The 144,179-nt window shown below is 41.5% G+C and overlaps 3 protein-coding genes, 1 non-coding gene and 1 pseudogene across 5 annotated transcripts; 2 read left to right on the top strand and 3 right to left on the bottom strand.

The window, feature by feature from the left end:
• Nucleotides 1-36,844: 36,844 nt before the first annotated feature.
• Nucleotides 36,845-69,978, bottom strand: Shcbp1 (SHC binding and spindle associated 1). Of its 2 annotated transcripts, XM_090357694.1 has the most exons (13): nucleotides 69,811-69,978; nucleotides 61,863-62,018; nucleotides 61,592-61,707; nucleotides 58,724-58,932; nucleotides 53,943-54,035; nucleotides 49,374-49,607; nucleotides 49,116-49,284; nucleotides 48,701-48,821; nucleotides 44,233-44,364; nucleotides 41,924-42,042; nucleotides 40,531-40,617; nucleotides 39,720-39,861; nucleotides 36,845-38,045 (listed from the first exon to the last, which is right to left on the bottom strand). In XM_090357694.1, exons 1-13 carry the CDS (start codon nucleotides 69,911-69,913, stop codon nucleotides 37,720-37,722), a joined length of 2,007 nt encoding a protein of 668 aa, XP_090213820.1. In that variant the 5' UTR covers nucleotides 69,914-69,978; the 3' UTR covers nucleotides 36,845-37,719. The 2 variants fall into 2 exon arrangements, with proteins under 2 accessions (XP_090213820.1, XP_090213821.1); XM_090357695.1 differs by lacking the exon at nucleotides 44,233-44,364.
• Nucleotides 44,999-45,099, bottom strand: LOC150047188 (U6 spliceosomal RNA). The gene has a single exon (XR_016539570.1). It is a non-coding gene; the product is annotated as a U6 spliceosomal RNA (small nuclear RNA).
• An 18,635-nt stretch (nucleotides 69,979-88,613) lies between the features above and the next one.
• Vps35 (VPS35 retromer complex component) lies at nucleotides 88,614-125,018 on the bottom strand. Its single transcript, XM_090357688.1, has 17 exons — nucleotides 124,846-125,018; nucleotides 116,799-116,897; nucleotides 114,633-114,729; nucleotides 112,803-112,926; nucleotides 110,719-110,901; nucleotides 109,671-109,884; nucleotides 107,690-107,773; nucleotides 106,739-106,848; nucleotides 105,503-105,599; nucleotides 105,258-105,406; nucleotides 102,757-102,964; nucleotides 101,846-102,001; nucleotides 98,142-98,264; nucleotides 93,308-93,487; nucleotides 91,228-91,467; nucleotides 90,354-90,497; nucleotides 88,614-89,562 (listed from the first exon to the last, which is right to left on the bottom strand). The coding sequence occupies exons 1-17, from the start codon at nucleotides 124,846-124,848 to the stop codon at nucleotides 89,383-89,385; spliced, it is 2,391 nt and encodes a 796-aa protein (XP_090213814.1). The 5' UTR covers nucleotides 124,849-125,018; the 3' UTR covers nucleotides 88,614-89,382.
• A 12-nt stretch (nucleotides 125,019-125,030) lies between these two features.
• Nucleotides 125,031-136,131, top strand: Orc6 (origin recognition complex subunit 6). The gene is made up of 7 exons (XM_090357693.1): nucleotides 125,031-125,479; nucleotides 126,830-126,959; nucleotides 129,424-129,587; nucleotides 130,364-130,453; nucleotides 131,895-132,007; nucleotides 133,058-133,123; nucleotides 135,572-136,131. The coding sequence occupies exons 1-7, from the start codon at nucleotides 125,415-125,417 to the stop codon at nucleotides 135,700-135,702; spliced, it is 759 nt and encodes a 252-aa protein (XP_090213819.1). The 5' UTR covers nucleotides 125,031-125,414; the 3' UTR covers nucleotides 135,703-136,131.
• A 5,644-nt stretch (nucleotides 136,132-141,775) lies between these two features.
• On the top strand, nucleotides 141,776-142,328 carry LOC150047184 (cyclic AMP-dependent transcription factor ATF-1 pseudogene; annotated as a pseudogene).
• Nucleotides 142,329-144,179: the final 1,851 nt, after the last annotated feature.

The raw sequence follows: 144,179 nt of genomic DNA, 5'->3' as shown, positions 1-144,179 counted from the left end.
CTTGCCCCTTGATCCTTGCCTACTGCACACTGTGTGGCCTTGTACACCTTGCATCTTGTGCCCTGCCTGGCCCCTTGCACCTTGCAACTTCCACCCTGTCTTGCCAGTTTAAACTTCTCTCTTCCGCACTGCCTTGCCCCTTGCGCCTTGCCTCTTGCGCCCAGCCTTTCCCCTTGTGCCTTTTCTATTGTGCACTGCCATGCACCTTGCCCCTTGCCACTTGTGCCCTGCCATTTCCTTGCTACTTGCCTCTTGCGCCCCGCATTGCCCTTTATGCCTTGAATCATGAGCCGTGCCTTGCCCCATGAGCCCTGCCTCTCATGCCCTGCCTTGCCCCTTGTGCCTTGCCTCTTGAGCTGTGCTTTGCCCCATATGCCCTGCCTTTCATGCCCTGCCATGCCCCAATGTGCCTTGTATCTTGCACCTTGCCTGGCCCCTTGTGCCTTGCCTCTCACTTCCTGCCTTGTCCCTCGAGCTTTGCCTTGATCCATTCATCTTGCCTCTTGCACCCTGCCTTTCCCCTATTGCCTTGCCTCTTACTCCCTGCCTTGCATCTTGCAACTTGCCTCTTTCATCCTGCCTTGCCAATTGTACCTTGCATCTTGCGCCCTGCCTTGTTCCTTGCGCCTTGCATTTTTTGCCTAGGAATTAACTTAACTAAGAACGCAAAGGACCTTTTCCATGAAAACTTTAAAATCCTGAGAAAGGAAATTAAAGCAGAACTGAGGAAATGGAAAAATCCCCCATGCTCATGGGTTGCAAGAATAACATTGTGGAAATCACAATCCTACCAAAGACTACCCTCAAATTCCACACAATACGCATCAATATCCCAATGTCATTTGTTAAATAAATAGAAGAAACAAGCCAAAATTTCATATAATAAAAGACACCGTTTAGACAAAACCATTCTTAGCAGATAGAATGGTGCAGGAGGAATTTCAATACCAAATTAAGACTATATTACACAGCTATACTGAACAAAACCACTTGGTACTGGCACAAGAGCAGGCCTGAAGACCAATGGACTAGAACTGAGGACCCAGATCTTAACCCACCAACCTATGGCCACCTCATCTTTACAAAGGGAGCTAAAAAACATAGAATGGAAGAAGCACAGCCTCTTCAATGAGTGGTACTGGCAGAACTGGTTAAGCACCTGCAGAAAACTAAAGTTAGATCCTGGTCACCCTACACCAGAAGTGTGTCCTCACAGAGGCCCCGTGTCCTCATAAAGGTCCTGTGTTCTGTGTACTCCTAGAGTCCCCGTTTCCTGTGACCCCCCCCAGAGGGCCCTGTGTCATTCCAGAGGCCCTATGTCCTCCACAGAATCCTGTGTTTGGTGCCTCCATGATGCCCGGTCTCCTCCCAGAGGACCTGTGTCCTTCCAGATTGCCTGTCTCCCAAGTCCTCCTAGCGTCACTATATCCCATGTGCTCCCAGAGTCCCCATGTCCACCTAGAGGCCCCATGTCCTACCAAAGGCTCCGTGTCACATGTCCTTCCACAGGCCCCAAGTCCTCCTAGACACCCCGTGTCTCATGTCCTCCAAGAGACCTTGTGTCCTCTCAAAGGCCCCATTTCCTCTCACAGGCCCCTTGTCCTCCCACAGGCACCATGCCTGCCAGAGGCACCATGTTCTGTGTCTTCTCAAGGGCCCATGTTTTGTGTCCACATACTAGCCCCATGTCCTCCCTGAGGCCCTGTCTTCTGTGTTCTCCAAGAAGTTCGATGTCCTCCCAGAGGTTCCTTGTCCTCTCAGAGGTCCCGTATCCTCCCACAGGCCCCGTGCCCTACCACAGGCCCCAAGTCTTCCCACAGGCCCCATGTCCCATGCCCTACCAGAGACCCCAAGTCTCATGTTCTCCCAGAGTCCCCGTGACCTTGCAGAGGACCTATGTCCTCACAGAGGCCCTGTGTCATATGTCCTCCCAGAGGCCCCATGTCCTGTGTCCTCCTGAGGCCCCCAGGTCTCCGAGAGGCCCCATGGCCTCCATAGGCCCCGAGTTTTGTGTCCTCCCAGGGGCCCCTTGGCCTGAACACTCCCAGAGGCCCCGTATCCTGCCAGAGGCCCTGTGTCCTCCCAGAGGTCCTGTGTCGTCTAAGAAGCCCTGGTTCTCCTGTTTTCCCAGAGGCCTCATGACTTCTCACAGGTTCCATGTCTTCTGAGAGCCCCTGTGTCTTAGGTCCTTCCAGAAGCCCCGAGCCATACCACAGGACATGTATCTTCCCAGAGGCCCATGTCCTCCCAGAGGCTCTGTGTCCTCCCACAGGACCTGTGTTTTCCCAGAGGCCCTGTGTCCTCCCAGAGGCCATGTGTCCTGTGTCCTCCCAGGGGCACCGTGTCCTCCCACAAACCCTGTGTCTTCCTGGAGGTCCTGTGTCCTTCCAGAGGCTCCATGTCCTCCCACAAGCCTCATGTCCTGTGTCCTCCCAGAGGACCTGTGTCCTCCCACATGCTCTGTGTCCTGTGTCCTCCCGAGGCCTCATGTCCCTTGTCCTCCCAGAGACTGCTTGTCTTCCTACAAGCCCCATGTTCTCCCAAAGGCCCCATGTCCTCCCAGAGCACCAATGTCCTGTGTTTTCCCAGAGGCACCATGTCATTGCACAGTCTCCATTTCCTGTGTCCTCCTAGAGGCCCCATGCTCTACCACAGGCCCCATGTCCTCCCAAAGTCCCCATTTCCCATATCCTCACAGATGCCCCAATGTCCCATGTTCTCCCAGAGTCCCCATGTCTCCCAGAGGTCCCGTGTACTCCCACAGGCCCCATGCCCTACCATAGGCCCCATGTCCTCCCACAGTCCCTGTTTCCCATGTCCTCCCAGAGGCCCCATGTCCCTGCAGAGACCCCATGCCCTCCCAGAGGCCCCATGTCCCCGCAGAGACCCCATGTCCTCCCAGAGGCCCCATGTCCCTGCAGAGACCCCATGTCCTCCCAGAGGCCCTGTATCATGTGTTCTAACAGAGGCCCCATGTCCTTTGTCCTCCCAGAGGCCCCCATGTGCTCTGAGTGGCCCCATGTCCTGTGTCCTCCTAGAGGCCCTGTTTCCACACAGAGGACCTGTGTCCTCGCGGTGTCCCCTTGTCTTCCCAGAGCCCCTGTGTCCTCCCATAGGCCTCATGTCCTTAGTCCCCTCAGAGGCCCCAAGTCCCATGTCCTTTTAGAGGTCCTGTGTCCTCCCATAAGCCCTGTGCCCTCCCAGTAGACCTGTATCCTCCCACAGGCCTGGTTAACCCTGTCCTCCCAGAGGACCCAAAGTCATGTCCTCCTAGACGTTGCATGTAATGCCAGAGTCCCATGATCTTTGTCCATCTAGAGCCCCCGAGCCCTCTTCTGGCCCTGTGTTCTCCCACAGGCCCATGTTCTCCCACAGGGCCCGGGTCCTCCCAGAGGCCCCATGTCCTGTGTTCTCCCACAGGCCCTATGTCCTGTGTCCTCGAAAAGGTCATGTGTCCCTTGTCCTACCAAAGGCCCCTTGTCCTCCCAAAGGCCACATGTCCTCCCAGAGCCTCTGTGTCCTGTGTCTTCCCAGAGGCTCCAGGTCCCCTATCTTCCCAGAGGCCTTGTGTCCTCCCACAGGTCCAGTGTCCTCCCAGAGGTACCATGTCCTCCTAAAGGCCCAATCCCTTCCACAGGTCCAGTGTCCTCCTCAAGTCTCATGTTCTCCCAGAGGCTCTATATTGTGTCCTCCTACATGTCCCGTGTCCCATGGCCTACCAGATGCCCCATGACCTCCCACAGGCCACATATCCCCATGGCCTCCAAATTGCCCATGTTCCATGTCCTCACAGAGGCCCCATGTTCCCTGTCCAACCAGAGGCCTAGTGTCCTATCAGAGGCCCCATGTCCTGTGTCCTCGCAGAGGCCAAATGTCCTTATTCCCCCCAGAGTCTTCGTGTCCTGTGTCCTCCAAGAGGCTCATAATCCCACGTACTTCCAGAGGCCGTGTGTCCTCCCAGAGGTCGTATGTCCTCCCAGAGGCCCCATGTCCCAACTCCTCCCAGAGGCCCTGTATTCACCCAAATATCCCATGCCCTCACACATGCCCTGTGTTCACTGAGGCCCCATGCCCAGTATTCTCCCAGAGGCCCAGTCCAGTATGCTCCCACAGGCCTCATGTCCTGTGTCCTCCTAAAGGCTCTGTCTTCCGTGCCCTCCCAGAGGTCCTGTGTCCTTCCAGAGGCCATGTTTCCTCCCAAAGTTCCCGTGTCTACACAGAGGCCCTATGTCCCATGTCCTCCCATAGGTCCTGTGTCCTGTGTCATCCCACGAGCCCCGTGTCTTGGTTCCTCCCAGAGGCCCAGTGTCCTCCCACAGGCCCTGTATCCCTTATCATCCCTGTGGCCCCATGTCCTCCCAGAGGCCCAGTGTCCCCGTGTATTCCCAGTGGCCATTCTCCCATTTCCTCCCAGAAGCATCGTGTCACCTGTCCTTTCAGAGACTTAGTGTCCTATCAGAGGCCCTGAGTCCTCCCACAGGACCTGAGTCTTCTCAGAAACCCCAAGTACTCCCAGAGGCCCCAAGTAAAGTGTCCTCTCAGAGGCCCCTTATCCTGTGTCCTCCTAATGGCCCCATACCCTCCCACAGGCCCTGTGTCCTCCCACAGGCCCCATGTCCTCCCACAGGACCTATGTCCTCCCAGAGGCTTTGTGTCCTTCCACAGGCCCCGTGTCCTCCCAGAGCCCCTGTGTCCTGTGTCCTCCCAAGGGCCCCTTGTCATCTAATAGGCCTCATGTGCTGTGTCATTCCAAAATCCCTGTGTCCTATGTATTCCAAGAGACCCTGTATCCCGGATCCTTCTAGTGGTCATGTGTCTTCCCAGAAACCCTATGACCTCCCAGAGGCCCAGTGTCCTCTCAAGCCTTCTGTCCTCCCACAGACCTTTTGTCCTCTTCCTTCCTGGGGGCCTGTGTCCTTCCACAGGCCTCGTGTGCTATATCCTCCGAGAGGCCTTGTGTCCTGGGTCCTCCCTGAGGCATCATGTCATCCCAGATGCCCCATGTCTTGCCAAAAGCCCGGTGTCCCCTTCTCCTCCCAGAATCCCTTTGTTTCATGTCTGCCCAGAGGCCCCATGTCTTCCCAAATGCCCCATGTCTTGTGTTCTCCCAGAGGCCAAATGTCCTCCCAGAGGCCTCAGATCCTGTGTCTTCCCAGATGCCCCGTGTCCCATGCCCTCCACAGGCCCTGTGTTCTGTGTCCTCCCAGTGGCCTCAAGTCCCATGTCCTCCCACAGGCCCCACATCCTCCCATAGGACCTGTGTCCCAAGTCCTCTTAGAAGCTCCATGTCTTTTTCTTACTAGAGACCTCGAGTATACCCAGAGGTCCTGTGTCCTGCCACAGGCTCCTTGTCCTCCCAGAGGCCCCGTGTCTACCCACAGGACCTGTGGCTTCCCACAAGCCCTGTGTCCTCCCACAGGCCCTGAGAATTCCCCAGACCCTGTGTCCTCCCTGAGGCCCCATGTCCAGTGTGCTCCCACAGGCTTCATGTCCTGTGTCCTCCCAGAGGCCCTATGTCCCTTATCCTCCCACAGGCACCACGTTCTTTCAGAGGAACCATGTCCCATGTCATCCAGAAGCCCCTTGTCCTCCTAGAGGTCCCTTGTCCTTCCACAGAAACTTTGTCCCATGTCCTTCCAGAGGATCCGTGTCTTCCCACAAGCCCCATGTCCTCCCAAAGGCTCCGGGTTCTCCCAGAGCCCCAGTGTCCTGTGTTTTCCCAGCGGCCCCATGTCATCACATAGGACTCATGTACTCCCAAAGGCTCCATGCCCCGTGTCTTCCCAGAGGCCTCATGTCCAACCACCGGCCCCGTGTCCCATGTCCTTTTAGAGGTCGCGTGTTCCATGTACTCCCACAGGCCCCATTTCCTCCCACAGATGCCGTGTCCCTCCACAGGCCCTGTGTCCTCCCAAAGGCCACATGTCCCATGTCATCCTACAGGTCCCGTATCTCGTTTCCTCCCAGAGGCCCCGTGTCCTCCCACAGACCCAGTGTAATACCACAAGGCTCGTGTCCACCCACAGGCTCTGTTTCCCATGTGCTCCCAGATGCCCCATATCCCATGTTCTCCCTGAGTCCCTATGTACACACAGCGGCCCCGTGTCCATCCAGAGGCCTTGGGTCATGTGTCCTCCCAGTGGCCCTGTGTCTTTTGTCCTCTGATAGGTCCCCTGTCCTCCCAGAAGCTCCGTGGCCTCCCACAGGCCCCATGTCCTGTGTCCTCCCAGAGTCCCCGTTCCCTGCCAGAGGACATGTGTCCTTCCTGAGGCCCAGTGACCCCGTGTCCACCCAAAGACCCCTTGTCCCTTGTCTCCCAGAGGCCCCATGTCCCTTTTCATCCCAGAGGCCTAGTATCCTCCCATAGGTCACACATCCTCCCAGAGTCCCCGTGTCCTTCCATATCCCGTGTCTTCTGTCCTTACAGAGGCCCAGGACATTGCACAGGCCCTGTGTCCTGTGTCCTCCCAGAGGCCCCATGTTCCGAGTCCTCCTAGAGGCCCTGTGTCTTCCCAGAGGCCCCGTGTCTTTGCAAGGTCCCGTGTTCCTTGTACTCCCAGAGGTCTGTGGTCTTTGTCCTCCTAGAGCCCCCATGTCCTCCCACAGACCCTGTGTCCCATGTCTTCCCAAAAAGTCCCATGTCCCATGTCCTCCCAGAGGCCCCGTGTCCTGTGTCCTCCCAGAGGCCTCGTGTTCTCCCAGAAGCTCTGTGTCCTGTGTCCTCCCTGATGCACCTTGCCCTGTGTCCTACCAGAGTCTCTGTGTCCTCTCAGAGGCCCCAAGTCCTCCCAGTGTCTCGTGTTCTTCCCATGGACCCGAGTCTAATGTCCTCCCAACACCCCGTATCCTGTGTCCTCCCACAGGCCCCATGTCCTCACAGAGGCCCCGTGTCTTTGCACAGGCCCGGCATCCCGTGTCCTCCCAGAGGCCTTGTGTCTAATATCCTCCCACAGACCCCGAGCTCTACCACAGGCCACGTATCCTCCCTGAGGCCCCATGTCCCAAGTCCTCCTAGAGGAGGGTGGACACAGTGCCTATGAGAGGACAGGGGACATGAGAGGACACTGGGCCTCTGGGAAAAGATGGGACACAGGGCTTCTGGGAGGACACAGGGCTTCTGGGAGGACACAGGACATGGGGCCTTTGGGAGGACAATGGACCTCTGGGAAGACACAGGACACAGGACTTGTGGGAGGACACAGGGATTCTGGGAGGACACAGGTCCATTGGGAGGACATAGAACACAGGGCCAGTGAGAGGACAAAGGACATGGGGCCTGTGGGAGGATTCAGGGCCTCTGGAAAGACATGATACACATGTCCTTTGTTAGGACATGGGACACAGAGCCTCTGCTAGGTCACAGGGACTTGGGAAGATACGAGGCCTGTGGGTGGACACGAGGATTCTGGGAGGACACGGGTCAAGGGGTCCTTGTGTGGTCACAGGACACAGTGCCTGTGAGAGGACACATGACACAGGGCCTCTGGGAGGAAACTAGGCCTCTGGGAAGACACTGGACACGGGGCCTCTGGAAGGACACAGGACATGGGGCATTTTGAAGGAATAGGGTCCCTGGGAAGACACAGGACACAGGGCCCCTGAGAGGACACAGGACACAGGGTCTTTGGGAGGACACTGGGCCTCAGGGAAGACTCATGATATGGGGGCTGAGGGAGGACACAAGGACTCTGGCTGGACATGTGACACTGAGCCTCTGGGAGGACACAGGACAAGGGGCCTCTGGGAGGACACAGGACACATGGCCTGTGGGAGGACATGGGCCCTCTGGAGGATACAGGACATGGGGCCTCTGGCAGGACATGGGGCCTCTTGGGGGACACAGTGCTTGTGGGAGGACCCGGGGCTTCTCAGATGACACAGGACCTGTGGGAGGCCACAAGGGCTCTGGAAGGACACAAGACACATGGACCGTAGGAGGACATGGTACTCAGGGCCTCTTATAGTACATGGGACATGGGGCCTCTGAGAGGACACGAAGCCTCGGGAAGGACCCAGAACCATTTGGAGGATACAGGACCTCTGGGAAGACAAGGGGCATGGGACCTCTGGGAGAATAAAGACATAGGGACTATGGGAGGCATGGGGGCTCTGGGAGGACACAGATCACTTGGCTCTGGGAGTACATGCATCCCCTGAGAGGACAAGGGACATGGGACTCTAGGAGGACATGGGATATGGGGCCTCAGGCAAGACAAATGGCCTCTGGGAGGTCATGTGGCCTCTGGGAAGACACTAGGCATCTGGGAGGACATGGGACATGGGGTCACTGGTAGGATCTAGAATATGGGGCCTCTGAAATGACAGAACATGGGACCTGTGGGAGGACATGGGGCCTCTGCTAGGACAATGGACCTCTGGGAGCACAGCGGACTTATAGGAAAACACAGACACAGGGAATATGGGAGGACACGGGGCCTGTGGGCAGACACGGGGCCTCTGGGGGACATGGGACACAGGTCCTGTGGGAGGACATGGGGCATCTGGGAGGACTCAGATCTTTGGGAGTACACAGGGCCCCCGGGAGACACGGGCCATTGGGAGGGCACGGGACCTCTTGGAGGACATGGGGCCTGTGGGAAGACACAGGACACGTAGCCTCTGGGAGGACATGAAACATGGGGCCTCTGGGAAGACATAAGGACTTGGGGCCTGTGGGAGGACACGAGGCCTCTAGGAGGACATGGGGCCTCTGGGAGGATCCATGACAAGGGGCCTCATGGGGGACAGAGAACACGGGGCCTGTGGGAGGACATGGTGCCTGCGGGAGGATGAAAAACCTCTTAGAGGACACAGGAATGGGGCCTGTGGGAGGACACAAAGCCTCTGGGAGGACACAGGGTCTCTGGGAAAAAACATGGCCTCAGGAAAGACAGGGGACATGGGCATGTCGGAGGACAAGGGGGCTATGGGATGAAACAGTGCATCTGGAAGGACACTGGACACAAGTGCTCTGGAAGGACATGGGGCCTCTGGGAGGACACAGGGCCTCTGGGAGGACATGGGACACAGGGTGTCCGTGAGGATACAGGACACGTGGCCTGTGGGAGGACATGGGACACGGGCCATATGGGGGACATGGGGCCTATGGGGGGCCATGGGGCCTATGTGAGAATACAGGACACGAGGAATCTGGGCAGACACAGGCCCTCTGGGAGGACAAAGGACACAGGGCCTTTGTGAGGACATGGCACCTCTGGGAAGACATGGGACAGGGGGTATGAAGTAGGACTCTGGGCCTCTGGGAGAACACGGGATAAGGGGCCTTTGTGTGGTCACAGGCCAAGGTGCCTGTGACAGACAGCTTATTTAGATTTAGACATGTCCTACCAGCAAGACATGTCTGGATCTGGATGAGCTGTTTGGTGAGTACATTCATCTGAGTTCATGTTAAGTGTATCTGATTGAGTCCAGTTTTCTTGTTATAAGTCAATGTCTGGTTTTATTTGAGAGCCTTTTGTAGTAGGTTAGGATGGCCTCCGCCTGCCAGCTACCAGGGAATGGAAATCTCCGTAGGGGAGGCACCCCGAGTTCAGGGCCCCATGGTCTTTCCGTCACTCTGGTAGTTTAAGGCCAGGCATGCCATCAGAAGTTTAGGAGTTACTTAAAAGTCTCTATTTCTCTGTCTTGTTCTTGTTTTTCCTTGGGTATTTTTCCTTGTCCAGTTTTCTCTTTGAAATTGTTACCAGTTCTAAATATGTGGTTTTTGTGTGTGTGCTCGTGCACACATCTTTGTTATCTATTTAAATATTTCTGGGAGTAAAAGTTTTGGCCCCCACCCAGGGTAGGTCTAAGGCCTGGTATGGCCCCTCCCACTTGGCTGCAGTTGAGGTGAGCCAAAGTCAGACAAAGCAGCTTCAAGCTTAGTCTAGCTTTGTTTTCCTAACAACCTGATAAAGTGACAGTCTGGAGACAGTTGGTGGCAGGACGCAGACTTCAGTCTTAGTTCTCCTAGGTTTAAGACTCCCACCCAACTTTCATCTGCAAAAAGTATTATGGTAATATGTCTGACATCAGGAACAAGCTCTGAAAAAATAAATTTCAGCTAAGTTGCCTTGCTAGAAAGCTTTGTTTTAAAACTTGGTTGTCACCTGCAAGAATAAGATTGGCAAAAAAAAACCCTCATAATACTAAAATTTCCAGAAAATGGACGGCCGATATTAATTTTGCACTCTTTAAGATCTTTGAGTATAAATGTGTGCGTGAATGGGTGTGAGTGAACATGTTCAAGGTTAAATTGTCCGCATGCTATGTAAAAAAATGGATGAGCTCATATTTAAAACACAAAGGCAATTGAGTAAATCTAAGTCTAATCTTCAAGAAAATTATTAGGTTTAAATATTTTCCAATGTCTCAAAGGATTATTGCATTGTTTTAAAGAGGAAAAAATCTGGTATTGTAATGCATAGAGCTGTTCACATTATAAACATTGTATCCTATTTAGCCCAGAGGCATTAGGGAATTTGAAATTTATTTCTTTAAGTTACGGTTTGGAGACATGTATTAGAGATGTAAATGTAAATTTATTTATCAATGTCAAAAACTTTGCCTGTCTTGTAAAACTGTTTAGGTAATCAAATGCCAAGAAAAAGGACAGGAAAGCTTAGGATAGTCCTGTAAGTCTATCTTTGGGGATGAAAGGTGAACTGGCAAAGGTGCAGCTCTGGGTTCCCATGGTGGGACAGGCCCTAGGGAGGGTCCATTCACGGTAAAAAAAAAAAAGACAAGCTGACAAAGTCTGTTCATCTAAACCTTGTCAGATGGGCACAGTGGACCATCTTCATCCTGTCTCTTTTTCCTTGCAGACTGACACTGGAAATCTGATGGTAAAATGTGGGTGATGTGATTAGTATTTCTTAAACTGCTCCCTAAAATATATTAAATTGGAAAAAGGATTTTATAAGAAATGTTTAAAGGTTTATCTCCTTATGATTGGGTTTCATGCTACTTTACAATTAAATATATTTTAGAAAAAGAAAAGCAAAACAAAGTCTGGACTTTTGGTGCACTGATGTTTGTAATTCTTGCATTAGGGAAAAACTGTTATTTGAGTTTAAACTGTTATTGGAGTTTTAAGCAGTAACCTAACCAATATAAATAAATATGTATATAAAAAATAAAAATAGATATAATAAAAATTAAAACAAAATAAATAAAAAATTAAAAGAGAGAAGGAAGGGAAAGTAGGGCTACCAAAATGATTACTTAATTGTTATCTCAGTTTGTTCTTGTAAGTTTATAACAATTTCCAGCAGACCCATGGAGGAGGACAACAGATCCCTATTCAGATGTAATTTGGGCCTCACGAAGTTCCAGGTAAGATCATGCTTAGAGATTATTTCTGTGTTGACCACCTTGTTCTTTAAATGGAGTAAAATAACCTTATAAAGGACTCATTGATCTGAAAACTGCTGTTCTGAGCCAGCCTGGACAAAGCAAAATCCCTGGGAGACCGTGGTGTCTAATCTGCCAGCAGAATGCACATGGGGAAAAGTTGCTTCGGAGCTCAAAGTGACAGAGTGCTAGCCTTGAGTTGGAAAGCTGAGGGACAGTGCCCAGGCCCTGAGTTCAAGTCCAGAAACAACCAAAGTAAAATGACAATAGGACATTTATCCCTGTGTGGAGAAACATTAGTGGGACAATGAAGCATCCAGATGCATTAAGCCACTGCTTGGATGGCAAAAAATGGTGTCATATCCTAGAGTCCCTTGTGCTTGGCCATTCAAAATTAATCAGAGCCAGGAGGTCATAAAATAGTTTGTAAGCATGCCTTACTAATGCCCATGCCTTTCATAACTGGGCAGGAACTTGTCTATCATCTGTGAGAGTAGATAGTTTAAAGCCCTAACTGAGCAAGTTCAGGAAAGTTTGTGGATCTGAGGCTTGTGTCCCTATTGATCTGCTTAGGCCTACACTGACAACTAAAGCATTATTAGGGTCGCAGAAATTAAGTTCCCCAGACAATCAAGAAAATGCTTTTGTAAATGGTTAATTACACCTCTCCTACAAAAAGCCTTTGTCCCCCTAAGGGTAGTATATTTGTTTGTGGAGGAAATCTAGCCTATGCTCGGCTTCCTACTAATTGGACTGGTCTTTGCGTTATGGCTTTGCTGCTTCCTGATATATCCATTGTCCAGGGTGATGAACCCCTACCTGTTCCCAGTTTTGATTTGACAGGGGGAAAAAAAGGAGAGCAATTCAGTTTATACCCCTTTTGGCAGGATAGGAAATCACTGCAGCCTTAGGTGCAGGAACAGCAAGATTAGGAGTGCTAATACACTCTTACAGCAAATTGTCCAATCAGTTAATAGAGTATGATCAGACATTGTCTAGCACTATTAGTGACCTTCAGGATCAGATCATCTCCCTGGCTGAGGACTTAGGGCCTCTGCAGGACACGGAGCTTTGGGGAGGACACAGGACACTGGGCCTCTGGGAGGACATGAGGACTTGGGGCCTCTGGGAGAACATGGGACATGAGGCCCCTGGAAGGACACAGAGCCTGAGGAAGGGCACAGTATCTGTGGTAGGACCAGAGATTTCCGGGAGGACACAGGGCCTCTGTGTGGAAAGGGGGCCTCTGGAAGGACATGGGACTCAGGGATCTAGGAAGACACTGATACAGGGCCCATGGTGGGCACTGGGAATTGGGGGGAACACAAGGCCTCTGGGAGGACACAGGACATGGGGCCTATGGGATGACACGGGACCTCTAGGAGGATATGGGACATGGGCATCTGGGAGGACACAGGAAAGGGGGCCTCTGGGAGAACACGGGGCACGAGGCCTGTGGGAGTATACGTGGCCTTCAGGAAGACACAGGACACAGGGCTTCTGGATGAACACAGGACACTGGACCTGTGGGAGACAAGGGGATTCTTGGAGGACATAGGTCCTGTGGGAGAACATAGGACACATGGGTGTGGGAGGACACAGGACAAGAGGACTGTAGAAGGATACAGGGACTCAGGGAAGACATGGTCCTCTGGGAGGACACAGAACATTGGGCGTCTGGGAGAATACGTGGCCTCTGGGAGGTCACGGGGCCTGTGGAAGGAAACGGGGCCTCTAGGAGAACATGGACGTGCGTCCTCTGGGTGGACACGGGACATGAGGCCTCTGCGAGGTCTTGGAGCATCTGGGAGGACCCGGGGCCTCTGAGAGGTCACAAGGGCTCTTGGAGGACACTGGACACTGGTCCTGTGGGAGGACATAGGACAAGGGGCCTGTGGGAGGACACAAGACCAAAGGGAGGTCTTAGGGCCCCTGGAGGACAAAGAAAAATGGCCTAGGAAGATACGTGATCTCTGAGAGGTCATGGGACCTCTGGGTGGACACGAGACATGGGGCCTCTGGGAGGACACAGGGCCTCTGGGAGGACACTGGACACTGGGCCATAAGGAGAATATGGAGCATATGGGAGAACATGGGTCCTGTTGGTGGACAGAGGAAACAAGGCCTGTGGGAGGTCACAGGGTTTTTGGTTGGACACGGGGCCTCTTGGAGGACCCAGGACACAGGGCCTATGTCATGGTACACGGGGACCCTGGGAGGACACAGTGGCATAGGCCCTCCGGGAGGACACAGGTACTCTAGGAGGACACGGGTCCTCTCGGAGGACAGAGGACATGGGGTCTGGGGAGGACATGGGGCCTCTGGGATAACACAGGGCCTCTGGGAAGTCACAGGACACAGGGCCTCTGTAGAGAGCCATTGCAATCGCCATTACAAGATGGCGCTGACATCCGCCTCCGTGGTTGTTTTTCTGAGTTGTTTGTCTAAAAGTTTCCAGGAAGAGATTTGACTGTTCACGCCCCTAATGCATGATTGGAAGTATGTTCGGAGTGTGCTGGAGACATGCTTGTAGCTGATTGGATGTTAGTGTTAAGGAAATAATTGTGATTGGTTGATAGGCCTATTTAAGGTCTATGTTTGAGGAAGTTGGGGTCGACCCAGCATGGCTGTACCAGCTTGCTGAATAAACTGCTGCTCGAAAGAAGTTATCTTTGTCGTGTCCTTCCTTAGCGGCCGAGGAAGTCGCGACAGCTGGTGGCCCGTACGGGGACGTCCGTACGCCAAGACCTTCATTTCCAGCAGACTTCAGAACTTGAGGTGGTGCACCGGTAAGTTTCCCAGGTAAGGGAAACCAATTAAAGTCCCAGGTAAGGGGACCAATTAAAGTCCTTGGTGAGCAGGACCAATTAAAGTCCCAGTAAGGGGGACCAATTAAAGTCCCGGTAAGGGGGACCAATTAAAGTCCCGGGTAGGGGGACCAATTAAAGTCCTGGGTAAGGGGACCAATTACTTCTGCTCTTTTCTGTAGATAAAGAAAGAGCGGGGAGAAGCTCCAGTTTTAAGATGGGAGCCTCAGAGTCATCTCAATTAGTTATAGCCTTGGACGCATTATTGCGTGCTAAGAATTTAAAAGTGAAACAAAGTACTTTGAGACTGTTCTTGTCAAATGTGGAGGAGGTAGCTCCTTGGTTTTCAGTCTCAGGAAATCTATCTTTGCCAGCTTGGGATAAATTAGGAAACGATTTAGATAGCGCTGACGAGAAGAGTAGACTGGGGCCTGGAGTGAAACCTATATGGAGGTTAGTCAGGAGTTGTCTGGCCGACGAGCGCTGCTCCGGTGCACTAGTGGAAGGAAAAATAGCGCTGGAGGAATTTAAAGAAGAGAGAACGGCATCCAGGCAGAGTAGTGTGAAAAGTGAAAGGCATATACCCTCTATCTATCCACCACTGCCAAGAGACGGAGACTTGGCGGAGTCTGACCTTGAAGAGTTTCCCGCAGACCCAGGGCCATTGCCTCGATCAAGGTCGAAAAGGGAGGAACTTGGAGAAATGCCCAGTTTTTCAAGGACCCTGTATGGGTCCCTCAATAGCCCCTCCCGTCCGAGAAATTGGCAGCTGCCCATAATTTAGTAAAAGAACAATTGGAGTTAGGACATGTACGCCCCTCAGTGTCGCCTTGGAATACTCCTATATTTGTTATTAAAAAGAAATCTGGGAAATGGCGACTATTACATGATTTGTGAGCAATTAATAGTCAAATGCAAATCATGGGGCCTGTTCAGCGAGGACTGCCTTTACTTTCTACTTTGCCTCAAGAATGGCCCATAATTGTTCTGGATATAAAAAATTGCTTTTTTTCTATTCCTTTAAATAATAAGGATACTTGTAGGTTTGCATTTACCCTGCCCTCCATTAATCAAGAGAGCCCTGATAAGCGATTTGAATGGGTTGTGTTACCTCAGGGAATGGCCAATAGCCCCACTTTGTGTCAATTGTATGTACATGCAGCTTTAATTCCTGTGCGGGAAAAGTTTTCATCAGTACGGTGTTTACACTATATGGATGATGTTTTGTTGACTTCCAAAGATCAAAGGGTATTAAATGAGGCTTTTATTTTATTAATAAAGTGTCTGGAAAATAAAGGACTATTTATAGCCCCAGAAAAGGTACAGAAGAACAATATTGTACATTATTTGGGAAGTAGAATAACAGCCCAAAAAATTATTCCATTAAATTGGCAGTTGCGAAAAGACAATTTAAAGACCTTGAATGATTTCCAAAAACTTTTGGAAGATATAAATTGGATTCAAACCTCCCTGCCTATGAGTAATCAGGAGTTGCAACCTTTGTATGAGTTATTGCAAGGCCCATCAGGTTTGGATTCGCCTAGGGAATTAACCCCTGCAGCAAGAAAAGTTTTAGAAACTTTAGAAGAAAAGTTACAACTGGCCTTTCAAAAAAGAATAGAGTTGGGAAAAGAAATTTCTTTAGTTATTTTGGCCTCATCTCAACAGCCTACAGGGGTGTTGTGGCAGGATGGTCCCTTAGCATGGATTCATCCGAAAATATCTCCTGCAAAATCTATCAAGTATTATCCCACTGCCATTGCCAATCTAACTATTTTGGGAATAAAATTTAGCGTGCAGCATTTTGGCACTCAGCCCAATTTTCTTATAATTCCATATAACAGTCAGCAAATACAAGTTTTAAACTCCACCTTTACTGAGTGGGCTGTTTTAATTTGTTCATTTACAGGAAAAATTGATAATCATTATCCAAAAAGTCCAATTTTGCAGTTTTTTAAGGAACACCCTATTATTTTCCCAACTATTACTGCCAGACAACCTATACCTGGAGCCATCAATATTTTTATGGATGGTTCCAAGAATGGAATGGGAGCATATTTGGTTGAAGGCCAAGAGCCAGTTTTATGCCAGTTTCAGCCTGGATCAGCACAGAGAATAGAATTGCAGGTTGTAATTTCTGTTTTTAAAAATTGTCATTTTCCTTTTAATCTTATTTCTGATTCTGCATTTGTAGTTAATGCTTTGCAGTTCTTAGAAGCTGCAGGACCCATAAATAAAAATAGCACTGTATGTAATTTGTTTATTCAGTTGCAGGAATTAATTTGCGCTCGTAGAGCCCCCTTTTTTCCATTGCATATTCGTGCTCACACTGGTTTACCTGGGCCCTTAAGTTTGGGCAATAATGTAGTGGATAAATGTACACGTATGCAAATGGCCTTTGTTACTCTTACCCCAGAAATGCAGGCACAAGAATTTCATCATCAATTTCATGTTAATGCTCGCACCTTGCAATCTCAATTTAAGCTGTCTCGACAGACAGCCAGACAAATTATTTTAAATTGCCCAAAATGTGTTACCCATCTTCCAGTTGTGCCATTAGGTGTTAATCCCCGTGGTTTACTTCCACTAAAAATTTGGCAAATGGATGTTACCCATGTTATGGAATTTGGAAAGTTAAAATATTTACACGTATCAACTGATACATGTTCTGGAATTATTCATACTACCCCTTTGGGTGGAGAAACAGCTCATCATGTAATTACTCATTACTTGGAAGCCTGGACTTCCTGGGGAATGCCCTACTTATTAAAAACTGATAATGGCCCTGCCTATACTAGTAAACAATTTCTTGCCTTCTGCCAAACCATGGGAGTACAAATTTCTCATGGATTACCATATAATCCTCAAGGGCAAGGCATTGTGGAACGTGCTCATCGCACCTTAAAAATTTATTTACAAAAACAAAAAGAGGGAATTGGGCAGAATAGGACACCAAAAGAAAGAATTTCCTTAGCCCTTTTTACCATAAATTTTTTAAATTTGGACACTCAAGGCCACTCCGCTGCGGAGCGGCATACTATTCCAATTGTGGGACTATATAAAGGAATGGTAAAATGGAAAGATATATTAACAGGCCAATGGAATGGGCCAGACCCCGTGCTCTCTTGGGCACGAGGAGCTGTTTGTGTGTTTCCACAGAATTCACAAGATCCCATTTGGGTGCCGGAACGCCTGGTGAGAAAAGCGCAAGAAGATGGCCGCAAAGAAGATATTACTGATAATACTACTTTGTCTGCTGGTGGAGCCTCGCCTACTATGGGCAGTAATGAAGACCTTCCCACTTCCAATGCCTGTGACTAATACCTCCAGAGTGTTTCCATACCTTTTTACCAGTAGTAACTCCTTGAAATTGCCATTTTTACCTTATAGTTATGAGAAAGGAAATTATTCGTTATCTGTAATGTTATCTTCATCCATGTGTTTTACCCTGAATCAATTTTATAGTGATATTTGTATATACTTACAAGAGCATAAGGTAGGAAAGTTTAATAGTACAGAATATCCTAGTGTTAAGAATGGGAATGTGACCAAAACTGTAGTGGTAGGATTTAGTGCTAGAATCCCGATATTTTCTTTTAAAGCTTGGAACCCTCCTCCTCCCTTAGTGTATCCGAAATGTGTTAGTCCATTGAATTGGCCCTGGGAATGGACAGGGTGTCAAAGCCCGCGATATTCCTCGATAGGATATGGATTTACCTTTTCTCCTAAAATTCATACTACTGGAATACTACTTTTATTCATGAGTCTAAATTTAATTTTCAAGGTACTCGGGAAGATGCTGAAAATCCTTTTAATGCTTGGCTGTTATGTGGACAATTTGCCTGTACCACAGCAAATGCTTTGGGATTTATTCAAGAGGGAGAAATTTGGTACTGTAACTGCTCCGTTACAGTGAGTAATTCGGTTATACAGAAAGGAGCTGCCCTAGTAGGAGAAAGCTTAAATGTTACTTTGGAAGATAATTGTAAATTTAAGACTAAGTATAAAGCTAGTCCTGTATGTGTTTGGCCCCCCTTTATGTTTTTAGTTTTTGAAAGTAATTGTATTGGAAATAATTCTTTATTGAATTGTTCTAGTTGTCCCTGCTTTTTAAGTCAGTGTTGGAATGCTAGTGAGTTTAATTCTGTTGTAGTTATGCGTTTGCCAACATTTATTCCTGTTCCTGTAGAAGTGTCTGAGAAGGATTTAATTGTGCGGTTGAAGAGACCTCGTCGTGATCTTGGAATCACTACTTTGGTGGTCCTGGTTTCTTCATTACTCGCCACCGCCGCAGCCAGTGCCGCCGCGTTAGTCACCGCAGTTCAGACCGCAACTACCGTGAATACCCTGTCCGAGGCAGTATCTCAAACTATGGACACGCAGTTACAGATTAACCAGCATTTGGCACATGGTGTCATGTTATTGAATCAAAGAGTGGACTTACTTCAGGAACAAGTTGATTTGATGTTTTCCTATGCTCAATTGTCTTGTGTGGGTATAGGGGCTGGGTTGTGTATTACTTCTTTACCCTATTATAATTATTCTCGAGCAGCGAATTTGTCCAGACAATTAGGAAATATGTTGAGAGAATCTTGGTCCAAGGATTTTGAGAATTTAACCACTCAACTTTACTATGAAATTATGATTGTAAATTCTACCCGTGTTAATATTGCTACAGTTGAAGATTTTGTAAATTGGATTTCCAACTCCTTTAATTGGATCAAGGAGTGGGCTGGAAGTGTGTCTTTAATTGTAATATTATGTGTGAGTTTTGTTTTATTTTGTTGGTTTGTTGTAATCATGTATAGACAACTTCAGGCACAGAGGAGACGTAATAAGTATATTGTGAAACAAGCTCTTATTGCTCTGGAATCGAATCTCTCCCCCCAGGTTTGGCTGGGTATGCTGGATCAGTAGTCAAGGACGGGTAAGTGTAGAGATTGATCTTGGTATCAACCTAAGACAGACTCCGATACTTAAGCATCAGATGTTAATGACGGGTAAGAACCAAGAGGCATCTCTCCAACCTAAGACAGGCATGATCCCTTACCTTCTTAAGAGCAAGAGGGACGTCCGAAGGTTCGGCCGGCCTCCGGATTTCCACTCTGCTTTGTTTTATTTTGGCCAAAAGAAAAAAGGGGGAGATGTAGAGAGCCATTGCAATCGCCATTACAAGATGGCGCTGACATCCGCCTCCGTGGTTGTTTTTCTGAGTTGTTTGTCTAAAAGTTTCCAGGAAGAGATTTGACTGTTCACGCCCCTAATGCATGATTGGAAGTATGTTCGGAGTGTGCTGGAGACATGCTTGTAGCTGATTGGATGTTAGTGTTAAGGAAATAATTGTGATTGGTTGATAGGCCTATTTAAGGTCTATGTTTGAGGAAGTTGGGGTCAACCCAGCATGGCTGTACCAGCTTGCTGAATAAACTGCTGCTCGAGAAGAAGTTATCTTTGTCGTGTCCTTCCTTGCCGGCCGAGGGAGTCGTGACAGGCCTCTATGAGGACACGGAACACAGGGCATCTGTTAGGACATGGAGCCTCAGCGAAGACACGGGGCCTGCAGGAGGACACAGGAAACAGGCCCTCTGGGAGGACACTACACACGGGTCCTTGGGAAGAACACAAGACAAGTGGCCACTGGGAGGGGACGGGGTTTCCGGAGGACATGGGTACTCTGGGAAACATGGGACATGGGGCCTCAGGGAGGACCTGAGACACTGGCTCTGAGAGGATACGTGGCCTGTGGTAGGGTACAGGGGCTGTGGGAGGACATGGGGCCTCCGAGAGGACCACGGAAAAGAAACACTGGGCATGTGGGAGGACACCTGTCCTTTGGTAAGACATGGGGCCTAAGGCAGGACACAGGGCTTCTGGAAGGACACGGGACACAGGGACTATGGGAATACGTGGGCTATTGGGAGGACACGGGGCCTCTGGGAGGACTGGGGACATGCGGCCTCTGAGAGGACTCGGAACAAAGGGCCTGAGGGAGGAAATGGGACATGGGCCCTCTGGAAGGATAAGGGACATGGGGCCTCAGGGAGGACACAGGGCCTGTCAGAGAACACAGGACATGGAGCCTCTGGGAGGGCATGGGACAGGGTGTGTCTGGGAGGACACTGTGCCTGTGGGAAGACACAGTGCCTGTGGGAGGACACAGGGCCTTGGGAGGACACAGGACACGGGTCTTGTGGCAGGACACAGGGCCACTGGGAACATACAGTTCCTCTGGTAGAACATGAGGCCTCTGGGAGGACAAAGACACCGGGCCACTGGGAGAACAATGGACACTGGGCTTTTTAGAGGACCTGGCCCTGTGGTAGGGCACAAGGCCTATGGAAGTACACGGGACCTCTGGGAGGACCCTGGCCCTGGGAGAGGACACGGGGTCTCTGGGAGGACACAGTATACAGGGTTTCTGTGGGAACATGGAAATCAGAGCCTCTGGGAGGACACAGGGCCTGAGGTAGGGCTCAGGTTCTGTGAGAGGACACGGTACTTCTGGGACTACACAGAACCTGTGAGAGGACACGGGGCTTATTGGAGGACATGGGAAATGAGGCCTCTGGTTAGACATGGGACAGGTGGCCTCTGTGTGCACACGGGGCTTCTGGAAGGCCACGGGACTCACGGCATCTGTGGGAGGACAGGGGACCTCTTAGAGGACACAGGGCCTGTGGGCGTCTCGGAAGACACAGGATACAGGGCCTCTGAGAGGACATGGGGACTCTTGGAAGACATGGCACATGGGGCCTCTGAAAGAACACGGAGCCTGTAGAAAGGCACAGGATCTGTGGTATGACCCGGGAATTTGGGGAGGACACAGGGTCTGTAGGAGCACACAGGGCCTCTGGGAGGACACAGGATATTAAGCCTGTGGGAGGACAAAGGGTCTCTGGGTGGACACAGTATACAGGGCCTCTGGGGAACATGGGACTCGGGGCCTCTGGGAGGATACGAGACACAGGCACTCTGGGAGGACAAAGCACCCAGGGCAAGTGTTAGGACACTCGGGGCCTCTGGGTGAACACAGGGCCTGTGGGTGGACCCGGGGTCTCTGGGAGGAAATGAGACACAGGACCTGTGGGATGACATGCGACATGAGCCTCTGGGAGTACAGAGGCCTGTGAGGGACATGGCATCTTTGGGACAACATGGGACCTCTTGGAGGACACAGGGCCTGTGGGAGGTCACAGGGATCTGGGAGGACACAAGAACTCTGGGAAAACATGGGCCTCGGGGCCCATGGGAGGACATGGTACACGGGGCCGCTGAAAGAACACCGAGCCTGTGGAAGGGCACAGTATCTGTGGTAGGACCCAGGACTTCTGGGAGGACACAGGGCCTCTGGGAGGACACAGGATACAGGGTCTCTGGGGGAACATGTGTTGGGAGCTGTGTAAAGCCATGTCCTCATCACTCTCTGCTGAGGCTTGTAATAGGGGTAAGACACGTGGACTTCTTTGTCCTGCCCACCTTCTGTGCTGATAGGCTAAGGCAGTGAATATTAGGAGGAGGGATTTGGAGAATAAAGAGATATATTTTCCTGCCTTGATGAAGCTGCGTGGCATCTCTGTTCATGCTCTGGGGTAAGAAGGCTGAGTACGGCAGGACAGTGGGCCCTCTCCTCTCGTGGCTTGTCCTGGTCGGGCATGTTTTTCCCCATTCCCCCTACTAGTAGAGAGGGACCAAGGATGAAAGACCCCGATATTCTGGCGCCCGACGTGGGGCACAAAAGAGGCACGAATGGGGTATGAAAGGGGCACGAGAGAGGCACGAAAGGGGCACGAGAGTGCTTAAAAAAAAGAAAAACCAAAAACTCCTCCCAAACCTAAGGAGAAAAAGTACAAAGAAGGTGCAGCTATGTCAAACACAGCAGTAGCAGCCAGGTGTTTTAACAGTAAAACATTTTAATAGATCATTCCCAGTCTGCCTCTGAAACACAGGTCACTTCCGCATGGTGGGGAATCACTGAGGAACCTCACGGAAGTCTCTGGCTGGAGCGGTATAAGGGCAAGGCAATAAAGGGTTCAGAAAAAGAACCGGAATAAGGGGTTTGGAAAAAGAGCCGGAATAAGGGGTTCAGGAAAAGAACCGGAATAAGGGATTTAGAAAAGAACCGGAATAATGGGTTCCAATGTTTCTAAGAACTGGGTGGTTGGAGTTATAAAAGATTTACTTAAAGCTAATGGCACTGCAGTAAAAGAAGGCATGGTTGAGGCTTATGTGGATATGATAGCGAAAGTAAGTCCTTGGTTTTTAAAAAGACTTCTTAATGTGTCACAATGGAATTCACATAAATTATATTTGGAGAAAGCATTGAAACAGGAAGACCATCCCGAGGAACATTTCCTATGTGGCAACTTATACGGGAGTGTTTACTTTCGTCCAAACAAACAGTTAAAAAACAGGTGGAAAGAAGCGCAAAGACGCTTGGAGGAATATTTGAGAGAGAATCGAGTGAGCAGGAGGAGGAAGAATTAAGTGGTAGTGATTTAGAAAGTCTGTGCTCGGGTGCAGAATTACACAATAGGGGGCCGCCATTCATAGTTCAGCCATCTGCACCTCCGTGGGAGGAGCCAACAGCTAGCCACACCCAAGCCACCCACAAGTTAACTAAAAGAGCATTAGAAATAGGGGATGGATGGTGTTTTCCAGTGTTTGAGGATCAAAATCAGGTGAGATTTCATCAACCAATAGATTTTAAAACCATTAAACAGCTAAAGGAATCTGTTATGGCTTATGGACCCCAAGCAATCTCTAAAGGTTCTTCAGGGACCTAACGAGCCTTATGCAGATTTCATAGACAGACTCATTCAAACAGCCACTCATGTCTTTGGCTACATGGACACTGCGATGCCATTAATACTTCAGCTGCCATTTGAAAATGCAAAAAAAAAAATGGTGTTAAACTGTCATAAGACCATGGAAAGGGAAAAAGGATTTATCAGTTTACATAAAAGTCTGTAGAGATATTAATGATGTAGTGGTCACAGGACAGGTGATTGCGTCAGCCATGAGGGGCGTATCTCCCTTGGGCCCTGCAGGGGGGGCTAGACAAAGAACTTGTTTTCACTGTGGCCAACCAGGACATTTTAAGAAGCAATGTCCTAATAAGGTGCTCCAAAGAGCTTCAGTGGTGAAGACAGAAGAGTCCCCAGTGCCAGGGATCTGTCCAAAATGTAGAAAGGGTAAACATTGGGCAAATAAGGGTAGACCTGTCACTAATATTGATGGAAACCTGGTAAATAGTTCCGAGTCAAAAAACGGAAGGTGGGGCCCTTTGCCTTGGGGCCCGCAAATGTACGGGGCTATGGAGATGCCAGGACACCATACTCCAGGCATAATACAGATCATTCCTTGTCACAGTCATTTCTTTTCATTGACTCCCTCGTCTGAGGAACCTCAAGCAGTGCAGTATTGGACCTTTGCTCCACCTCCCAACTCGTATTAACACCTGAGATAGGACCAATTAATTCCTTCACGGGTGTCAGGACCTCTCCCTCCAATTTCAGTAGGCTTACTTCTTGGGTGTAGTTCGCTTACCCTTTCCAGCCTTCATATCTTTCCAGGGGTTATAGATTGTGATTATACAGGTGAAATTAAAATTATGGTGAGTTATCCCCGTGGTATCTCAGTCATCAGTCCAGGAGATAAAATACCCCAATTAATCTTATTTCCAGGTATGCATATGCCTCAAAACAGAGAATCCAAGGGATTTGGGTCACTGGGAAAGAACAAATGGTTTGTTGGGCACAGGATTGTTCGAAAAGGCCTCTTCTCAAATTACTTGTGCAAGGAATGACCACTGAGGGTCTCCTTGATACTGGGGCAGAAATATCCATTATCAACACCCAACATTGGCCTAAGCAGTGGCCTCTTCAGAAGGCTGATTGCACACTGAGAGGGTTGGAGTGCTCAAGTTTTATCCTGGCAGGATGAGGAGGGACATAAAGGCACTTTTCAGCCTTATGTGTTGGCATCATTGTCTATCACATTATGGGGCAGATATAGTACAGCAAATAGGAGTACATCTTACCACAGAACCTGTCAAGGAAGACAAAGAATCCTGGATGGCAAAACCTGAATCAGGAGATTATCCAGGTAAGAGGGCCTGGACAATGATGCATAAATAGGGTTACCTGGAAGGGAAATGTCTGGGAAAACATCTTCAAGGAAATCCTCAGCCTCTGCTCATAACTCAAAAAAAATGGCTGCTGTGGAGTTGGTTATCCTTTTTATTAAGGGCCACTGTGAAATCACCGTTAAAAATAACATCGAAATCTGATAATCCTATTTGGGTCCCTCAGTGGCCCTTGTCAAAGAAAAGACTCCAAGCGGCCCAAAAGTTAGTACAAGAATAATTGCAAGCTGGCCACAATGAGCCTTCTACTTCTTGGAATTCCCCTATTTTTGTAATAGAAGTCTGGAAAATGGCGACTTCTTCATGATTTGAGGGTTATTAATAATTCTGTGCAACTTATGGGTCCCATCCAACCTGGCCTCCCTAATCCTGTAGCTATTCCAAAGGAATATCAAATTATTACTATTGATATTAAGGATTGATTTTTCTATTCCATTACATCCTGAGGATGTTCCAAGGTTTGCCTTTTCAGAACCTTCTATAAATAATGAAGGTCCTTGTCAAAGACTTCATTGGAAAGTCTTACATCAGGGTATGGTTAACAGCCCCACAATTTGTCAAGTGTATATTGATGCAGCCATCATGCCCCTTAGAGAAAGTTATCCTGATGTAATAGTAATACATTATATGGATGATGTTTTATTAGCGCACCCTAATTTAAATTTACTTTTACAACTTTTTGGCTCGATGTCAGATATGTTAAAGAGTCATGGACGTCATATAGCTGAAGAAAAGGTACAATCAGGTTCTCCAATTTGTATTTGGGATATCAAGTTATGGATACATGTATTAAGCCACAAAAAATTCAGATTGCTAAAGATAAATGGATTACTTTAAATGATTTTCAACATCTCTTAGGGGATATTAATTGGCTATGGCCCTCCTTGGGTCTCTCTACAGGACAACTTAAACCTTTATTTGAGATATTACGAGGGAATCCTGATCCCTTGTCTCCTAGGGAGCTCACTCCAGAAGGAAGAAAAGCTTTGCTTCTTGTAGAAAAAGCTATAGAAAGAGCTCATTGTAATCGTATTGATTTTTCTAAAGAGCTCATGTTTATTGTAATTTTTTCTGTTTATACACCTACTGGAGTTTTTTTGGCAAGAGGGCCCTCTTTTGTGGGTCCTTTTTCAACTTCTCCAAAAAAAATTATTATGCCTTATCCATCTATGATAGCTGAATTAATTATGCAAGCCCTTACTACCTCCCTTAAGGTTTTTGGAGTTCTTCCTTCTAAATTATTACCCCTTATACATTTCAACAATTGGAATATTTAATCAGAAATACCAGTGAATGGGCCATTATACGATGCTCTACTCAAGCCTGCTTTGATAATCATCCTCTTAAATCCAGTTTATTGTCATTCTGTTTAGAACATCCCATTATATTTCCCACTATAGTTAAAAAGGATCCTATTCCAAAGGTTTTGACAGTGTTCACAGATGGATCTTCTCTCGGCATTGCTGCTCTGGTTACTAGAAATACGGTACTTACACATGTTACCCCTCATAAGTCTGCTCAGTTAGTAGAACTGGAAGCTATCATTGTAGCCTTACAATGCTATCCATACGTTCCTTTAAATATTTTTCCTGATAGCTTATATATTGTTCAACTTTTTCTTTCTCTGGAAACTGCTGGACCTATCTCACCACAAACTCCACCTTTTCTGTTTTTCAAAATTCAGTAAATTTTGTGGAAACGTAGTGATCCTGTTTTTATTGGGCATGTACGAGCTCACACAGGCCCGCTAAGTAAGGAAAATCAATTAGCTGACTTGGCTATGAAAACTGTTGGGGTCCTTCGTCCCCGGTCCCTCTCTACTAGAGGGGATGGGGGAAAAACACACCCCGACCAGGCCAAACCGCGAGAGGAAGGGGCCCAATGTCCTCCTGCACCCAGCCTTCTTACCCTGGAGCACGAACAGATACGTCACACAGCTTTATCAAGGCAGGATGGCAAATGGATGTTACTCATGTGCCTAGCTTTGGTACTGTACAGTATGTGCATGTATCTATTGATACCTGTTCTGGATTCATATTTGCTTCCTCCCATGCTGGAGAAAAAGTTAAGGGTGTCATATCTCACATGCTACATGCATATGCCTCTATGGGGATGCCTAAAATTATAAAAACAGATAATGATCCAGCATATACATCTGCCTCCGTTGCTCAGTTTTGTGCAACTTTAAATATTGTTCATAAACAGGTATTCCTTATAATCCTCAAGGACAAGGGATAGTAGAACGTGAACATCAGACATTAAAATTGTTGCTTTTAAAACAAAAAGGGGAGATTGGAAGACTCCCAAGGATAGACTTGCTATAGCTCTTTTTACTTTAAATTTTCTAACTCTTGATGCTGAAGGGCTTTCTGCGGGAGATAGACATTTTAATCCTTCTAGAAGTCATAAACCTTTAGTATTGTGGAAAGATATTCTCTCTGGAAACTGGAAAGGACTAGACCCTGTTCTCATATGGGGACGAAGAAGTGTTTGTGTTTTTCAACAGGATGCTGACAGTCCCATTTGGGTGCCAGAGAGACTGACATGTCAGACAGTGGAGACTCCTCAAAAGCATGTCAGTCAAGATGAAGACTCTTCTATGAGTGCGGTTCCCCCCCGAGTGAATCCACGCGATAATGATACACTACCCTATCAACATCACTGAGGATCACGCTGTTGGGAACCTGATCAGTCTTGGCAACTCCCTCTAGCCAATACTTCTTCAATATTTCTATCCTCATTTTCCACTATTCCCTATGGCTTGTGTGATAGTCTCTGTTTTTCTGTTGGTTTCAGTAATATTGTTTTCTTAGTTAATGTTGGAATGCTTCCCTGTTTCCTCTGGCTGAGCCCCTCAGTATATACCAACACCTGTACAGGTGGAGGAGAATGCTTTCCTGCTCATCAGTAAAAGAGACTTTGGTATTCTCCTGTCTGTAATGGTGGCCATTGCCACATCTGTAGCTGCCATTATTGCCACGACTATTGTCCTTGCCACTGCGGTTCCTACAGAGAATGCTTTGAATACTGTGTTGCAGACCCAAGAAGCCATTAATCAGCATGTGAGGACTGGAATTGTTATGCTTGATCAATGAGTTGATTTATTGCAAGAACAATTGAATATTCTGGTGCAGGTGATGAGCACCTTTTGTGTAGCTGCTTATTCCAGATTTTGCTTGACGGGAATACCATATAACATTTTCAGTTGAGCAACTAATCTGTCTAAAGAACTTGGATGTAACATGAAATGTTCAGTTTGATAACTTGACGACCTCTCTATGTGCACAAATAATTATTGTTAATCAGACACATGTTAATATTCTAACTTTGGATGATTGATTAAGACTAATTTGGGACTTGATCAAAGATGGGCAGGATTAATCGGCTTGGATTTGTTTTTATGTGCTATAAATTGTAATATGTCTATATTGCTTGTCTAAAATAATACAAAGTCAATGCAGAAAGTGAATGCTAATGCAACAGGCATTTGCTCCCATGGAAATAGGTGCATCCCCTCAGGCCTGGTTTACTTAAATGAACGGCTGGTAGTCAAAGATGGGCAAGTCCCAGGTATTAGCCTATCAACCTAAGACAGGAGCCAAGTAAAGAGTACTTGGTGATCACATGATGGGTAAGAAGACTAATAAGCTTGGAGACACCTAAGACAGGCACAGTCGATCTGATATAGAGGTAGCCCCACATATCCTAGGTTCGGTCTTTTTTTTAAGGTAAAGACGGAGGAGATGTTGGGAGCCCTGTAAAGCCATGTCCTTATCATTCTCTGCTGAGGCTTGTAATAGGGATAAGACACATGGACCTCTTTGTCCTGCCCACCTTTTGTGCTGATAGGCTATGGCACCAAATATTAGGAGGAGGGATTTGGGGATTAGAGAGAGAAATTTTCCTGCCTTGATGAAGCTGTGTGGCGTCTCTGTTCATGCTCCAGGGTAAGAAGGCTGAGTATGGGAGGACAGTGGGCCCTCTACTCTTGTGGCTTGTCCTAGTCGGGGCGTGTTTTTCCCCATCCCTCCTACTAGTAGAGAGGGACTGGGGATGAAGGACTCTGACAGAGTGCTTTGCCTTGATTCCCGCTAGGGGTCACATTGCCTTCCCTTGTCTTTCCGCTACAGGTAACATTGCCTATGTTGCGTTCTCTTGCTTTTCCACTAGGTTAAGCCTTGCCTTGCCTTGCCTTGCCATTCTGCCAGAGGGTGCCTTGTCTTGCCTTGCCTTGCCTTGCCTTGCCTTGCCATTCTGCCAGAGGGTGCCTTGTCTTGCCTTGCCTTGCCTTGCCTTGCCTTGCCATTCTGCCAGAGGGTGCCTTGTCTTGCCTTGCCTTGACTTGCCTTGCCACTAGGGGGCACCTTCCATTCCCTTTTCTTGCCTTGATTCTAGGGTGTGCCTTGCATTGCATTGGGTTGCCTTGCCGCTATGGGATGCCTTGTCTTGCCTTGCGGCCAGGAGGCATATTTCCTTGCCTTGCCATGCCTTGCTTTGGCGCTAGAGGGCAATTTGCGTGGCCTTGACTTGCCTTACCCCTAGGGAGCACCTTGCCATGCCTTGCCTTGCAGCTAGGGGTCGTCTTCCCTTTTATTGCCTTGCCCGGCCTAGCCACTAGGGGGCACCTTTCATTGCCTTTCTTGCTTTGAAGGTAGGGTTTGCCTTGCATTGCATTGCCTTGCTTTGTCACTATGGGGCAGCCTTGCCTTAACTGGACTTGTAGGTCAGGGGCCCCCTGCCCTGCCTTCCCTTGCCACTAGGGGGCTCCTTCCCTTGTCTTGCCTTGCCTTGCCACTAGAGGTCGCCTGGCATTCTCTTTTCTTGCCTTAAAGCTAGGGGTCGCCTTGTAGCACATTGCGTTGTCTTCTGGCTAAAGGGCCCATTGTCTTGTCTTGCCTGGCCCCTAGGGGCGACTTGCCTTTTCTTGACTTGTCTTGCCTCTAAGGGGGGACTTGCCATGCCTTCCCTTGAGGCTACTGGACGCCTTGCCTTGCCTTGACTTGCCGATAGAGGGCTGAATACCTTGCCTTGCCTAGCCGCTAGGGGGCACCTTGAACTGCTTTCCCTTGCCTTGAAATTAGGGGGCACCTTGCATTGCATTGTCTTAGCTTGCCTCTAGTGAGCATCTTTGCCTTCCATTGCCTTGCCAATAGAGGGCGCCTTCCCTTGTTTTGCCTTGCCTTGCCTAGTCGTTAGGGGACGCCTTGCATTGTCTTTTCTAGCATTGATCCAGGGGGCGCTTTGCATTGCATTGCATTACCTTTCCGCTAGAGGATAACTTGCCTTACCTTGCCACTAGGGGACACATTGCCATGCCTTGCCTTTCCGCTATAGGACGACATGCCTGGCCTTGCTTTTCCTTTCCGCTAGGTGGCGCATTGCCTTACCCTGCGTTGCCTTGCCTTGCCACTAGACTGGGCCTTATCTTGCCTTTCCTTGCCAACAGGGGGCGGAGCGTCTAGCCTTGCCTTGCCTTGCCACTAGGGGGCACCATGAATTGCCTTTTCTTCCCAACAGGGAGTGGCCTTGACTTGCCTGGCCTTGCTGTTATGGGGCACCTAGGCCTTCCTTGCCTTCCCTTGCCACTAGGGGGCGGGCACTTGCATTGCCTTTTCTTGCCTTGAAGCCAGGGGGCCCATTGCATTGCATTGCCTTATTGCAAGGGGCACCTTTCCTTGCCTTGCCGCTAAGGGGGCACATTGCCTTGCCTTGTCTTGCCTTGCCCCTAAGGGGACAACGTGCCTGGCCTTGGTTTGCCTTTCTGCCAGGTGGCAAATTGCTTTTCCTTACCCTGCCTTGCCTTGCCACTAGGGGCACCTTGCATTTCCTTTTCTTGCTGACATGGGGTGGACTTGCCTTGCCTGGCCTTGCCGGTAGTGGGCACCTTGCCCTGCCTGGCCTTGCCTTACCATGGAGCACCTTAACTTGTCTTGCTGTGCCTTTCCTTGCCTTGCTTTGCCGCTAGGGCCGCCTAGCATTCCCTTTTCTTGCCTTGAAGCTAGGGAGATCCTTGCATTGCATTGTATTGCCTTTCCACTAGGAGGCGCCTTGCCTTGCCTTGCCACTAGGGGGCACATTGCCTTGCTTTGCCTTGCCATTCCGCTAGGGGACACATTACCTCACTTGTGTTCCCTTGCCTTTCCACTTAGTTGAGCTTGCTTCTGTTGCCATTATACCAGAGTCTCCTTGTCTTCCCAAGCCTTGCCTTGCTGCTAGGGGCAGCCTTCTATTCCCTTTTTTTTGCCTTGAACCTAGGAGGCGCCTTACATTGCTTTGCATTGTCTTGCCACTAGGGGGCTCCTTGCCTTGCCTTGCCCCTAGGGGGCACATTGCCTTGCCTTGCCTTGCCTTGCAGCTAGAAGGAGACTTGCCATGCCTTGCTTTGCCACTACGGGGGCTCCTTGCCTTGCCTTGACTTGCCGCTGGAGGGCCGGTTACCTTGCATTGACTTGTCCTCAAGGGGGTCCCTTCGATTGTTTTGCCCAGCCTTGCCTATCCACTAGGGGGCACCTTGCATTGTCTTTTCTTCCCTTGAAGCTACGGGGCACCTTGCATTGCATTGCCTTACCTTGCTGCTAGGGGGCGCCTTGCCTTCCATTTCCTTGCCAATAGGGGGCACCTTTTCTTTCCTTGACTTGCCACTAAGGGTATATTGCCTTGCCGTTTCTTGCTGCTAGGGGACGACGTGCCAGGCCTTGCTTTGCCTTTTAGCTAGGTAGCACATTGCCTTGCCTTGCGTTGCCTTGCCTTGCAACTAGGGTGAGCTTTGCCTTACCTTTCCTTGCCGACATAAGGTGGTTTATCTAGCCTTGCCTTGCCTGGCCTTGCCGGTAGGGGGTGCCTGTGGCTGCCTTGCTTTGCCTTGCCTTGCCACTAGGGGGCACTTTCCTTATCTTGTCTTGCCTTTTTATGACTTGCCTTGCCACTAGGGGGTGCCTTGCATTCCCTTTTCTTGCCTTGAAGCTAAGGGCTGCCTTGTTTTGCATTTCCTTGCCCTGCAGCTAGGCAGCGCATTTACTTGCTTTGCATTACCTTTTGTCTAGGCGGCGACTTGCCTTGTCTTGACTTGCCTTGCCAGTAGGGGGCGCCTTGCCTTGTCTTGCCGCTACAAGACGCCTTGTCTTTCCTTGGCTTCCTTCTAGAGGAACGGTATCTTGCATTGCATTGCCACTAGGGGGCTCCTTTCCTTGTCTTGCCTAGCCTTGCCCTGCCTAGCCACTTAGGGGCACCTTGCATTGCCTTTTTTTGGCTTGACGCTAGGGGGTGCCTTTCATTGCATTGCCTTACATGGCCGGTAGGGGGCACCTTGCCTTCCATTGCCTTGCCAATTGTGAGTGCCTTTTTTTGTCTTGCCATGCCGATTTGGGGTGCCTTGCCTTGCCGCTAGGGGGCACATTGCCTTGCCTTGCAATCCCGGTAGGGGGCAATGTTTTGGGCTTTCCTTTGCCTTTCTCCTAGGTGGCGCATTGCCTTGCCTTGTTACCTTGTCTTGCCACTAGGGTGAGCATTGGCTTGCCTTTTCTTGCCCACAGGGGGCAGCTTCTCTTGCATGGCCTTACCTTGCTGCTAGGGGAGCCTTGCCTTCCATTGCCTTGCCGGTAGGCAGCACCCTCCCTGTCTTGCCTTGCCTTGCCTTTCCTTGCCACTAGGTAGCCCCTTGCATTGCCTAGTTTTGCCGTTTGGGTCTCCTTGCCTTTCCTTGTCACACGGGGCACATTGCCTTGCCTAGCCTTGCCACTAGGGTGCGATTTCCTTTCCCTGCCTTTCTGCAAGGGAGCACATTGCCTTGCCTTGCTTTGCCTTGCCGATAGTAGGTGACTTGCCTTATCTTGACTTGCCTTGCTAATAGGTGTCGCCTTGTCCTGCCTTGCCTTGGCGCTAGGGGGCGCCTTCCCTTATCATGCCTTGACTTGTCTAGCCACTGAGTGTGCCTTGTATTGCCATTTCTTGCTTTGAAGCTAGGAATCACCTTGCATTGCATTGCCCTCCCTTTCCGCTACGGGGCAGCCTTTCCTTTCCTGGAATTGCCGGTAGGGGGCGCTTGGCCTGCCTTGCCTTGCGCTAGAGGGCGCCTATGCTTGTATTGCCTTGTCTTTCCTGGCCTTGTCTTGCTGCTGGGGGTGCCTTGCATTCCCTTTTCTTGCCTTGAAGCTAGGGGGCGCCTTATATTGCAATGCATTGCCTTGACGCTAGGGGGTGTATTGCCTTGACTTGTCTTGCTGCTAGGGGGTGCCTAACCTTACCTTGCCACTAGGGGTCGACTTCCTTGCATTGACTTGTCCTCGTTAGAGGGCCTGTTACCTTGCATTGCCTTGCCATTAGGGGGGTACCTAGTCTTCCCTTTATTTTCCTGGCCTAGCCACTAGGGGGCGCCTTGCATTGCCTTTTCTTGCCATAAAACTAGCGGGCCCCTTACATTTCATTGCCTTACCTTGGTGCTAGTGGGTGTCTTGCCTTGCCTAGCATTGCTGCTACGGGTCTTGACTTGACTTGCCTAGCCACTAGGGGGCGAATTGCCTTGTCTTGCCTTGCCAATAGGGGGCCATTTGTCTTGCCTTGCCTTGCCGCTAGGGGGTGTCTTGCTCTGCCTTACCTAGCTGCTAGGAGCGCCTTCCTTTGTCTTGCCTTGCCTGGCCTAGCCGCTAGGGGCATCTTGCATTGCCTTTTGTTGTCTTGAAACTATGGTTTGCCTTGCTGTGCATTGACTTCCTTTGCTGCTACAGGGCAGCCTTGCCTTGCCTGACCTTGCTGGTAGGGGGTGCCTTCCCTTGTCTTGCCCTGCCTTACCTTTCCTTGACTTGCCACTAGAGGGAGCCTTGCATTTCCTTTTCTTGCCTTGAAGCTAGGGGATGCCTTGCATTGCATTGCATTGCATTGCTGCCTGGGGTCGACTTGCCTTGCCTTGACGCTAGGGGTCACATTGCCTTGCCTTGCCTTGCCTTGCTGCTAAGGGGTGACTTGTCGCGCCTTGCCTTGCCTTTCCTCAAGGGGGCACCTTGCCTTGGCTTGCGTTGCATTGCCATTAGGGCGATCCTTGCCTTGCCTTGCTGACAGGGGGCGGCTTGTGTTGCCTTGCCTTGCTGCTAGGGGGCGCCTTGTATTCCCTTTTCTTGCCTTGAAGCTAGGGGGCACCTTGCATTGCACTGCATTGCCTTGCAGCTAAGGGCCACATTGCCTTTCCTTGCCCTGCCACTAGCGGGCCCCGTCCCTTATCTTCCCTTGCCCGGGCACCTTGCATTGCCCTTTCATGCCTTGAAGCCAGGGGACGACTTGTGTTGCATAGTTTTCTTGCCAGTAGTGCGAACATTGTCTTGCCCTGCCTTGCCTTGCCAACAGGGGGCGAATTGCCATACCTAGATTTGCCGGGAGGGTGAGCCATGCCTTGCCTTCCCTTGGCACTTGGGGTCACCTTGCCGCAAGGGGCAACTTCCCTTTCTTTGCCTTGCCTTTCTGCAAGGGGGGACATTGCCTTGTCTTGCTTTTCCTTGCCATTAGGGTGAGCCTTGCCTTGCCTTGCCTAGACGCTAGGGGGGGCCTTGCATTACCTTTTCTTGCCTTGAAGTTAGGGGCCGCCTTGCATTGCATTGCCTTTCCGCTAGGGGGTGCATTGCCTTACCTTGCCTTGTCAGGGAGAGACTTGCCTTGACTTACCTTGACACTAGGGGGTGCCTTTCCTTACCTTGCTGCTAGGGGCGACTTGCCTTGTCTTTTCTTGCCTTGCTGCTAGGTGGCGCCTTGCCTTGCCCTGCCACTAGTGGGCGCCTTCCATTCCCTTTTCTTGCCTTGAAGCTAGGAGGCGCCTTGCGTTGCACTGTGTTGCCTTCCATTGCCGCTAGGGGGATCATTTCCTTGCCTTGCCTTGCCTTACCGCTAGGGGTCGAATTACCATGCCTTGTCTTGCCTTGTAAGGCAAAGCAAGGCAAGGCAATGCACCCCCTAGCAGCAAAGCATGTCAAGACAAAGCAATTCACCTCCTAGAGGCAAGGCAAGGCAAGGCAAGGTAAGGCAATGTGCCCCCTAGCCGCAAGGCAAGCCAACGCAAAGCAAGGCAAGGCAAGGTGATACAAGGCAAGGTGCACACACGTGGCAAGGCAAGACGACCCATATCGGCAAGGCAAGGCAAGGCGCCTCATAGCTGTAAGGCAGTGCAAGGCAAGGCGCCCCCAAATGGTAGGGCAATGCAAGGAGCCCCCTAGTAGCAAGGTAGGGAAAGGCAAGGCAAGGCTCCCCTAGCAGCAAGGCAATTCAAGACATGGCAAGGTGGCCCCTAGCGGCACGGCAAGGCAATGTAAGGCTGGCAAGGCAAGGGAAGGGGCCCCATAGTGGCAAGGCCAGGAAGGCAAGGTGACACCTAGCGGCAAGGCAAGGCATAGCAAGACACCCCCTATCAGCAAGGCAAGGCAAGACAAGGCCTCCTGAGTAAATAGGAAAACAAGTGTGAGCCACCACGACCAGCCAATTTCTTCTTTAATTTGTTCTGTAACCCAATTTAGAAGTTAATATTGCCAGGTAGGTATATTGGTGAAAGAAACAAGAAGTCTTCTTACGGAATACTGTTAGGTTCCCAAGGCTCAGAACCTCAATTCCTGTGAAAATGAAAAGGTTTGCTTGACTAGCATCAACCATTTAATATTTAGAGGTTAACATTTCCAGCCAACTTCCATAAGCATGTCCAGTCAAAGAAGCCTGAAATCCTAGATCAGAAATCTTCAAGGCAGTGAACTGGCCTAAGATTCATTTTGAGCACCTCAAACTGAGTTACTTAGTTAAAATTCAGTGGATGGGCTGGGAGTTTGGCCTAGTGGTAGAGTGCTTGCCTAGCATGCACGAAGACCAGGGTTCGATTCCTCAGTACCACATACATAGAAAAAAGCCGGAAATGGTGCTGAGGCTCAAATGGTAGAGCTCTAGCCTTGAGAAAGTCCGGGGACAGTGCTCAGGCCCTGAGCTCAAACCAAGGACTGGCAAAAAAAATAAATAAATAAAATAAAATTCAGTGGACCACTGTCAATCATTTAGGATTTAGATACTGATTGGCATTCAGCTTCCATTGGTGTATGGGGTAAAGGAAATCCTAGCCCCTTATCTGAAAGTGTCCAGCCAGTAAAAAGCTCTTAGTTCCAAATTGTTCAGCACCACAAACTGAGTGACTTTGCCATAGTTCAACCAGGTATTGGCAAATGTTAATATCCTAAAAGCTGATATTGTCAATTAGTTTCCCTAGGCATGTTGGATGAGTGGTGCAGAACCTCAAATCCAGTGAGCTTGAAAGACTTCATTCAAGTAACATCAACCATTTAGAACACACAAGCTGCTGATATTCCAAGTTAACACAAATGGACCCATTAAGGTTACAGCAGTCCCAAACTGCTTTTGGACAAACCATAAGCTCCCCTTGCTCAGCTCCTCAAAATGAGTGAGTCTGTAAGAATTCATGCAGATACTTTGAACTGTTCAGGAAGTAAAGTTGATATTCCCCCTTGGCTGAAAGCAGTCTATTGATTTAAGGCAATAAAAACATCACTGTTGTAAATTATTCCATCCAGTGAACCACTATGTGCTTCACAGCATTCCATATGCAAACTGAGGAAATTGTAAGAGTTCATTTGGCTAAAAAGAACCATTTGATATTTAGAAGCTAATATTGCCAACAAGCTTCCATAAGCATGTTTGGTCAAAGAAAACTGAATACTAGTTCTAAAAACTTCAAGGCAGTGAAATTCCCTTAGGTTTATATTTTTCAACACTTCAAACTTGGTAATAGTTCAATTGGTCACCATCAATTTTTTTAGGATTTAGGAGCATGTCTTAAGTAGGAAGTTTCAAAAACTGCTGAGAGATTAACTTCAAGTGGACACATTCTCCTTTTCTGGGAAAAGAAGCTGGTAAAATAACTCAGATCAAAAGGCATATATACAAACTGCGAAAGTAGTATGGGAGGCCGGATGTTTGTTTTTCATTCACAAGTGCAGCAGAAGCATCTTTTAAGTTCCCTCTTAACAGCAAATGGAATTTTGAAGAAATATAAGTACAATTATGCCTAGGTGCTCATCAGTGTTTTCATTATTTGAAACTTTTTATTAAAAAAAATTCCACAAGCTTTTATGAAAGGTAAGTTGGATTTTTTTTTTTTGAGTAGGAGAAGAAAGTTGAAACAAGAGCTTCAACCAAGCCTCATATATACTTGGTTCAGGCTAGTACTCTACCAATTAGGCCGTATCTCCAGCTTGGCTTGTTGATGACTGAGATAAAGTCACACAGAATTCTGCCTGGGATACCCTGAAACCCATTCTGCTCTCAGCTTCCTAAGTAGCTAGGATAACAAATATGAGCTATCAGGTTCATAACAGGTATGAGCCAACAGGCTACATGTAATTTTTTCCCAAATATTAAAACATATTACACGCTTTACCTATAACAACACTTGGGGTAAAAAATAACATTTTTTCTGAAACTGTAAAAAGATAACATGTTACAAATAACATGTGGTACACTGGCACCATAACCCATAATAAGTTTGGAAAATATAACAAGATTCAGCTTTATTATTTCATCAGTATAACTTTAATCAATATAGGTATATTCATGTCACATATCATTTTTTAAAATATAAGTGTGCTTAAAAGTTATGTTTGGAAGTGGTGCTGTGGCTCAAGAGGCAGGACTGTAACCTTGAGCTGAAGAACTCAGAGATAGTGCCCAGGCCCAGAGTTCAAGTCCCACAACTGACACTCACTCACTCACACACACACACACACACAAACACAAAGTTATGTTTTACAGTAAGAGATACCAAAAATAATACAGTTTTATAGGTAGTTGTATTGACCATCTAAGAAATAAGATAAGAAAATACATTTTTAAATCATTCACATCAATACTGGAAGTTGCAATCAATACCTCTCATTTCTGTGTCAAATTTGTTATGACGTCTACTGCTGTTTTGAAGACTGCATAGTTCAGTATAAAAACACAACAGTAAGTCTGATTAGGTGAAATCCAATTATAGCTCTTAAGACAAATATTATACAAATACTATATGGAAATGGTAAAGACAATAGAACAGTGTACTTGTGACACCTTTTGTATTTTTATGCATGTATCTTGATTGCCTGCCTTTCTTTCTCCACTTTGAAGTGCTAAGTTAATGTGCATTTATTCTAAAAGTTACCAGCAAAGCATTTAAGAAAGCAAGATTTTCTAGATAAGAAATTGCCAATTATTTCCTATTGTACAGGTTTGCACAGCCTTTCTTAAAAGAATGTTTTTGTGCAATACTTGCAGAAATCAAATCTACCTTTCACTCAAACTCAACTGAATATATCAAATATAATAAAATATAGCCATGAAGCAGCAGTGATTCTCAGGGCAACATGTGCAAGATCCATGTTTTCTTATATACTTACATCATTGTAGTCAGAATAGAAATGTGCCAAAACTCCCTTTCCCATTCCACTTAAACTGGTTTCCCATGATTGCAACAAACATCTCTTGTGACATTAAGTTGTCATCAGCTTGTGTGATGCCAAGTTCACTCAACCTTTTCTTCCTCATCTGGCCTTTCTGTGTGGATGCAATAACTATTTCATTTACAATTTCATAGTTCCCCTCAGCCTGTTCAGAAAGGTCAGCTCTTGCATGAAGTTCCACTTTGCCAGTCGTACACTGAATCAGCTCTTCTAGATCAACCTTTACAGTGGTATCTGTCTCTACACTTGTCTTCAGTTTCAGTGCTTTATTTTCTAAAGAAACAGGCCAAAATTAAAAACACAAGTTAGCCTATTAAAATACAACCTGTTAGAGCTTCAACTTTTTCAGCAATGGATTCTTGCTATACCTAAGTAGAGTTTACTAACTTTTTAGAATAAGAACTAAAATGAGGAGCTGTTTTGCTTTTCATGCCAATGTTTCCAGGCATATAGAATCACTAATTTTGAAATTTTTAACTTCTTCATCCTAGCATGTCATTCACTTAACAGATATTGATATTCAACTTGGTATTTCCTACTGACAAAACTCTGCATCAGGAAATAGGATGCAAAGACACCACCAGTTTTCTTACATGAACTTTCAATCTAACAGCTAATTCTAGATAGGACCTCAATCTTTGCCCTCTGGAGGTACTTTCAGGACTGTTCAATGGCAAAAGGATTTTACATTTTCAGTTTGTAAAGTCATCAAATCTATTGATCAGTTTCCTCCAGCTGGTTACAGAACAAAAAGTCCAATTCCAGGACAAGAGATTTGTTTGCCTTAAAAGAAGTTCTCTGATGCTGACATGGATGAGACACATATACATGACAGTGCCCTTAACATGGCCCTCATGGTAGAAGAAGAAATTAAGAGTCCTCTCCTACAATCTAAAGGTTTCTGGATTCTGCTCGTTATTAACATGAATGACCTTGGAAGTAGATTCTTCCACCAAAGCTTTCAAATACTCCTCAATTTCACCCTATAGAGCCTGTAAGGTAAGAACTTATAAAGGTAAAAGTACAATGAATTCTGAAAACTGACAAGAAAAACTCTTTCAACTTTTCATAATCACTCTGATGCTTAATTTTCTATATGACTGAGATTTAATAATTTTCTATATGACTGAAATTTAATAATGATCTATATCATGGTTACAAAAAATTTACAAATTTCAAACAAGCTATATCACCTGCACTGTCAAGAAAGGCAGGTAAGAGGGAGATATTTCCTTCTACCAATAAAAAAAGAGACAAAGTCCAGTATCTCCCTCCAGCAAATGCAGCCTTTAACCTGACAGATCCACTCCCTGAATTCTTCATAAACACCAGGAGGAGCTAACATGTTATAAAATACTCATCTTTAATCTATATATTTAAAGAAAGCCAAGGATAACATTGTCTAAAAAGAAACATACTCATTTCCTGACTTATGTAACTGTGACCTCTCTCTCTCTCTGTATAGCACCTTTATCATAATAATTCAAAAATCTTATTAAACGATCAAAAACTAGGCAACTGCAGAAACACAGAATTACCAAAGTTTGGAGTGAAGAGATGAACTTAAAAGTTTCTCTCATTCTCAGATTTTACAAGGTTAGGGCTTTACTAAGCTTTTCTATCTCCATGACCAAGCATATTCCTGAAATATTTTTAAGTAGGGAAGGGAAATTCAGGTCCTAATCAGATGTTGGTGCTATAATAAAGTAAGTTAGATCTGGTTCTCATATTAAAAAATTACTGGCCAGAAGTTTGGCCTAGTGGTAGAGTGATTGCCTAGTACGCATGGAGACCGGGGTTCGATCTCTCAATACCATATACATAGAAAAAAGCCATAAATGGTGCTATGGCTCAAGGCTCTATCCTTGAGAAAGCTCAAGGACAGTGCTTAGGCCCTGAGTTCAAGCCCCAGGACTAGCAAAAAATAAAATACTAAATAAACCATACCTTCAGTTTCATCTTGGTTATTTTCTTGCAGGTCAGAGAAAATTATAGGTTTCACCAAAACAACACCATAGCCTTCATTATTATGTATCATATTATTTACCATAGATATTCTGGGAATGTCATAATGCTCATCTAAGAAGTCCTGAGACAATGAAAACAAATATTTTAAGAAATTGTCATATTCAAGATTGTTTTAAAAATCTTCTAAATTTTTCACACTATTCTAAAAATAAAATAAATAAAATATGCTTACACGACACCACATTCCAGTAATTTTTAAGGACTTTAAGGCAGCAAAACTTTCTCACAAGAGACTTTCAATCACCAAGGACAGATATATTAAAAGTTATACATGGCTTCTATTTTTCAAAATAAGACAACAAAGCCAAGCACTGGTGGATCATGCCTATATAATCCTAGGTACTCAGAAAGCTGAGAACTGAGGATTATGAGTTGAAGCTATCCCAGGGAGCAAAGTCTGTAAGACTCATGTCCAATTAACCTCCAAAAATCCAAAGTGGAACTGTAGTTCTCTCTACAAGTAAGAAGTGCTAACATTGAGTGAAAAAGCTAGACAGCTCCTTGGCCCTAAGTTTAAGCCCCAGCAGAGGTACATATGCAAAATCGACAATAGAACACAAAACTTCTAAAACTCTCTTTTTTTGCTAGTCGTGGGGCTTGAACTCAGGGCCTGAGCACTGTCCTTGGGCTTTTCTCAAGGCTAGGCACTCTGCCACTTGAGCCATAGCACCACCTCCAGTTTTAAAAGTGAAACTACTCTTTGGGAAGAGTGAATTTTAGCCAATCTCACCTTAATGAGAATCCCTTCCTTGCAGTGATGGATCACATTGTCAATCAGGGAACACTGACTCCCAGGATATATCTCTATACCAGCACCCTGAAAGTTACAATTTAATAATGTAATGTTTCTACACGACAGGATTATAAAAAGTTTACAACAATCACATTCTAGTCTTTAATGTAGTATAAAAGTAAAATACAAAGATAACTTTTATTTGGCCCATTTAATCAACACTTCCATTTGCTCCATTTCCAGCAAATTGTTGATCACATCACTTTCATTTTTAAATTCATTCTGTTATCTTTAAGGAGTTCTACAAAAGGATTTCTGTTCAACATGTCAGCATACAATACATCTCCATCAACATCACTCCTTCCCTCATTCTTCCTCTTCTCCAACTCTATCAGTCCCCTTCAAGTTACCTGGTTTCATTTTCACACATGTACAATGAACATTATGACTACATTCAGCCACCTTTTCTCACTCCATTTATCCACCCTCCCTCTACCAGTCTCAACTACTCCTTCTACCCTCCTTGCAACAACATATTTCTGCTTCCTGGCATTCATCATATTAAACTGTCATTCAAAGGAGATATATCCCACTGGAATCATCCCTGTGTATATTATACTGTAATTTGTCTGTTTATATTGATCTCCTCACTTTCAAAACCTCACACACACATACACACAAAATGCTAAAAATGTCACGCTGACTTTTGTTCTTTCATTCCAGATAGTTTGTCTAGATTTTGTCAAAAAATAAGTCATTTAACAATAAATTATTAAAATTACTATTCCCTGAGAGGAAATTATAAAATAGAACTATATCCTATTTTTCAAAAACAAAAAACAAGGCAGCTTCCTTAAAATAAAAAACTAACATACAATCACTTCTGAGTTAAACAACAGCATCCTACTACATACATGTAAAAATCAGCAACTAATGTCAGTGCTATTTATACAAAGTAATTAGAAAGATCCCATACATGATCTAATTCTTTCACACTACATGGCAAAAAAGGAAATTCCCAATATTTCTTTATAATATAGTAGGCACTTCAAAACCTAAATGGTCATGCATATCTTTACAGCTATTTGAGAAACCATTTAGGAATAATTTAATTCACTATATATAAATGAAGATGTGCTCATTTATGACACAGCTATTTGTAGTATGCTAAGTTATTTTTCTAGAAGTCATAGCATACAGGGAGGAAGCAATAGCTCCTCATTTACATATGGAGTACATGAAATACCAGCCTAACTCTTCTATGAAAGTCTGCTAGCTGAGCACTGATGGCACATACCTGAAATGAATTTACATCTTAGTCTTATATTTAAGTTATTCAGAAGTTAAACCCAATAACTACTTCTTCTAAAGCAATAAGAAATTATCATACTTTGGCACCATATAAATCTGAGTCCTTCATTAAAAATTCGGCTGATGTTCGTATGGTGACACCTGTAGTTTCACATTGCAGTACACAATTTTCAAGTGTAGTCTTGCCATGATGAATAACTACAATGAAAACAAAGGGTTGCAATGACTCACACCTATAATCCCAGTTACTCAGGAGGTAAAGATTGGGAAGGTTTCAGTTGGAAGCCAACTTGGGCAAAACGTTATCCAGATTGCATCTCAACAAAAAGAATGGTGATTCATATGTCTCACTTCAGCTATGTAAATAAATATGAATTTAGTGTAGGTCAACCTGGAAATAAACATGAGACATTCTTCTAAAAATAACTAACAACAGGGCCGGGAGTTTGGCCTAGTGGTAGAGTGCTTGCCTAGCATGCACGAAGACCCGGATTTGATTCCTTGGTACCACATACTTAGAAAAAGGCAGAAGTGGTGCTGAGGCTCAAGCTGTAGAGTTCTAGCCTTGAGAAAAATCCAAGGACAGTCCTCAGCTTAAGCCCAGGCAAGACTGGCAAAAACAAAGACAAAAAACCCCCAAAATAACAACAAAAAAGGCCAGACACCAGTAGTGTATGCCTTAATCCTAGCTACTCATGAAACTGAGATTTAAGGGTTGCAGTTTGAAGCCAGTCCAGGCAGGAAAATCTACGAGAGTCTTATGTCCAATTAACCAGCAAAAAGCCACAAGTGAAGCTGTGAGTCAGGTGGTAGAACATCAGCCTCTAGCAAAAACAAGCTAAGGGACAGCACCCAGACCCTGTGTTCAAATCCCAGTACCAGTATACCAAGACAAAGATAAAAATCACACCTCAAGTAGTATAGTATCTACCTAGCAAGTAAAAAGTCCTGAATTCAAACCCTAGTATTGGGGGGGGAAAAAATGTAAAGAGCCTATTTCAATATTAGAAATAGACTACAACATTAGACAGAGTATAAATATTTCTCAAGGATTACCATTTAAAGTTTATTACCTGCCTTATAAATTCATAAAATATAAAATAATGATCATAATATTTTCTAAAACAAAAGGCAACATTCTTAAAAGAGAATAACAACCTCAGAAATGCAACATATTCATTCATTACAAAATAGTGTGTAAGGGAGCGTAACCTAACAGTAGAGTGCTTGCCAAGCATACACGAAGCTCTAGGTTTGATTCCTAAGTACCACCCACATATACAGAACATACACAGAAAAAGCTGGAAGTGGTGCTGTGGCTCAAGTGGCCTTGAGTAAAAAGTGTCTAAGAACAGTGCCCAGGCTCTGAGATCAAGCCCCAGAACTGGCAACAACATCAACAACAAAAAGCAGGGTGTGTGTGTGTGTGTGTGTGTGTGTGTGTGTGTGTGTGTGTGTGATTTTAGCTTTGCTGACCCTGGGTGATACAATTTTTTTAAAAAAGAGGTTAATTTGAGCCATGATTCTTTTGTGTATGCACATGCCCATTTGCCAATAGTAGGTCTTTAACTTAGTGTCTTGGGCTCTTGCTCAGCTTATTCTTCTCACTGCTCTATCACTTGAGCCGCATCTCCAGTTTCAGCTTTGTTCAGATATATCTACCTAGGATGACTTTGAACCTCAACCCTCAGATCTCAGTATCCTGAGTAACTGGAATCATACATATGAGCCACTGGCACCCAGCTCTGGTGGCTTACAAGTTTAATCTGACAGGATCCCCAGCTGCATTACAACAAGAAAAAGCATAAATGTAAAATGTCATATACAGCAGAGGCATATGTACTACTAGCAACCTACTCTCAAGAACACTGATCCACTCCTGTGATCCTTGCATTAATCTATTAATGAGAGCAGAGCATCTGTGACCTATTAGTTTCCACAAGTCTCCACCTCTTAAAGGACCAAGCTCCCAGCACATAAACCTGGATCTAAATCAGAGCACAATATTAAGAAAGCTGGCTTTGGTCTAGAGTTATAATAAATACAAAGAGCACAGACCACAATATTGTAATGATTTTTTTTTTAACTCTTAACAGAAAAGAAATCAGTATTACAGAATTCTTGGGGTAGGAGGCATGGCTCAGGTGGTAGAGCATCAGCCAGTGTGCAAAAACATCAGATATCAAGTCTGAGTCCTCAAACAAAAAAAAAAAAAAAAAAAAAAAACCTTTCAATGTACTACATTTTTACTTTGAAGTAAGCTTCCTAAGTCATACATAATTAATCAGCTTTCCATGTACTCAAGACATTTCATTAAATTTTACCTTCCATAGAAAATATTCTTTAAAAACCTAGAACAAATAATATAACAAACATGCAGATACTTACTTAAGATTCCTTCTATAGCATCATGCTGAATAAACTTTATGTTTGAGATTTTAATATCTGCCCCTGTGCAGTCTACAAAAGTGTCCCCTTTTCCCCTCTTTTCTATCACAATATCATCTGGTAGACCGTACCCTAAGGAAAAGAAAAAAAAAACACACACACAAGCATACTTAAATGTGAGGGACAATATGTATCCACAAAAACTCTAGGACAGATTTCTTTAGTTTATGATTCCAAGGAGGCTAGTATCTAAATAAAATCTATCTCCCCAGATTCTTAATTTAATGCAGTATATCTGATGTTTAACAAATTCTCAGTTTGTCCCAACATCAAAACAAGGATTCTCAACACTAAGGAGGCTAAGTAAGAAGATTATGAATTCAAGATCAGCCTGAGAGTCATCGTAAATTCAGTCAGCTTGAACTACATAGTGAATTCCAGGTCAGCCAGACTACATGCACTACATAAAAACAAAACAAAATACACAAAAACAAAAACAACCTAAAGATTAACAGCAGGATCAAAGGGGTTTAGCATATTCAGGTTCAGCCTCCTAATATTCTCTCGAAAACACTGTACAACTCTATATGCATTTAAATAAATCCAGCATTTCTCAAGATTATCTAATAATTTTGTTACACTGACTTTCTAACAAGCTGTCTTAAAAGAGAGAAAAAAGGGCTCAATTTACTAACAAATAATATAAGGTCTCTAGAAAAGTTTTTTGTTTTTTCTTTTTTTAAGTGAAGGGATGGACTTTTTTTTTTTAAATATGGAACACTTCATGAATTTGCATGTCATCCTTGCACGGGGGCCATGCTAATCTTCTCTATATTGTTCCAATTTTAGTATATGTGCTGTCAGTCCTGGGCCAGAGCCTGGGCACTGTCCTTGGGTTTTCTCAAGGCTAGTGCTCTACCACTTGAGCCACAGAACCACTTGCAGCTTTTTCTGTGTATCTGGTACTGACAAATCAAAGCCAGGGCTTCATGTGTGCTAGACAAGCACTCTACCACTAGGATACACTCCCAGCCTTTCTTTTTTTTTTTTTTTTTTGCCAGTCCTGGGCTTAAGCTCAGGGCCTGAGGACAGTCCTTGGACTTTCTCAAGGCTAGAACTCTACAGCTTGAGCCTCAGCACCACTTCTGGCTTTTTCTAAGTATGTGGTACCAAGGAATTGAACTCAGGACTACGTGCATGCTAGGCAAGCACTCTACCACTAGGACAAACTCCTGGCCCCCAGCCTTTCTTTACAATGCTGGAGATCAAGTCCTGGGACTTTAACATCTAAGGCAACCACAATAACACTGTATCAGTCCCAGACCCAGCTAAATCTTACAACTAATAATGCAATTGAAACTAGTTTGACTCTATAGACCCAATGTTTTATTATATAGATTAATATGTATATATGACATATAAACCCTCAGCCTACCTTTAACTATGTTCTAAAATCTAAGTGCCAGTGATTGCATATAGAGATTCCCTTCTTGAATACTTGTTTGTGAAATACGTCATTTGAAATATGATGTAAAAATCAATGTTAATAAAGTCTTTAAATATTAAAAAAAAAAAAACCTAAATAAAGGCCAGGAGTTTGGCCTAGTGCTAGAATGCTTGCCTAGCATGCACAAAACCCTGGGTTCAATTCTTTGGTACCACATATACAGATAAAGCCAGAAATGGTTCTATGGCTCCAATGGTAGAGTGCTAGCTTTGAGCTGAAGTGCTCAGGAACAGTGCCCAGGCCCAGAGTTCAAGCCTCACTACCAATAAATAAATAAATAAATTTATAGAGCATCAGAATACTCAAGAACTTGACTGTATTTTGTCATAAAACCACATAGACAAAACTTAAGAAATAACTTTGTCTAAGGATTAATCTTGGTTTGATTAGATGAAAGAAGTAACTGCTCTAAACAGCAAGGTTACTTGAGGAGTACAGGCAAGACAATAAAGAATGTAGAAGAAGACTCTATACACAAGAATATTACCAGGTGTGGATACTAGATGATTAAGGATTGTGAGCAATTTGTTTCTGCTTCCTTGTATGTGCCTACCTGTTTTGCATATTTTGTACAATAACCATAAAATAAATAATTTCTATAATAACTATTAAAATCTTTAGAAACATAAATATAAAAAGAATTTCATGCCGAGGAAAACATTTGAGGTAATTATATAAATTACATAGTCTTGCCGGGATAACTGTCAAAATATTTATCTATGACCAGGCGTGCCTGTAATCCTAACTAATCAGGAGGCTGAGATCTGAGGATCGAGGTTCAAAGCCAGCCTAGCACAAAAGGACCTGAGGCTCTTCTCCACTTAGTCACTAGAAAATGGGAAGTGGGGCTTGGCTCAAGGGTAGGCAGTACCCTTGAGCTGAAGAGCTCAGGGATAGCACCCAGGCTATTCAAGCCTCATGACCCACAAAAAAAAAAAAAATTACATACTCTTAGCAGTTAAAAAATCTAAAACTACAATTTAATGGGTATATTTTCTAAACAAGAATACAAAGCTCTACTGAATATAGCAGATACTCAATATACTCAATATACATCACTTGTTACAAGAGTTAGTTATGAAATCATTCCATTTATTCACATTAGATATACTATCTGTCCAATTCTCAGAAATGCTTGTTAATAAATGTACACATATTTACACTGAACCAGAATTATATGATTAATATAGAATATTAAATAGTGTCATTAACACTGACACGCTGACAATTTTAAGTTCTTCACCAATAGCAAGATTGATAACTGTTACAATTATATCTGTTATGCCAATATTATTTTCACTGTGAAAAAAGTATATCTAAAGTGTTTATTATTGCAGTCGTAGAGATATATTATTAAATTTGGATCATTCTAAATGTACAGATTCTACCAGAAATTTATATTTAATAGAATGTACCAACATTAACGCTGCTTTTTTTTTTTTTTGCCAGTCCCAGGGCTTGAATTCAGGGCCTGAGCACTGTCCTTGGTCTTTCTCAAGACTAGAGCTCTACCACTTGAGCCGCAGCACCATTTCCAGTTTTTTCTGTGTATGTGGTACTGAGGAATCAAACCCAGGTCTTAGTGTATGCTAGGCAAGCACTCTACTATTGAGCCAAATTCCTGGCTCAATAGTATAGCTTTTTTTTTTCTTTTTTTTTTTTTTTTTGCCAGACCTGGGGCTTAAACTCAGGGCCTGGGCATTGTCCTTGAACACTTTTTGCTCAAGACTAGTACTCTGCCACCTAAGCCACAGCACCACTTTCAGCTTTTTCTGTGTATATGGTACCAAGGAATTTAACCCAGGGTTTTGTGTTTGCTAGGCAAGCATTCTACCACTAAGCTATGCTCCCAGCCCAACATTAATGTTCTTAAAAATATACTTTAGTCAGGATACAAAGTCTAGCATCTGTGACATTCAGTAAGCTGTAAGAATTAAGATGGAATTTTCAGCTGGGCGTGGTGGCTCACCTATAATCCTAGCCACTCAGGAAGCTGAGATCTGAGGATTGCAGTTCCCAGATACTAAAACATACTAGAAAGTTAAAAAGTCCATGACTCCAGAAAATGGAAATAAGAGCTTTATCTTGTGTGATTGTTGTTCTTAATGTATTATGTTATTTCTCTTCTCTTTTGTTGCCCTCTGGTTAATCTCATACTGTTACTGTATCTGATTTTTCTATCTGGTATATTGTATATGTTTATATGATTATTTGAAATAGAAAAGGGAAGGGGGAAAACAAGATGATTGGGAGGGGGTTGGGGGAGGAAAATAGGGACAAAAACATGAGAAGGGGTAGCACTGTGTGAGAAGTAATGCACCTACTATGTGGCGAATATAACTGTAACCCCTCTATACATAACAATAAAAAATAAATTATTTTTAAAAATCAAATATGAAAAGAAAAAGTCCATGAGACTCTTATCTCCAATTAAGTACCAGAAAACCAGAAGTGGAGCTGTGGCTCAAGTGGTAGGGGTGGTAGCATTGAGCTGAAGAGCTCTAGGCCCAGAGTTCAAGTCCCACGACCGACTTAAAAAAAAAAGTTGGAATTGTGGTATCAATTTAAGGTGAATGCATGTCACAAAAATAAGCTATACCTAAATATTTGCTAGTATCAAAATATCCATATGTTGGATAAGAGCAAACAATTTTTTCCAGTCCTGGGATTGAACTCAGGGTCTAAGCACTATCCTTGGGCTTTCTCAAAGTTAGTGCTCTACCACTTGAGCCATAGCACACCACTTCTGGCTTTTTCTATGTATATGGTACCAAGGAATGGAACCCGGGTCTTTGTTCATGCTAGGCAAGCATTCTACCACAAGGCCAAACTCCCAGCCAACAAATTTTTTAATGTTAAAATGTTTATAAATATATACTGAAATTAAAATATTGCTGCAGCTGTTTTACCATCCAAGAAATTCGATTTCCTTTCCATAAACCACCTACCATCTGTACTCACCTTCTAACTCAATGGAGTCAGCAATGGAGAATGTGCCATGCACCACATAATGGCCTGGACAAACAATAACAGTGTCACCTTCATAACAAGCATTTATAGCAGACAGTGGATCACTATGAAACTAGAAAACAACACAGTGTAAATACTCAACTTGCAAAAGCAACAAGTATTGCTACAAGTCTTTTAGTGAATCACTTGCAAATAGAGACAAACTGCACATTTAAGTATTTCTCATGACAGTGCTATGAGCTCAAGGAAGGCTTGCTGAGTTACAATGCTGACCAAGGGTAGAGCTCCCACCACTTCCTATTACACAGAAAATCAGCCCTGGAAGCTCCCATAAATACTGGAGAATTTAGAGAAACATGAGGGTAAGTTTAAAGACAAAGCCACCTGGTCCAAGAAACTCCTGTACCTGGATTTCCATTTCTTCCTTACAAGATTCCTCACAAAACTTGTCTCTGAGCAGAGACCATAGCAGACCAGTCTTCATGCTGGAAGAGACCACATGAGTCACCTTCTGGCCATTTGGATGTGTGCCCTTTGCTTGGATACTAGAGTTCTTCTGATAACCAAACACGTATCTTTAAAGAAATCAAAAGATCCCTTAGTTCTCAATAACACAGATCCTAAGAAAGATGCTAACAGCTAGGAATAACAGAGACACACATACCTCAACAGAGGATTCTCAATGAGTTTTAGCTTTTGTTTCAGTTGTTCAATCTCTGAATACAGTTTTAGCCCTTCTACCATAGAGATATTTTCTTGCTCAGAATCAGACTTACAAGTTGATAAGCTGCTTCTCAGATTTAGGAATTCCCTATACTTCTCCTCACACTGTGACAAGAGATTATGGTAGTCAACAATAAGTCCTGAGGGAACTCGATCTTCAAGAATGTCATAATGCCTGAAAGTTGAAGAGCAAACAAACATTGGGGTTTTTTAGTTTAGTTTAGTTTAGTTTTGTTTTTGTCTTTTGTTTGACAGTCCTGGGGCTTGAACTTATGGCCTAAACACTGTCCTTGCACATTCTTAAGGCTAGTGCTCTACCACTTGAGCCACACCACCACTTCCAGCTTTTTCTGTGTTTGTGGTATCAAGGAATTGAACCCAGGGCTTCATGCATGATAGGCAAACAGTCTTACCACTAGGCTACACTCCCATCCCAAATCCACTGGCTTTTGAGAACATATTCTTACCTTAACTGAGATTATTTAATCTTCAAAGTAAGTTTTGACTAGCTCTCTGTTATAAGTGGTAGAGTACTAACCTTGAGAAAGCCAAGGACAGGGCCCAAGCACTGAATTCAAACCCCAAGAATGGCAAAAAAAAAAAAAAAAAAAAAAAAAAAAAAAAAAAAAAAAGGTAAAAAAACTATTAGAACTTTAAAGCGCTACTTCATTAGGGTCACTACTTTTTGTTTCATAAGGTTTTCCCTTATATTGTACTTCACAAACACTATCAGGTCATAGTAGTAGCATATAATTGTAATCACTAATAAATTATCTTGCAGAAAACTGGTTGCTCAAATCTGTAATCCTAACTACTTAGGAGGCTGAGATCTGAGGATCACGGTTCAAAGCAACTCTTCCTTTAGAAAGACAAATCTAAGACCCTAACCTCCAATTAAGCAGCAAAACCCTGGGAATAGATATGAGGCAATAAAACACTAAGCAATAAATCAGGGCGCAGTGGCTCACACTTGTAATCCTAGCTACTCAGGCAGCTGAAATCTGAGGATTGTGCTTCAAGGTTCAAAGCAAGCCCTAGCACTAAAGTCCATGAGACTCTTAACTCCAATTAACCACTAGAAAACGGTAAGTGGCACTGTGACTCAAGGGGGTAGGGCATGGCCTTGAGCTGAAATGCTCAGGCACAATGCCCAGGCCCAGAGTTTAAGTCCCATGACCAACCAAAAAAAAAAAAAAAACCACCTAAGCAAGAGCATGAATCTCTAGTTCAAGCCTCAGAACTGACACCAAAAAAAAAAAAAAGGAAGGAAAGAAGGAAGGAAGGAAGGAAGGAAGGAAGGAAGGAAGGAAGGAAGGAAAGAGAAAAATAATTAGGCCAAAAGCCTTCATTTAGAAAAATGCTTCAGTAATTTAGAAATCTGTATTCACCACAAATATTAACATTTAATATTTATTTTTTTGTCAGTCTGGGCCTGGGCTTTGTCTTGGCTCTTCCGCTCAAGGCCACTGCCCTACCCCTTGAGCCACTTCCAGTTTTCTAGTGGTTAATTGTGAGTCTCAAGGAATTTAGTGCCTGGCCTGGCTTTAAGCCTGGACTCTCAGATCTCAGCCTCCTGAGTAGCTAGGATTACAGGTGTAAGCCACTGCACTTGGCAATATTTAATGTTTTTTTATCCATTTTTCAAAAAAACATCTTGACAGAACATCTTGAGTCAATTTAGTGTACTGTTTTTTGGGTTGTTTTTTTTTGGGGGGGGGGGGGCCAGTCCTGAGCCTTGAACTCAGGACCTGAACACTGTCCTTGGGCTTTTTTGCAGGGCCAGAGCTCTACCACTTGAGCCACAGCACCTTTTTTCTATGTATATGGTACCGAGGAATTGAACCTGGGTCTTCGTGCTGCTAGGTAAGCACTCTACCACTAGGCCAAACGCCCGGCCCCTAGTGTACTGTGTTTTATTACATGGAATAGAAACATGTACCTTTTACTTTTTTTTTTAATTAAAGCAAAGAATCAACTATAATTCAACTAGTTTCACAATTCCTCAAACAATTATCTTTGAATGCAACAATAGTTTTTAGTACACTAACCATTTTGTGGTTTTGTTGTTGTTTTTCTAGCAAAGACTTATTTTAGTATACAGGACTAAAGTAGGAAAAAATTGCAAATGATGGAATTTAAGCTGTGGCTCAAGCCTTAAGCAAAAAAGCTCAAGGACAGTACCCAAGCACTGAATTCAAGCCCCAGGAACATCACACACACACACACATTTTCAAAAAAAAAAAAAAAAAAGAGGGGTTGGGAGCTTAACCTAGTGGTAGAGTGTTTGCCTAGCATGCACGAAGACCAAGGTTCGATTCCTTAGTACCACATACATAGAAAAAAAAGCCAGAAGTGGTACTCTCACTCAAGTGGTGGAGCTCTAGCCTTGAGAAAGCCCAAGGACAGTGTTCAGGCCCTGAACTCAAGCCCCAGGATTGTCAAAAAAAAAAAATTAATAATAAATGAAATAAAAGAGATGGGGAGTAAGGAAAGGAAAGGAAAACGTAAAGGGAAAGGGAAAGGAAAGAAAATAGTAAGATAGTAAAAAACATTTTCTGCTCCCCTGGCAAGAAATGGAAGTTACAGATTCAAAAATGAATTTGATTTTATTCAGATTTACAGTGAGCCATTAACTTATCCTTAAATTGTCAACCATTAAAAGCAGAACATTTAAGTTCACTTCATTAACACAGGCAAATGTGGTGGATGCACCTACATTAAATTCCAGGACTCACCAGGTCATGGTGGCTCACACCTGTAATCTCAGGAGGCTGAGATCTGAGGCTCATGATATGAAGCCAGCCTGGACAGAAAAGTAATCCTTCCAGCTATAGAAAACACAGTTTCTCAAAGGTGAATGTGGTGTTTGTTATGGTTGATAGTCACAAGTTATACAACATGGAGAAGTTCTTTGAATAAGCTAGTGAAATTTCCCCACAGCATTAGTTTTATTAGGGCTACCTTTTTATCAGAACTATATTGATCAACATCAACTGAGCAGATGATAGTGTCACTTACTGATACAAAAATAATTAGGAGAGACTGTGCAGTGGCTCAGGAAGCTGAGATCTGAGGATCAAGGTTCAAAGCCAGCCCAGGCACAAAAGGACCAGAGACTCTTATCTCCAGTTAACCTCTAGAAAATGGAAAGTGAGGCCTGACTCAAAGGTAGGGTGGTTGCCTTGAGCTGAAGAGCTCAGGGACAGCACCCAGGCCTAGTTCAAGTCCTATGACCCACAAAAAAAAAAAGAGAGATAGTTATGTCAGCTCATGCTTATAATCTACTTACTCCAAAGGAAAAGATCTAGGATAGTAGTTCAGGCCTAGTTATGTAAAAAAAATAATAATAAAAAAATAAAAAATAAAAATAAAATAAAACGTGAGAGCAGCTAGGCCTCAGTGGCTCACACCTTTAATTGTAGCTACTCAGGAAGCTGAGATCTGAGGATTGAGGTTCAAAGCCAGCCTGGTTACAAAAGTCTAATCTCCCATGAACCATCAGAAAACCAAAAGTGGCACTGTGGCTCAAGTGGTAGAGCTGTAGCCTTGAGCTGAAGAGCTCAGGGACAGTGCCCAGGCCAGAGTTCAAGCCCCATGATTGACCAAAAAAAAAACAAAAACAAAAAAACTTGAGACCCTATCTTAAGAATAACCCAATAACCCAAAGAAACAGAGAAAAGAAAGAGAGGGAAAGAGAATTAGAGAGAAAGGGGAGTTAGAGAGGTAGAGATTTTACAAAGAGTAAAGTAGGTTAGAATTAAAAATAAGATTCTTCTCTCTCTCTCTCTCTCTCTCTCTCTCTCTCTCTCTCTCTCTCTCTCTCTCTCTCTCTCTCTCTCTCTCTTTTTTCTGCCAGTCCTGGGGCTTGAACTCAGGGTCTGAGCACTGTCCTTGGTCATTCTCAAGGCTAGTCCTCTACGACTAGAGCCAAACCACCACTTCCTGGCTTTTTCTTTGTATATGGTACCAAGGAATCAAATCTAGGGCTTCATGTATGCTAGGCAAGCACTCTTACCACTAGGTCACACTCCCAGATGGGAAATTAAGAGTCTTATGTCCAATTAAGTATTGGACATAAGAAAAAGCCCAAAGTAGTTCTGTGGCTCCTGTGGTAGAGTGCTAGCCTTGAGCAAATGAAACTCAGGAACAGCATCCAGACCCTGAGTTCAAGTGCCAGGACTAGCATACAAACACACAACCACATACACATACATAAACACACACACACACACACATCCCAGAACTCTCAGGAGGAAGAGGAAGGAAGATTTTGAGTTCAAAGACAGCCTAAGCTGTAAGACCTTGTTTCAAAAAAATTAAATAAATAAAAATTCTGATATATCTGCATCAATTTCATTTAGTAATTTTCAAGGGCTTATACTAGTTATATATCTGTTTCTGAAGTGTGGGTTGGGGTTAGGGTGTGCTTTTAACAAAGGCAAAATTAACATGAATACCTACTTTTCCAACACAAATAAATACTTATAATACAACAAATATAAATACTTACAATCTCAAGCGGGGCTCAACACATCTGACAAAATAATCATAGTCATCCTCTTCTTCTTCATCCCAGCTTCTCCAAATGTTTTGGTAGAAAAACCTGAAAAGGATTTTACATGTATTCAAATTCAATCACTGGCTCAAATGTTTTGCAAGGGTGACAGCTATACAACAATTCAAAGTAATCCTAACAGCTATAGTAAACACACAATGTTCTCTAAAACGAATGCAGTGTTTGCTATGGTTGGCAAGTCACAAGTTACAAAACACAGAGAATTTCTTTGGCTCAGCTAGTGAAATTTTCCCACAATACTTATTTTATTAGGGCTTCCTTTTTACTAGAATTGTATTAAATATCAACATCACTGAGCAGAAGACAGTAGATATCCTGACAAAGACAAGGAGAAATGCTAGGTATGACAGCTCATGCTTCTAATCCAGTTACTCCCAAGCAGAGATCCAGATTTTGGTCTGGCTCTAAGAAAAAACTTGAGACCCTATCTGAAAAAAAGAAAGAAAGAACGAAAGAAAGAAAGAAAGAAAGAAAGAAAGAAAGAAAGAAAGAAAGAAAGAAAGAAAAGGAGAAAAGAAAAAGGAAAAGAAAGAGGAAGAGAGGACCAGGAGTTTGGACTAGCAGTAGAGTGCTTATCTAGCATGCACAAAGACCCAGGTTCGAATCCTCAGTACCACATAAATAGAAAAACTGGAAGTGGTACTGTGGCAAGTGGTAGAGCACTAGCCTTGAGGAAAACCCAAGAACAGTGTTCAAGCTTTGAGTTTACAGGACAAGAAAGAGAGGAGAGGAGAGGAGAGGAGAGGAGAGGAGAGGAGAGGAGAGGAGAGGAGAGGAGAGGAGGGGAGGGGAGGGGGAGAGGAGGGGAGGGAGGAAGGGAGGGGAGGGGGGACGGGAGGGGGAGGGGGAACAAGAGCTGGACAAGGAGGGGAAGTTTGTAGGGAGAGGGAGAGTTGACAAAGAGTGGAAAAGAGTTATAAAACACAAGCATTCTGCTTTTATCATTCCTTCCTTCTTGCACAAGTTGGAAGACTATTTTTTTTAATCCCCAAAGGCATTCATATAGGCACCCATGCAACCCAGTGCAGGGTCAGAGCCACAGCATGTGCAGGAGGCAACAGAGTGCACAGTGAAGAGTGTGGAGAGAAAAAAAATATTTGTGGGACCAGGAGTTTGGCCTAGTGATAGAGTGCTTGCCTAGCATGCCCAACGACCCAGGTTTGATTCCTCAGTACCACATACATAGAAAAAGCCTGAAGTGGGGCCGGGAGTTTGGCCTAGTGGTTAAAGTGCTTGCCTAGCATGCATGAAGACCCGGGTTCGATTCCTCGGTACCACATACATAGAAAAAAGCCAGAAGTGGGGCTGAGGCTCAAGTGGTAGAGCTCTAGCCTTGAGAAAATCCAAGGACAGTGCTCAGGCCCTGAGCTCAAGCCCAGGACTGGCAAAAAAAAAAAAAAAAAAAAAAAAAAAAAAAAAAGAAAGAAAGAAAGAAAGAAAGAAAAAGCCTGAAGTGGTGCTGGGACTCAAGCAGTGGAGCTCTAGCCTTGAAAAAGCACAAGGACAGTGCCCAGGCCCTGAGTTCAAGCTCCAGGACTGCAGAAGGAAAAAATTAAAAAAAAGACCGGGTTTGATTCCTTGGTACCACATACATAGAAAAAGCTCAATAGTGTGTTTGTGACTCAAGTGGTAGAACCCTAGCCTTGAGAAAGGCCAAAGACAGTGCCCAGTCCCTGAGTTCAGTCCCCAGGACTAGCAAAAAAAAAAAAAAAAAGGAGATTTCCACTGGGAAACAGACCATGCCAATGACCAGAGGCCCAGAACAGGAACCTATTAAATCTTTTTTTTGTTTTGTTTTTTCCAGTCCTGGGCCTTGAACTCAGCACCTAGGCACTGTCCTTGGATACATTTTGCTCAAGGTTAGCACTTTGCCACTTGAGCCACAGCACCACTTCCGGCTTTTTCTGTGTATATGGTTCCAAGGGATCAAAACCAGGGCTTCATGCCTGTGAGGCGAGCACTCTTACCACTAGGCCACACTCCCAGACCTGAAAATAAAAGTCTTTTGTCCAATAAATTATTGGACATAAGAAAAAGCCAAAAGTAGTTCTGTGGCTCATGTGGTAGAGTGCTACCCTTGAGCAAATGAAACTCAGGAACAGCGGCCAGACCCTGAGTTCAAGTGCCAGGACTAGCATACAAACACACAACCACATACACACATACACAACCACACACACACTGGTGCTGGTGGCTCATACTCATATTCTAGTTTTTCAGGAGGCTGAGACTTAAGGATCACAGTTCAAAGCCAGTCTTGGTGTACAAATTGAGACTTTTCTCCAATTAACCACCAGAAAACCAGAAGCAACCTGTGGCTCATCGTGGTAGAGGACTATCTTTGAGCTGAAGAGCTCAGGCACAGCGCCCCTCTGAGTTACTCCAACATTCTGTTTGAGCTCAAGATGAAGAGCCGGCCAAGAGAACTAAGAAAGCAAGCCACTGAGATACTATCTAATATCAGGAAAGCTATAAGGAGGGAAGACACAAAAATAGAAGAACAAAGGGTACTCACTAGACACTATGTTGAAATAAAACTTGTCTGTGGGAATAGGAGAAAAAAACCCGAACAAAGCAACTAATGAAGTGACACTGTCCAAAAAGAAATGTACCTTTTACCTGACTTACATAACTGTAACCTCCCCTGTACATCACAAGAGGAAAAACTACCTACCTACCTAATAGGTAACTTGTCAAAACTGCTATGGAATGGAAGGAGCACTGAAAATGAAGTAACCTTTTAACTTGTGATTGAACATCTCTTTGTTCTTTGGAATGTATCTAAAAACACAAACTAAACTTAATGTGGACCTACCCTACACTCATTGAAACAACAACTCTCCTGGCTCCCTGATGCTCTCTAAATGAACTCCCAATCTTGGTGATATTACATGGATTAATAATCTGGCTATAAAGCACTTCTGCCTCAGAGTCCTTGCTCTGAGGCACACATGCATGTGAAGTGCTAGTCCAAAGCCTTTCATCTTTCCCATTTGATAAACATAAGTACATTTCATAATGCACTCAAATACCCTCACTATTATAGAACATGTCATGTGCACCTGCTGCACACCAGTCCTAAGGGTCTGGGCTCTCTCCCTGAACTTTTTTGCTCAAGAATAGCACTCTAACACAAAAGCCATTTCTGGTTTTTGGTAGTTAATTGGAAATAAATATGTCACAAACTTTCTAACAAACTAAGTTAGCTTCAGAAACACTCAGATCTTAAGCCTGCAGAGCACTTAGGATTAGTTATGAACCACCAGCACCCAACCATTAATTCCTTTTAAACCAAAACACCTAGATTTCAATATTACCATTCCCCATTATCCTTCCTATTACTAGACATACGGTAATATATCCCAGCCCCTTAAGTGAGTATTGATCAGTGCTCGTTGCTGCACTCTCTCTTGTCTCCTAAATAGATTTTCCTATTGCATTTCCCTCCATGTATTTTCTATGCAGCAGCCAGAAATTTTCAAATACATAGCTGATCACACACTACAGAGAACAAATTTGTTGCTTTTTCTTAGTGCTTGACTCGGATCTCCTACTATCTATGCTTTCCACATAGTCTGAACTACCACAACCAGCCATCATCATCCACAATTTTGAAGGCAGTTTCTAATCTTATATAAACAAAATATTCTCTATCGTCTGTTAACATTTCCAAAAATCAAGTAAAGGAAATCCTGTGCTATTTTTAAACTTTTCTGTAGGTTTGAAATGACCACAAAATAAATATTTTAAACATTTTTATTCTCACCTTATGAGTCTGAGAGGATGGATGTATGGCTTAGTGGTAAATAAAGCATTTGCCTTCTAAACAAAAAACAATAGGTGAGATTTTAAAAAGGAGGTTCAATCCCCAGCAATACAAAAAGGAACATTCCCCTAGTCTTTGGATATTTTTTTTTGGGGGGGGGGTGTTTTTTTGTTTTGTTTTATTTTGTTTTTTGAGATACTGGTGTTTGAATTCAAAGCCTCACATTGTTACCCTGCTGTTATACAGCTTCCCATCCCTGTATTTCACTGGTCACTTTTCAGAATAGGATCAATCTCATTTCTTGTATAAGTGTAAGTCTGAGCAGATATTTTTCTACTCTGAAGTTTCTCATAGTAGATAGATCACAGGCACACACCAGTAACCAGTTTCACTCTATGGAGATGCCGGCCACTCAGGCTGATCCTACTCTAAACCTTCTACATAGATAGCATAGGATGATAGTCATCCTAAAGTAAGAAAAAATTACATCCCTGTCCAAGTTGACATCAAATGTGACCCCACTGTTCTCAACCTCCCAAATAGCTAGGATTACAAGCATGAAGCAGTGGTGCCCAGTAATCACTAATTTTTTCTTTTTTTCTTTTTCTTTTTTCTTTTTTTTTTTTTTTTTTTTTTTGCCAGTCCTGGGGATTGAGCTCAGGGCCTAGGCACTGTCCTTGAGCTTCTTTTGCTCAAGGCTAGCATTCCACCACTTGAGCCACAGTGTCACTTCTGGCTTTTTCTGTTTATATGATACTAAGGAATTGAACCCAGGACTTCATGAATGCTAGGCAAGCACTTTGCCACAAGGCTACATTCCCAACCTCTAAATATTTTTAAATATAGCAGTAAAAAAGTTTTACATTTTGTTTTAAATCCGAGTCTAACAGAGACCAGAAGTATTTAATTCTTTGTCATAATGTTATGTTTTATCAACTTCTCTTCCTACCTGACATGCTCGATTGCAAGGGCTGTCTGGTCAAATACTCCAGAATCATCAAACACCACCCACAACTCCTGCAAGGGCAACCGACATTCCTTCAGATCAAGAAGCTCCTTCATACACTCTGAAGTAAAAGTGCTCACTTCAGAGTCACAAGTATACGGCTCAGCAAGCTTCACTACTGCCTTCAAGGCTGAAAAGTCCACATCTGTAACCTGAAATTTAAATTAATGTGACTCAACACATGGAAAGAGAAGTTAAGACCTATGTATAAAGCACTAAAAATAAACAGTTTAGTTGTATGGAGCTGGGGTGGGGCCGGGGGGAGGGGTTTGCAATTGGTACCAGTCCTAGGGCTTGAACTCAGGGCTTCTACACTGTCTCTGAGATTTTTCTCAAGGCTAGAGATTGGAGTCTCACAGACTTTCCTGCCTGGGTTGGCTTAGAACTGCAATCCTCAGCTCCAGCCTCCTAAGTAGCTGGCATTATAGGTATGAATCACGAATAGAACACCAGCTATGTGCTTGCTCCCTGAAACAGGAGCAGAGAGCCTTTTCCTATAATATAAAGATTAAAAAAAAAAAAAAAAAAAAAAAGACAAGCCCAGCCAGGTAAGAATGACTCAAGCTTAATCTTAACAACTCGAGGCTAAAATGTGGGAATCATAGTTTGAAGCCAATCCAGTAAGTGAAGTCTAAGAGATTCTCCAATTAACCACCAAAAACCAAAAATGAAGCTGTGGTTGACAAGGTAGAACACCTGACTTGAAAGATGTGGTATTTATACACAATGGAATTCTATGCTGCCATAAAGAAAGAATGGCATAGTCCCATTTGCAAGAAAATGAAAAGACTTGGAAAAAATCATATTAAGTGAAGTAAGCCAGACCCAGTGAAACATAGGCTCCATGGTTTCCTTCATTTGTAATTAGTGTATGTCTAGAATTCTCCTAGCAGAGGATCACAATAGTTCAAAAGCTATGTACATATTGAAACAAAAGCCATATAATGAATGATTGTTGTCCTTAATGTACTATGTTGTCTCTCATCTCCTTTGCTGTCCCTTGGTTATCTCATATTGTTATAGTATCTCACTTTGTTATCTGATATATTGAATTTATTTGTATTTGGATATTTGAAATTTGATAGGGAAGGGGGGAAAACCAAGACGGGTGGGGGTGTGGGAGGGGGAGGAGGGAAATGGGTACCAAGACATGTGAAAGGGTATCAATGTATGTGAATTAATGCACCTTCTATCTGGCAAATATCATGTAACCCTTTTACTAATTACAATTAAAAAAAAAAAGCTATGTACATATGGCCATATAGGATGAAGATAACAACATGAACCCAGAATATAGAAACATCAGGTTTATCTTTGTGATTGTTCTTCTTAATGTACTATTTGAAGTTATGCCTTTTCTCTTTTTTTTCCCACTTATGGTTTATCTCATGCTATTGCTGTGTCTGACTTTGGTACCTGGTATATTGTATATAAGCTAATCTGTTTACTTGAACTAGGCAAGAGAAGTGGAAAAACAAGATGATTGGAAGGGGGTGGGGGAAGAGAAAGTGGGAGAAAAACATGGGAAGTGTTATCAATGTTCAAGAAGTAATGTACCCACACTTGACCAAAGAACTGTAACCCCTCCTATACATTACCCTGACAATAAAATACAATTTAAAATTAAAAAAAAAAAAACCCTGACAAGCAACAAAAGCTAAGGGACAGCAGCCAGCCCCAGTATCAGCACAAATAAAAATAAATTAAAAATAACTATAAGCAGAAAATAACAAGCTTAGTGGCTTAGTGTTTACTCTCATAGAATTTACACTGTAAGCAGAAAGAAAAATAAAACAAGACAGTGATAAACATGTAACAAAATAGCTACAAGTCTGTGACTTATTTTTTATATAATTTTATTGTTGAGGTATTGTACACAGAGGTTACCATTTCATAAATCAGTTAAAGGGTACATTTCTTTCTTTGGACCGTGTCACCCCTTCATTCACTCTTCCCCAGTACATCATTTGTCTAAAGGAGCTAAAGCAACTTGTAGTCACCCTACCTTATTTAACATTAAATAAGATTTTTTTTGTGATACATTCACAAAAAATGAGAAAAATTCCAAGTTGTAATTAGAATGCAAATTTAAAAGGCCCAGTCAGCTGAAAAATAAGATTGTTTTTACTTTCTACACTAGGATACAATATCACAAGATTAAACCTCTGTTTAATCTAAAAAATGGGCTAGTTGTCCCAATGCATAGTTGGTTTACACTACTTAAAGATCTTCAACTAAGAAGGTAAAAATTAAATGAAACTTTAGTGGACATAATTAGGCTTTGTGTGTGTGTGCATGCGTGTGTGTGCACTCACACTCTGGTCCTGCGACTTGAACTCAGAGCCTGGGAGCTATCCCTGAGCTTTTCTACTCAAGGCTAGCAGCACTCTACCACTTGAGTCACAGCTCCACTTCTACCTTTTTACTGGTTAAATGGAGAGACTTTTCCTGCCTGGGCTGGCTTCAGCCTCAGTCCTTAGATCTCATCCTTATAAGTAGCAAGGATTACAAGTGTGAGCCACAAGTGACAAGTTTAGACCTTATTTTCTAAATGATCTCAAATACCTCTTTTCCTTTTACAAGTTTATAATCTGTTTCTTCTTGTCAAGGGACAAAGTAATTTAATTCACTTTAATTTCCTGGTAAATCTTTCCTCACAACATTTAAAATTTGTGGAACACTTCAACTACAAGACAATTAGATGTCAAAAACACAGTATTGTCAATCTATTTATAAAATAGGAACTTCAATATTATGAGAATGAGATAAAGTAATTAGAGACATCTATCTTAACAGCAAAATTAAATTTACCTCAACCAACACCTCAAATACATTCGTGTGCCAGACTGCTCGCCATCCACATGGTTCAAGGACCTTCTCTAAGAATTCAGCTGTGAATTCCCTCACCTCAGAGGCTTTGCAATCAGCTACAAACAAATTAAACAGTAAGAATTGAAAATGCACAAAGTACACAGAAGTTAATGAATACGTTTAAATCTACTTTTTCAGAACCAATAACTAACAACCTGAGGGACAATCTACAAATAAAATTAAAAGACAAAAGAAGCAAAAAAGAACTTACCTAAAATGTAATCCTGATAGACCTGGAAACGCTCGTAGAACAAAAGTTGACTCGTTTGAAAAACTTCTGGGAAAAGAGTTTTTCCTTCAGGTACAAAGCTTTGCAAAAGGGTGCCTGGCTTGTCACAATAATTACCGTCATGGCATGAATCTTCATCTTGGAATAAACCGAATGAATAACAAATATAAGCAGGTTCAATTATCCCAGAATTTCAAGTGCCTATAGAATACTCTTCTACAAAACACAAATAAGAGTGTTATGGTGCAGTTGAAAGGCTGTGTATGACAAACCTACAGCTAGCATTATACTTACTGGTGAAAAGCTAAAGACATTTCCTCTAAAATCAGGAATGAGAAAAGAGGAAGTCCACTCTCTCCACTTCTCTTCAATAGTCTTAGAATTCCTAGCCAGAGCAATAAGGCAAGAAGCAAGCATAAAGGGGATCCAAATAGAGAAAGAGGAAGTGAAACTTTCCCTCTTTGCAGATGACATGATTCTGTATTGAAAGACTCCACTCCTAAGTTACTCAGAGCTGATGTGAAACTTTGGCAAAGTAATGGGGTATAAAATTAACTCTCAAATATAAATGGCTTTTCTGTATGCTAACAATGAGAACAGCAAGGCAGAAATCAGGAAAGGAACATCTTCTGCAATAGCCTCAAAGAAAACAAAATACTTAGAATTATCTTAACTGAGGATGTAAACAATCTTTATGATGAAAACTTTAAAAACATGAAAAAGGAAATTAAAGCAGAACTAAGGAAGTGAAAAAATCTCCCATGCTCCTGGATTGGAAAAATTAACATTGTGAAAATGCCAATCCTGCCAAGGGTTATCTACAAATTCAATGCAATACCATCAATATCCCAATGTCACTCTTTAATGAAATAGAGGAAGCAATCCAAAAATTCATATGGAATAATAAAAGACCCCATATAGCAAAAACAGTCCTTAGCAGAAAGAACAACACAATATCAATATCAAAACTTTGGACCCTATTACAGAGTTATAGTAACCAAAACAGCTTGGTACTGGCACAAAGAACAGGCATGAGGAGCAATGAAATAGAACTGAAGACCTAGAAATCAACCCGCAGACCTATGACCACCTAATCTTTGATAAGGAAGCAAAAAAAAAGAAAAAATAGGATGGAAGAAAGACAGCCTCTTCAACAAGTGGTGCTGGCAGAATTAGTTAAGAATCTGTAGAAACTAAAGTTGGATCCTTCTATGTCACCCTGCACCAGGATTAATTTCAAATGGATCAAAGACCTTGAGATAAAAGCAGATACCCTGAAAACTTTACAAGAAAGAATAGGAGATACACTAGGTCTCCTTGGCACAGGTTGAAATTTTCTAAATAAAGGCCTAGAAACGCAACAAATTAAAGAAAGTTTGCACAAATGGGACTGTATTAAACTGCAGAGCTTCTGTATGGCAAAGGACATACCTAGCAAGTTAAATAGAAAGCCCACAGCGTGGGAGGAGATCTTTACTAGCCATAAAACAGACAAGGGCTTCCTATCTAAATAAACCTACAGCTAAAAAAAAAACAGAACCTCTCCAAAACAAATCCTCAAAGAAACAACCATCCCATTAAAAGGTGGACTAAAGACATAGAGACTTCTCTGAAGAGGAAATAAGAATGGCCTATAGACACATGAAGAAATGCTCAACATCTCTGGCCATAAAAGAAATGCAAATCAAAACAACTTTGAGATTCCACCTCACTCCAGTTAGAATGGTCATGATCAAGAAATCTAATAACAAGGGGCCTGGAGTTTGGCCTAGTGGTAGAGTGCTTGCCTAGCATGCACAAAGACCTGGGTTCAATTCCTTGGTACTATATACATAGAAAAAGCCAGACGTGGTGCTGTGGCTCAAGTGGTAGAACATGAGCCTTGCAAAAGCCCAAGGACAGTGCTCAGGCCCTGAGTTCAAGCCCCAGAACTGGTGCAAGAAAAAAAAAAAAAGACAGAAATACTAATAACAACAGATTCTGGTGGGAATGTGGCCAGAAGGGATCACTACACTACTACAATACTACACTGTTGGTAGGAGTGTAAACTCATTCAACCACTCTGGAAAACAGTATTGTGATTCCTCAAAAGTTTAAACACAGAACTCCCTTATGATCCAGCAATCCCACTCCTTGGCATTTACCCAAATGTCCAGAAACAAAGGCATACTAAGGGCAGGTGCAGTGGCTCATGCCTGTAATCGTCACTACTCAGGAGGCTGAGATCTGAGGATCAAGGTTCAAAGCCAGCCCTAGCACTAAAGTCCTTGAGACTCATCTCCAATTAACCACTAGAAAACCAGAAGTGATACTGTGGCTCAAGGGGTAGGGTGGCAGCATTAAGCTGAAGAGCTCAGGGACAATGACGAGGCCCAGAATTCAAGCCCCACAATCGGCCAAAAAAGAAAAAGAAAAAAAAAAGCATACTAAACTTACCAGCACAACGATATTTGTTGTAGCATTATGTACCACAGCTAAGATATGAAACCAATCCAGATGCCCCTTAGTAGATGAATAGATCAAGAAGATGTGATACTTGCAGCCAGGAGTTTGGCCTAGTGGTAAAGTACTTGCCTAGCATGTACAAGGACATATATTCGATTCCTCAGTACCACATACACAGAAAAAGCCAGAAATGGTGCTGTGGCTCAAGTGGTAGAGCACTAGCCTTGAGGAAAAACCCCAAAGATAGTACCCAGGCCCTTAGCTCAAGCCCAGGACTGGCAAAAAAAAAAGATATGGTACTTATCCACAATGGAATTCTATGCTGCCATAAGAAAGAATGGCATCACTCATTCATAAAGAAATGGAAAGACTTGGGGAAAAAAAATCATATTAAGTGAAGTAAGCCAGACCCAAAGGAACATAGGCTCCATGGTTTCCCTCATTTGTAATAATTAGTACACATCTAGGACTCTCCTAGCAGAAGATCACAATAGCTCAAAAGCTATATACATATGGTCATATAGGATGAGACTAAACAAAATGAAGTCTCAGTTATGGAAACAAGGTTTACCTTTGTGATTGTTGCTCTTAATGTAATATGTGCAGTTATTTCTTTCCTTTTATGCCTCTTATGGTTAATCTCATGTGGTTACTGTATCTGCTTTGTTACCTGCTATATTATATATATGTTTATTTATTTGAACTAGGGAAGGGGGTAAAACAAGATGATAGGAAGTGGGGGAAGGGAAAGTGGGAGAAAAACATGGGAAGGGGTATCAATATTAAAGAAGTAATATACCCACTACCTGACAAATGTAACTGTAACCTCTCTATACATTACCCCCACAATAAAAAAAAATTAAAAAGATGCTCTGTTTATCTCTATTGCTACCAGAAGAAACTGCATTTCAAACATTAAAACACAAATTCTACTTCAAAGCAATAAAAGCTTTAGATTTGTCACAAATTTTATTGTTATTGTTGTTGCTATTCTATTATGAAGAAAAGGATTTTTGATGGTCATGGCGCTTGAACTCAGGGCTTGGTACTGTCTCTGAGCTTTTTTGCTCAAGGCTACTACTGTACCACTTGAGCCACAGCTCTACTACTAGATTTTTTTCTTTTGGGGTGCAGGGGTGCACTTAATTGAGTATCATTGGGTTTCCTGCTTTGAACTACGATACTCATATTTCAACCTCCTGAGAAGCTAGGATTACAGCTGTAAACCACAAGCACCCAGCTAAGGATTATTTTTTAATTCAGTGGGAACAACTCAAATTATCTTTCAAAGATAAGTTATGACTTTTATTTATACTATAATACTAAGTTTTAATGGTCACGTATCTTAAAGAATCCCCATCCCCCCCCAAAAAAACCCAATTCCTTCCATCAAACTGTATTAAAAGAGAGATCAAGGAGGGAAAGTGGAAAAAAAAAAAAAAACATGGAAGGGGATAACAATATTCAGCAAAAAATGTATTCACTACCTTATATATGTAAACTGTAACCCCTCTGTTCATCACCCTGACAATAAAATTTAATTAAGGGAGGAGGGAGAGTGGGGAGGGGAGGAGGAGAGGGAGAGAGCTAAAAGAGTGAAAGTGAGCTAGGAGCGTGGCCTAGTGGTAGAGTGCTTGCCTAGCATGCATGAAGCCCTGGGTTTGATTTCTCAGTACCACATACACAGAAAAAGCCAGAAGTCGTGCTGTGGCTCAAGGGGTAGAGCACTAGCCTTGAGAAAGCTCAAGGACAGTGCCTTGGCGCTGAGGTCAAGCACCAGGACTGGCAAAGAGAGAGAGGGATCAGCTTTTCTATACTCTATCTCAAAGGGGTTTAGGCTTCCCTTTATTTTCTATAGTGTGAGTTTGACAATGGCCTCTCAATACACAGGGATGAAGTTTTTAACAGATATTAAATGTGATATTTCACCTCCCCATACCCTCTCCCCCCAACTCCCATTGGCTTCTTCCAAGCACAATGTCATATATGAGAGAGAAAAAAATGTGATGTATTTCTGGATCTGGCCTATTCTGCTGAATATCATGACCTCCAATTTCACAGATTTCCTGCAAATGACACAATTCTGTTTTTCTTTATGGCTGAATAATATTCATTCTGCTGACAGACACCTACGATTGATTATTCCATAGTACAGCTGTGAATAATACTGCATTAATGTGTCTCTATTGTAGACTTGAATTTCTTCAGATATTTAAAATATTCAAGAGTGATACAATTCAGGATTCTTTTTAGTTTTTCTGAGTTTGATTTTGGTTTTCTTGTGCCAGTACTGGGCTTAAACTCAGGGTCTCATGCTCTTGTTTAACATTTTTATTCAAGTCCAGTCATAACTCCACTCCCAGCAAAAGCTGGCTGATTGAACATAGAGTCTCTCAGATTTGTATGACTGGTCTGGCTTTGTACTTCCATCCTCAGAGTAACTAAATGTTTACAGGTGTGAGCTACCTGCAACTGGCCTTATTTATAGTTTTCTGAGGAACCTCTACACAACTATGTATCAGAGGTAGTTTTGTTGTTGTTGTTTGAGGGTTATGAAGTTTTATTTGTGAGAGGGGTTGGTGCTGGGATTTGAACTCTAGATCTGTACTGACAAGGCAAGCAGTGAGCCACTCTCACAGCCCAGGCATCCTTAATAATGCATACAGTTTACTTACTTAAAACTACTAGTTTCCTCAATAATTCCAAGGACTGTATTTAAGGGAAAGATCAGAAAGTATAAACAACCCTAGGTTTGGGTAGTAAGTAATTATGCTTCATAAAATATGATTTGGCCAGAATCCTTATCTAATTCAGTACAATAAGACATTTTTTAATAGACATTTTAATTAACAGACTAAAGAAGCAAAGACAGGCTGGGAATGTGGCTTAGTGGTGAGTGCTTGCCTAGCATGGATGAAGCCCTGAGTTCAATTCCTCAGAACCCCATAAACAGAAAAGGCCAGAAATGGCACTGTGGCTCAAGTGGTGGAGTACTAGCCTTGAGCAAAAGAAGCTCAGGGACAGTGCCCAGGAAAAAAGAAAAAAGAAGAGCAGCAGAAGCAGAGACAATGGTGGTAGTCTTTAGACTGGCAGAGTGGTTTCCAGATGTGTTTTCAGGGTAAGTGTGTAATACTATTCTTAGTAGCACTCCACATCTTCCTTTATTTTCTCCTTCATTCCATTTCTTTGTCATTGTTCAGATCATCAAAATTACCACGTACTCAAGGGATTGCTGCTCATGAATTCTTATCACATACCACCATCCTGTGACCATCTCTCTATGCCTCAGCTTACCTGTCTATAAAGAATATAAAAATAGCCAGGTGCTGGTGGCTCACATCTGTAATCCTAGCTACTCAGTAGGCAGAGATCTGAGGTTCCTGGTTCGAAATCAGCCTAGGCAAGAAGGTCCATAAGACTATTATTTCCAGTTAACTACAAAAAAAAGCCAGAAATGAAGCTGTGATTCAAGTGGTAGAACAGAAGCCTTGAACAGAAAAAGACTGAGGATAGGGCCCAGGCCCTGACTTCAAGTCCAGAATTGGTTAAGAAAAAAAAAATTAAATTAAAATTTTAAAGAGCCGGGCATGGTGGCTCATGCCTGTAATTCTAGCTACTTGGGAGGCTGAGATCTGAGGATCGAGGTTCAAAACCAGCCCGGACACTAAAGTCCATGAGACTCTTAACCACTAGAAAATTAACCACTAGAAAACCAGAAGTGGCATTATGGCTCAAGGGGTAGGGCAGTAGCCTTGAGCTGAAGAGCTCAGGGACAACACCCAGGCCCAGAGTTCAAGCCCCATGACCAGCAATAAAAATAAATACAAAAAATAAAAGAATATGCCTATTTCAATTAAAAGAATTAAAGAAGTAATTTCTTAATTATTTACAATAGCAACTGTGTGGGGGGGTGTATGTGAGCAGGTACCGTCTGTGGTATGCTCTAGTGTGTGGTGTGCATGCCAGGTAGATGGGGCTTGAACTAAGGGCTCAGGGCTCACTTGGCTCAGGGCTGACAAGGCTGGCATTCTACCACTCAAGGACACCTCCACTTTTGGCTGTTAAATCGCAGACAGGAATTTCACGAACTTTCCTGCCCTGTCTAGTTTCAAACTGTGATCTATGCCTCCTTAGTAGCTAATATTACAGATGTAAGTCAAAAGCACTGTTTCTTTCCTACTTTCATTTTGTTTTGCCATCTTTGCTGATTTCTAAGATGTTCAAAATGATGTTTGATGACCACACAGTAAAGCTAACATTTCTATCATCTCACATTAGCTTAATTTTTACAGTAACACTGTATTTTGAACATCTCCAGAACTTATTAACTAAAAGTGTCATCTGACCATCATCTCATTTCTCCCATCCACTAGCAACTTTCATATAAGGTCAGTCTCTAGGTTCAGCTTTTCTAGATTCCATATAAAAGTAATAACAGAATATTTGTCTTTCTTGCCAACCATATAAAAAATAAACAGTTTTCCTAGAGGGAAAACTGAAGCTAAACGACTTTTGCCGGCGCCGTGTAGGTTAGTTGCACCGCACTTGTGTCCCTAGTACTAAACTACTTCCACTACACAATATAAATGTCAGAAGACAGAGTAATGGGTGAGGGCCCAGGAGTTTGGACTAGTGGTGGAGTGCTTGCCTAGCATGCATAAAGACCCGGGTTCGATTCCTCGGTTCCACATACACAGAAAAAAGCCAGAAGTGGTGCTGTAGCTCAAGTGGTAGACTCTAGCCTTGAGAAAGCGCAAGGACAGTGCTCAGGCCCTGAGTACAAGCCCCAGGACTGGCAAAAAAAAAAAAAACAACAGGTAATGAGGGAGCATGGATGTGGATGTGGCTCCGTGGTGGCTAGCTTGCCTAGCACATGCAAGGCTTTGGGCTGCCAAAAACAAATACACACAAACAGAAGCAAAGAAACAAACATACACACACATAACTACACGTACACATAGATACACCGATAGATGATATGGATAGACAACAAATTCACCCACCTATCCACAGACACAGGAAGGATAGACAGGCAGACAAGAAGGGAATTCACCTAGGAAAAGGTAGCAAAGGCCTGAGAACGCAGACGCGGTTCCACGTTCCTCCCGCGTCTACGCGGGGCAGGCTCTCCTGACTCAAGCAGGCCGCCCTCCTGCGGGGCTCAAGGGCGGAGAGAAGGGCCGGTTTCCCCTAAAAGGGAAGTTCTCACTTCCCTTTTTTGGAGACTCTGAGAAGCAGATGAAGGGACGACAGGAAAGGAGCGCTTGCTCCCGGCATCCAGGAGGCTGGGCGCCCCAGGTCCGTTCGCTCCAGTGGCGGGAAACCCAGACGGAGGGTGGAGGGAAGGTGGAGCTCCCGGGACCCCAGAGTAGGAGTGGAGTCCCCCGGCCCACACCGCCACCGCCGCCGCCGCCGCCGCCATTCCCGCCACCCCAGGCCACCCCAGCCTCCACCGCGAACACCCTCCCGACGCGGCGGCGCTTACTTTTCTCCAGGGGTTCCAAGTTCTCCCCAGCGGCGCAGACAGCACGCTTCCCCGCCATGGCCTCCCGCTCCGGGTTGTCACCTGCCCGCAATTCGTCAGCCATTTCAAATTTCTGCGCGAGTCGACCCGGGCGTTGATACAATGACGAAGTCACCTCCGATTGGCTAGCCCGACAGACGCTGTTTCCGGAGTCCCGCCCCTCCAGCCTCCGCGTTGGCGACACCTACTGTCTGGAGGACCGCGGCGCTCTTCCAATTTCGGTAGCTGAGATCAAGTTGAGAAAAGATGTTAAGACTTAACACTTGGGATGACTTATCAAAAAAAAAAAAAAAAAAAAAGCCACGCCAGGAAATTGGGCACAATAGAAAAGATAGTAGACTTACAGTTAAAAACAACAACAACAATGTAGTATTTAGACTTCTTTCAACCATTACTAGTTACGTTACCTTGAGCTAGTCATTTCACCTCTCATAGAGCAGCTGGTCGCCAGTGGCTCACGCCTGCAATCCTAGCCACTCAGAAGACTGAGATCTGAGGATCGTGATTCAAAGCCAGCGCCGCACGAAAGTCTATGAGTCTCATTTCCAGTTCACCACCAAAAAACAGAGGTGGTGCTTTTGCTGAAGTGGTAGAGCACTATCCTTGAGCTGAGGGTTCAAGTCCCATGACCAACAGGAGAGAGAGAGGGGGAAGGGGTGCGAGGTGGGGGGAGAAAGAGAAAAAACTGAAGAGCAGGTGTGGCTTAAGTAATCGAGCACTTACCTTCAGGATTTGAGCTGAAAAAAACTCAGGAACAGAGCCCAGGCCCTGAGTTCAAGTGCCAGGACTATCACACACACACACACACACACACACACACACACACACACACACACACAATTTTATCTCTGAGGTTTTTGTGACAGTTCTGGGAGAGACTCTTACTACAGCTGGATTTGACCCATAAGCCTCAGATCTTAGCCTCCTGAGTGTTAGGTCCCCCTGGAAGAAATGACTTCTTCCCTTGGGGCTCTCCCCCTGCACTCTGGAAATCCCCACCCAGCACCAGTAACCCTGGCAACTGGCATGCCTGGGGGCAGTGGGAGGTCCCCCAGTCTGAGGTATTTCCCCATCCTGTGAGATGACATCCACTTCACCTACATAAATAATCTCTCACTTTCCTCCATAAATCCTCTTGCTCCATCCTATTCTATCTTGGGCAGCAGGAGGTCTGCTCTCTCCTCACACAATAAACCCTCCTCCCCCGAACTAAATGGAGTTTCCTTTCTGCAGACCATACACTGAGAAACTAGGCCATGCTCCCGGTGTAAGAATTTTAGCATGGCCTAGTGGTAGCGTGCTCACCTAGCATGCACAAGGCCCTGGATCCGTATCCCCGGAACCACACACACAGAAAAAGCCAGAAGTGATGCTGTGGCTCAAGTGGCAGAGTGTTAGCCTTGAGCAAAAAGTGTCCAAGGACAGTGCCCAGGTACTGAGTTCAAGCCCCAGAACTTGCAAAAGAAAAAAAACCCAGACATTCTTAATTAAAAAATTTGTTAACTCAACTGAGCAAGGTGGCTCATACCTGTAATCCTAGCTACTCAGGAGGCTGAGATTTGAGGATCAAGGTTCAAAAGGACCTAAGACTCATCTCCAATTAACCTCTAGAAAACAGAAAGTGGGGCTTGGCTCAAGGGGTAGGGTGGTAGCCTTGAGCTGAAAAGCTCACTGACAATGCCCAGACTCAGGGGATAGGGGTAGGGTGATCGCCTTGAGCTGAAGATCTCAGGGACAGCACCCAGGCCAAGTTCAAGCTCTATGAACCACTAAAAAAATTTTGTTAATTGAACTAACAAATTCAGATTTTTCTGTGAAAATTCTAATGTTAAACTGTCAGAAACTTTTTTTAACCTTTCAAATACTATTCAAGCCAGAAAAAAAAATCCCTAAAGTAATTTTCTCATGGCCTACCAAATTGGAACCATTCTCTGAATCTTCACTACTCAAAGTCTAGTTCAGGGGCCACAACTTTTATAATTCTTGCTACTTAGGAGGCTGAGATCTGAGAATCAAAGAATCCAGCCTAAGCAGGAAAGTCAATGAGACTCTTGTCTCAAATGAATCACCAAAAGAAGTGTGGCTCAAGTGGTATAATGCCAGCCTGGAGTGAAAGAGCTTAAGTATAGCACACAGGTCTTGAGTCCAAGCCCAGCACACACACACACACACTTACTAGGGACCAATGGCTCACTCCTGTAAAATCTAGCTATTCAGGAGACTGAAAACAGAGGACTGCAGTTAAAAGACAGCCTTGGGCAAGGAAAATTGCTGAGACTCTTATCTCCAATTAACCTCCAACAAGTCCAAAGTAGGGGTATAATTCGAGTGGTAGAACATTAGCCTTGAGCAAAAGCTAAGGGACAGCACCCAGGCCCTGAGCTCCAGCCCCAGTACCAGAACAACAACGATAACCAAGCTTAGCACTGGTGGCTCATACCAATAATTTTAGCTACTCAGGTATTGAGACCTAGGATTGAAGCTCAAAGCCAGCCAGAGAAAATTCCGAAGTCTCTTGTTTGCAATTAACTACCACCTCCTCTCTCCCAGCCCCCACCCCAAAAAAAACAAATCCAGAAGTGAACCTGTTACTTGAGTGATGGAATGCTAGACATGAGCAAAAACGTGCAGGCCCAGTGTTCTAACTCCAACATTGACAAAAACTATGCAGTCTCTCCAGGCACCCGGGGCTCGTGACTGTAATCTTAGATATTCAGAAGGCTGGTGGGGGGGTGGGGGCTAGAGAAATTTTGTTTGAGGATAGGTTTGACAGGAAAGTTTGCTGGAGTCTGTCTCCAAAATAACCAACAAATGGAAGGACTGAAGGCATGACACAAGTAATAGAAAACCAGCTTAGTGTGAGGCTTTGAGTTCCAAGGCCAGTATTTAAAAAAATTTCTCCTTCTCTCTTTGACCCTAGATCCACTGGATGATACTTCATGTTTTGGAAGATCCCCAGTTCTCAGATGACATCATTCACTCTGCAGAAGCCTTCAGAACTGACCTTCTCTTGAGCCTGTTTCTATTTACACATGACTGCAGAAAACTTTCCAGTGATTCTTGCCTGTGACTCCCATCTATTCTATTGCAGAGCAAACATGCATGTCTCTGGCTCATCCCACTTCCTGGCACAGCCATAATAAGCCACCACTATTCCTACTCAGGCTGCTGAGACATTTGGACAGTACCCTTTCCCGGAAGCCAATGCCACCCCCCTCTCCCTCAAGAATAAATGGCTCCCAGATGTTCTTGATGCAAGGGTCTCAAATACCCACATCCAAAGAAAGCAGACAGATGAGAAAGGAGGAAGTGATCACTTCTTGGTAGTCACTGGAGTAAGTCTGGCAGAGAGTGTGGGTGTGGGCCCAATGTTTCCAGCCTGGAGGACAAATGAGCAGAAGGGAAGCCAGATTGGGGGTGTAGGGCATCCTTTTCCAAACCAACTTTCCAACTTCCTTAGTGGCAGAAACAGGCTTAAGGATAATGTGCTGACTATTGCACTGTGTCAGAAACAGTGAGATCTTGAAGACAAATGCCAGTTCATATTCCTCTTTGTGTGTGTGTGTTATTTTTTAACTTTTTTCGTTTTCCGTTTGCCATTCCTGGGGCATGAACTCAGGCCCGAACACTGTCCTTAGACTTTCTCAAAGCTTGAGCTCTGTCACTTGAGCCGCAGCACCATTTCCAGTTTTTTCTGTGTATGTGGTACTGAGGAATCAAACCTGGGATTTTGTGCATGCTAGGCAAGCACTCCACCACTAAGCCAAACTCCCAATTCAATTTTTTTCTTTTTTATTTAATTTTATTGTCAGGGTGATATACAGAGGGGTTACAATTACATATGTAAGGTAGTGAGTACATTGTTGGACATTGTTAACCCCCCCAAGTTGTTTCTCCACTTTTCTTCTCCCCACCCCTCCACAGTGTTGGAGAGTTAATTTCAAAAATATTGTCTTGTGTGTCCTCTTTTTATTTTAAACAAAGAAAGAGAGACCAAGTAAATTACCTCACGGTGCAACTAATGCTGCTATAAAAACAGGAACAAATCAAAGCCAAAACTACTGGAGGACCAGAAATCAATGAGTACATTCCCACTGTCTCCACTGGGAATCAGTGCCCAATAGCCACTCACTCTTACTGGGCAGACCTCTCCACGCAAACCCTAAATGCAAAAAAAGCCTGGAAAAAATATCATTCATGCCCTGAAGACGAACAACTGCCAACCCAGACTGATATATCCCGCAAAACTAGCATTTACATTTGAGGGAGAAATAATATTTCATGCCAAAGAGAAGCTATATGAATACATGCACACTAAACCAGCATTACAAAAAATATTAAATAATCAAGAACAAATTGCAGAACAGCAAGAACCCCCATCAAGAAGCAATCACCTATAAATCACTAAACACAAAAGTGGAAAAAGAGAGAATGACAGAGAGAGGGGGACAGAGAGATACAGAGAGAGACAGAGACAGAGAGAGACAGACAGAAACACAGAAGGAAAAATAAATAATGACAAAGGACACTAACCACTTCTCCATAATTTCCCTAACTGTGAATGGGTTGAATAATCCAATCAAAAGACACAGAAAAGCAGATTGGTTTAGGAAGCAAGACCCATCAATTTGTTGTCTCTAAGAGACCCACCTCACGACCAACAAACTCCAAGTGAAGGGATGGAAAAGAATTTTCCACTCTGTGCAAAAAGCAATCGTAGCAATCTTCATATCTGACAAAATTAACTTCTCACTAAAATCAGTACATTAAGATAAAGATGGCTACGACATATTAGTAAAGGGGTCAATCCATAACCAGAATATTACAGTTACAAACATTTACTTCCCCAACATGGGAACATCTAAGTATGTCAAACAAACTCTCCTAGAATTACAAGACAAAATAGATCCAAACACAGTCATAGTGGGAGATTTCAATACACCCTTTCACCAAAAGACAGATCAGCTCAGCTAAAGATAAGCAAAGACACCTCTGAGCTAAACAGCACCATAGCCCAGCTGGGCTAAACAGACATATACAGAGGCTTCCACCCAACAGCAAAACACTATATATTATACTCAGCAGCCCACAGAACATAGGACAAAATAGATTATATAATAGTTTACACAAAGAACCTAAGCAGATACAATAGGCCTGATATAATCACCTGCATTCTATCTGATCACAGTGGAATCAGACTAGTTCTAAGCAACATAGTAAAGGGTAAAAAATATTCAAACACTTGGAAGCTGAATAACACACTTCTGAATAACTCCTGGGTTACAGGACAAATTAAAGAAGAAATTCAAAACTTTCTTGAATGTAATGACAATCAAGATATACCACAAAGGAACTTATAGAACACAGCAAAAGCAGTCTTCAACTCAAACCTAGTACTCTACCACTTTGAGCCACAGCACCACTAACAAAAGCAGTCTTAAGGGGAAAATTTGTCACACTAGGAGCCTATATTAAAAACACAGAAGAAACTCATGTAAACAACCTGAAGAAGCAATTCAAGCACCTAGAGGAGCAAGAAGAAGTTAACTCTAGAACAACTAGAAGGACAGAAATAACAAAAATAAAATCAGAAGTATCAGGGATTGAAATAAGATCTACTATACATAAAATTAATAAATCATAAAGTCGGTTCTTTGAAAGAGTCAAGAAAATTGAGAGACCCCTGGCAGATTAATTTTTTTAAAAGGAGAGGGTAGATTCAATAAACAAGATTAGAGATCGTAGGGGGAAAATCACGACTGACATTCAAGAAACTCAGTCCATGGCTGGAAATTCAGCCCAGTGATAGAGTGCTTGCCTAGCATGTACGAAGACCTAGGATCAATTTCTAGGTACCAAATACATAGAAAAGGCCAGAAGTGGTGCTGTAGCTCAAGTGGTAGAGCTCTAGCCTTGAGAAGGCTAAGGAGAGGGCTCAGGCCCTGAGTTCAAGTCCCAGGACTGGAAAAAAAAAGAAAAAAGAAAGAAAAGAAATTCAGTACATTAAGAAGAATTACTTCCGGGGCCTATATTCAATGAAACAGGAAAATGTAGTAGAAATGGATGTTTTTTTAAATAAACATAGGATACCCATATTGAAACAAGAAGAGATAAGTCAACTGAACAAATTGATTTCATAAAATGAGATAGCGGAAGCAATCAGAGACATGCCAACCAAAGAGCCCAGGTCAAGATGGTTTCACCACGGAATTCTATAAGGCTTTTTTTTTTTTGCCAGTCCTGGGCTTGAGCTCAGGGCCTGAGCACTGTCCTTGGACTTTCTCAAGGCTAGAGCTCTACCACCTGAGCCCAGCACCACTTCCGGCTTTTTTTTTTTTGTATGCATGTGGTACCAAGGAATCAAACCTGGGTCTTCGTGCATGCATACTAGGCAAGCACTTTAACCATTAGGCCAAACTCCCAGCCCGGAATTCTACAAGACTTTTAAAGACAAATTAATACCTATACTCTTGAAACTCTTCCAAAAAATAGAAGAAGGAGCGATGCCGAACTCATTTTACAAAGCTAATATCAAACTCATCCCCAAACCAGGGAAAGACCCAACAAAAAAGAGAACTATAGACCAATCTCTCTAATGAACACAGACAGACACAAAGCTCCTCAATAAAATACAAGCCCACAGAATCCATAAACAAATTTTAAAAATTATATACCAGTAGGCTTCATTCCACAGATGAAAGGCTGGCTAACATTCACAAATCAATTAACATAATACATCATTTCAATAGACCTAAGGTTAATAATCATATTATAATTTCTCTGGATACCGAGAAGGCATTTGACAAAATACAGCATCCATGCATCTTGAAAGCACTAGAGAAAATAGGAAGAGGAGGTACATTATTTAAAATAATTAAAGCCATATATGACAAAACTACAGCCAGTATCATACTAAATGGAGAAAGACTAAATGGAAAATCATTTACCCTAAAGTCAGGAACAAGACAGGGATGCCCCTCTCTCCACTTCTCTTCAATATAGTGCTGAAACTCTTAGCCAGAACAATAAGGCAAGAGAAAGACATCAAAGACATAGAGAAAGAAGAAATTAAACTATCCCTATTCATAGATGACATGATCCTATACCTGAGTGACCCAATAAACTCCACTCCAAACTCCTAGAATTAATAAACTGCTTTGGCAAAGTAGCAGGATATAAAATGAGCCTTCAAAAGTCAATAGCCTTTCTGTACACCAACAATACACAAACAGAAGGAGAAATCAAGAAAATGATCCCATTTGCAATAGCTCCAAAAAGAATAAAATATTTAGGAATTAACTTAAACAAAGATGTAAATAAATTATTTAATGAAACCTATAATAGCCTAAAGAAAGAAATCAAAGAGGATACCAGGAAATGGAAAGACATCCCATGCTCATGGATCATAAGAATCAACATAGTGAAAATGGCCATACTGCCAAAATTGATATACAATTTCAGTGCAATCCCCACCAAAATCCCAAAGACATTCTTTACTGAAATAGAAGGTGTAATGCAAAGGTTCATATAGAACAACAAAAGCCCTAGAATAGCCAAAGCAATTCTAGGCAAAAAGAGCAATTCAGGTGGCATTACAATAGCAGACTTCAAGCTCTGTTATAGATCCATAATAACAAAAACAGCATGGTATTGGCACAAAAATAGACTAGAAAATCAATGGAATAGAATAGAAGATCCAGAAACAAAACCACATACCTATAGTCAACTTGTATTTGACAAAGGAGCCAGAGATATACAGTGGAATAAACATAACCTCTTCGATTATTGCTGCTGAGAAAACTGGGCAGCCACATGCAGAAAACTAAAAATGGATCCCAGCCTGTCGCCATGCACAAACATTAACTCAAAATGGATCAAAGACCTCAATATCAGACCTGAAACCCTGAAACTGCTACATAATAGAGTAGGAAAGAAACTGGAAATAATAGGCACAGGCAAAAACTTCAACAAAGTCCCAGAGACACAGCAGATTGGAGGGATTAGACAAATATGACTACCTAAAAATAAAAAATTTCTGTACAAAGACATAGCTAAAGTAGAAAGACAGCCAACCAACTGGGAAAAGATATTTATCAATAATAAATCAGAAAAAAGGCTTAAAATCCAGTATCTACAGGGAACTCAAGAAACTAACGCCACCCCCCCCCAAAACCAACAAACCAATCACTAAATGAGCAATGGAACTAAAGAAAGACTTATCCAAAGAAGAAATGGCAAAAAATATGAGAAAATGCTCATCATCCATGGTCATAAAGGAAATGCAAACAAAACCAATCCTAAGATCTGACCTTACCCTAATTACAATGGCCAATATTCTGAACTCAGACAAAGACAAATGCTGGCAGGGATGTGGAAAAAGAGAAACCCTACTGCACTGCTGGTGGGAATGTAAACTAATTCTGTCATTCTGGTAGGCAGTTTGGAGGTTTCCTTAAAAACTGAAAATAGATCTTCCCTACAATCCTGCCATACCACTCGTGGGCATCAACCCGGAGCATCATAACCCAGGATATGATAAGGACACCTGCTCAGCCATGTTCATCTCTGCATTAGTCACAACAGCCAAGTGATGAAAATAACCCAGATGCCCCACTACAGATGAATGGATAGAAAAAATGTGGTACATATATGCAATGGAATTCTACATAGCCAACAGACAAGATAAAATAATGGCATTCTCTGGGAAGTGGATGAAACAAGAGTGAATCATGTTGAGTGAGATGTCAATACCAAAGGAACAAACGTCACAAGGTCTCCTTCATATGTGGATATTAGATCCAAATAATAAATGAGTGATAACTCAATATTCATGTACCCAAGTGATTGTACATAGAGATTCCCTTTTTGAATTCTTGTTTGTTAAATATGACATTTGAACTATGATGTAAAAATCAGTGCTAATAAAATTTTTCTAGAAAAAAAAAGCTTGAAGTGGAGCTGTGCCTATTGAGGGAGAGAGCTAATCTTGGCTATAAAAGCTCGGAACAAAATCTAAGCACAGCGACAAGCCCCAGGACTAGTACAAAAATAAAATAGGTAAGAGGCTTGTTTAGTATGTAATTCATCTTAAAGAATCTTTCTAAGTTTATGTTTCAGGTGGGTCTGTCTCATCTTAGATTGTCAAATGTAAAGAACAACAAAGTTGTCCTTTTGTTATCTGTTAAATAACTAAAAGCTATATGATATTTATTTTTAAAATTTTAAATTTGTACTTATTACCTGACTTACAAAATGATAGCTTCTCTGTAAAATACCTTAATAATAATAAAATTGAATTAAAAAAATTTTTTTGCCAGTCCTGGGCTTGGGCTCAGGGCCTGAGCACTGTCCTTGGACTTTCTCAAGGCTAGCACTCTACCACTTGAGCCTCAGCACCACTTCCAGCTTTTTGCTATGTATGTGGTACCAAGGAATCGAACCCGGGTCTTCGTGCATGCTAGGCAAGCACTCTACCACTAAGCCAAACTCCCAGCCCGAATTTAAAATTTTTAAATCATGAATAAGATGGGAAATATCATTAATGATTTAAAAGACATAATAAAGACAATAAGATCCAGACAAAAAAAAGAAATTAAAAAGAACTTAACAGAATTCTGGGAAGATGGCAGCAGTTCAGGGTGAGTTTTTCTGAGCTCTCTCCAAGATACAAGTTTTAGCATTATACCAGAAACTTTATAGCTAAAAAATGATTCTAAGTAAGCTGTAGTAGCACAGAGATCTCAGTCAGAGAGTAAAAAGTCAGGTACCCTACTTAAGAAGACAGTTTTGAGCCCACCCCAGAGAAGCTGCGCCAAGACAAAGGCCCTGGAGTCTGAGTACTCAGCACCTCACTTACCAGCAGCACAGACCGAGTGACTACCAGAGGAAATCTTCATCCAGCTGGGTACAGACAGACACAGACAACCAAGGGGAAGTGTGAGTACCTCACTAAAGACATTCTCATTCCTGCTCATAGAATGGCATTGGGAAGCTCCTCCCCTACCAGTGGGCAGCCCCATCTTGGCTACTGGCCAAGACCTTGACAGACCAACCAACTGGAGGAAAACTGGAGCCTAAGAAGTGATGTTAGCAGCCATTTCTCAAAAACCAGTGTCAGCTTCGCTAGACAATTTGTTCCCTGCTTTGGAGAGAGCAATTCCTCCCTGGGCTGGGCAGCTTTCCTATCCCAGTAAACAAAAACAGAAGAGGCTTCACCCCTAAGTTACTTTCTGTTGAACTGGCTAAAACAATAGTGGCCCAAGGCTGGATCAGTTCTGAAGCTCACCAAGGACTCGTGATAGAATACAACTCCATTCACATTCAAGCTACTAAAAACAGCCAACTTTCTCCTGCAGGACACATAAAGCTCATTCCTGCCAGTAAGTTAACCTGGGTGAGCAGTCACAAAGACCCCAAGCCTATAAGGCAGAACTTTTTCTGCCCTATCAAGGAAACTGATTAGAAAAACCAACTAAGCCAAAACACAGGAGATAGACTTTGTAAAGCACCTGGATCCCAAATTGAGTGGAGACACAAGTTTTTCACCCCCAAAAAACTAAAGAATAGTTTTTTTTTCTAATCCTATTTTTTTAATTGTACTACTGTTTTTCATATTCATTTTTACTTGTTCCTTTTCTTCTTCTTTTTTTTCTTCTGTCATTGGGCTCATTCCTAGAAACATAGTGACAGTAAGTAGTAGTAGCCTTCCATTGTGAAAAGACCTTTTCAAATTATATTTTTATTAACTCAGTCCCCTACTTTTTGATCTTTCCATTTTTAATCTTAGTATTTCCTGTTTAAGAACTCATAATTGTGAAGTATCTTTTTTTAAATCTTTGATCTTCTATATATTTTTCTACTTTTCTTTTATTTATTCTTTTTATTTTTATTTTTATTTTTTTATTCTTTTTATTTTTTAAGTCTTTTTTTTTTTGCCAGGCCTGGGCAGAACAAGAAACTCAAGAAAAATGACAAATCAAAGAATAGCGTCCCCCACTCAAATTAATTAAACAGGCAACAGAGCAGTCAAAGGGAAACCTAGAGAAGAATCCTCTAAATGCTATGCAAATGCAATTGGTAACGATGATCAATGAAAAGTTTGAAAACATAAAGAAGGATATACATGAACGTGAGGAAACCAGTCAAAGAATAATAAAGGTATTGATAGAATCCACAACAGAAAGCTAAATTAATTTGAACAAAAGTCCAATGAAAGTAAAGTTTCTGAGGTAAAGAACTTCAAAGAGTGCACTCAAATCAAAATCAAGGAGGTAAAGAAGTCCATACACAATCTAAAACAAGAGTTGCAAGGCATCAAAAATGACCAACTAGAAGGAGGGAAGATAAAGAACAAAGTAGAAAATATTAATAGCAGATTAGACAATGCAGAAGAGAGAATCTCTGGAGTTGAAGATAACTTAGAAGTTATAGAGAAAGACCAGAAAAATGATTCCAACCAAGTCTAAGAAGTATGACAGATCTCTTTAGGAGCTCCAAGATACAATTAGGAAACCTAATTAAAGGATAATCAGTATTGAGGAGGGCCTGGAGAAGGATGTTAATGGAATTGGAAATATACCTCAGGGAATCATCTCAGAGAACTTCCCAAATATCCAAAGGACAGGCCCATTCAGATCCAAGAAACTTTCAAAACTCCAAACAGACCTGACCAGAAAAGGACATCCCACTGCCACATTATAATATGTACAGGATCAATAGAGACCAAGGAAAGGATCCTGAAAGATGTCAGGGAGAAGAGAACAATCACCTACAAAGGAAAACCAATCACAACAACCACAGATTTTTCAGCAGAGACCATGCAAGCAACAAGAGCTTGGAATGATGTATGTCATGCCCTAAGGACAAATAACTATCAAGCAAGAATACTGTACCCAGCTAGGCTCTCATTCATAGCTGAGGGAACAATAAAAAACTTCAATAGCAAGGAAAAGTTGAAACAGTACGTAGTGCCAAACCAGCATTACAGAAAATTCTCAACGATGTTCTAAACATTGAAAATCAACACAAATTTGTTACTGACAGAGAAATGGCGCCTAAAAATCATACCAGTTAATTACAGCAAGAATTAACAAGTTATAGGTCCTATTTAAATAAAAAAATGACAGGAACTAGTAAAAAATTTTCAATCCTAACCCTCAATATCAATGGCATAGACTGTCTAGTTGGATGAAAAACCAAGATCCATCTTTCTGCTGTTTTGACACATCTTGCCCCCAAAACAAACATATTTGGAGAGTAAGAGGCTGGAATAAAATCTATCAAGCTAATGGCTGCCATAAATAGATGGGAGTTGCCATCCTCATATCAGATAAAAAAGACTTTAAACTAAAATTAGTGAGAAGAGACAAAGAAGGTTATTACATACTACTAAAAGGATCACTCCTCCAGGAGGATATAACCATCCTAAATATCTACACACTTACTGCCGGAGCATCCAGCTACATCATATGGAATAATAAAAGATCCCATATAGCAAAAACAATCCTTATCAGAAAGAACAGCACAGGAGGAATATCAATATCAAAACTTTAGACCCTATTACAGAGATATAGTAACCAAACAGCTTGGTACTGGCACAAGAACAGGCATGAGGATCAATGAAATAGAACTGAAGCCCCAGAAATCAACCCGCAGACCTATGACCACCTAATCTTTGATAAGGAAGCAAAAAAAAAAAATAGGATGGAAGAAAGACAGCCTCTTCAACAAGTAGTGCTGGCAGAATTAGTACCTATAGAAAACTAAAGTTGGATCCTTCTATGTCACCCTGCACCAGGATTAATTCCAAATGGATCAAAGACCTTGAGATAAAAGCAGATACCTGGGGGGGAGGGAAATGGGTACCAAGACATGTGAAAGGGTATCAATGTATGTGAATTAATACACCTTCTATCTGGCAAATATCATGTAACCCTTTTACTAATTACAATAAAAAAAAGTAGATACCCTGAAAACTTTACAAGAAAGAATAGGAGATATACTAGGTCTCCTTGGCACAGGTTGAAACTTTCTAAATAAAGGCCTAGAAACGCAACAAATTAAAGAAAGTTTGGACAAATGGGACTGCATTAAGTTGCAGAGCTTCTGTATGGCAAAGGACATAGCTAGCAAGTTAAATAGAAAGCCCACAGAGTGGGAGATCTTCACTAGTCATACAATGGACAAAGGCCTCATATCTAAAATATATCAACAACTAAATAAATTGAATCTCTCCAAAACAAATCTTCAAAGAAACAACCATCCCATTAAAAGGTCATGCCTGTACTCCTAGCTACTCAGGAAGCTGAGATCTGAGGATCAAGATTCAAAGGGAACCAAGCACAAATGGGCTTGAGACTCTTATTTCCAATTAACCCTTAGAAAACAGGAAGTGGGTCTTGGCTCAAGGGTAGGGTGGTATCCTTGAGCTGAAGAGCACTGGTACAATGCCCAGGATCAAGAGTAGGGCGGTAGCCTTGAGCTGAAGAACTCAGGGACAGCACCCAGGCGGAGTTCAAGCCCCATGACTCACAGAAAATAATAATAATAATAATAATAAAAGGTGGATTAAAGACTTAAAGAGAGACTTCTCTGAAGAGGAAATAAGAATGGCCCACAGATACATGAAGAAATGCTCAAGATCTCTGGGCATAAAAGAAATGTAAACCAAAACAACTTTGAGACTCCACCTCACTCCAGTTAGAATGTCCATGATCAAGAAATCTAATAACAACAGATGCTAGTGGAGATGTGGCCAGGAGGGAACATTGCTACACTGTTGGTGGGAGGGTAAACTCATTCAACCACCATGGAAAGCAGTATGGCAATTCCTCAAAAGACTAAACATAGAGCATTATGACCCAGCAATTCCATTCCTTGTCATTTACCCGTATGTCCAGAAACAAGGACATACTAAAGCCACTAGCACAACAATGTTCACTGTAGCACTATTTACCATAGCAAAGACATGGAACCAATCCATATATGCTCCTCAGTAGATGACAGGATCAAGAAGATGTAGTACTTATACACAATGGAATCTGTGCTGCTATCAGAAAGAATGCCATCGCCCCATTTGTAAGGAAATGCAAAGACTTGGAAAAAATCGTATTAAGTGAAGTAAGCCAGATACAAAGGAACATAGGCTCAATGTTTTCCCTTATTTGTAATAATTAGTACAATCCTTGGACTCTCCTAGCAAAATATTACAATAGCCCAAAACCTAAGTATATAAGGTCATATAGGATGAGGCTAAATGAAAGGATCTCTAGGATATGGAAACAAGAGCTATATCTTGTGATTGTTGTTCTTAATGTACTATGTTATTTCTCTTCTCTTATGTTGCCCTTTGGTTAATCTCATATTGTTACTGTATTTGACTTTGTTACCTGGTATATTGTATATGTTTATTTGTTTATTTGAAATAGGAATGGGAAGAGAGGAAAAGAAGATGATGGGGAGGAGAGGAATGAGAACAAAAACATGAGAAGGTGTATCAATGTGTGAAAAGTAATGTACCTACATTCTGGTGAATGTAACTGTACCCCCTCTGTACCTTACCCCAACAATAAAAAATAAAATTTAAAAAATTTTAAAAAGAACTTAAAACTACACATAGAATCAGTGAAAGGGAAAACTTGTTCTTTGAAAAAAAATTAAGAAACTTGAGGTCCAGGAGTTTGGCCTACTGGTAGAGCGCTTGCCTAGCATGCATGAAGACCAGGGTTCGATTTCTCAGTACCAGAAAAAAAAAGCCAGAAGTGGTGCTGAGGCTCAAGTGGTAGAGCTCTAGCCTTAAGAAAGTCCAAAGACAGTGCTCAGGCCCTGGGCTCAAGCCCAAGACTGGCAAAAAAAAAGAAAGAAACTCAATAAACCCCTTACCTATGTTGATTTTTTTTAAAGGCGAGAAAATATTCAAATCAACAAAATTAGAGATGACAGGGGTAACATCACAACAAGCATCCAAGAAATCCAAAAGATTATGTGGGACAACTTTTAAAATCTATCCTCAGATAAGAAAACCTAGCAGAAATAGATGCATTGCTAGAGACAAGCTGCCTACACTGAACCAAAAAGATATGAAGCACTTAAACAGACATGTAACACAAAATGAGATTGGGGAACTAATAGTCTTCCAACAAGAAAAGGAATTCTTCCAACTTTTCCATGGAATACAGTACATATACACAGTGAAATTTTATTTATCCATTACAGAGACTAAGATTAAGTCATTTGTCTAGAACAAATCCTGGTAAGTAGGGGTAAGCCAAGCTCAGAGAGAGAAATGATGCATGTTTTTCTCTTATGTGGAAGCTACATCTAACTTATGTGGGACTTTAGGCATTCACACACAGACTAAAGGATAACCTTAGGTGCCAGAGCCAGCCAGCAGCGAAGTGGAATACCTGATTAGGGAGTGAGGCTGAGAAAAGAAAAAGAAAAGACATAGCTGTGAATACCCTTTGGACAACCAGCAGATACTAAAAAATTATAGGAATGTAAAGTAAATCCTTTCCTGGTATGTGGGGACTAATGTGTGTGAGGGGGAGGCAGAGAAAGTAAAGGGTATGTTCAAAATACCTACATTCATATGTAAAATGGAACAATAAAGATTGCTGCCATTGAGGAGGGACGAGGAGGAATGATGAAGGGGTGAATCTGATAAAGGTACATTGTATGTATATTTGGACATGTCGAAATGAATCATCTTTGTGTGCTGACAAAAAATGTGAGGAAGAAAATAAGAAATTTAAGTCCAAGTCCAAGTCTGTAATCCCAGCTGTTTGGGAGGAAGATATCAGAAAGGTGGTTTGAGGTGAACTCAAGCAAAATGTTTGCCGTACTGCTTCACAACCAATGCCAGGTATAGTAGCATATACCTATGGTCTCAACTAATCAGGAGGCTATAAGTATGTAGAGGCTCACCATTTGAGGCCAACTCATAGGAAAAATAAAAGCAAGAATACCTAGTGGAAACAAAAAAGAAAGAAAAACAGGCTGAGAGCATGATTTCAAGTGGTAGTGCACTTGGTTAACAGGCATCAGGCCCTGAGTTCAAGCTTCAGCCATTTAAGAATTTAAAAAATGTCGATGCGTGCCGCGATGATGCATCACTTTGGAGGCAGACTGGGAATGATCACAGACTCAAATAGCTGTAAGCAGAGGTCTTTTTTATTTCTCTCTCCTTTCTTCTTTCTCTCTGCTTCTCTTCTCCTTCCCCGGAAATCCTACACTATTTATATCCTTAAGCAGCCAATCACAATAAAGGTCATCTGTACACACAGCAAGCCTACATGGAAAGGTCTAGCGATCATGCACTATCCACAAGCATGGAAGAAACAAATCAACCAATGCAAAGAAACTCCCAGGTCAGCAAGTAATGACTCATCCTCTTTTGCGAGCTGCCAGGCGCCATCTTATCTTACTTCCTCAGGGGCTGAAAGCAATGTCTCCAACAAAAAAACCTATCAATTATCAAATAAGATGCATTAGAGTGAACAAATGCAGCAGTGGTACTCACTAGACACTATGTGGAAAATGAACTATATAACTTGTGGGTGGGGATGAGAGAGAACAAGATTGATATTGCTCAAGAAAAGGCACTCATTACCTGTCTTACATAACTGTAATCCTTCTGTATAGTACTATAATAATTATTTCAGTGGCCGAGAGCATGGACTAGTAGTAGAGTATATGCCTAGCTTTATAATAATTATTTTTTTAAAAAAGACACATTACAGTATACTGACACTATTTTATTCATGTTCTTCAAGGGAAGTTCAGCCCTTCAAACTCAAGTAGTCTTGAGTTGTCTACTTTCCTATCTCTATATAGATTTCATAGAATACATAAATGGACATGTCAACCATTTAATTCATAACCTAGTTACACATTAAAACTTGCAAAGAACATAAAAGTTTTGCTCAAGGCTATAGCTCTACCCCTGTCCCTGAGCTCTTCAGCTCCAGGCTACTGCCCTACCCTTGAGCCAAGCCCCACTTCCTATTTTCTAGAGGTTAATTGGAGATAAGAGTCTCAGATCACTGTGCCCAGGCTGGCTTTGAACCTTGATCCTCAGATCTTAGCCTCCTGAGCAGCTAATATTACAGGGGTGAGCCACCATGCCTGGCACCACGGATAATTTAATGTTATTTTTTTACAAAGATTTTTTTGGTCAGTCGTGGGTCTTTGAACTCTGGGACTGGGTAATGTCCCTGAGCTCTTCAGCTCAAGGATACTTCCCTACTCCTTGAGCCATATTGCCACTTCCAGTTTTCTGGTGATAAATTGGAGGTAAAAGTCTCACAGACATTTAGTACCCAGACCAGCTTTGAACCACAATCCTCAGATCTCAACCTGAGTAGCTAGGATTATAGGCACAGCTAAAGGTTTGTTCATTTAAGACCTTAACTGGCATTTGGCAACAGGCAGGCAGATGGTGAACTGTTAAGTGCTGTGGTAAGTAGAGAAATATCTATAAATTCCTTGCTACTTGAAGAAGGGGGGCATATGCCATGTGTGAGAGCGCTTGCCCTGACACCCCAATGGTCCATAGGCAATTAAGAGGATCATGGAATGGGCCAACTCCAGGAAAAAAGTCTCAAACTATCTAAAGAATAATTAAAGCAGAAAAAGGGCTGGATGGTTGGGTAGGCTCAAATGGTAAAGCATCTGCCATAAGGCCCACAGGTTAACTCCTAGGACAGACAGACACATTTTTTTTTTTTTTGCTTCTCCTGGAGCTTGAATTCAGGGCCTGGTCACTGTCCGAGCATTTTTTTGTTGTTGTTTTTTGTTTTTTTTTTCTCAAGGCTGACATTCTTCCACTTAACCCACAGCACCACTTCCGGCTTTTTTTGTATACGTGGAACCCAGGGCTTCGTGTATGCTAGGCAAGCTCTCTGCCAGTAGGCCACACTCCCAGCCTGGAGCATACTTTTTCACAGCATAATCAAAGGTACACAGTGGTTTGAAGGTTTCAAGTCCATATGAGTGAACTAGACTTAATGACTGATATTTAATAGATGGCGAAAGTGCTATATGTCACCTGTAAAATTAGGATATCTGAAGGCACTTCGGGGTTTCCTCTTTTCTCTTACCCTCTGGGACCACTCACTTAGGGAACTGTTAAATTGTAAGGACATGTAGGCTACCTATGGAAAGGTTCACACAGATAAGAACTAAAACCTCCCACCAGCTATCAGGTAAGTAAGCTAACAAAATGAGATGAGAGCAGCCCCAGCTAAAATCTTCGTGGCTACCTTACAAATCAGGCTAACCTAAACCTCTAGCTGCTCCCAAACTTCTGGTCTAGAGAACAGTGAGGTAAATGCTGTTAAGACACTAGGCTCTGGGACAATTACACAGTGGCTACCTAATATGGGTAGAAAAGCCTTTGGGGAATTATGAGAACTCATTATGCAAAAGTCTATTGATCAATATAGATGGAATCTTGCTCAGTGTTTAAGACCAGAGTTGAACAAGCATGTTTCATAAACATGCTTTTTTTTAATGCTCATACTATGGGTTGAACTCAGGGCCTCTATACTGTACCTGAGCTTTTCTGCTTTAAGGCTGGAACTCCACTTGAGCTACAGCTCTACTTCTGGCTTTTTAGTGGTTAACTGGAGATTAGAATCTCACAGAATTTCCAGCCCAGGCTAATTTATAACTGTGATCCTTAGATCTCGGCCTTCTGAGAAGCTAGAATTAACAAGTATGAGTCACTGGCCCCCAGCTCAGTTAAGACAGTATGAAAAAGAAAATTAAAGTCCAAAATTGTTAATAGTAACTTTATTGTTTCACAGGTGCAAAAGAATCATAATTTTGATGCATTTACCATTAAGTTTATAATAATGGTTATACATAAATTATATAGATCACACAAAATTTTCTATTTTATACTATTTAGAACCAGATTGTTTCTGATAAATAGGTCCAGAGGACAACAAAAGTTCTTATGAATGGCTGAGTCCAAATATGCAAAATATAACTTCTGCTTTTGACCATGTTGCTTTAAACTTCTCAAACATGCATGAATATATTCTAGTTTTAAGGAGAATGTTACACATGGCCTTATCTTGCATTTAGGGAAAAGGCTAAGCTCAATTTCACATACAGTATTCCTTTCCTCTAAATTAATCTCAAAAGAGGACTCTAAACAGAGACAGATACGTTTTGGGGGTTAGTATTTCCCAGTAATGAAGAAAATACACGATCAACATTGAAACAAAATAAAAAGGAAGGAGAGTTTCATTAGTAACCAAGATAAGTGGATTTTTTTTTTAAACAGATTACAGGAATTTTAAATAGCAGATCAGTCATGCTACTTAGGGAGATCAGACAGATTCGAACACTTACAAAGTGAATAACTTTATTAAGGTCCTGAAGGTGAGTGTCCGGCGGTGCTGGGTAAAACATATCACAGGTAAGAAATGGGAAACCTACCTCAGCATTTCTGAAAGGCACAATCTATGGGAGACCTAGTTAATAAACTCTTACTGGATGTACGTGGAAAGGAGTACAGTGAGCTGTTTAAAGAATGAGACCTTCATAGATTGGCCCCTCAGACTCTCGTGATTCCCGCCTCAAGCGCAAATGTTCCAGTGTGTTATGAAAATGTTTGTTAATCTGCTCGGTTTCTTCACTGGACTCTAGATTTGGAAGATCTTCTCTAATCTTTTGGATAAGCTGGTTCAAGACCTGAATTGTTACCTATAAAAGAACATGTACAATTTTAAGATCAAGCCTGTATCACATAAAGGTAACTCAACATACTAAAGGAATTTATATGACTTTCATCAACTACCTAATTATGAAAAAGGAAAAATGAGAAAATGATTCCTAGTTTTAACAACAACTACTAGCTATTCATTAAGAAAAATACAAACAAAAACACCTTAAAAAGCAAAGTAACCAGAGATATGCCTAGTGGTAGAGGGCATGCATAAAGCCCTGGGCTCAATTCCTCATTACCACATACATAGAAAAAGCTGAAATGGCACTGTGGCTCAAGTGGTAGAGCACTGAGGCAGACCCTGAGTCCAAACCCCATCACTGGCAAAAAAAAAAAAAAAAAAAAGTAAGTGAAAAAGCAAAGTAACAGGGTTGAGGATTTAGTTTAGTGGAAGAGCACTTGTCTAGCAAGTACTAGGCCCGGAGTTTGGTCTTCAGCACCACAAAAAATAATAAAGCACAGTAACCTGAATCAGTAAAAGAAGAACAAAATGTGAGCTTATTTCATCTATAAATTGTGAACAACACAAATATCCCAAAATATTACATAGTAACAAGTGAAACTATTTGGCAGTTTAAAATATACAGTGATTCAAGATGCATCTCTGCTGACAGAGGACTGTAGAGAATGAAAAGGCCCAGCAGGTGCAACGTCAACTCTGACTTTCAGACAAGATGAAGCAGCTCAGCAATAGACTTTTTATAGATCAAATCTTCTAGGGCAGGAAGGGAAAACATTTAAAAATAACAACATTTCCTAGTTCACGTACCGCATCATTTTCCTTTTCATAAAAGTAGATGTATCTATTCAGAATTTCTATAAAAAGCTGTACTTGTAGAGAGGGGTCCATGCACTGATTGGCTATTTTTAGAGCTTTCTTTAGGCACTCCATTACCCTCTTGCCTCCATGAAGCTAAGATAAAGAGAAATTGAAGAGATTAATAAACCATTTATGTCTCATTTTCACAAAAGAAACATGACAGTGCTTTTTCATCAGCTCTCAAAATAAAGAGTACATTTAAATACTGTGCCTTCTTCATTAAAAAAAAAAAAAAGGAGCCAGGTGTGGTGGCTCATGCCTGTAATCCTAGCTACTCAGGAGGCTGAGTAGCCCGGGCAATAAAGACCTAAAGACCCTGAGACTCATCTCCAATTAATCACCAGAAAACTGGAAGTGGGGTTGTGGCTTCAGGAGTAGGGCGGTAGCCTTGAGCTGAAGAGCTCAGGGATAGCTCCCAGGCCCAGAGTTCAAGCCTTATGACTGACAAAAAAAGAGAGAAAGAAAGGGTAAAGTAGATCTCAGGAAAGTTCCACTGAAGAAAATACACACTCAGGACACAGAGCTTCATGCCAGATTTTGGATACTTGCAGGTCCATTTTTCCCACAATGCCTCCTAACTTCCATTAAAGATATGCTGCCTTTCAACAAATATAAAACTTTCACTTGATCACTTCAAGCAAGCACATTATGTGCCCTGTTTGACTAGAGAAGATTGTAAGATGGCAGCTTCACTACAGGAAGATGCTCCATACTCTCTAGTAACTTCTTTTAATAAAGCAAATAACCTCGTCACATTTCTAAACACCTCAAATGTTTCACTCCCAGAACACGAGTTCATGGCAAACAATTCTGCAGATCTTACCTCCTCCCCATTTTTGTCTGTGTTTCTGCCAGACCAGAAGAGATGTGCACAAGTGCTCACTGCTCGGCCCTGATCAGGTTTTTTGAGAAGTTTGGATGCAGCAAGTGCACACTGAGTTCTCAAGGGCTCATGATTCTCCTCACTGAAGCATTTCATCCTCTCAAAAGTACCAATGATCAAAGTTATGGCAGCCAGCTGTGCTTTTGAATCACTGATTTCATCTTCATACACAGAAAATGCCTGGTTGAAACAAAGCAAAAAAGATTGTCACTTGAGCATTTTCCAAAATTCATTTTTTTCTTATGAGGGTTATTTTCTTTCTTCTTTAAATAAAAATTTATTTTATTATCTTGAAATAGGAGTTTCAAAATGTCAATTTATGTTGGGTGCTGGTGGCTCACACCTGTAATCCTAACTACTCAGGAAGCTGAGATCTGAAGATTGCAGTTCAAAGCCAGCTGGAACATCAAAGTCTTTGGAATTCTTATCTCCAATTAACCATCAGAAAACCAGAAGTAGTGTTGTGGCTCAAGTGGTAGAGAGCTATCCTTGAGCCGAAGAGCTCAGGGACAGCACCCAGGATCAAAGTTCAAGCCCCATGACAGACAAAAAGTACCAAAATCAGAAAGAGTGTCCAAGGGGGAATAAATCTAGAGGAAAAAAAAATAAAAGACAAAAGAAATAACTGCAAATAGTACATTTAAAATATGAGAGAGAGAGAGAGAGAGAGAGAGAGAGAGAGAGAGAGAGAGAGAGAGAGAGAGAAAGAGACAGAGAGAGAGACAGAGAGAGAGACAGAGAGAGAGAGAGAGAGAGAGAGAGAGAGAGAGAGAGAGAGAGAGAGAGAGAGAGAGAGAGAGAGAGAGAGAGGGAGAGAGGAGAGGGCTAAGAGGATGGCCTAGTGACAGAGTGTTTGCCTAGCATGCACAAAGACCCAGGTTCAATTCCCCGGTACCACATACACAGAAAAAGCCAGAAATGGGGCTGTGGCTCAAGTGGTAGAGCTCTAGCCTTGAGATAGCCCAAGGATAGTGCTCAGGCCCTGAGTACAAGGCCCAGGACTGACAAAAAAGGGGGGGGGAAGGGAGAGGAGAAAAAAATTAAAACAACAACAAAAAAAAATTCCTTGTTTCCACATCATGAAGATGATGAAATCATTTTGATCAGTATCATTTTGCATGGTCATATGTACATAGCTACTGGGCTCTGCTAGGACTACCCTACACATATACTAATTATTATAAATGAGAGTGAAACCATGGAGCCTATGTTTCTTTGCGGCTGGCTTACTTCACTTAATATGATTTTTTCCAAGTCTTTCCATTTCCTTACGAATGGGGCATTGTCATTCTTTCTGATGAAAGCACAGAATTCCATCATATTTTCTTGATCAATTCATCTAGTGAGGTATATCTGGGTTGGTTCCAAATCTTAGCCACAGTAAAGAATGCTGCAATGAACATAGTTGTGCTGGTAGCTTTAGAGTGGCCTTGTGATCATCGGGTAAATGCCCAGGAGTGGGATTCCTGGATCATACCTTCATACTGCTTTCTAGAGTGGTTGAAACAGTTTACATTCCCACCAACAATATTCCCTTTTGGCCACATCCCTGCCAGCATCTACTATTATTTGTTTTCTTGATATTGGCCATTTTAAATGGAGTGAGGTGGAATCTCGATGTCTTCTTCATGTGTCTATTGGTCATTCTTGTTTTCTCTGATAGTGAAGTCTCTTTTAAATTCTGTAGCCCACTTATTAATAGAGTTGTTTGTTTGAGGATTTACTCTTGTGGGGTTTAATTTTTTGAACTCTATATTTTTGACATGAGGCCCTTGTCTGTTGTAAAGCTACTGAAAATCTTCTCCCAATCTGTGGCTTTCTATTTAGCTCCCTAGCTATGTCCTTTGCCATGCAGAAGCTTTGCAGTTTAATGCAGGCAATAAGAGGTCATAAAATGGTGAGAAATCAACAGCTATCTTCTCAGGAAAAGAGTATAACCATGTGTGTTACCACAGAAACTACAAACAAGGGACTCCACACAGTAAAATTAGACAACCCAGAAAAGAGAGCAATTCCTAACCTGGGACATAAATTCATATGCAACTGTTTCATGATTTTCAAAACCAATTTCTCCAGCAGCTAGTGCTCCTTGAAGAAAAAGTCTTAGAGGTAATTCTGCCAGCTCTGCTTTAATTAAAGCACTGATAGTCTGGTGAGCAAATGAAAAGATCTTCTGACATTTCTTTTCCCATTTGTCATCCTACAATAAGAAAAAATTATTTTAAATTATCTTAAGTTCAAGATTAACTTGCACAAGAATATTTATTTTACTTAAAATTCTAATAGAACCAAACAGCAAAAGCAGTGAAGGTGAGCTCACAGTTTTCCTGTTATTTTCCTTTTCTGTCTCATTTATGGTGCACACAAGTACATCAAGTAGAATGTCTTCTTAAAACCCATTTGAGGCTGGCTGCTGCCTTTGCAATTTATATATATTCGACTGTTTTTCCTGATAAGAAAACAACACACCCCTAATTTTTGGAGAAAAATAGGAAAATATACAAAAGAATTTTAAAAATTAAATCACCCCTAAATCTGTCACTAACAATAATCACTGGTAACACTCTGATATTAATGTCTTCTTTTCTGTTTTCCTTATATATAAATAAATGTAGCCGAGATATTTTTTTTCTAGTCATGGAAACTGAACTGTGGTCCTGGGCACTGTCACTGAGCTCTTTTGCTCAAGGTTGGTGTTATACCCCTTTGAGCCACAGTGCCACCTTCGGTTTTTCAGCAGTTAATTGGAGATAAAGAATCTCAGGGGAATTTTCTACCTGGACTGGCTTCATACCATGATCCTCAGATCTCAGCCTCCTGAGTAGCTAGGATTGTAGGCATGAGCTGCTGCTGTCTGGCTTGGCCAAGATCTTTGTGTATGGTTTTTTCAAAGGAGCTAACTAGAGCTGGGTTTTTTTGTTGTTGTTTTTTGTTTTTTTAAAGTTGGGCTCATGATGCTAATAATTTATATCCAACTTCTTTCACTTATTTTGTCAATAATTTTCTTTTTTAAATTTTTTTCATATATTTTTGTCAGTAATTTTCTTCATACTATTAAAAGTTATTTGGGGGGCTGGAAGCATAGCCTAGGGGTAGAATGCTCACCTAGCATGCACAAAGCCCCGCATTAGATTCCTAGGTACCACATACTCAGAAAAAGCTGGAGGTAGTGCTATGGCTCAAGTGGCACAGTGCTAGCATTGAGTGAAAAAAAGTGTCCAAGGACAGTGCCCAGGCCCTGAGTTCAAGGCTCAGGACTGGCCAAAAAAAGTTATTTGGACAAGAGCAAGGACTCAATGCTCAGGTACTTAAGGTCAGTGATATGAAGATATAAATATATTTATATAGACACAAGTCTATGATGAGATATATATATTCTATAGACATTGATAAATTATATACATCAATATGTATTTATATTCTTAGATTTATGTGCCAGTGATTGCATAGAGATTCCTTTCTTGAATACCTGTTCGTTAAACATGACATTTGAAATATGATATAAAAAATCAGTGTTAATGAAACCTTTTAATTAAAAAAAAGTTACTTGGGGGTAGGAATGTGGCTTAGTGGTACAATGCATGCCCAGCATGCATAAAACTCTGGGTTTGATTCCTCAGTACCACATACACAGAAAAAGCTGGAATTGGTGCTGTGGCTCAAGTGGTAGAGCAGTAGCCTTGAGCAAAAGAAGCCCAAGGACAGTGCCCAGGCCCTGACTTCAAGCCCCAGTACTGGCAAAAAAAAAACCAAAAAAAACCCAAAAAGGTATTTGGTAATATTACTGATTAGAAAACCAACTAAATGTGAATATGATTTGTTAAACTGCTCCTCATTAGAAAGAATCTATAAAACATGAATAATCTATATACATAAACCTTTACCAAAATCTGAATTATTATTTCACTTAGCATAATATTCTCTAGATGCGGAGGCCAGGAGTCCACATACATGGAAAAAAGCTGGAAGTGGTGCTAAGGCTCAAGTGGAAGAGCTCTAGCCTTGAGAAAAGTTCAAGGACAGTGCTCAGGCCCTGAGCTCAAGCCCAGGACTGGACAAAAAAAAAAAAAATTCTCCAGATGCATTAACATTTTAGGAGGGGCCAGGAGTATAGTCTAGTAGTAGACTGCTTGCCTTCCATGTACAAAGCCCTGGGTTCGATTCTTCAGTACGACATACACAGAAAAAGCCAGAAGTGGCACTGTGGCTCAAGTGATAGAGCACTAGCCTTGAGAAAGCCCAAGGACACTTTTTGCTCAAGGCTAGTGTTCTCCCACTTGAGCCACAGCAGCACCACTTCCAGCTTTTTCTATGTATGTAGTACTGAGGAATCAAATCCGGGTCTTCATGCATGTTACGCAAGCACCCTACCACTAGGCCCAATATTTTTAAGAGTAGCCAAGACACCTAGGCACTAGGGACATAAACAATCCTAGCTACTCAGAGGCTGAGATCCAGAGGATCTCAGTTCAAAGTCAGCTCGGGTATAAGAGTCTGCGTGACTCCATCAGTCTCCAGAGCAAACTAGCAAAAAAAACAATGCTGTTAGGCATGGCTCAAATGTCAACTGAGCAAGCAAGCAAACAGAGCAAGCATAAGGCCCTGAGTTCAAGGCCCAATGATGACAAATGAACAGTAGACTTACTAGGATTAAAAAAATATATATATATATGGCTATATATTGCCTGTTGTCTACAAGGAATGTGCTATCCACATTTCTAACACTATTAAGAATGGATTCTCATGATATCACAGCTTTTGCTGAAATCAACCAGAAGATTTATTATAACTATTAGTAAGGTTAAATATTTTACTGTTTTCAACCATCCAAATTTCTCCCTGTAGATACAATCAGTTCTCTTTACTTTTAAAAGATGATAATGATCATAAATTTGTTTTAAGAATTAAATGCAACAATTCAAGTAATATAGTCCTTGACTCAATGTGTGGCACAGAATACATGTTAGCTGCTATTTTTGTCTTCTTTACTTTTTTTTTTTTTGCTTCTCACAATTTTTTCATCTTACTAGTGACAGTCTGTACTCCTTGGCAACCACCCATCTACTCTCTGCTACAAATCTGACACTTTTAGATTCAAAATGTAAGTGGCTCTGAGAGTCTTTTATGTTTCTGGCCAATTTTATGTAGTACAATGTTCTCTATTCATCTTTATTGTCACAGACAGATTTCTCTCACTTTTAGGGCAGAATAACACTTCATTGTGCATATATTATGTAAACACATACCATAAATTGTTTTTCTACTGACGAATACTTAAGTGGTCATTTTAATTCATGTGAATGTAAGAGTACTGATGATTAATGATAATGAATACCTTTTTTGTATCTGTTGGCAGTCTGCCTATCTATCTTCTTTGGAAAAATTTCTATTCAGGTTTTTTTCTTTTCTTTTTTTTAAGCCACTTTTAAGGTCAAGTTAATTGTTTTCTTGCTATTTAGTTCCTTAACTATTTTAGATATTAACCCCTTAACAGATATGATTTACAAGTATTTTCTCCCGTTCATTATGTGATGTCTTTATATTATTGATTGCACCTTTGTATACAAAACCTTTCTTAGTTTTATACAATCCATTTGCTTATTTTTTACTTTTGGTGTCATATACAAAAAACCATTGCCAAGACCAATGTCAAGAAGGGTTTTTCTTGCTTTCCCCTAGGAGTTTCATACTCTCAGATCTTTTTTAATTCTTACATCCATTTTGTAGATGATACAATATAAAGACCTAATACTATTCTTTGGAAACACGATGTCCAGTTTGTCCAACATCATCTATTAAAAAGACTGTCCTTCCCAAAATATCATATTAACAGTATTCTGGAAAGAATTAAGACTGGTTAACCATATGTTCATGAGTTTATTCTGCTCCATTGTTCTATGTGTCTTTTTTTTTATATCCGTATCACACTATTCTGATTACTGTAATTTTGCAATATACTCTAGGTTTTATTATTACAGTCACAAATTCATAACCATAAATTGGTGAAAGAGTAAAGCTGTGATAATAAAAACTGATCAAGACTCAATATGTGCACACCCAATGCTATGGACATGGTACTGTAAATATAAACACAACTACATAGACATAAAAACTTATGATTCTATAGACATGATTACATAGATTAATATGTATCTATGACATATAAACCCTCAGCCTAATTTTGATTGTGTTCTAAAATCTAAGTGCCAGTAATTGTACATAGAGATTCCCTTCTTGAATACTTGTTTGTTAAACATGTCACTCAAAATATGATATAAAGATCAATGTTAATAAATTCTTTAATAAAAAAAAGTGGTCAAAATACACTATTCATACTGGTAAGAGTTCAGAATAAATCTTTCTTTTCTCTATTATTAGGAAACAAAATTTACTAATGTTTATTCCTTAACACAAACCTGGCTGCCCAACTTTCACATACATAAGTTGTGGTATGCTCTTCAAAATGAACTTTTAAAAATTTTAGCAATGAAATATTCAGAAAAATCATGTATAACTCATTAAATTATTTGATTATATGCTTTTATGAATAAGTGATTATACAATACAGCTATTTTGTTAGGCAAAGTTAACTCAATTTAGAGCCTAGAAAAAGTTCTAGCATAATTTTAAATTGCTTTTCTAAGTGTTTTATATAATTTGAAGCCTGTATATGATTTACCAACATGTTAGAAAGAATTAAAACAAGATAGATAATGAACCAGGAGTTACAAAAAATGGGATTATAATATAGCATCATCTCTCTATATAAATTTTAGAAATTCTCTATTAATAACATACACACAGTGAGGATAAAACGGGAAAAAGTGTAGTGATATACTTAAAAGTAGACCCACCACTTTAGAATTCTCTTTGTATCGAAAAGCCAGCTGATATGCCGCAAATACCAAAGGTGGTAGTGTGAAGCGAATCCGCTGATTTCCACCAGCTCCAAAATGCTTTCGTGCTGTGTTTAGAATCTGACAATAACAAACATTTAAGTTTATAAATGAGTAATCTATAAAACCAAATAGTGACTCTGAACATCAATCACTACTACCATTTTGTGAACTAGCTAAAAGCTAGAACTGAAAGTATGACCAAGTGGTAGAGCACCAGCCTGAGGGGAGAAGCTAAACCAGGGAATAAAAGCCCAAAGTTCTGCATCAGTTCCAGTACTGGTACTAAATAAATACAATAAATGAATGAATAAGTGAATTCAGGCTCTGAAGTACAGATGGCTTTACATTTAAAAATAGGTTACAGCGTTTTCTACTATGTGTGATAAATATGCCCCAGTATCATCTGAAAAACATGATAGTATAATCCCAGGCCTGGCTAGAAAAATAATAATGAATGTGAAATGTTATCAAAACCTGACACAAGCATGTGCTCAGAATATATTGGTTATTGTTAAGATACAAAACAACTATTTACATATTGCTGGTAAATCATATTTCTAATTCATAAAATATTGAGCGCATTTAAATCAAGGGAAATACTAAAAGATACATTATAAAATAAAACCTGTGGATATCTCAGAAAAAAAGCAGTTCATAGAACTTTTTCTGTCCTTTACGCTTTCTTTGTTATCATTATTTTTAAGGAGTTGTATAAATAGGTTACAATTTCATAAGTCAGGTTATAAGTAGAATGCTTCTTAGGCATTTTTTAACCTTTCCCTTCTCTTATGAAACATCTTTTAATATATAAAACATTCAGGTTTTGTGAATTTCTCTGATATAGTTAATGGATAAATAGTTTCATTCCCTCTTACAATAGTTAGAATGTATACAGCCATACCAATAGTTAAAAAAGTACACAGCCATACCAATCAGTCATTTCCTAGCTACAAAGTTGTATATTGGCTGGGCACTGGGGGCTTCATGCCTTTAGTTCTATCTATTCAGGATTCTGAGATAACGACATGTGTTGCAAGAAAGTCCATGAAACTAATCTCAAGTGACCACCAAAAAGTCCTAAGTGGGGCTGTGGCTCAAATGGACAAAAAAGCTCAGGACAGCACCCAGGCCCTGAGCTTAATCCCTAAGACTGGCATGCACGTGTACATATTCATGCATATTCACACACATACACAGTTGTGTACTTACTATATGTGACTTCAACAGAAAATGAAAACACACGAATCTCACAAAGAAACACAAAGAAATCATTTAAAATAACCAGTCACTGAGTGTGCACAGAGCACACTGTCAAAATATTCATCCCTAGCTAGGCATGGTGGCTCATACCTGTAATCCTAGCTACTTAGGAAGCTGAGATCTAAGGATCAACGTTCAAAGCCAGCCAGGGCACAAAAGGACCTGAGACTCTTATCTCCAATTAACCTCTAGAAAATGGGAAGTGGGGCTTGGTTCAAGGATGGGGGGGTAGCCTTGAGCTGAAGAGCTCAGGGACAGTGCCCAGGCCAAGTTCAAGCCCCATGACCCACCAAAAAAAAAAAAAAAAAATCATCCCCTAAGACAAATCCTTGAGACTCGAGACTCGAACTAACCAACAAAGAACTAGAATTAGAGGTTCAATTAGTAGCACCAGCTTTGGGCAAAAAAGCTGAGAACATCAAGACCCCAAGTTCAAGCTCCAATAGTGGCATACACATGCACGTGAGTGTACACACACACACACACACACACACACACACACACACACACACACACACACACACCATACTAGCAACTGAAATAAACCTCTTATTCCAAATCAACTATAAATGAGTACAAGAAGGTAAATCATGACAAGTCAAGAGGAGACAATCAGGATCCACCCTCAAATAACTTCATTTCACAAATGATTTTTTTTTTGTGGGTCGTGGGGCTTGAACTTGGCCTGGGCACTGTCCTTGAGCTCTTCAGCTCAAGGCTACCACTGTACCCTTGAGCCAAGCCCCATGTCCCTTTTTCTAATTAACTGGAGGTAAGAATCTCAGGTCCTTTTGTGCCTGGGCTGGCTTTGAACCTTGATCCCCAGATCTCAGCCCTGGCTTTGAACCTTGATCCTCAGATCTCAGCCCTGCTCAAATGATCTTTATGCCTCTAACAATAGTTAACTACTTTGCATAAACAAGAACTAGACAGACATTCTACTTTCCATTAAAATAAATGATTCCTGACCTGTTGTCATGCTCCTGCTTGGGCAACATATTTTATTCACTTCACAAAGATTAACTGAGGACTAATGGTAACTGAAGACTGATTTGTCTTTATCAGGAAATAAGGCCTAAGAAAAAGGTAACTCAATTTTAAAGTGTTTAATACACTTTTAACGGGACAAATACAACTTGGAAAAATAAAAAAAAAATTATTACCAAGTTTTTTGTTCCTTTTAAAGTTTATTATGAAAAGCAATACACAGTCTGAAAAGTTTAATACAGAATAATACCACCTAAAGAAAAGCTTTTCTGGAACTCTTACAACATTTACAAAACAACAACAATTAAAAAGAAAAAACCCTCAAACCATAGCACCTAACTTGTTTCTTAAAAGATCCAAAACTTTACAATTACTCATTTATATAAAAGGCCTGGGCTGGATGTCAGTGGCTCACACCTGTAATTTTAGCTCCTCAGGAGGCTGAGATCTGATGATGGCATTTCAAAGCTAGCCAACGGAGAAAAGTACATGAAATTCTTATCTCTAATAAACTATTCAGAAAAATCTGGAAGTGGGGTGCTGTGGTTCAAGTAGTAGAGTGCCACCCTTGAGCAAAAAAAGGCTCAGGGATTGTGCCCAGTCCCTAAGTTCAGGCCCCAGTATTGGTAAAAAAAAATAAAATAAAAGGCCTAGCGCCAGGCTCAGACTGGTAACTCTGACTACTCCAGGGGTTGTGATCCAGAAGCCAGCCAAGGGAAAAAAAAAAGTCTATCCTTAAAGTACCAGCTACTAGCTGGGCACCAGTGACTCCTGCCTATAATCCTAGCTACGTAGAAAGCTGACATTTGAGGATCTGGGTTCAAAGCCAGCCCAGGCATATCCATGAACCTCTTATCTCCAATTAACCACTAGAAAGGGGGTAGGGCAGCAGCATTAATCTGAAGAATTCAAGGACAGAACCTAGGTCCACAGTTCAAGCCCCACAACTGACCCCCACCCCCCAAAAAAAGCAACTGTTGAAAATGAACTATACAACTTGTGAGTGGGGACAGGAAGGAAAAACTGGGAGATAGAAAAGGGGTGACTTGGGGCCGGGAGCTTGGCCTAGTGGTTAAAGTGCTTACTTAGAAAAGGGGTGACTTGTCTAAAAGGGAATATATTCATTACCTGACAAATGACTATAATCCCTTTGCACATCACTTTTATAATAAAAAAAAATACGAATTGAGGGAGCATGGCCTAGAGGAGAGTGCTTGCCTAGTATACATGAAGCCCTGGGTTCAATTCCTCTGTACCACATACACAGAGAAGGCCAAAGTGGTGTTGTGACTCAAATGGTAGAGTGCTAGCCTTGGCCTTGAGAAAGCCCAAGGAACTGTCCTGAGTTCAAGCCCCAGGACTGGCAAAAAAAAAAAAAAAGGGTTACAGGGTTACAGTAAATTAACACATACCAAATACTGCTGATCAGGGTCATCAGACCGGAGAAGATGAATGAATCGGCCCACAAGGCTCTGCTCATCAGCAAAGTCTTCTGCATCAGGGTCTTCTATAGGCTGATCTGGCTGATCTTGTATCAACGTGGATACCAAATTCATTATAGAGTCCACCTACAATATAAGAAAAACAAGAAATCCACTGAAATAAAACTATCAGCATATAACAGCACTGTCAAAACATAAAACTGGGCCAGAAGTGTGGCCTAGTGGTAAAGTGTTTGTCTAGCATGCATGAAGCCCTGGGTTCTATTCCTTGATACATACCCAGAAAAAGCTGGAAGTGGTGCTATGGCTCAAGTGGTAGAGCACTAGCCTTGTAAAAGCCCAAGTACAGTGCTCAGGCCCTGAGTTAAGCACCATAACTGGCAAAAAAAAAATAAATTTAAAAAATAATTTGCAGGGGCTGGGAGTTTGGCCTAGTGGCAGAGTGATTGCCTGGCATGCATAAAGACCCATGTTTGATTCCTTAATACCACATACAGAGAAAAAAGCTAGAAATGGTGCTGTGACTCCAGTGGTAGTAGCGCTAGCCTTGAGAAATCCCAAGGACAGTGCTCAGGCCCGGAGCTCAAGCCCAGGACTGGCAAAAAAAAAAAAATAATAGTAATAATAATTTGCAAAATGTTGATACTTGACTGTCAAGATACTCATAAATGGTAACATCTGGACAGAAATGTCCCAGTATTTATCAACCACGGTTAAACTCTTTGTGATGGAAGTGGAGGTAATATTTGCATATATTTCTAGTTTTCTAAGTTATAAGCTATCTGAAATATTTCCTTACTTTCCCACGTGTCTAGATCTCAAGGTCTAAAATTATAACTACATATTCTGTTTCTCTAAATAAAATGTTGGTATTATCTTACCTGGTCTTGAGAGACAATTTCTGTGTTATAATCCAGAACATTACTCAGCACATAACAACTCATACTCTTTCTGGATTCATAGTCAAAATACTCAAAAAGTGGGTGGAAATGTTTTAATTTTAAGACTGTTAAGATATTGTTATAAGTATCAACAGGTATCTTCAAAAGTCTGGTGAGCTCCTTTGAAACTGCACTACTGGTAGCAATACTATAAAAAGAAAGAGTAACAAGCTTCATTAATAAAATTAACTTGTATATAGACATATAGCATTTATGTCATTAGGATTTTCAGACATTACATATTAAAAGAAATGAGTCAAATAAACTATCCACAAATATTCTGATGAACTTTTAAGAGGATTAAGATGGACAAGCATGTTGACATACACCTTTGATCCCAGCACTCAGAAGGCTAAATCAGGAAGATTGTGAATTCAAAACTAACCTGGGTTACATAGTGAGAACCAAAACAACAACAACAACAAGCCCTCAAAGTATAAAAAAGGATAAAGATACTTATCTAAACATGTAACTATACATCTATTATTGTTTCGCTGACAAAGTCTCCAACCTATGAGGCAAACTATACAGATGGAATTAGCTTCTAAGGAGGCTGAGCTCTCACCATTGTGGTTGAAGCCAGCCCAGGCAGAAAAGTCCATGACTCTCCTATCTGTTAACCACCAGAATGATGGAGGTAGAACTGTGGCTCAACTGGTAGAGTAGTCTTGAGCAAAAATCCTAAGGAATATCTCTCAGGCTCTGAGATCAAGCTCCAGCCTGCTCCAGTACTAGCACATACGTATATGCGCGCTCGCATGTGCATACACATGTGCATACACAGATGGAAGAAAAAGTGAGAAAATGAGAAAGAAAAAATGATAAGCACCTACAATTTTACAATATTCTTTCAAAAATTAGTTTAAGTTGTAGTTTGATTCCTAAGATTGCCAACGAACAATGAATATTCATGATGAAAACAAGTAGAAAAAAATCCATGGGGCATAGCTAGGTTTTTTTTTTTTTTTTGCCAGTCCTGGGCTTGAGCTCAGGGCCTGAGCACTGTCCTTGGACTTTCTCAAGGCTAGAGCTCTACCACTTGAGCCTCAGCACCACTTCTGGCTTTTTTCTATGTATGTGGTACCGAGGAATCCAACCCGGGTCTTCATGCATGCTAGGCAAGCACTTTAACCACTAGGCCAAACTCCCGGCCCCATAGCTAGGTTTTTATAAGAGTTAGAAATGGGGATTTATAATTATTCTGTATATTTTGGCTATAAAACTCACTTGGGTAAAATATAAACATCATTTTTCTTTCATACTTTTTTTTTTGGTCTATTGTGGGACTTGAACTCTGGGCCTGGACATTGTCCCTGTGCTCTTCAGCTCATGGCTATCATCCTACCCCTTGAGCCACAGTGCCACTCTGGTTTTCTGGTGATTAACTGGAGATTAAGAGTCTCATGGACTTTAGTGCCCGGGCTGGCTTTGAACTGCGATCCTCAGATCTCGGTCTCCTGATTAGCTAAGATTATAGGCATAAGCCACGGTGCCCATCTTTCACACTTATTATTTTTTTTTTTTTTGCCAGTCCTGGGCTTGAGCTCAGGGCCTGAGTACTGTCCTTGGACTTTCTCAAGGCTAGAGCTCTACCACTTGAGCCTCAGCACCACTTCCGGCTTTTTTCTATATGTGGTACCGAGGAATCGAACCCAGGTCTTCATGCATGCTAGGCAAGCACTTTAACCACTAGGCCAAACTCCCGGCCTTTCACACTTATTTTTAAGGTATGTACTGTTTTTCATTTCATACACAAAAAGAGAATAACCAAAAAGTAATAATAAAAAAAAAAGAGGTAAAGGGAAAGACATGTTCTTGATATAGCTAAAACACTGGGAAAGCAGGTAATGAGAAAAATTATAATGAGGTAAAATTATGAATAATTTAGAGGGAAAAAAAGCACTGGATTGACCCAAATTTAGATATGGGGAAATGGGATAGTAAAGAGAGCTGAGATGTTGGTTAGGTTACCAAGATCAAAACTGCCCACAGTGGTCACTAGGAGGTACTCAAGGTTCAGGACAATTATAAGGAAACTGTTCCCAAATGGCACCAAAGCCAAAAGTCAAAATAGAAAAACATTTGTATCAACTTAATTTCTACACCTGTCTGTAATTTTTCAAAATGTACTCATTTCAGGAAAACAATTCTTAGAGATGGATTGCTTGACATAGTTTCCCTACCTGTTTCAAAACTAGCTTATTCATACACAGAAGAATCTGAACTAAAAACTCTGGTCTGTAAAGCAGTCCACAAGTGTCATTCACTAAAGCGTAACAATGAAGAAACTGGTGACCACTTTCTGTCCTGATCCAGCAACACTAATCATTACTATCTTAACACTGCTTAAAATACAACAAACGCTAACACTTAAAAGAGCAATTAAGAAAAACAAATCTAGGACCAAAAAAAGTAAAGATTTTTACAAGAATGTAACTTACTGTTCAAGGTTGAGCTTATTGAATATCTCCACAGTGGTTTCTAGAACTTTATCAACATAGTCCACACGATGTGGGTAACATTTCATCGCAAGATTAATTAGAGAGACTTGTAATGACACAACATCCTCTGATGGCATATCCTGTCTAGACTGAAATTTTGAGAAAAGCATAAAATTTATTTCATTGATTTACAGCAGAGATATTTCAAAGTTCTGAGAACGGAAGAGGAGAAATGCTATACAAACCTGTATCACTGTAGCCACCTGTTGTGAAAATATGTCAAAAAGTTTAATATCAGCTGGGATTCCAGGTCCATCTTCACGATGGGCAAATAAAGCTAATCTAAAAAAGAAAATACTTTTATTTTAAAAGGCAAAGAGCTCTTGGTAGTAGGACTATGGATGACATTTTATTGCTGCTTTTCTGTTTACCTTCTACAAGCCAATTTCTCCTAAAATACTGAAAATTACTTTTTAAAGAGGACATTAGGGGGCCGGGAGTGTGGCCTAGTGTTAGTATGCTTGCCTAGCATGCACGAAGCCATGGGTTCGATTCTCCAGAACCACATACACAGAAAAAGCTGGAAGTGGCGCTGTGGTTCAAGTGGCAGAGCACTAGCCTAGAGTAAAAAGTGTCCAACAACAGTGGCCAGGCCCTGAGTTCAAGCTTCAGGACTAGGGGGAAAAAAAAAAGAAGACATTAGCTGTGGTGACCCATGTTGCTAATTCCAGTGCTCAAGAGGCTGAGGTATACTGGTCATTGAGTTCAAGGAAAGTCCGAGCTACATAACAATACCCTACCTCAAAAAAAAAAATTGAATATATTCTTATTTTTAGCTTAACAATTTTGCCAATGATGCTTTCATCATTTTTCTTTATACCATACTAGAATATTTCTTAAAATAAGATTTTCAATATGTTGATTTTCCCAAATATTCTGAAACCTTAAACAGAAATGGACAAAAATGCACTGAAGACACAAATATACCCAACAACTAATAAGCCCTAAAGATAATACTAAAGCTAAGTGCCTTGAGTCTATAATCCTAGCTACTCAACAGGCTAAGGTCTGGGGATTGTGGTTCAAACTCAGCCTGGGTAGAAAAGTCCGTGAGACTCTTATCTGTAATTAACCACAAAGAAAGCAGAAATGAGGCTTAAAAGGTAGAGCATTAGCCTTGAGCAAAACAGCTCAGGGACTCAGGCCCTGAGTTCAAGCTCCAAAACTGGTACCAAATCTCTAGACCTTTAGGATTAAAAGCTAAATTTTGTTCATGTCCAAGTCAGATAAATATCTACTATTATTATTATTGATAAGTTCTTATTATTGGTTATAAGTTATTATTATTTATAAGCTCTTATTATTTATAAGTTCTTTAAAACCACTGATATAATAAAGATGTAACAAAAAATTCACAAAAGTACTTTAAATTCATTATTCCCATGTCAAAGCATTTACCTTCAAGTATTAGAAGATCTTACCTGTCAATTAAAGCAATGATTATATTTTTCACATTTACATTTTGGTGTAACTCAGCACAGGCCCGAAGAAAAGGATTCAATGTCTGGAGATGAAATTCATCAGGAAAAACCTAAAAATCAAAACTAATTAATACAAATTAAAGTATTTCAGGCTAGGAGTTAGGCCTAGTGGTAGAGTGCTTGCTCAGTACCACATACATAGAAAAAAGCCAGAAGTGGTGCTGTGGCTTAAGTGGCAGAGCTCTAGCCTTGAGAAAACCCAAGAACAGTGCACATGCCCTAAGCCCAAGCCCAGAACTGGCAAAAAAAAAAAAATGTATTTCATATAATATTCTGAACTCATATATGGTATTTAAAGTTCTAATTTGTGAAAAAAGTATTTAAATTTCATATAATTATACTCAAATATATTATCTTTAAACTCACTAAACATAAACCCAGGCAAAAATAAAAATACTCCATTAACAAAATATACCTACAATTAAACAAAAAGTAACTAACCTCGAAAACTCTTTCCTAAAATTTTTTTTGGGAAAAGATATTAATACAAAGAAAATGTCAGGTACCAGTGACTCACACTGAGTATAATCCTAGCTACTCAGGGAGCTAAGATCTAAGAATCACAGTTCAAAGGACTAGGCCTGACAAGTAAATACACTGGGCCAGCAAGTTAGTCTATGAAACTCTATCTCCAATTAACTACCTAACTGCCAGAAGTGGAGGTGTCTCAAGTAGTAGAGTGCCAGCTTTGAGTGAGAGGATGTCAGGGTGACCTTCAATTCCCAAGCTCAAAAGATTCTTCTATGTCAGCCACTATAGTGGCCAGGACTACAGTTATAGACACTTGCCACCAACTAGCCCAAGATATTTTCAAACCATTAAAAATACTGGTAAAAATACAGTAAAAAAGGATGGGTCCTTTTGAGAAATGAAATAAATGTTCCTACCTACCTGAATAATACATTCCATGAGATATTCTTGAGCCAAAGCGTCCCTACAATTCACAACTTGTTCCAGTATACCTGTCAAAACAATCTAAAATGGAAAAAAAAAATGGTTAAAATTTTCAAAATTCTAAACTATTCCTCTTACAATATATTGAACACATTCTTCGACACATACTTGGTTTTTCAACTTTAAAAATTTTCAGACATTTTAAATGAATTGCTTTTAGCATAAAGGTTATATAGAATTCCTATGGTTTGCATTTGTGCGTGTGTGTGTGGATGTGGATCTATATAGTCTAAAGAATCTCTTTATCTTTTTGTTTTGCGATAGGGTCTCATTATGAAGCTTAGACTTGTCTTACTCTCTATGTCCTGCTTTCTGGAATTATAGGTGGGTACCAGAACAACTAGCTAGTAATTTATATGTACTCTAAGGTGACAGACTTTCTCTAGTTTTAGTTTTATATTTAAGTCTTCTGATCCAGTTTTGGAGTTTTTCTGTAAAGAGTGACAGGAAGGACTTAGAAATTTTTGTTATTATTGTTTGTATACAGATTTTTAGTTATTCCAGAATGATCTGTTGAAATGTGGCCCTTGAACATTTATGAGAAAATAATTGGGAGGCTGAGCACTGGTCGGTCACATTTGTACTCCAAGAAACTAAGATCTGAGGATCACAGTTCAAAGTCAGCCTAGGCCAGAAAGTTTATCTCTTATAAACTACTCAGAAAAGGCCAGAAGTGGTACTATGGCTAAAGTGGTAGAGTAATGGCCTTGAGAAAAAAGGCAGGGATAATGCCCAGGCCTTGAGTTCAAGGCCCAGGTCTGGCAAAAATCAAATGAACAAACCAATAAATAAATAAATGGGCTGGTCACTAGTAGCCTAGTGTGGTAATCCTAGCTACTCATGAGGTGAGGAGCTAAGGATTATGGTTCAAAGGCTGCCTAAACAGGAAAATCTGTAACACTCTTATTTGCAATTAAACTATCAAAAAAAAAAAAAAAGCCAGAAATTGAGCTGAGCTGTGACTCAAGTGGTAAAGTACTACCTGTGAGCAAAAAAACTCAAGATCAGAACCCAGGTCTCGGGACCTGCACAAAAAATTCACAGGCGTACACACACACACACACACACACACAGATTCTCTAAACTAGGTATTGGCAAATCTAACTCTCCAGTTTTGTTTTTGAAATGCTGAGGGTGGAATCCAAGCCCTTGTGCTAGACAAATGCTGACCTCTACCCCTCTCCTTTCTCCCAACCCATTTCTCTCTTATTTTTGCAAATAAAGCCCTACTTACTCATTTTACTTGTTTTAGCTGTTTTTCCACTACAACTGCTGAGTTTACCAACTGTATACTCGACAGCTTATAACACTAAAATATATATCTGATCATTTACAGGGAAAGGTCATCGATTTCCTACTTTATTCTCCTTTGTAGATTTGTGTCTACCACTTTCTTCATATCCCCTTACATGTCTATCTATATTTATAGGTATTAATATCACACTATATATATTTTGGTGCTGATCTAGAATTAGGTTGTCTGTGTAATCCAACTTGGTCCCCTCTAAAAAAATTTATGCTAGTTTAGGTTTAATTTTTTTCATATACAATTTTAGATTTCAATTTTTTTTTAAAAAAAGCCTGCTGGTATTTGATTGAAATTATACAGAAATCTGTGGATAACTTAAGGAAAACTGCTATCTTCACAATAACTCTTTTAACCTACAAATATAGTGTATCTTTTGGTTTAATTAGGTCTCGATAAAAGCCACTGAAAACAGGTTTACTTTTTTCTTTTTGATCAATTCTGGGATCTGAACTCAGGGCCTGGGCATTGTCCCTGAGCTTTTTGGGGGTTTTTTGCTCACTGTTAACACTCTAAGCCACATTCTGAACCCAAAGGTTTTTTAACCTAATATTTAACAATCAGATATCAGTTTACATATTACAGCAAGATGACAAGCAAAGAGATATAAACCTGTTTGTAACGTTCCACATTTACACCTTCCAACTGACTGAGGCGCACCAAATTTGTCCCCACTAAAATTCTCAGCTCTTGTCTTTCTCGTTCTCTTTTTTCTCTATCTCGGCTATGTCCTTGATGTTGCATTCGCACCCAGAGCTTGTTCATTTCTGCAAAGTTGAGCAGTACAAAATCCATGGAATCACTGATATCACCAGTTGTTTCTTCACTGCAAAATAAAAAAGTTGGAAACATCTTTATATAGGATTTAAATTGTAGAAACAACTTAGCTTCTCTGTTCTATTCATTTCCGTCTGATCTCTGTAATATATCCAACTTCACGAGCTTAGCATAGTATTTTAAGGACAGATTCTAGATGAAAAAAAGAACAAAAAAAGAGGACACGAAGGAAGTGGTGCTGTGGCTCAGGGGTAGAGCACTAGCCTTGAATTGAAGAGCTCAGGAACAGAGCCCAGAGTTCAAGCCCCACAACCGACCAAAAAAAAAAGAGGACACGATACAAATTTAAGGGAACAAATTACTTTCCAACTCTACCTTCACTTGCTATTTTAGCAAAAGAGCTCAAGGACAGCACTCAGGCCCTGAGTTCAAGCCCCACAACTGACAACAACAACAACAACAAAAAGCTACTAATTTAGAAATTAAATATATGGATAAACTTCTTCTTCAAAAGAATTAAAATTTTTCAATCTAGAGATCTATTTCATGTAAAATTTACCCAGTTGTTTGAAACCACAACAGACCATCTCACACTGCTATCACAAAATAGTACAGTCACATAGATAAAGGAATGATGAAATGTCTGTTTCATATCTAGATGTCTCTGTGAATAAAGGTTTTGTTTTTTGTTTTTCTTTTTGAGTAATTGTTCTAATAGATCATTAAAAATCATATATTCTTGGGTAACTAGCAGTCTATAAATTATATAAATTGGCAAATATTTAAGAAACAATATATGAGATTTTCTTAGTTTGGTACACTTGTCTATAACTTTAGTATTTTGTACTGAAAAATATATAAGTAAACCAAGATGATTACTTACTCTGTTGGCTCTCCTTCATCAGGTAAAATGTTTCTGGTACACTGAAGAAGATAATTTCGAAGAAATAAACCCCTTAGTGGATGTTGCACACCACGGCACATTTCTACCAAATCTTTTAAAATATCTTTCCTGGACTGAGGAAATGACTTGACATATACAACTCCAACTGTAATCAACAGATAGCTAGAAAAATTATGAGGATAAAGTTGATTAGAAATAAAATATTCAAATAAAAAGTAGTTATATCTAAACATATTATATATGATATGTGTATATATAAAATAAGATAGGAACAATGCTGTTTTCTCCTGAATTATGAGGAAAGCATCACCTGAGTTAAAATAAAAAAAAAAAAAGAAAAAGAAAGTACACAAATATGACTATTTTTTAACAGGGTTTCCTATATAGTACATGCTGATTTTAAACTCAAGATCCTCTTCCTTCACCCTCTGGGGTACTGGGATTGTAGTATGCACCAAATCTGGTTGTCTGACTTCTAAAAGTACATGTACAGAGTTCAGCATGAGACTTGGTGGCTCAAGTCTGTAATTCTAGGCTTCAGAGGTGAAGATTCCACCTGGAAAAATGACATCATTCCAAGCTACAAAGGAAACACAATAGCTAGATACAGTAATGCTCGCCTGTCATGCCATGACACAGGAAAGCACCAAGAGGAGGATCAATGTCTAGGCTGGCCAAAGAATAAAGCAAGATCCTATCTAGAAACAGCAAGACAGAAAAAACTGACTTGTTGGAACCCACCTAGCAAGTGTAAGGCTCTGATTTCAAACCCCAGTATAGGCCAAAAAGCAAAAGAAAATAACATTCACAGTAGTTAGTCCTTTCTGAATCATGTTCAGAAATGCTCCAAGATCCCCATTCAATGATTGAAACTTCAGATAGCATTGATTTTACATATACATACACACTTATACTTTATAAATTGGGCACATTAATAATATAAACAAAGGTATGGCAATACACTGTAATAAAAAGTTACATGATTAAAAAGTTATGTCTTTTTTTTTCTTGTCCTCATATCCTATTTTATTAGGTTTACCCTTATGATGATGTGAGATGATACAACATCTGCGTGATAAGATAAAGTAAGATGAGTGACACTGAGGTAGTTTTACACTAATACAGTAAGGACTAAACATGAGCACCAAAATAGCTACAATGGCTACCAAACCACTAAAAGTGACTAGCATACATAATGTGGATATGCTTGACAAAGCACCCCTAGCAGAGACAATGCAAGATTTCGTTTGTTATTTAGAATACTTTACAATTTAAAACTTTATTACTTCTGGCATTTTCCATTTAATATTTCTGGACAATGGTTATCAAATATAGCTAGGTAAGGGAAGATTACTAAATCACCATCTACATCTGTCTATGGTCTGTGTGACCTCTAAACATATAGAAACAGATAGTTAACTTTTCTAGCACTTAAAGACTTAAAATAGGGCCTGGAGTTTGGCCTAATGCCTGCCTAGCATGCACGAAGACCAGGGTTCGATAATTTACTACCACGTATATAGAAAAAGGCTGGAAATGGTGTTGTGGCTCCAGTGGTAGAGCGCTAACCTTGAGAAAGCGCAAGGAGAATGCTCAGGCCCTGAGTTCAAGGCCCGGGACTGGCAAAAAAAAAAAAAAAAAAAAAAAAAAAAAGACTTAAAATAAAAATAACAGGGCCGGGAGTTTGGCCTAGTGGTAGAGTGCTTGCCTAGTATGCACGAAGACCCAGGTTCAATTCCTCCATACCACATACATAGAAAAAAGCCAGAAATAGTGCTGAGGCTCAAGTGGTAGAGTTCAAACCTTGAGAAAGTCCAAAGATAGTGCTCAGGCCTTGAGCTCAAGCCCAGGACCGGAAAAATAAATAAATAAATAAGAGTCTCCTTTTTAAAATTTTAAATTCTAATAAAATGTAAACTTACTCAAATAGTATTTGCCAAAATGTTAGACTCAATTTGTTAAGATATCCAATACTTTTAAAGTTAATTTTTCTAAAACACACACACACACACACACAGAGTGGGAAACACAGATATAAAAGTGTTCAGATTCTAATTACTTACAGCCTTGGGATTATGTTTCCAGCATATTGTACAAGCTCATAGAGATCCGCTACTTTTCTTCCTTTAGCAAATTCATCTGTCAAGTAAACCTCCAAGTAGTGCAGCTCATCAGAAATAGCCATATCTTTTCATTATGATTAAGGACTCAAAATAAAGATAATCCAATCAAAGTGTAAAACTTGTTGATGTTATTTAAACTATTGGGCAGGGACAAGGGCATAGCTGAGAGGTGCAGCATGTAGAAAGCTTTGGGCTCATCTTCCACAAGGTGAGAATCTATGGAGAAAGCTAGGTGCAGTATAAGCATATAAATTCCAGGACTCAGGAGGCTGAGGCAAGATGATTGTAGGTTTGAGACTAAACTGGAAAAAATAGTGAGAACTGCCCCCCGCCATCTTAAAAAAAAGGGGGGGGCTGGGAATGTGGATTAGTGGTAGAGTGTTTGCCTAGCATGCATGAAGCCCTGGGTTCAATTCCTCAGTAACCACATACACTGAAAAGGCTGTAAGTGGTGCTGTGGCTCAAGTGGTAGAGTGTTAGTCTTGAGCAAAAGAAGGTCAAAGACACCACCCAGGCCCTGAGTTCAAGCCCCAGGACTGGAAAAAAACAAAACAAAACAAAAAAACCCCCACAACTACCTGATATCTTTTGAGAAACATCAAATATCTAATAATTTAAATATAATAACAACCCATTTAAAGAGTTTAAACACAGAATAGGAGCTTTAGCTTATTGGCAGAATGTTAGTCTAGAATGAAAAGGAACAAGTCCATTTCCCCAGTCTGTAAAACATAGAAACTTTAAACATAGAAGCTTTAAACAAAGGGCCATGGCACCAGGAGTTTTGCCTAGTGATAGAGTGCTTGCCTAGCATGAAAGAAGACCTGGGTTCAATTCCTCGGTACCACATACATAGAATAACAAAGAAGTGATGCTGTGGCTTAAGTGGTAGAGCCAAGGACAGTGCTTAGGCCCTGCATTCAAGCCCCAGACTGGCAAAAATAAACAAACAAATAAATAAATACAGAGCCAGGCACGGGTAGCTTCTACCTATAATCCCAGCTACTCAGGAGGCTGAGATCTGAAGACTGTGGTTCAAACCAGCCCAGCAGGAAAGTCCCTGACACTCTTAACTCCAATTAACCACCCAAAAAAGCCAAAAGTGGAGTTGTGGCTCAAATAGTAAAGCAATAAGTCCCAAAGAAAAAAGGTCAGAAATAGTGCTCAAGTACTGAGTTCAAGCTCTAGAAGTAACACCAAAGGGAGGTTAAAGTTTTTGTTTTTGTTTTTTTTGTGCCAGTCCTGGGCTTGAGCTCAGGGCTTGCGCACTGTCCTTGGACTTTCTCAAGGCTAGAGCTCTACCACTTGAGCCTCAGCACCACTTCCGGCTTTTTGCTATGTATGTGGGGTACAGAGGAATCGAACCTGGGTCTTCGCGCATGCTAGGCAAGCACTCTACCACTAGGCCAAACCCCTGGCCAGGGGGAGGTTAAAGTTTAAGCACAAAAAAGGGTACTCTGAAAGCAAATTTTCCTTTTTTCTCCTTTAGCAAATATGCAAGAAAAAGGAATGTTTTCTTAAGACAATGAAAAAGGATATATTTCCAGAAAATTTTAATAAAAAACAAAACTGATCTTATCAAGCAATAAGTGTGTTATGGATGGCGACCGGAAGGAAAAATTAGAAGAGATCAAGGGAAAGGGTGACATTGTCCAAAAAGAAATGCATTCTTAACTTGACTTATGTTATTGTAACCCCTCTGTATATCACAAAAAATTTTTAAAAAAGAAGTATGATCCACATGATTATATTTTAACATTAAAAAGATACAAAGTTCGTAGTAGCTCTTTGGTGATAACATAGATGTCCGGAGTTCACCAAGCATGTTAGAAGCATGTTTCAGAGCGTCCATAAGCTTGTTTTTGTCCTACAGAAATACCAAGAGAACTGATAAGAATACTTAACATAAATTTTTATCTGAGTTATACAAATTTCTCCTATCATGAATTTGTTATAACACAATTCAAGAGTACACAAATTATTTTAGTCATATACGCTAAATGAAAAGACCTCCAAGAGATAGAAACAAAAGCCATATAAAGAGTGATTGTTGTCCTTAATGTACTATGTTATCTCTCATCTCTCTTGCTGTCCCTGGTTATCTCATATTGTTACAGTATTTTACCTTGTTATCTGATATACTGTATATATGTTTATTTGGTTATTTGAAATAGGATAGGGAAGGGGGGGAAACAAGATGAGGGGCAGGGGTGGGGGGAGGGAAATGGGGACCAAGACATGAGAAAGGGTATCAATGTTTGTGCAGTAATGTACCTTCTATGTGGTGAATATAATGTAACCCTTCTATTAATTGCAATAAAAAAATAGATGAAAAAATATTTTAGTTACATAAAAATAAACTTCATGCAGTTTCTCTTTGCCTGCCTCTCCAGGATTTCAAGCTTCCTGGTATAATTTCATTTCTATCTTTTAGAATATTAAACTATATTAAATAGGCATCAATATGTAATTTTTATGCTAGTTTCTATAATAAATGTATCGATTTAGTATAAAAATTTAGAATTTTCAAGAGATCCAGGGAAGGGAAAAAAAGAGCTGAACATTTCAAATCGAAAGGACTTTAAACTATTTATGCAATAATTATCATTTTGCGTCCGTTACTGGGCTTGCTCTCAGAGTCTCATGCATTCACTCAACACTTTCTTTTTTTTTTTTTTGCCAGTCCTGGGCTTGAGCTCAGGGCCTGAGCACTGTCCTTGGACTTTCTCAAGGCTAGAGCTCTACCACTTGAGCCTCAGCACCACTTCCGGCTTTTTTCTATGTATGTGGTACCGAGGAATTGAACCCGGGTCTTCATGCATGCTAGGCAAGCACTTTAACCACTAGGCCAAACTCCCGGCCCCCACTCAACATTTTCTATCACAGATGGCATACCTATAGTTCTGGCTTTCTCCCTTGCAGTCATAGGGCTTGAATTCACAGCCTGGACACTGTCCCTGACCTTTTGTGCTCAGGGTTAGTGTTCTACCACTTGAGTCACAGCTTCATTTCTGGCTTCTTGGTGGTTAACTGGAGATAAAAGTGTGGGGATCTTTCTGCCTGACTGGCTTTGCCTCAGATCTGAGTCTCCTGAGTAGCTAGGATTACAGGCAGGAGGCCATGTACCTGACCAGTTTGTTTTTCTTTTCTTTTTCTTCTCTCTCTCTCTCTCCCTATCCTTCTCCCTATTCTTCTCCCTATCCTTCTCCCTCTCCCTCTCCCCCCCCCCCCCCCCCCCCCCCCCGCTCTCTTTCTCATTGGTCATGGGTCTTGAACTCATGGCCTGGGCACTGTTCCTACTCTTTTGCTCAAAGCTAGCCTTCTACCAGTTTGAACCACAACATCATTTCCAGTTTTTAACTGGTTAATTAGAGATAAGAGTCACGCAGGGACTTTTCTGCCTGAGCTGACTTTGAACCACAATCCTTTGATCTCAGTTTCCTGAGTAGCTAGGGTAACAGGTATGAGCCACCGATACCCCGGCATGAGTTCTAGCTTTTTGCTTATTAATTAGAGATAAGCATCTCAGAGATTTGTCTGCTTGGCTAACTTAAAACTTTGATCCCCAAATCTCAGTCTATGGAATATTAGGATTAATATTGAGCCACCAATGACCAGCTGCAACAAACATTTATTAGGTACCCATTAGAGAAATTCAGATTAGTTTATTAGTGTGGTGATAGTCAGGTATTAGTGTGGTGATATTAAAAGTGATGAGTGCATAAAAGGCAGGTTCTCTAGCTTTCATGAGCTTGTATCAGTAGCAGACTACTGATATGCATGCTCTACACAATGCTAGATAGAAGTGAATCTAATGGCAGATATTGAAGATTAGACTGACTAGAAGTAGCAGGCTATTTCACTTTAGAAAACACTCCATGTGCTTCCTTAAAAACCTATAATCTATAATTATGTCTCTCACATTTTCATTCTTACCAGGCATCTCTTCATCTGAAAGGATTGTACCTTCACAGCCTGTATAGCTTCATCCAGGAGCTTTTCCTGCTCATCCTGAGGTGACTGCTGTGTTGTAGGCTGCAATAAAAAATTTAAAAACAAAACTTTAATTAGTTCTTCATAAGTACTACAGCAAAATTTTCATTTCTATCATTCAAATCATAGTCCTCTTTTAAGACTTTCATATATGGTTCATTCCAGCTCTGATTTCAAACTAATCAATTTCTGACAACTACTAAGGTGACCCAACATTCTTGAGGAAGGATGGCTTCAAAGAAAGAGGTATGAACTGGGTGTGGTGGCTTATACCTTTAATCCTAGCTACTCAGCAGGCTGAGACGTGAGGATCACAGTTCAAAGCCAGCATGGGCACTAAAGAGCATGAAACTCTTATCTCCAATTAATCACTAGAAAACAAGAAGTGGGGCTATGGCTCCGGGTAGGGCAGTAGCCTTGAGCTGAAGAGCTCAGGGACAGTGCCCAGGCCCAGAGTTCAAGCCCCATGACCCACAAAAAAAAAAAAAAAAGAAGAAAAGAAAGAAAAAAAGAAAGAGAGACAGAGACAGAGAGAGAGAGAGAGAGAGAGAGAGAGAGAGGGGGGGGGGGGGGGAGAGAGAGAGAGAGAGCGAGCTCATAAGAACACACTTAAGGGGTGTGTTCTGCTAATACAGTAGATTCTAACCAGAATTTAGCTATCAAAACAAGCTACAGTCCAATCCAAATCTGACAGACTATTTTCCTCTTGACTACTTTTCAAATGCACTCTAGACTATTCTTTAGACCAAAGAATTAGTTTATAGAACACCGATCCATTCCACTTTAAAAGTACTGTTAATCATTTATGATAATGATAAAGAATACTCTCCTCTAAAATCTACCTCAATATGTTGGAAATGAACTTGTTTACAACTTGGGAGGGGTTGGGAGAGGGAAAGTGGGAGAAAAACAGAGTAAGGGGTAACAGTGTTCAAGAAGTAATATACTCACTACTTTAGGAATGTTACTGTAACCCCTCTATACATCACCCTGACAATAAAATAAAATTTAAAAAAAAAACACCTATCTCAGAATTCACAAACACAGATATACAGCTATAATGGATACATACTCTTCTCTATCATCAGCAAAAATCTGCTTGAACAATAATTAACTCTCATCAAGTAGAATTATCCACTCCTTCATATTATATAAACACAGTATACATTATTACAAATTACAAATAATGGTCATCTTTATAGTCTTTGATATATAAAATACATGAATAAGCTAGTTCCAAATGCTTAGATTGTATATTTATAATTTTTTTATTTTTTGTCTATGTGGTACTGAGGACTTAAAACCCAGGGCCTCATGCATGCTAGGCAAGCATTCTACCACTAAGCCACATTCTCAGCCCCTCAATTGTATATGTATATGTGTATATGCTGGTCCTGAGAATTAAACACAGGGCTTGGGTGCTGTCCTTTAATTTATTTGCTCAAGGATGGCACTCTATTATTTGAGCCACAGCTCCACTTCTGGTTTTTGGCAGTGAGTTGAATATGAGTCTCACAGACTTTCCTGCCTGGACTGGCTTCAAACTGTGATCCTCTGATCTTAGCTTCCTGGGTAGCTAGGATTACAGATATGAGCCTCCAGAACTTAATTTTTAAGTGGCTACATAATCAACAAATGAAAACAAATATATACCATATACATACATATAATTATTACTCAGTCATAAGTACAAAAGTACTGATACAGGAATTTAGACAAAATATGCTAAATGAACAAACTGGGAACATTGTATAATTTCATTTATTTGAAATATCCTCAAAAGAGAAATTATCCATAGAAACCCTCAGTATATTGGTGGTTACCAGGAAGAAGAGTAGAGAATCATAGCCTAATACTACAGGATTTTGTCAGGTTAGCAAAACATTTCTGTGCATTAAAAAAGTTTTAATACAGTAAATTTTATATTAATTCTACCTTATGTTTTAAACATTGACTGAAGATAAAATGCCTCTTAAACAATGAGTTAGAAAAGATGGAAGGCAAGAGCTTATTACTAAACATAAAAGTAAAATCTAATTGGTTTCATACAAAACAACAGTCAATCAAAACAATATTTCAAATGAACAAATTTGAAATGAACATTTCAAACAACATTTGAAATGAACAAAGAAACATAAACAATATAAACTACTCTATACAGTAATAATTTATAAAAATTGATAACTCTTTTGGTTTTAGAAAGAGAATAATAAAATCGGGACCAGGAGTTTGACCTAGTAATAGAGTGCTTGCCTAGCATGCACAAAGTCAGGGGTTTGATTCCTCAATACCACATACATAGAAAAGCCAGAAGTAGTGCTGTGGTAGAGCATTAGCCTTGAGAAAGTCCAAGGACATAATTCAGGCTGAGGTCAAGCCTCAGGATTGGCAAAAAAAATAATAGTAATAAAATAGCTACATGCTCCTAAAACTATTCTTCCTCAAGAAGCATAAATCATTTTCAAAGAAAAAAATGGCACATGCCTGTAATCCTAACTACTCCAGGTTGAAATCTGCCAGGCACTGGTGGCTCATGACTATAATCCTAGCTACTGAGGAGGCTGAGACCTGAGGATCACAGTTCAAAGCCAGTCCATGAGACTCCTATTTCCATTTTGCCACCAAAAAATCAGAAGTACAGCTGTGGCTCAAAGTGTTAGAGCTCTAGCTTCAAGAACAGTACCCTAGCCCCTGAGTTCAAGACCCATGACCAACAAAAAAAAAGAAAGGAAGAAAGCAAGCAAGCAAGCAGGCAGGCTCTTCCAATGTTAACTTAAAGAGAACATTAATATACACAGCAGAACTGTTATATAAAATGCTAGTTGTAGAAGTGTTAAGGAGAATGTCAGCATTTACTGATTTGGACTTCATTAAAGTTATTTCCCCTCATGTGCTAGTCCTCTGAGAACTTTAGTAAAACCACCCTATCATTTGCTTTTGGTTTGGTCTTGTGGCTCTTTACCTATGCACAACAATAATTAAAAGTAATGGATTTCATTAGATTCAAACAATCAACTTTGATATGTGACTTTTTGGGGGGGGGGGGTGTCATGGGGCTTGAACTAGGCCTGGGCCCTGTCCCTGAGCTCTTCAGATCAAGTCTAACACCTTACCCTTGGGCTAAGCCCCACTACCCATTTTCTACAAGTTAACTGAGGTAAGAGTCTCAGGCCCTTTTGTGCCGGGGCTGGCTTTGAACCTTGATCCTCAGATCTCAGCCTCCTGAATAGCTAGGATTACAGGCATGAGCCATGACATTTCCTAACAATAAAATTTACACATCCAATTAGTACAGTTATTACCACCTTCTATCTCTATAGTTTTTTTTTAATCTTTCCAGATGGAAGAAAACACTATATCCTTTAAATAGTCCTGTCTGTCCTGTCTCAATCCACCAAGCATTCTACTTTCTCTGTTTTAACTACTCAAGTTACTTCAGGTTTATGAAATCATAAAACTTTTTTTCCCTTTTGTGCCTGGTTTATTTTACTTAACTGTGCTTATTTATTTTACTTAGCATAACATCTTCAAGGTTCATTCATATTGTAGCAAGTTAGAATTTCTCTAATTTCCAACACTGAAAAATATTCCATTATAGGTATTTACCACATTGTATTTGCTCATTCATCCAACTTTGGACATGTGGGTTGTTTCCACCTTTTGGCTACTATATATAATAATTCTTATTAAAACAAATAAAACCAAGCTGGGCACCAGTGGTTCGTGCCTATAAGCCTAGCTACTCAGAAGGCTGAGATCTGAGGATCACAATTCAAAGCCAACCAAGAGGCACTAAAGTTCATGAGACTCTTATCTCCAACTAACCACCAAAAAATTGGAAGTGGCGCTGTGGCTCAAGTACTAGAGCTCTAGCTTTGAGCTGAAGAGTTCAGGAACAGTGCCCTGGTCCAGAGTTCAAGCCCCATAACCAAAAAAAAAAAAAAAAAAAAAAAGCTATAGATTAAAAGATATTTGTATAGAATGACTAAAAAGATTCAATGATCTATAAAACAAAATGAATAAAACCTTGACAAAAATTCTATTTTGTTATCAGTGGACTATAAAGTTTTAGATTCTAGCAGTACGTGGTTACTGATTCCTGTAATCATAGTTCAAAGCCAGCCTGAGCATGAAAGTCCATGAGACTCTTAACTCCAATTACCCACTAGAAAAACAGAAGCTGCACTGTGGCTCAAGGGGTAGGGCAGTAGCCCTAAGATGAAGAGCTCAGGGACAAGGCCCAGGTCTAGAATTCAAGTCCCATGACCACCACCAACAACAACGAAGTTTTAGATTATAAATAGAACAATTTAGATTATAGAAGATATTACAAAGTAGGCTGTAAACAAAAGATATAATACAGAAAAGCATTTTTACAAATTAATAAGAATGTAGTTGTGTTACAAATGACTATTATTGATGCGCTTCCATAAAAGATCATACAGATATTTATATCATGAATATCCATCTTTTCACTAAACATACACTAAGTAACCAATGTCTCCTCACTCTTGGAAGTAGTTTCCATTTATAAGTGGCTGTATTTAACTGCTGATAAGGTCAGAGAAAAATGGAAACACTAATCAACAAGGAAAAATCAAGATCAAATTAACAGGGCTAGGAGTGTGGCTTAGTGGTAGAGTGCTTGCCTAGCATGTATGAAGCCTTGGGTTCAATTCCTCAGTACTACATAAACAGAAAAGGCCAAAAGTGGCACTGTGGCTCAAATGGTAGAGCACTACAGGCCAGGCATGGTGGCTCATGCCTGTAATCTTAGCTACTCAGAGGGTGAGATCTGAGGAACAAGATTCAAAGACAGCCTGGGCACAAAAGGACCTGAGAGACTTATCTCCAATTAACTTCTAGAAAATGGGAATTGAAGCTTAGCTTAATGGTAGGGCTATTGCCCTACCCTGAAGAGCTTAGGGACAATGGCCAGGCCTAGGGGTAGGGCAGTAGTAGCCTTGAGCTGAAAAGCTCAGGGACAGCACCCAGTCTGAGTTCAAAGCCCTATGACCCACAAACCAAAAAAAAAAAAAAAAAAAGGTAGAGCACTACTAGCTTTGAACACAGGGAGACTCAGGGACAAAGCTCAGCCACTGAGTTCAAGCCACAGGACCAGCAAAAAAAAAGAAAAAAAAGGAAAAAAATCAAATTAACATTTAAAAATCAGACCCATTGTAGACTGAAACTGACAAACTGCTCCCAAGTGCACATTGTTACAAGGTGCAAAGAAAAGCAAAGGTCACCATGAACAGATTGCTTAAAGAACTACTCTCTATTTAAGCAATGTACTTGTTTCCTCCCCTATAAAATAGAAATAATACTACTACTATGAGGAATAAATCAGGCTCAAAATATGCCTATAACTTTGTATATGACAGTAAGAATAATATTAATATCCTATCTCCTTTAGATGCAAGCAAGTACCTCCACCCATTGTGGCACTTATATGTTAGTCAATACCCCAATACAAACTACAAATATAATCTGATCATCAAATGCAAATCAACTGTAAAAAGGAAAGAAATCCCACACAATATTCTATCATGCTAATGAAAATGTTATTTTTTAAGATAAAATATACAAATCAACAATTTGTAGGTAGAATTAAGAATAGTGAGGGGTTGGAACCTTAAAACAATTTGTAAGACGGGTACAAGTGTGGCTCACACTTGTAATTCTAGCAATTCAGGAAGCTAAGATCTGAGGATTGTAGGTTTAAAGCCAGCTCAGGCAGAAAAGTCTGTGAGACTCTTATTTCTAATAAAAGAAAACAAAACAAAAGTGGAGCTATGGCTCAAGTGAGAGTGGGAGACAAGACGGAAAAGAAAAAAAAGGAAAGAAAAGAAAAAAAAGGGGACAGTAGTACCCAGACAAAGTCCAAGTCCCAGGACACACACACACACACACACACACACACACACACACACACACAAAGATGATGATGATGATGATGATGATGATGATGATGATGATGATGATAATTTTGGAGCTGGGCACTAGTAGCTTATGCCTATAATCCTAGCTAGTCAAGAGGAGATTAAGGATCATGGTTCAAAGCCAGCCCAGGCAAGAAATTTGATGAGACTCTCATCTCCAATCAATTAACTACCAAAATGCCAAATGAATCTATGGTTCTAGTAGACACAGGGCATGCACCTTGAAAGCACAGAGACAGCACCCAGACCAAGTTCAAGCCCACCCTAGTACTGGAATAATAATAATAATAATTTGGGATACCAGAATGTAGCTCTTTTGCACAGTGATTGCCTTTAGGATCAAGCAGGCTTCAAGGTCCAAGACAAAGAACCCCATAATTTGAATAGCAGATCTATAATAATGCAGGAATCCTATGATAGAATACATCATGAACTACTCTCAGCTTTATCTATTGGAAATAGTCAATCTTGTCCATTTGAAGAATTTCTGCTCATCCTCCTCAGAATTAACTCACATGCTATTTTCTGTAGTCTTTCCCAAATTCCCCAGGCAAAACTCTCTTCCAAGAATCCAAAGCACTGGGTTGACAGTGTCATAAAGCAGCCCTCACACTGCATTACAGGAAGTTCCACAGCAGGTCCCCTCCACTTGTTTGGACTCACTGTCTAGCAAAGTCCATGGCACTAAATCACACAGATGTTTGATTAATTGAACTCAATTCTACATTTTTAGGACTGGGAAGGACCAAGGAATCAAGATTTCTTTCCAGATGCTCAACAGTGATGCTCAAAGACTTAAGTCATAGAGACAATGGCTGTGATTTGATTTCTTTTCCCAATAACATTTGTAAGAACTGGAGTATGTCTGATTCAACACTCCCATTTGGTTTACTCAGCATGGAACTAGAGTATGCAGTAAATCCTCAAGTTTTTTTCCTTTATTGAACATTATAAATGACAACTAATAGAGAATCCAGATCCCAAAGTTAAAACTTTACACTAATCATGTATCGATTTCCAATTGAAAATAAAAAAATCTAAAAAATAAGAAACATTATTATATAAGGTAGTATATGTAATTTTGCTATCTCCTATTCACATACTCAAAGTGAAATCTGTGAATAACAAGATATTAAAATTCACAGCATAGCAATACCCTCCAAAATTTATACAGTGTAGACACATGAAACACTAATAAAAAGCAAGTGACAACTTGCCTTTATTGGAACTAGACTCACATTTTAAGGAAGTTCAGGTTTCATAAGCCAAAGCCACACACACCACGATTTGCTGCCATCACAGAGAGGCCCTAAGAAGAATGACTATTTGTGCAGGTAAAATCCAAGTAAAATACTTGGATATCATCAGTGAGGAGACGAATGAAGAACGGGTCTAGTTCCCAACGAACAAATGTGGAAAGAAACAAACACTGGCCTTCCAAATGTTAGGCTCAGTAGAAGACAGAAGGAAGGCTTTCAGGAAGTCCACCTAAACAGGTCCCTAGAATTCGCTGGCAAACACTGCAAACAAGGAACATACGGCCACGGAAGGCCAGGAAACCACGGCGGAAGCCGTGGAATATATTACTTGGAGGGGAAAAGCCCGCAGGGCCGGACGAACACTGCCTAAGCACAAAGGTGAAAATGCACCATTTGGGCGGGGCCCAGCGCCAGCTCGCAGGCTCAGGCGCTCCGCACGCCCCCAACTTGGCAATTCGCTCCGACCTGACACGAGTTCCCAGGTGGCTGATTCGACTTAAGAGGCCTTCACAGACACCCAGAACCTCCGGGCTGAGCCACCCCCTTGAGAGAGGCCGCCTCATCTCAGAACCACCGCCGCAGCCGGGAGCCGCCGCCCACCCCGGCCCCAATCAGTCTGCTTGCGGCCTTCCTCTGTCCGACTCCTACCCTGCAGGCCAAGTAGGGTGGTCCTAGCCCCGATCAGGCTTCAGGCCCCCTATCCTCAGCTAGCAGAGCTTTGGGCCGGTGGGAAAAAGCAGGGACTGCGAGTAGGGTGGGCCTGGAGCCCACCACCCCCACAGCACTCACCATGGCGACTCCACCGAGCCAGCAGCCTGCAGCACCGTACCCCGCGAAGAGCCTCCCGCGGTCAGGTGACGCTACCCCTCCAAGCCCCGCCCCTCCTAGGCCCGCCTCCAAGTCCTGCACGTGATTCGTGGATTGGACCGCTTCAAGAAATCCAAATCTCGCGTGCTTATTGGCTCTTGCCCCTTAACGCCAGCCTGAATGGCCGAGACGCCAGCCAGTCTATCCATAGGCTGTGAGAGAGTGGGCGGGAGCGATGCAGGACTGCAGGTGATATTCAGCTGCCGAGCAGAGAGCCGACGGAGGAAGTAGTGTTTAATGAGAGTTTGTTATGAAGGAAGGAATAGAAAGAGAAGCTGCCTACTAACGTCCCCTGTGTTCGCCTAGGCTCACGCACTGCTTGCTGCGCATGTGCATACGAAAGACTACGATTGGCTTATTGGACGATCCCTTTGTCACGTTTTAACCAATCTAGTTGCGCCAGGGGTGGGCCCTGGCTTTCTTTGGCCAGCGCTGCTTCCGCGCGCGTTTCGTCCCCGGCAGCTGTGCGCCCGAGTCTTGGGGCTGGCGCCATGGGGTCTGGACTGATTCCCTGCTTAGCCCCGCGCCTTGGACTCTCAGAACCTGATGTGCTGAGGTGAGTCGGGGTGTGCACGCTGAGAGAGAGAGGCCTCTGGGTCACGATTCTGGGTTTTTCTCCGGCATCCTTCTTCCCGCGCCACTGGTGGTGCTGTTATGACAGGGAGCGCCGGACTGAGCGAAACTTGGGGCCGTGAGTGTGTGAGAAGGCACAAGGAAGCCCTTGTAGATAGCTGTCCTTGGGTGCACTGTGGGGTCACGGTGGTAGGAAAGGAAACACGTCCGGGAGAAACCCCTGGCATTCCGCGGACTCGCGGCGCCACCCGCAATGGAGAGAAAGTCTGCCAAGGGAACCACGTAGAATATTGTACAGGATGACGTGCTGGACAACTGGGGTGCAGGGCAGGGCTCTGCCTCATAAAAACTCAGAGAAGATGCCGAGGGACAAGGTGCCCTTTCTTCTGTGACCAGGTGAAAGAAGAGGGATGGAGAGCTTCCCAGACTATTAGCAGCAGAAGCCTTGAAAGTTCGGAGGATCTCTTCATGATCTTGGCTTCCAGATAAAGCCTTGGCAGCCAATCATGTGGAGCAAAAGTAGGCCCTAGGCAGCCTGCTGGTGAAGGGAAGGAAGCACTTCTTTAAAAAGTTTCTTTATAAGCCGGGCGCGGTGTCTCACGCCTGTAATCCTAACTACTCAGGAGGCTGAGATCCTGAGAATCGCGGTTCAAAGCCAGCCCAGGCACTAAAGACCTTGAGACTCTTATTTCCAATTAACCACTAGAAAAGAGGAGCTAGGACTAGGGCTCAAGGAGTAGTGCAGTAGTCTTGGTCTGAAGGAGGACAGCAGCGCCCAGGCCCAGAGACCAACCCCATGACCCTATAGACCGCAGAAGCATTTAAAGCAAATTCTCCAAGTGTGATGTTGGATCCACAGCAGCATTAAATACAAGTTCTTGGGCCCCCATCCCAGGTCTACTGACCAGAGCTGAGAGTATGCCCCAGAATCTTTTACAAGCCCCCAAGATGATTGATGGTCTTGTACAGTAAAGAGTACAAGTGAGAACCACTGATTTTAAGAAAGAAGGAAGAATCCTGAGGTAATCGGCCTGCCTCTGGTAGTTTTTGCTTGTTGCAGTGATATAGAGAGGAGAGGAGATTTTTGAGGGGAAGAAAGTGAACGTACTTTTGCCAGAAAGCACTTGGTTAGGCATATTATGGATCTCTGGTATCAGAATTGTGGCCGTCTCTGAGGATTTCTCCTCCCCAAAGAAGGTGAGTTACTTTCCCAGCCCCAGATAAACTTACACAGTGGTTGGTTTCAGGGTGTAGTCCACCATTGTTTACCTAGGTCAGACAGAAACAAATGTTTGAAAACAGTTTTAGTGACTGCATTGCCCTTATGAACTAGGAAAGCAGAAGAGTACCTGCGACTATCCCAGGTGAAATGTATTGGTCTATCCGCACATACCACAGAAACCAGCAATGCAATCATGTGCCTGGACCTGGCAGCTTCCTATGTGAAGTGCCCCTTGGACAGGGTAAGTACGTTCCATTCAATGTCTAAATTATCATGTGAAACCCTAAAACTTAACCATTACATTTTAATTTTTAGTTGGACTAAGCTTGGTCAAAACTCTCAGGTTTTAAGATTTTCCTGACTATACTAAGTTATTCTAAATTAACCTGAATCATTTTACCCAGTTAGGGGAAACAATTTTTTTCCAGTATGTTTGTTTAGTTACTCTGACTCCCTCTTTTTGCATGAAGCTCATCTTCCATGCTACTATTATATACTTTTGAGGGGAGGAAGGAGGGTTATCAGTACTGGGGCTTCAATTCAGGCTTGTCATTGTCTCTTAGCTTCTTTCACTCAAGGCTTGCATTCTACCACTTGAGCCATAGTTCCACTTCCAGTTTTTTGCTGGTTAATTGGAGATGAGTCTCAGACTTTCCTACCTGGGCTGGCTTTGAACTGCAGTGCTCAAATCTGAGCCTCCCTAGTAGCTAGGGAGCTAGCTACCATCATGAGCCTCCAGCCCCTGGATATAGCATTATACTTCTAAGCACATTTTTTTCTTTTTTTTATTAAAGAATTTATTAACATTCGTTTTTACATCATATTTCAAATGTCATGTTTTACAAACAAGTATTCAAAAAGGGAATCTGTATATACAATCACTGGCACTTAGATTTTAGAACATAATTAAAATCAGGCTGAGGGTTTGTATGTCATATATACATATTAATCTATGTAATAAAACATATCTATAGAGTCATAAATTTTTATGTCTATGTAATTGTGTTTATATTTCCAGTACCATGTCTAAAGCACATATTTTTAAGGGTTGCATGGGGTTTTATGTGTTTGTTTGTTTTGTCAACTCAGAGCCTGGGCACTGTCCCAGCTCAAGGGTAGTGCTCTACATTTTTTTGTGTGTTTCAATCAGTTGTAGTGAGCAGCTACTGCCCTACCCCTTCTGGTTTTCTAGTGGTTAATTGTAGATAAGTCTCATGAACTTCAGTGCCCAGGTTGAGATCTCAGCCTCCTGAGTAGCTAGGATTGCAGGTATAAGTCATTGGCACCCAGGTTGCATATTTCTTTTATCCTGGTTACTGTCAGAATTCATTGTCTAGTGTTTTGGCTGTTTCGTAAAAATACTTAAGCTGTTTGACTACCTGCATGTGGTATTTTCCTGGTGAACAGGACCACCTGTGCTCTCCTTTAAATGCTCAACCCCACTGAAGCGTGGGGCTGCCTTTGCTCTGCTATTAAAATGACTCCTAGCTCTGTTCAGAGTGCTGGTGACTATTCTTGGCGGTCTCAGGGCTCCCCCAAATAGCTAGGATATTACAGTTACAAAATGGTTGAAACTGCTTTGGAGTTAGGAAGCTTCATATGTTGAGAAATCAATTCTCATCACCATTAATTGCTGGATGAGTCTTGGGTCCATAAAATGGGGGTGAGACTGTCATTTCACTGTTTTTTTGTTTTTTGGGTTTTTTGGGTCGTGGGACTTGAACTCTTGGTCTGGGTGCTGTCCCCGAGCTCTTCAGCTCAAGACTACCCGTGGAGCCACAGGGCCACTTCAGGTTTTCTGTTGATTAATAAGAGTCTCACAGACTTTTGGACTTTTTAGTGGCAGGCTGGCTTTGAACTGAGATCCTCAGATCTCAGTCCCCTGAGTAGCTAGGATTACAGGTGTGGGCCACCGTGCCCCGCTTCACTGTCTTATTTTGATTGAGCAATATAAGTATATAACACAGCACAGTACGTTGTCATAATGGATATGTTCATTAAATGGTTGGAATTTAAAAAAAAAAAACTAACAAACTCTCCAACTTCTCCTCATCCCTGACCCTGACTTCAGACTGTGATACTCAGTTAATACATTTCTCTACTTTAATAACTTGTGGTTTCGTAAATGTAATAACTTACCCCTTTTTTTCCCTAGAATGCTCTGCAAGCTATTTGTCTTACGTGACCCATCCTTCCTATTCATTGGTTTTGAAGCTTTCTGTTTTAACTCTCCCAGTTTTCCCACATGGTCAGTCCTGTTAGTCGCCTTGATTTATCCTTTTTCTTTCATCTAGTTCACCTTCATTTCATTCCCACTACTTCCCTATTTTCTTAATTTTCACATTGACACCTGTGCTGAAAAACAAGTAACCATATGTGTAGCTTTTCAGTTGTTTTTATTCTAACAGCTTGAACATGCTAATACTAAAATTACCTTTGTATACATAACTATCTCTGTAGTATGAGACAATCTATAGTATGAGCTTCTAGAAAGCAGAAATCTTCTTGACATGATTTTTGATTTTTTTAATTAAATGAAGCTAAGCCTTGAGTAGAGTGACTTGTCACAGAATTAATTTTGAACACATGATACCACTTACTCAGTATATACATGTGTATATTTGTGTATATATAATATATATTATATATATATACATACATATACATGGTGGGAACTTATATATTGTGTGTTTTTTTCTTTAAAGGCTTATTTAATTAAACTTTCTGGTCTGAACAAGAAGATGTACCAGAGCTATCTTAAATCTTTTGAGTGTTTACTGGGCCTGAGTTCAAATATTGGAATAAGAGACCTCAGTGTACAATTTAGCTGTACAGAAGCAGTGAATATGGCTTCAAAGATTCTACAAAGGTACGAAACTTAAAGGAAAGCCCATATTGATAGATAAGCACAACTATCCAATGATCAATTCTGACTAACTTTCAGTAATCCTCATTATTTGGGGGGATTATGGTTTAAGGCCAGCCTGTACAAAAATTTTGTGATATTAGCTGGGGGCAGTGGCTCATACCTGTAATCCTAGCTACTCAGGAGGCTGAGATCTGAGGATCAAGGTTCAAAGCCAGCCCAGGCACAAAAGGACCTGAGACTCTAATCTCCAATTAACCTCTAGAAAATGGGTAGTGGGGCTTGGCTCAAGGGTAGGTTGGTAGTCTTGAACTGAAGAGCTCAGGACAGCACCCAGGCCGAGTGCAAGCCCTATGACCCACCAAAAAAAAAATATATATATATATATATGTGTGTGTGTGTGTGTGATATTACATGTCAACTAATGCATCATTGTCATCCCAGCTATGTGGGAGGCTGAGATTAGGAAGATCTTAGTTAGTTCCAGGCATTATAGTACAATCCTACCCTGTCATCACGTTTATAACAGGAAATGTGAATGGGCATATTTCAGTCCAGGGTGAGCTGGACAAAAAGTAAAATCCTATAGAAGAATGCATGGCTCAGCCTGACTAGAAAGTGTGAAGCTGTAAATAAAAACTCCACTAATGCAAACAAATAAAATAAAGATACTAACTTGACAAGAACTGTACTTATAAGCATTGTTAGTTTTATATTTTCAGCCCCTTTGAAATTGATGTTTTCTTACAAATAATTTTCCAAACACTAATCTGCCCTAGCTATGAGGCCAGTCTTCCCCAGACACAGCAAGCAGATCTCGACTTATCCAGGCCTCTGTTCACCACTGCTGCACTACTTTCAGCATGCAAGTAAGTCCTCATTTTTAACTGGATCTTTCATTCTCAAACAACACTGCTAACTTAGTTGATTTCTTCACAGAGCCCATTTTGCCTTACAAATAACACAAGGAATGTGACCTAGTGTTGTCAGAAATTCACTTGTCAAGTGGCACACATATATGTAAACTTGAGTTAGCTTTTCATGAGTAAAGCCTCAGAACAGTGGTCATGTGTGATTTTTAATTTTTTTTTTAAGTTCTAATTATAACAGTTCTTCAATTTATCAAATATTTGTATAATATCTGTGTCTATACTGAATTATTGCCTAAAAACATTAGTAATTGTTGATATCTTTGGCTAATTTGTATTTAATCTTGCCAGAAGTGTTCCCAGAGGTGGGAAGATATACTTAGCTATTGACAGAAGAGGTTTCTGAATACTTATCTGCTAATTTAAGGGTGTTTGGGCTCTGTTAGCTACAAACCTAGAAGTGATTGTCATTATAGAAAATGTCCCTTTAGGGCCAGGAGTTTGGCCTAGTGGTTAAAGTGCTTGCCTAGCATGCATGAAGACCCGGGTTCAATTCCTCGGTACCACATACATAGAAAAAAGCCGGAAGTGGTGCTGAGGCTCAAGTGGTAGAGCTCTAGCCTTGAGAAAGTCCAAGGACAGTGCTCAGGCCCTGAGCTCAAGCCCAGGACTGGCAAAAAAAAAAAAAAAAAAGAAAATGTCCCTTTAATTCAACAAAGATATATGTGTGCAGGGAGATAATGTGGCTGTTACTGCAGAAAACAGTGAAAATTATTAACACCACTTTTGAAACTAAATTATACAAACAAGAAAGGTCTGAACATGTATCCTGAATGAGAAGCCTATTTTGTTTTATTTTTTTAGTAGTAGTTGCTGTAGAGTATTGTAAGAAAGTTGTTTATACTCTCCTGTAATATAAATACAAGCATCATATATTAAGTTGTTTTAAAGATACTATGATTTTCATTCTACAAATTACATCTGAGGTTTACTAAAGAGTTGAGGAGGCATTAAGCTCCAATAAGGGTGAGGAACTTTTATTTTCCAAGGGCAGTTTGGATATTTATAACATCATTCACAGGTCATACAAAATTATTGATACAGGCAGACAGCCATAGGCTGCTGATAAGAAACATATATGTCTATCATCATTTACTGAACGAATGGAGGAGTGGGGGTTTGTGAACTGTGGGCCCTACATTCTCCACCCCTGCTAGAGCAAATATCTACATGCCCCATTTGTTACAAAGCAGATTCTGTACGCATGTTAACTCTCTCAATTTATTTACTAATAGAGCTTTAGAAGACGAATTTGCATGGTTCTAGCTACTGACATGTAAAGAAAGTATACATTTGAAGGTACTTAACAAATCATAAGCAAAAGAAATTAAGCTTATAATCTGGCTTGCCAAAAAACTAGTCCTGTGAAATTCTTTTGTAGGATTCTAAAACTAAAAGTGGATAAAAACAAAATGGCAGCCACTTCTGGTGTAAAAAAAGCTATATTTGATCGACTCTGTAAGCAGTTAGAGAAGATTGGACTGCAAATGGACAGTGAGTATTCTGTAGGTTTTTTTCCTTTTTCTTTTTTTCTGATCCTGGAGCTTAAACTCAGGGCCTAGGTGCTGTTCTTAAGATTTTTGCTCAAGGCTATTGCTCTACCACTTGAGCCACACCTCTGTTTCTAGCCTTTTGTTGGTTAATTGGAGATAAGAGTTTCAAGGACAGTTCTTCATTGGAGGCTGGCTTTGCACTAAAGTGTTTGGATCTCAGCCAACTGAGTAACTAGGAACCCTAAATACTCAGGAGGCTGAAATTTGAGGACTGTGGTTCAAAGACAGCCTAGGCAGGAAAGTTTGTGAAACTCTTAACCCCAATTAACTACTTAAGGTCAGAAGTGGCACTGTGGCTCTAGTGACAGAGGGCTCACCTTGAGCAAAAAAAGCTCAGAGACAGCACCCAGATTCAAAGTTCAAGTGCCAGAACTGGCCAAAAAAAAAAAAGGTATGAGCCACTGACACCCAGCAAAAGTCATATTGTCAAACTAGAAACTGCTGCTTTCTGAATTCTATATTTCTGGCCCATCTATTTGTGGATCAGACTTATTTTTACAAGTAAAGCCCTTTAGTAACTTAAAAAGCCTATTTATGGCTCTATAAATCCATGCCCAGAGAATGGATTCTCTGTTAATATGCTCTAGTGTTCACATACATGCACATAAACAAAGCTAGAACTGATTCTAAGACTGACAACAGATGCAAGGGCCTGGGAATGTGGCTTAGTAGTAGAGCAACTTGTCTAGTGTATGAAGCCCTGGGTTGGATTCCTCAGTACTACATAAATAGGAAGAAGAGGAAAAGAAGGACGAGGAGGAGGGGAGAAGGAAAAGAAGAAGCAGTAGCTAGAAGAGAAAGGTACAAGAAGCAGCAGCAGCAATTAGAAAAGAAAAAGGCACAATCATTTGTCTTCTTCTAGTTAGTCATCAAGGTAAATAATTTTTGTGATCCAAAATATGCCAAAATACTTTAATATTGGAATTGACAATAGGAAAAACAATAACAACAATCTTGATAACACTTCTTTTTCTTCTTTCTTTTTTTAAAGAAGCACCTGGAGACTTAGGTAGTCCACCGAGGAAGAAAAAGAAGTTGGTTGAACCACCAGCAAAGGGTAAGACTTACTAACAATATATAGACATTGAGACTAGTGTAGTATAATTAATGAAGCGAACATTACTGTGGCTCTAGTAACTTATTCTGATAAGTGCCAGATTTAGAGTAAATCCTGACCATTATTCACTTCATAAACAACTATTAATGGCAGTAACAGAACTGTGATTAAGAATGTGTCTAAAGCAAGGTACTGGTGGCTCACATCTGTAATTCTAGCTGCTGAGGAGGCTGAGATTTAGGACTGTAGCTCAAATCCAGCCCAGGCAAGAAAGTCCATGAAACTCTTAACCACTAGGAAACTGAAAGTGGTGCTGTGCCTCAAAGTGGCAGAGTACTAACCTTGAGTGAAAATGCTCAGGGACAGTGCCCAGCTCCTGAGTTCAAGCCCCATGACCAGAACAAAAAGAATATGTCTAAAGCCAAACTGCCAGAGTTCAAATCCTGATTTGCTGCTGTTGAAAGCTTTAGACAAGGCCGGGAGTTTAGCCTAGTAATAGAGTGCTTGCCTAGTATGCACGAAGACTGGAGGTCAATTCCTCGGTACCACCTACATAGAAAAAAGCTGGAAGTGATGCCGAGCCTCAAATGGTAGAGCTCTAGCCTTGAGAAAGTCCAAGGACTGTGCTCTGGTTCTGAGCTCAAGCCCAGGACTGGCAAAAAAAAAAAAAAGCTTTAGACAAGCTGACTACTGGTAGCCTATAATCCTAAGCTACTCATAAGGATGAAGATTCTAAGCTAGTCGAAGCAAACATATCTTGGAGACTTGCTTTCCACTAAAATGGCAAAAGCCAGATGAGGAGGTGTGTCTCAGGTAAAAAAGTTAAGAGAGAGTGTAAGACCCTCAATTCAAGCTCCGGTACTAGCACCTAGAAAGGCTTTAAATAAATTAAAGAACATCTCAGAAAAAAAATACAGCAAAGAGCAAAGCAGTTCAAAACCAGCCCAGCTCATGAAACTCTTATCTCCAGTTAACCACCATGAAGCCAGAAGTAGAGGTGTGACTCAAAATGGTAGAGCACTAGCCTTGAATGAAAAAGCTCAAGGATAGTGCCTAGGCCCTGAGTTCAAGCTCTATGACTGACAGAAAAAGAAAAAAACTAAAGGACATCACCCAGTATTTTCTCTCTCTCTCTCCCTCCTTCTCCCTCCCCTACTCCCTCTTACTGTCTCTCTCCCCTCCCTACCTCCTTGCCTTCTCCCTCTCACACACACACACATATAATTACACATTCAAATTTAGAAAGCTCATCCCAGCAGTTTAAACTAGGAGCTTTCATAGATTAAAACTGGAAATAAATGTGGCTAGTGTATAAACCTGGAAACAAACCTGGCTCTTATCTTGGTATTTGCTTTATTTAGCTGTGCTTTGCAGCTAGATCACTAATTGTAACTAGGTAGCTAGATGGCTGATTGTGACTGGCTGGTGCTTTTTTAAAATTAATTACTATAAAATAAAATTCCAGTTTATTTAAAAATATATATATAAAAAAACTCTAGTTATAAAGACAGTCTCAGGCTAAATCCTTATTTGGGGGAAGGGGAGAACTGGTCATGAGCCTTGAACTCAGGGCCTGAGCTTTTTCTGCTCAACACTAACACTCTGCCACTTTCAGCCATAGCACCATTTTTGAGGTTTTGGTGGTTTATTGGAGATAAGAGTCTCACAGATTTTCTATCACCTGGCCTAAACTCTTCTTTATTGGTTCTTATTGGTTTTATTGGTCTTTATTGGAAGTAATAATTTCTGTGAGCCTCAATTTGCTTATCTACAAAATGTGGTAAACACACCACACTTCATAGGATTGTGTTGAGGGTTTAAAAAATACTGGCAAGAGGCCGGGAGTTTAGCCTAGTGGTAGAGTGCTTGTTAACATGCATGAGGACCTGGGTTCAATTCCCCAGAACCACATACACAGAAAAAGCCAGAAGTGGTGCTGTGGCTCAGATGGCAGAGTGCTAGCCTTGAGCAAAAAGTGTCCAGGCCCTGAGTTCAAGTCCCAGGACTGGCCAAAAAAAAAATAAAAACTGTTAAAAAGATATACGTGGGCCAGGCGCCAGTGACTCACACCAGTAATCCTAGCTACTCAGGAGGCTGAGATCTGATGATTACAGTTCAAAGCCAGACCAAGCACAAAAGTCCACGAGACTCTTATTTCCAATTAACCACCAGAAAACTGGAAGTGGTGCTGTGGCTCAAGTGGTAGAGTGGTAGCCTTGAGCTGAAGAGTTCAGCAGGCCCAGAGTTCAAGCTTCACAACCGACAAAAACAAAACAAAAATATATAGTGCTACTTGGAGTATAATGGGACAAAAAAATGAATATTTCATTTCAACATTATGGTCCCCTCTTGCCTTTACTAATTGAAATAGATACTTCAAACAATTTTACTTTTTTTTAAACTTCATTTATAAATGTATTTTGAAATTTTTATAATTTTCTCTTATAGAAATAAAGAAGGTAGAAGACATCCAACATAAACTAGAAAAAGATGAAGATCCAACAACTCAAGATTATGAAGAATGGAAAAGGAAAATTTTGGAAAATGCTGCCAAGGCACAAAAGACAAAAGCAGAGTGATTTCTGCTTCAAGAATTGTATCTGCTTCTGTTAGTAAACCACCACCCCATGAAGATTTGAGGGCTTTGATGAAATTACTTTGAACTTTCCTAACAAGGTTCCTGACCATTGTCTTACAGCAAAGAACTCAGCATACAGGCAAGTTTTGGACAGTGGACTGGCTCCTGACATAAGAACATTACATCAACCACAGTGTCTCATATACTCTCAGCTCCCCACAAGTCTACGCTGGAATTGGAAGTTATACTTTTTGTTTTCAACTAATGACAGTCTGGTTTTGACCTGAGTATATATTTCATGTTTAAATGGAATCTTACAGATTTTACTTACTTTTTTATGTAAAATTTTTTGGTTTACTTCAATATATTACAGTCAAAGGTAGTATTTTTTTTTTTAATTAAAGGTATATTTGCTGTCCGTTTCAGTGAATCCTTGTGTGGCCAAAATCTGTGTCTTCTCCAGCAGGAAAAAAAGCCCAGGTTCCTATACACGACTCTTCACTGCTCACTGTACCCCATTTCAAATCACACTTTCTGGGTTTAAGACCCTACTCAGCTACTCACTACTTGTGAGACATTGATAAAGCAATTGACTTCTTTATGTTTCATCTGTGAAACAGTAAAAAAAAATAAATATTTCCTTAGAACAATATTAAAAGAAGTGTAAGAGCCAATACATGAAAACAATTACCTGTGAGAGTAAATTCTGAGTAAATATTAAAGAATAGAAATGTTATTTGTGGGACTGGGAATGAGGCTGAGCATGCATGAAGCTCTGGGTTTAATTCCTCAAGTACCACATAAACAGAAAAAGCCAAAAGTGATGCTGTGGCTCCAGCAGTAAAGCACTAGCCTTGAACACAGAGAGGCTCAGGGACAGAGTGTAGACAAAAGAAATGTTATTTGTGGGCTGGGAAGGTGGTTTAATGGTAGAGGGCTTAGCTAGATGCATGAAGCACTGAGTTCGATTCCTTAGTACCACATAAAGAGAAAAAGTGGGAAGTAGCTCTGTAGCTCAAGCAGTAGAATGCTAGCCTTGGCAAAAGAAACTGAGAGTCAGTGCTCAGGCCCAGAGTTCAAGCCCACAACTGACCAAAAAAAAAGAAATGTTATTTGTGAAACTGCCAGTCAGAAGGTGGGATTGATTGATTGATTGATTGATTTTTGGTCAGTCGTGGGGCTTGAACTCAGCCTGGGTGCTGTCCCTGAGCTCTTCAGCTCAGGGATACCACCCTACCCCTGGAGCCATAGCCCCACTTCCCATTTTTCTAGTTATTAATCAGAGATAAGAGTCTCAAGTTATTTAATTCAGGAGCTGGCTTTGAACTGCGATCCTCAGATCTCAGCCTCCAGAGTAGCCAGGATTACAGGCATGAGCCATGGACTGGGCAGAAGATGGACTGGGCAGAAGATAGGATCTTGAAGGGAGGTATTCCTTGAGAATGATCTTGGGAATTACATCTTTTCCCTGTCCCCAGTCAAATGAACATGAATTACGACTGAGCCAAAATCTTCACTCCTTCAAAAACATTTATTTTTTTGTCACAGTAACAAATTCAGTATTCTCAATGATGAATTAATTAAATGTGTCCAAATATTTAAGATCTACTTTGAATGACCTAAGTAATGAGTGGTTTCCTTTATCTGCTACAATAAAGGTGTGATTAATCCCTGTTGTGTACACCTAGAATAAAAGTGATTTCTCTTTTTGCCCTTCCACCCTTTCAATTCTAGACGTTTCTCAGGCTAAAGCTAAAGATGTACCATAATAATCTCAACATGGGCATAATACTTGAAAAGCCCTATACTATTGGAAACTGAAGATGAGCTTTGGAAAGATTTAACACACAAACTTAAAAATTTTAATTCTGGCTCTGCCACTTGTCCCCTAAGAAAAGCTTATGGATTATCTCAACCTCAGTTTTCTTATTAAGTTAACATCTGCTTTATGAGTATTGTTACACTTCCGAAGTACAGAGTATTTAAAAAGCATTTGCTAAAAACTTGTAGCTTTGGCCCAGGAGTTTGGCCTAGTGGTAGAGTGCTTGCCTAGCATGCACAAATCCCTAGGTCTGATTCCTCAGTACCACATACACAGAAAAGGTTGGAAGTGGTTCCTGTGGCTCAAGTGGCAGAGCACTGGCCTTGAGAAAAAAGTGTCTAAGGACAGTGCCCAGGCCCTGAATTCAAGGGTCAGGACTGGCAAAAGAAAAATACCTTCTCAACTTTGCCAGGTGCACAAAAGGACCTGAGACTCTTATCACCAGTTAACCTGTAGAAAATGGGACGTGGGGCTTGGCTCAAGGGTAGGGTGGTAGCCTTAAGCTGAAGAGCTCAGGACATCGCCCAGGGCGAGTTCAAAAGCACTCCTTGGAATTTATGCAGAAATGTGTATGTGTAAACATGCTCTGAGGGAAATAGGGACAAAAACATGAGAAGGATTAGCAATGTTTATGAAGTAATGCACCTTCTATCTGGTGAATATAATGTAACCCTTCTATTAATTACAATAAAAAAAGTATATTAAAGAAAAAAAAAAACATGTTCCAGGCAATCTCATTGTGATACATAAAAACTGTCATCATGGTGTAAACATCATTTGCTTTTTTGTTGTTGTTTTGTGGGTCGTGGGGCTTGATCTTGACCTGGGCGCTTGTGGGACTCGTCACATCAAGGGTAAAAGGTCTACCTCGTGGTCCAGTGCTCACTTCCTGGTTTTGGAAATCCAACCTGCCTGTCGCCTCGTTGGGAGGTTTAGCTGTGGTTTGTGATGTAAAATAAAGCTACCTAGAACCCACAGATTGGCCCCACCGCCCTCTCTTGACCGCACCTACCTCCCCTTGCCCTGCCCACCTGTATGCTGATAGACTCCTGCATCTTACTTTAGCCCCTTGTACTTTCCCAATACACGAGTCTTGCTGTGACAGTCTCCCTGGCGCGTCTGTATCTTCCCTCTGGAGAGGGAGGACTGGGTGAAGGCGGCCAGTCGGCCCTAACCTTTCTCGGTCTTAGTTGGTGCGTGTTCTCTTCATCTTTCCTGTGGGTCAGGTGACAAGGAGCGCTAAAAACCCAACAGGCGCTGTCCCTGAGCTCTTCAGCTCAAGGCTACCACCGTACCCTTGAGCTGAGCCCCACTTCCCATTTTCTAGAGGTTAGTTGGAGATAAGAGGCTTAGGTTCTTTTGTTCCCAGGTTGGATTTGAACCTCCTCAGATCTCAGAGTCCTGAGTAGCTAGGATTACAAGCATGAGCTACCATTCCCAGCATCATTTGCTTTTTGACTGCAATTATTAAAAGAAAAATCTTTATCACTAGAAGTAGTAAAAGGAATGAGACCCAACTCTTCTCTTAGCCAGTTGTGAAATAAGCCTAAAGTCTAACTACCTGCTCTGTCCTGCATACTGCTAGGTGGGGTCACAATCATCTTGAGGCCATTCTGAAGAAAGCCCACCTCCACAGGCCGAAGGAGTAGTGGGAGAGTTTCTTTTGTTCTTTGCTCAGTGACATCTCAGGTGTCTGCTGCATGTGTGTGTGATCCATACAACTTTGGACAAACTCCAGAATGTCTGAGTATGTAGCAAATGGTATGAGTATGTTGTAAAAGATAGAGCTTATGAATAAAGTTGGTAATGAAGTTGGCTTTGATTTACATTGAAAACTAGCATCTCCTTTTTTATATCCATCTATAAAAACAATTGTGTAAATCAAAGTTGACTTAAGTAGTATTTTTGTTTTTTGTTTTTGTTTTAGTCAGTGACCTGGGGTTGAACTGGGCCTGGATGTTGTCCCTGAGCTCTTTAGCTCAAGGCTACCACTCTACCCCTTGAGCCACAGCACCATTTCCAGCTTTCTTTTGGTTAATTGGAGATAAGAGAGATAAGAGTCTTTCCTGCTGGGTGGGCTTTGAACCACGATCCTCAGATCTCAGCCTCCTAAGTAGCTAGGATTACAGGCTAGGATTAAGTTAGCATCGGCTAACTTAAATGTTTGTTTATGTCAAGTTCCTTTAAATGAACACCTTTTAACTCAAATGCCATTTTTCTGCTTAGTATGTAAGCTGCCTTGAATAGAGAGCTAAAAGAACACTACATTCTTTGTTGTAATCACAAAGGTTTAGGACATCTACAACGTCTTAACCTCAATTAGTATCCTAAAGTGTTATATACAATTAAGAATAACTATATTTCTACTTGCTCTCCTTGTTGCTTTTATTGAAAATATTTTTTTGTTTTATTTTATTGTTGGGGTGATGTACAGAGGGATTACAGTTACTTTCTTCAGGTAGTGGGTACATTACAAAAAAGGGTTTTTGTGGCAAAGATTGCTTGCAAAGCCAGCCCAGGCAGAAAAATCCTTGAGATTCCATCTTTTCATTAACCAGCCAGGCTAGAAGCATGGCTAAATAACCAGCAGAATTCTGGAAGTGGTATTAAAGCAGAATTCTGGAAGTGGCACTGTGGGTCAAAATGATAGTGTGCTAGACTTGAGCAGAAGTGCTCAGGGACAGTGCCCAGGCCTTGAGTTCAAACCCTATAGAGATGCCAAGTGGGAAAAGCCATCCCAGCAACAAGCACCTAGACCCCTGTGACAAAAGCTAGTCCTCAAGTAAGAGGAGATGGTGTTACATCCTATATGGAATTTCCCTTTCAACACTAACCAGAGCCAGTAGATCAAAAAAAAAAATAGTTAATGCCCATCTAATTAATTAATGCTCATTAATGTGTATCTAATGCCCATGCTTGTCTACCTTCTACTGGACTTGTCTTCTTGTCTACTGGACAGGAACTTACATTCTTGCCTTTGTTACCTACTATTTACAGGAAATGATCAAGGCCTTTCATTAGGCCCTTAACCAGTCCAACCTAGCCCTAGCTCCCGACTGCTTATTGTTGTGCCAAGATTGTCCCATGTTTTGGGAATGACCCCCTCTCCCCCTTGCTCAGGTCCCATGTATTAGGAATCAAAAACACATGCTCCTGGAACTAGCCTGGACTTGAACCTCAGGTGGCAACAGCTCAATATTCAGTGGTTAGACACCTGAGCTCTGACCAATCTTGACGCGACCAGTGGTTCAAAGTTACCAAACAGCCAATCAGGTGATTTTAACTAATTCCCCTAAAACTTGTTTGTATAAAAGCTGTGTAAAGCCTTTGTTCGGGACCTCTTAGCGTTGCCGGCTACGGGTACGAGGAGGTCAGAGTTCGAACTCGTATCCAAGTTCGAACTCGTAATAAATGACCCTTGCTTTTTAGCTTTGACTATGGCCTCTGGTGGTTCTTTCGGGGTCCTAGGAATTCGGGTACCACAGTTATGAGCTCATGTTCCACAGGGACCTCTTCTGCCTTGTGGCCATGATGTGTTCTCCTATGTCATTCATATCTATCAGTTCTGCCACCTTGTCAGCCTTTTTCCTGATCCCACCTTTTTATAGTCACTCTTTAACAGGATAATAAGCCCTACCTCAGGGCAAGTGGTTTCTTCTCTAGAAGGACACAAGGGAGACACAACTTAGGGAGGCATCTGTGCCTTCCTGGGAGAAGAATGCTGCTTTTGTGCTACCATTCTGGTGTTGTAAGGAAAAATAATAAACAACTATTAGAAAATATAAAAACCCAATATGAGGCATCCTATTCCTCTTCCTGCTCCTCATGGAAGGATACCTAGATATCCTGGAGTCCCTGGATAGCCCACTTAACATTAATTACTAGTAGTAGTAGTAATGTCTTTAGGACCCTGTTTTGTCAAATGCCTTTCTGACTTTCTCTAGGAACAGGTCTGATCTTTCACCTCCCAGAGAGTGATGGAGTTCTTCATGCCAACAGAATGCCAGCCCCTCAATGGAGAAGAGAGGCCCTTCAACAGGATGACCTGATGGGAGACCACCCCCCCCAAAAAAAAAAACAATGTCTCATGTCAGCAGGAAGTAGCCAGAAAGACAGCCACAGACCTCTCCTTTGTCTCCCCTCTCACCCAACTTTTTTTTTTTGCCTTTAAGTCAGATTTCATTTTATTTTGCTCAATCCACAACCAATATAGACTCTACAAGGATTTGTAAAATGGCTCAAGTGTCCTGGAGTTTCTGCTGTCACATCTATGTCTGTTCCAACTTCCATCTATCAAACTGGCAGCGGACAATACATTGCCATTGTCCCTAACAGAGCCTTACAACTAGCTAGTCCAGGCACAGATGGAGTACAGGGCCTGCAGACGCTAACCATGACAAATGCAGGCAGTGCTCAGCAAGGTACTATTCTCCAGTATGCACAGACATCTGATGGACAGCAAATCCTCGTGCTCAGCAACCAGGTGGTTGTACAAACTTCGTCAGGAGATATGCAGACATATCAGAACTGAACCACACCTTCAGCTACTTTGCTGCCACAAACTGTGGTGATGACGCCTCCAGTGATGCTTACATCTGAGACATCTAAAACAGATGACCCTCAATTGAAGAGAGAAATAAGATTGATGAAAAATAGAGAAGCTGCTCGAGAATGTCGAAGGAAGAAGAAAGAATATGTAAAATGCCTGGAAAACCAAGTTGCAGTCCTAGAAAATCAAAATAAAACTTTTAATAGAAGAGTTAAAAAAATCTTTGAAGGATCTTTATCCTCATAAGAGTGCTTGATTATTAAGAAAAGTATTTTTGTGGACTTGTCTAAAAATTAGATGAATTTTTTTCTTTTTAGTGGAGTTTTAAAATTAAAAGGTCAAAAGTGAAGCTAATTTTTATTAAGGCTTTTGCAATGCAAAGGTAAATAAATGTCTAGTGCAAATGTCTGGTTACAGGATAGAATGGAAAAGGACCTTAAGGAAGCTGCTGGCCCCATGGGAGCTTGCACAAGTTATACACACTCAGGAAGTCCACAGTGAACCTCCAAAAGCTTACCTTTTCTGGAGAATAATAGTTATCGATCTAAAAAGGGCAGATAGGAAATTTGGTAGATTTAATCAGTATTTCCTATAAGTTTGCATTTCTTGCTATCTTCTGAAATTTAACTTTTTACAGTTGTATGGGGTAATTTATTTTATTTCTACCAGTAAATTCTAAATTAGAAATGTGAAAGTTTCCCAAATCCATAACTAAGTATGTGAAAGTTTCCCAATTTACATATGCAGTATGTAAATTATGTGTTCTAATTATGTACACATGTTCTATTGTTGGTTTGTTGGCCAAGGGGGCTTTTGAGTCTAGATGAACCAACTTTGAGGTCTTGTCCTAGAAAGCTTCTAAGGTACAATAAATGGAGTGTGATGATTTTGTAACTTTTTATCAGAATGGAAAGAGAACTGTTTAAAAGTTTGACATTTTTAAGTGGTTGGGTTTTTTTTTTCTTGCTTACTCTGGTAAGGGTGATTTTTTAAAAACAGATATATAATAAAAAGGTTCTTTGATTCTGTATCCTGTATACACATGGTGGAATATCCATTATTTTTTCTGTTGTGCTTTAATAGAATGAAATGTTTACAAAAGCCCTGAAAATACTATTTTTACAAAAACCTTTTGAAGATGCATACCAAGGTTTTTCCAAGAAGATTTTATAATCAACTTAATATAAGGTTTATCGGGTTTCTAAAATAGTAGTTATTAAGGCTATTGTTAGACACTATTTTGTAGCATGCTGAGTGGTACCTTTGTAAGAGAAGTGACTGCCAATATATTTTATAACTAATCTTTATAAGTTTTAATGTTTTTAATGATTGTTTAAAATGTTTATATAGTTTCTTTAAAAAAATAGCATCTCCAAGTACTTTTGTGTTATGCAAAGTGAGTTTTCAGATTGGCCAATATTTGAGTTGTTTTATATGCAGTGTATTGAAAACTTCAAAATGTGGTTAGTACATCAGTGTTTAACAACTTCTGTATTCTAATTTGTATACACTTTGAAACTATACTGCAGAATTGCTCTTTATACAGTAATGTTCCATGTCTATGAAATTAAAGGATATTTGATAAAATTAAGTTTTGTTGAATGTAAAATATAACACATGATATAAGTGACATGTTTGTGTTAATTATAAAGAATAGTACAATTTTAAAGTGAGGATAAATTTACATTCTGGTCCATACTTGTAAAGAAGGATATGTAAAGAAGGATACATTTTTTGATTCAATGTGAATCAGTTGCAATAAATTGAGATTTCCGTTGCAGAAGTGCTTAGGATATTGTTTGTGCTTAGGATATTGTTCAAGAGCCTTTTATGTTTACATTGCAAATTTGAACTTGATCCTCCTGATGAAATTTTTCATTAAAAGAATCTTTTTAAAATAAAAAAAAATGACTCAAGTAGGCAATCACCTGGTAAGCAATTAACTACTTTAAATGTTAAATCTGTCAAGAAAAACCATGTAACACATTCCAGGCACACGTGTGACTCAACAAATCCATCACAGTTTCTGATCAAATCCCTAGTATTCAAGGGAGATTGAGAAACAAAACCCACCTATTGCCTCAGCACTGCTGATCCCGTGTACTCC

This window comes from Megascapheus bottae, chromosome 24 (genome assembly GCF_031878675.1).
Source record: "Megascapheus bottae isolate mThoBot1 chromosome 24, mThoBot2.hap1, whole genome shotgun sequence".
NCBI classification, from domain to species: domain Eukaryota; kingdom Metazoa; phylum Chordata; class Mammalia; order Rodentia; family Geomyidae; genus Megascapheus; species Megascapheus bottae.
This window is presented reverse-complemented; position numbering and strand designations above follow the sequence as displayed.

Coding starts and splice junctions, on each gene's coding strand:
- Shcbp1 (XM_090357694.1), bottom strand. CDS start 69,913: ATGGCTGACGAATTGCGGGCAGGTGACAACCCGGAGCGGGAGGCCATG. Junction 61,708..61,862: donor CTATCAGGATTACATTTTAG/GTAAGTTCTTTT, acceptor ATTTGTTTGTAG/CTGATTGCAAAGCCTCTGAG. Junction 49,608..53,942: donor GTTGAGCCCCGCTTGAGATT/GTAAGTATTTAT, acceptor TTCAACTTTCAG/GCATTATGACATTCTTGAAG.
- Vps35 (XM_090357688.1), bottom strand. Junction 102,965..105,257: donor AATAAGCTCAACCTTGAACA/GTAAGTTACATT, acceptor TTCTTTTTATAG/TATTGCTACCAGTAGTGCAG. Junction 90,498..91,227: donor CAGACAAAAATGGGGAGGAG/GTAAGATCTGCA, acceptor TCTTTATCTTAG/CTTCATGGAGGCAAGAGGGT.
- Orc6 (XM_090357693.1), top strand. CDS start 125,415: ATGGGGTCTGGACTGATTCCCTGCTTAGCCCCGCGCCTTGGACTCTCA. Junction 125,480..126,829: donor TCAGAACCTGATGTGCTGAG/GTGAGTCGGGGT, acceptor CTTATGAACTAG/GAAAGCAGAAGAGTACCTGC. Junction 129,588..130,363: donor GCTTCAAAGATTCTACAAAG/GTACGAAACTTA, acceptor AATCTGCCCTAG/CTATGAGGCCAGTCTTCCCC.